This window comes from Lithobates pipiens, unplaced genomic scaffold, assembly GCF_037356315.1.
Source record: "Lithobates pipiens isolate NorthernLeopardFrog02 unplaced genomic scaffold, aLitPip1_a1.2 Scaffold_19, whole genome shotgun sequence".
NCBI classification, from domain to species: domain Eukaryota; kingdom Metazoa; phylum Chordata; class Amphibia; order Anura; family Ranidae; genus Lithobates; species Lithobates pipiens.
This window is the reverse complement of record NW_027507764.1, coordinates 340,937,638-341,055,564: the sequence shown is the minus strand read 5'-3', so window position 1 is coordinate 341,055,564 and position 117,927 is coordinate 340,937,638. Positions and strand designations below refer to the sequence as shown.

Genomic DNA, 117,927 nt, shown 5'->3' with positions numbered 1-117,927 from the left:
ATTACGCTAAATATTAGGCGTGGTTCAAAGGGGTGTGGTTAAATATAGTCTGTTTACATCCACCTGTCCATAAGAATGCATGGACCTTCCCATCAGGTCCACCTGATAAACTAACAGGCAGACCTGATTAGACCCCTTTCACACTGAGCCCCCTGGGCGCCAGCGGTAAGGTGGCGTTATTTGGCCTCTAGCGGGGTGGTGTTAACCCCCGCTAGTGGCCGAAAAAGAGTTAAACCTGCCTGCAAAATACTGCTGCAGCGGGTGCTTTGCCGGTGGTATAGAAGCGCTGCACCATTCTTTTCAGTGGGCAGGGGTACTTTAGGAGCGGTGAGTTCACTGCTCCAAAGAAGCCGATGGCAGGACTTTTTCTGAGGCCCAGCCAGCGCACCACTCCAGTGTGAAAGCCCTCGGTTAGGACAGTGCTACATAAAAACAGGAGATGCCATCTTTGTCAGCTAACAGCATTTTTTTATGTCTATCTAAGATAGAAGTAAAAGAGTGATGTTAGCTAACATGTAGTACTGTCCTGGCTGTCAGAAATTTGCCAGTGCAATTTTAACCACTTGCTTACTGGGCACTTAAACCCCCCTCCTGCCCAGACCAATTTTCAGCTTTCAGCGCTGATGCACTTTGAATAACAATTGTGCGGTCATACAACACTGTACCCAAATTAAATTTTTATCATTTTTTTCCCATAAATAGAGCTTTCTTTTGGTGGTATTTAATTACAGCTGGGAGCTTTATTTTTTGCTAAACAAAAAAAGATGCAAAATAAAAAATAAATAAAAAATCATGTTTAATAGCTTGTTATAAAATTTTGCAAACAGGTAATTTTTCTCCTTCATTGAAGTGCGCTGATGAGGCGGCACTGGTGGGCACTGATAGGCTGCACTGGTGGGCACTGATAGGCACAGTTAAGACGGCACTAATAGGCACAGATAAGGTGGCACCGATAGGAACAGATAAGGCAGTACTGATGGGCACAGATAAGATGGCACTGATGGGTGGCACGGATGGGTGGCACGGATGGGCACTGATAGGTACCACTGATAGATGGGACTGATGGGCGTCACTGATGGGCACTGGTAGATGACACTGATGGGCACGGATATGTGGCACTGAGGTGCAGCACTGTTGTTGAGGCAGATTGTGGGCACTGATAGGTGGCACTGTGGGCACTGATGGGTGGCACTATGGGCATTGATGGGTGGCACTTTTTCCCATAGTTTAGGTGGCACTGGCTGGGGGCAGGTGGGCACTGATAAACTGGCCTCAGCTTGCCGTGATCGGGACTGAAGTCCCTCTCACGGCCGCCAGTGATTGCCTTTTTTTTTCTCCTCACCCTGTCAGCGTGAGGAGAAAAAATAGCCGATTACCGGCTCTGTTGTGATCACATGGTCAGCTGTCATTGGCTGACAGCTGATCATGTGGTAAGGGGTCGGGATCGACCCCTTGCTCCGATCTGTGATCAGGCGAGTCTCATAGACTCGCTGATCACAGAGCGCGCCACGCACGCCCCTCAGGGGGCTCGCAGGCCGCTCGTGCATGGGACGACATTAATAGACGTAGTCCCGGCAAAGCAGGTCCGCGCTGTAGCCATCATTCGGCTATAGCGTGGATCTCAAGCAGTTAAACCCAATTGTTCACAGTCCAGTGACTGCTGAATAAAAAAAAAAAAACCTTTAACTTTAAAGTCCCCCTTTACCATCAGTGCAGCCTAATCAGTGATGTCTCATCAGAGCCATCTCATCAGTGCAGTCTAAGGATGAGCTCCGGCATGTTCTCATACTCCACGTGCAAAGCCCGCCAGGAAGTCGGCGCAGCGCTGCACTAATCACAGGCAGTAAGACATTGCCCCAATGCGCGGCTAGAGAGATCGGGCAATGTCTCACTGCCTGTGATTAGCACAGCGATGCGCCGACTTCCTGGCGGGCTTTGCACGTGGAGTATGCGAACACGCCTGAGCTCATCCCTAGTGCAGTCTATTAGAGCAGTCAGTTCAGTGCAGGTAATCAGAGCAATCTATCCAGTGCAGTCTAATCAGTGCAGTCTATTAGAGCAATCAGTCCAGTGCAGTCTATTAGAGCAATCAGTCCAGTGCAGTCTATTAGAGCAATCAGTCCAGTGCAGTCTATTAGAACAATCAGTCCAGTGCAGTTTATCAGAGCAATCAGTCCAGTGCAGTTTATTAGAGCAATCAGTCCAGTGCAGCCCCATCGAAGCAGTCAGTGCAGTCACCGACCTAGTGAGAAGGACCTTCCTGGTCCTAGCCATGTCAGCCGAGCACCGCTCACCATCTGCGGGCTCAGCAAGCAGTGCTGCCAGCTTCCACTCTATCAGAAGAGGCTGCCTCTCCAGGTGCTCCTGCATCTGCCATGCCCCCGCCACTATGCCCACATCCCAGTGTCTGTGACAGAAGTGAAATTTTGGGATTTTGCCAAGGATATTCTCAGACTAGGACATTGGTCTCATTTCCAGGAATGTCCTGGGCAAATCTGGACTGTTGGCAACTATGCACCAGTAGTGTGTGACCATACTACATGTGGTCACTGGCGTGTTCAGACATGCAGGCGTTACTGATCTAAATGCAATCCAATGTTTTCAATGTACCTGTTGACACAGGAATGGTGACAGGTTGGGGTTTCTTAGCTCAGCGGTCGTGCCAAAACACAGAGTTCACTCCACACAAGATATAGTTTTCAGGGCTTTTCTGCCCACTTTTATTTAAAAGAAAGTCAAAATTCATACAGGTATGTGTTCCCACACAGAGGGTTATCACAATCAATATGAACAAAACAATACTCAGCCTCCTGGCTTTCTTGTGACAGCTTTACTGCTCTGATTAGTACTGCAGTAGTCCTCCTGACATCCCAGTATTTGTGCACAGATGCTGTACCTCAGCCCTGCGCCTTTCCTCGCAGGCTGTGCATCTGCTATCGTTCACATCACTTCCGTTGAGTCTCGGGCCTCATTTCTGGTTCTAGACAAGCAGCTTGAGTTTATGGCAAGTCTATGGCTCCGGCGCTATGAGTGGCCGGAGCCGCGATATCGTCACTCCCGCGCATGTGCGCAGGAGATTTCTTTCCGGCAGGGTCCGGACTTTCAGCCGAGAATCCCCTGTGCGCATGCGCCACTGCAGTCAGTGGCGCATTGCGAGGGAAATATTTTTTTTACCTACAGGTAAGCCTTATAGGATTTCCTGTAGGTAAAAGTCATAAAAATGACTATACAACCACTTTAAAAGGAGTATATTTCTTATGGGGCTTTTTTTGCACATATATATGAATTGAGATACTATTTATGGATTGAAGGTTGATTATGGTGTATTTATTTTCACTTATATGAAGTATTGGAGTGGTTTTGTAGCGCATTACATTTTTATTGTTTTAACATGGTACAGAGAGGCCAATCACAGCCCATTTGTACCACATGATTAGCTTTGACTAATCACAACAAAAGATACTGAATGAGCTAGTTTCATTCTGTAAAAATGGTTGCTTATACCAATGAAATCAAAATGTGTAAAAAATAAAATAAAAAATCCTGATCATTTCCCCAGAGTAGTACAGTATTACTATGGTAAAACTGTATTGCTCTAGTCAAAGTGTGTTAGAAAAAAAAAGTAATAAAAAAAATTGAAAAAAATTATTATTATTAATTTTTTTTTTTTTTTACATGCTGTTACCAGTCAGTGTTCCTTATCACAACCACACCAGTTATATGATCACACTCTACTGTACTGGTGACAGTATGTAAAAATTTATGTTTGTGACAAAAATTACAACTTCAAAAAAATTGGCATGCCTCTTACTAAATACTTTGGACTGTCTTATTTCCAAAAAAATGGTTGTTCGGGGGTATTTATACTGTCCTGGCATTTTCAAGCCTCAATAAATGAGATAGGGTGTCAGTATATCAGGATTGCTAAATTTTCATATATATATATATATATAGCAGCATATCCACCTCCAAAGGCCTAATGGTGACTTCCAGAGTCAGGGAGAGCTGACATCCATCCTTGTAGTGTGGGTTATTAGGCAAGGTGGGTGCAAGTTGGAAACATGGGCACCAGTCGCTTTTTGGAATGCAAGAAAAGAGTTTTATTGTCTCTTAAACAGAACGGGGGGAGAGAGGGTTAGGGCCAGGACACCCTTAGGCAGAGGCAATAGTAATTGGCAGACTCCGAGACAAAATAATAGGCACACAGCTATAGAGGGCCTTTGAGCTGGATGCAGCAACTGTATTTGTATTCCCCAGGCTTCTGGCCTAGCAGCCTTGAGCCCTGCGACGCACATCAATCCAGACAGCCACCTAAGTGGTACAGAACCCCAATCACCTGACTCCTCCTGAATAAATAGGCACTCCCAGCAAGCCAAGGGACCAAAAACACCCCTGCCAATTGGCTGAGTCAACCCATTCACTCCTAATCTGGATTCCCTATCATTCTACTGCCACAGACAACAATGCCACCTAGTGACAGAAGAGAGAGATGAATCAAGTCCAGAGTTAGGGAAAAAGTCGGTGAATCCCCTATCAATCAGCCAGACTAGTTACCACCTACCAGGCTAAATTTTCTAGCAACCCTGCCTACCATCAGGGTGCTAAATATATATAAAGTATGATGAATATATATATCATAGTTTGTGGAAACATTAACTTTCCTACAGATTAAATAATATACACCGATTTGGGTTATTTTCACCAAAAAATGTAGCAGAATACATTTTGACTTAAATTTATGAAGAAATGTGTTGTTTTCCGTTTATTTAGCAAAAAATAAAAAAACCCAGTGGTGGTTAAATACTACCAAAAGAAAGCTGTATTTGTGTGAAGAAAATTATAAAAATGTCATATGGGTACAGTGTAACATGACCGCGGTTAAAGTGGTTATAAAGCAGAAGTATTTTTTTATCTTAATGCATTCTATGCATTAGGATAAGTAAAAAACCTTTGTGTGCAGCAGCCCCCCTCAGCACCCTTAAAACACACCTGAGCTCCACCTCAATCCAACGATGTTGCATGAGAGCCTCGGTGCCATTTACTCCCGCTGCTGTCAATCAAAGTCAGTGAAACAATGAGGAGAGAGGGGGCGGGGCCGAGCCGTGACTCCGTTTCTGAATGGACACACAGAGGGAGGGGCCAGGAGCACCAGCAGGGGACCCCAGAAGAGGAGGATCTGGGCTGCTTTGTGCAAAACTAATGCACAGAGCAGGTAAGTATAACATGTTTGTTATTTTTAAACAAAAGCAAAAAACAAGACTTTATTATCACTTTAATGTCATTGGTGATGTCAGTGACAGTTAGTCAGCCCCCCCGTGTCAGTTAGTGTCAGATTGCTCGCCAAAAAAAGATCCAATATATACCATAGTTTATAGATGCTATAAGTTTCACACAAACCAATTAATATACACCTATTGGATTTTTTTTTTTTTATTTTTTTTTTTTTTTACCAAAGAATACATTTTGGCCTAAATTCATGAAGACATTTGATTTTTGCTTATTGGATTTTTTATGTTGTATAGAAGAAAGTAAAAAAAAATGTCACTCTTTTGTTATTTAAATCACAAAAATGAAAAAACCCAGAGGTGATCAAATACCAACAAAAGAAAGCCCTATTTGTGTGGAAAAAATTGTATAATTTTCATTTGGGTACAGAATTGAATGACGCCGCTATTGCCAGTTATAGTATCGCAGTGCTAAATAGCAAGAAATGGCCGGGTCATGAGAGGGGTAAAACCTTCCGGAGCTGAAGTAGTTGATGACCAATGACCACTCATATGTGTCAAGTTTAGCCTTAAGGAATGGTCTCTGCAATTGGCCAAAAAAGTGTTGTTTATACACCTCAACAAATAATAAAACCATCCGAGATCAGAAGTAATCTGACTGCCATTTGTCATTGAGGTTCACCCCTCTCGTTGAAAGTTGAGCACTCTTAGTGACTTTTTTTTTTTTTTTTTTTTTTTAAGAAATAAAGAAAAGTGACGGCAGAAAAATGACCAAGTGGTCCATCGAGTCTGGCTTTTTTTTTCACCCACAGTGATCACAACAGACGGCAGTCTGACCGGCTGGGGTTGAGTATTGGGAGTACAGTTGACCCTGGGCCTCTGCACATTTACATGTGTAATGTGTGCTGATTTTTATTAAAGATCTCTTTGTTTCTTATCCCTACTTTGTAGAGATAAGAAACAAAGAGATTGGGGTTGATTTACTAAAACTAGAGCGTGCAAAGTCTGATGCAGCTCTGCATAGAAACCAATCAGCTTCTGTCTTTTTTGTCAAAATTTAATTGAACAGGACAAAGTTAGAAGTTGATTGGCTACCATGCACAACTGCACCAGAGTTTGCACTCTCCAGTTTTTGTAAATAAACCCCACTATTCCCTCTGTTGATTGACAACACAGGGTTCTAGGCTGTGATTGGACATAAACCCGGGCACAGGCTGTGACATACCAGTACATTGCTTTGTTTGTACGGGCTGCTCGCCTGCAGTACATTGTAAGCAGATGGTCTACAAGTGATTCAATTATTTCCTTCACTATCAGAGGCAGCAACTACCAGCACTGTATTAACTATATGTAACCTCAGCTATATATATATATATAATATACAGCACCATGTTGGAGCAGTGGGACAAGGACTTCCCGCTTTGGACCAGCTTGGTCCAAACTAACTATATAAAGTTCACTAAAACATGGAGTTAGGCTTTAGAGACAGGTAGCACCCTCTAGAAGTGTGCTAGAGGTAATTTAGGTTTGCTAGTGTAAATCTGTTAGGACAGGCAAAGCAAAGTTAGCTCAGGGCTAAGCCTGAGCTGTGTAATCTGGGTCAGGGTTACTTTAGTTCAGGGCTGGGTGACTCATCCTAGCAGCTATTCTGGTGCCACCCCCTGTTTTCTGGGAGATTGGAGAATTCCAGACATAGTGGGTGAAGGTTAGGAGGAGCTGCTTGGAATAATTATCAGGGCCTTAGCCAATCCTCAGTAAAGCCCCATACGCAGTATTAGATTTTATGCAGATTTTTGTCTTCAGATTTACCAAAACCATGTAGTACAAGGGCCTGCCTGATTGCATACAAATTTAAACTCTTAAGGTTTGGCCTCATATTATATGGTGTTGGTAAATCTGAAGACAAAAATCTGCAGAAAAACTAATAGTGTATATGGGGCTTTAAGGGCTGGCAGGGAGTAGGCCACCTCATAAAGAGGCATGAGTCATGCCAGGGGGGGTGGAAGTCAAGTGGAAGATGGAGTGCTCTTGAGGGTGCCCCCTAGTCTTGGGGGAAGGGGGGTGACCTCAGGTGCTGGAAGGATCCTACCAAAACACATGGAGGAAGCCCTTCCTGGAGTCACGGGAGCAAGGATAGAGGACAGCAAGAGCAGGTCAGCACATCTGGGACATCTGAGAGTAATGCCGCCGTACACACGACTGGACTTTTCGACGGACTAGGTCCGACGGTTCTCCCGACGGACTTTCGACGGAGTTCCGACGGACTTTCCAAATGAATGGACTTGGCCACACACAACCACACCAAAGTCCGACGGATTCGAATGCGATGATGTACGACAGGACTAGAATAAGGAAGTTCATAGCCAGTAGCCAATAGCTGCCCTAGTGTTGGTTTTTGTCCATCGGACTAGCCTACACACGAACAGATTTCTCGATAGGAACTGGGTCCGGCGGAGTTCCGGACGAAAAATTTGAAACGTTCTATTTCTAAAGTCCATCAGATTTTTGGACAGCAAAGGTCCGATGGAGCCCACACACAATCAAATTGTCCGGCTGATCTTTGCTGTCGAAAAGTCCGGTCGTGTATATACGGCATAAGCCAGATAGGATGGTGAGTGTCTGTCTGGAGGACTGTGGGGAGAAGTTAGCCTGGAGGGCTAGTGAAGATGTAGCTGCAGCCAGGTGGGTTGGCAGTGCCTGAAGAGATGGTGCTGGGATCAGTAGCCACAAGAATGATGAAAGCTGGACACTGAAATTCTGCTACACAACCAAGGGGCCTCTCGTTCCTGCCTCTAATGGGCCATTGCCTAATCTGACCGAGTGACTGTCAGGTATTCACAATGTTCCAGTTCAGCAAGTGCAGGAGGAAGAAGATGAGCTGTATATAGAGACTGTATATAGGAGGAGTGTCCCTGAAGTTGTTGTTTGAAGTCAAGCAGGCATCCCTTAACCTCCCACCCCTATCCAAGTTATTATCCCTCAATAAATAACAAATACATAGACTGTTCACTTACTCTAGAGTGCCTGTGAAAATTCAATGTGCCTGTTTGTGCAGGGTGGGGGATCCCAGTCTACTTGCGGCTCCTTAGGGGGTTCCCTACAGACACATAGTAGATATTAAATCGGATAATCATTGTACTGAAAAACCAACATTTTCATACTCACCTCCACTTTTCATTTATAACAGTTGCCTAGTATATCTAAATCTATCTACAGTTCCTTAGGCACCAAAGTTGGACCACACTGCCCAGTGCAGTCCATAATCCAGGGGTGCCAAGGTCAGGCACCCCTGTCATAATCTAATACACTTGGTCAGACACTCCCCCTCTCTTCTACATTGGAAGTCTGCATATAAATGCTTGTGATGGGAGTGTGGTTGGTTGCTACTTACCATAGAGCACTTGAGTGGAAGTACAGGAAGTACATCTACATTATATGAAGAGAGTATTTACAGGCATTTCCAGATGACAAGTTAAACATACAGGACCACACAGAGAAAAAAATGATAAACTTTAGAACCTTCAGGTCTGAGTTCTTCTCTCTTCTTTTCTGTGGTCACAAGCAAAAATTCTTACAGACTCCAGCTTGGTCTATTACTAAATTGTTGACAATTCTTTCACAATATTAAAAGCATTGTGTTTTAACAAGATGGGTTTATTTGAAAAAATAAAATTGGATCCACGGGTTAAAACACAATGGGGTTGATTTACTAAGGCTTGAGAGTGCAAAATCAGGCTCACTTCTGCATAAAAGGTTCTATTGCCAAACCATAATTGAACAAGCTGAGGTTATAAGCTGATTGGTTTGCACTCTTTGGCTTTAGTAAATAAGCCCCTATCGCCTTGTTTTTTTTTTATATGAAGAAAACATATGCCATTTGGACAGTTTTTAGAAGGTTTATTCTATCTATTGGCTACAATGAAAATTCCCCTGTTCTTCTCAGCTTCTGGCGTCCCTGCTATATATTTCAATTGTTTACCAAAATCTTCTGCAGGGCACCAGAAAGCCAATTCTTCCTTTTTTTCCCTTGATTTCGCACACTGTGGTGGTCTAAAGTACACTGTAAAAAAATCTTGAACTTTGAACTGCAAAGCATGTAGGCAACAAAGAATACACCACTTGGTTGAACAGGCAAATGTTATTTTTTGCCACCATCTTTCCATTATACTGGCTTTTCAAAATAACAAATGTAAGAATTTAGAGGTTGGATAAAAGCTTTAATGTAGTATATAACATTCAGTAGTACATTTTTTACATTTATTTTTTTCTATACATCAAACCAAATAGAGAAGTTGTCTCCAAACTGTGTCCTGGGGGCTGGATGTGGCCCTTTGCTTGCTATTATCTGGCCCTGGGAGCATTATTCCCCCCACCATCAGCAACAGTGGAGCATAGTTACTTGACAATGAGGCACTATTCTTTCCACTAACACGAACAATGGCGCATTATTCCTCCCACTGACACCAACGATGGGGCACTATTCCTTCCACCAACACCAACGACAGGACATTATTCCTCCCACTGACACCAACGATGGGGCACTATTCCTTCCACCAACACCAACGACGGGACATTATTCCTCCCACTGACACCAACGATGGGGCACTATTCCTTCCACCAACACCAACGACGGGACATTATTCCTCCCACTGACACCAACGATGGGGCACTATTCCTCCTACTAACACCAATGACGGGGCACTATTCCTTTCACTGACACCAATGATGGGACATTATTCCTCCCACTGACACTAAAGATGGAGCACTATATCTCCCGCTTATACCAACAATGGAGCACTATTACTCCCCCTAATACTAAATGATGGGGCATTATTTACTCCCACTGACACCAGGACATGTTCTTCTCCCACTGGGCACAGTCTGGCCCCCATAAAATTTGAAGGACAGTAAACTAGACTTTTGTTCAATGGCAGCCCATGCACTGTGGGTTCAGGGGCGCCACCCCCCCATCCATGCCCCCAGCCCCTTTCAGAGTGCCAGACGCATGGATTCCTTTGGTGGGGGGCGGGAGGGGGTGGTACATTTTGAAGCACCTGATTAGAGCCAGAGGCTCTAATAGGCTTCAAAATATGGGTGGGCTCGGGACGCAGAGAGTGCACCCTGATTCCACCCAATTGTATGACGATAGCGAATTAATTTTTGCTATTTTCACACTAACCTTCCTCCCAGTCAATTGGGAGGTAGGGCGTCAGACCCCTATTGGATGCCTGGAGCTTAGCAAGAGGAGCCACGCTGGAGCAGAGGTAGCTGCTACTCTGGTGCATTCACTGCACCTAGAGGAGCTGCTGCCTGGCGGTAAGTGCCAGGGGGGGTCTGTTAGAGCTGCGCACGTGGGGGGAGGGGGTCGGGGGTGCTGCCAGAGCCAGGAGCCCCATGAGTGGGGAGGTCGGTGGGCACAGTGGCTGCATATACTGGGCACATGTGACTGCATGTGATGGGCACAAGTGGCTGCATATACTGGGCACAAGTGGCTGCATTTGATGGGCACAAGTGGCTGCATATGATGAGCACAAGTGGCTGCATTTGATGGACACAAGTGGCTGCATATGATGGGTGCAAGTGGCTGCATTTGATGGGCATAGCAGCTGCATATGATGGGCACAAGTGGCTGCATTTGATGGGGGGGTTCAGTATTTTTCAGTTTGTTTGTGCCCCCCAAAAAATTTTGAGAACCAGCCGCCGCTGCCTTTGTTTATAAAGTTTGGAGACCCCTGAAATAGAAGAACTCTTGAGGAGGAAAGATGGACAGAGGAATTTGATTCCAAAGGAGGATTAGTTGAGACTGAGCTATGACCTTGGAGATGAGAAGACTTGGGAAGAAGGATGAAGTAGGTATTTTAGTACATACCTGTATTAAATTACCATGCAATTTTTTTCAAAGCAAGGCAATAGTAACATGCAAATATTAACTTGTAACATGACTTTACTATGTGCATACATCATGTTCACAAGAAGAGAACCTAGTTTTACATGAGCAGCCTTTCCAGAGTAAGTCGGCTTGTTGAATCAGTTTGGTTTTTAACCCTTCCTAATGAATTTTAGTGTTGAAATGCCAGAGCATCTTTTCTTTTCAAAATTTTTTATTGGTAACAATCAGGTAACAAATACTGAAACTAACATTTTGGCATAGAAGAGATACATTGGACAGAGTACATTCAGTTGAAAGTGAGAGGCTATAATTAATAGACATAGATGATACATAGTTTAGATTAGCAATAACATTATATACAGTCTGGTAAGTAACACAGGTTTTCCCAGCGAATCTTGATGATGTCTACGTGGCGGTGCCCATGTACATAATTGCATATTATTTGGCCTCATGCACATTGGGTGTTTGCCCAGCTCTTTTGAATGCCTTTTCTCCTGGCATGTTTTGCAAATGCATTTAGTCGCGCCAAGCCTTTGGGCGTGTTATTTACTCCATTGGACAGGATATTCATTTCTTCTGGCTATTGAAATGAATGAATGCATAAGCGTTAATGTTGTGCCTAGCTTTTAGGGGCATCAGTGTTTTTTTTTCTGCTGAAACGGTCATGTCCTGAACGTGCAAGTGATGTTGTTTTTTTGTTTTTTTTCTTGCCTCTAAATGCTTCTGCCCTTAAATACCTGTAAACACCTACGGTAAGTGCGCATGCACATAGGCTAAAAAACCCCCCATCAAACTCCCTTAAAAGCAGCGTTTTTGATGCCCGGTGTGCATAAGACCTTCAGAGCAACTGAACCAATCCAAATCATTTTTGTGTAGAGCCACAGGTCCAGGCCTTGTCATATGTATGTGTCTATGATGACAGGTTATCAAGGCATGCCAGAATGTGCTGGAACTTATTTGCTTTTTTCACAGGTAATAAATCAATCTTTCTGTTTTATTAAAACTGGGGTAAGTGAAGCAGGTTTCATTTCAACATCCTTTTTTATTATACCAGAGAATAAAATCCACATATAAGCCACCTATCCACTGCGCTGAGGACACCGGAGCCGCTTTTCCCAACTTGCCACCAGCCACCCACCCACTGCACTGAGGACACCGGAGCCGCTGTTCCCAACCCGCCGCCAGCCACCCACCCACTGCGCTGAGGACACCGAAGCTAATGTTCCCAGCCCGCCTCCAGCCACCCACTGCGCTGAGAACATCGGAGCTAGTGATGGACGAACGTTTCGCCCGGCGGTCGTTTCGCGGCGAATTTCCGACATTCGCGGTCCGCACGTTCGAACGCCTTTTTCCGTCGTTCGCCGCGGCGGACTTACGTGTTTAATGTATACAAGAACTTTAACCTTTGGTGACACGTTTATCATGTGATACAGGACAGCCAATTGAGACATGACAGCACATGGACACTTGGACATTCCCCCTAACCTATAAATACACCCGATCCGGTGGCCATTTTACATTCTTTCTTCTGTTACGATAGGGACAGGTTCCTGTGTGGAGTAGGGAGAGATAAACCACTAGCTATTTGGTACACAAAAGTTCTTTTCAGGACTGGTATAGGTGTTAGGTGTTGATAGGTTTGCTGTGCTGCTGATTCTTGCAGCAGCCTGAGTGTCTTTTGTTAGTTTAGAGAAAGGGAAAGGACGGTGTATGCTACAGGGACAGCCAGATTAGTCTTTCATCATCATCATCATCATCATCATCATTAGCTGTTACTATCAAGGTCCACAAAAGAGCTGTTCCAGTAACCACTAATCGTTCTCTTTTTTTGCCAATTTGTATAGGGACAGGAAGGAAGCAGTGTTGTCAGGCAGTGAGGGTAATTTTAAAGACTTGCTGTTATTATTAGTTCCACAAAGGTTCTTTTCAGGACTGGTATCAGTGGTACAGTAATAGGCTTGTACATGTATAATATTCTTTCTTCCAAATATAGAAAGGATATTATACTTGACTGCTGCCCTTCTGCTGCAGTCTGCTAAACATTCACAACTCACTTGTTCCACAAAAGTTCTTATAAGGACTGGTAACTTGGTATAGGGTGCTACGGTACATAGGCTTGAGTGCGGTACAGTCTGCTGTTCTGTAAGGACCGCTATCGGTCCACAATAGATAGGGTTGACGTGCACCACTGCTGACCGCTGCCCTATACTGCAGCAGTCCTTCAGCGGTATAGGGACTGACGTACAGTCTGCTAATCACTAACACACAACCTGCTTGTTCCACAAAAGTTCTTATAAGGACTGGTAACTTGGTATAGGGTGCTACGGTACATAGGCTTGAGTGCGGTACAGTCTGCTGTTCTGTAAGGACCGCTATCGGTCCACAATAGATAGGGTTGACGTGCACCACTGCTGACCGCTGCCCTATACTGCAGCAGTCCTTCAGCGGTATAGGGACTGACGTACAGTCTGCTAAACACTAATACACAACCTGCTTGGTCCACAAAAGTTCTTATAAGGACTGGTAACTTGGTATAGGGTGCTACGGTACATAGGCTTGAGTGCGGTACAGTCTGCTGTTCTGTAAGGACCGCTATCGGTCCACAATAGATAGGGTTGACGTGCACCACTGCTGACCGCTGCCCTATACTGCAGCAGTCCTTCAGCGGTATAGGGACTGACGTACAGTCTGCTAAACACTAATACACAACCTGCTTGGTCCACAAAAGTTCTTATAAGGACTGGTAACTTGGTATAGGGTGCTACGGTACATAGGCTTGAGTGCGGTACAGTCTGCTGTTCTGTAAGGACCGCTATCGGTCCACAATAGATAGGGTTGACGTGCACCACTGCTGACCGCTGCCCTATACTGCAGCAGTCCTTCAGCGGTATAGGGACTGACGTACAGTCTGCTAAACACTAATACACAACCTGCTTGGTCCACAAAAGTTCTTATAAGGACTGGTAACTTGGTATAGGGTGCTACGGTACATAGGCTTGAGTGCGGTACAGTCTGCTGTTCTGTAAGGACCGCTATCGGTCCACAATAGATAGGGTTGACGTGCACCACTGCTGACCGCTGCCCTATACTGCAGCAGTCCTTCAGCGGTATAGGGACTGACGTACAGTCTGCTAAACACTAATACACAACCTGCTTGGTCCACAAAAGTTCTTATAAGGACTGGTAACTTGGTATAGGGTGCTACGGTACATAGGCTTGAGTGCGGTACAGTCTGCTGTTCTGTAAGGACCGCTATCGGTCCACAATAGATAGGGTTGACGTGCACCACTGCTGACCGCTGCCCTATACTGCAGCAGTCCTTCAGCGGTATAGGGACTGACGTACAGTCTGCTAAACACTAATACACAACCTGCTTGGTCCACAAAAGTTCTTATAAGGACTGGTAACTTGGTATAGGGTGCTACGGTACATAGGCTTGAGTGCGGTACAGTCTGCTGTTCTGTAAGGACCGCTATCGGTCCACAATAGATAGGGTTGACGTGCACCACTGCTGACCGCTGCCCTATACTGCAGCAGTCCTTCAGCGGTATAGGGACTGACGTACAGTCTGCTCACTTCCTTGACCCAAAAAAGCACACCGTACTATATGCCCCTACCCTCCTCTTTGAAGAGGTTGAGCGGTGTCATATTTCTACTGGGGCTGCTTATGATATCCCTGTGCTGTGCTGACTTCCTCCTGGGGGTTCTTATTATGAAGGGATCACACTATCCCTGTGCTGTGCTGACTTCCTCCTGGGGGTTCTTATTATGAGGGGATCACACCATCCCTGTGCTGTGCTGACTTCCTCCTGGGGCTGCTTACGGTGCTGCTGTCAGTGCTGTATGTCACGGTGCTGCTGTCAGCGCTGTATGTCACGGTGCTGCTGTCAGCGCTGTATGTCACGGTGCTGCTGTCAGCGCTGTATGTCACGGTGCTGCTGTCAGCGCTGTATGTCACGGTGCTGCTGTCAGCGCTGTATGTCACGGTGCTGCTGTCAGCGCTGTATGTCACGGTGCTGCTGTCAGCGCTGTATGTCACGGTGCTGCTGTCAGTGCTCTGTATTACGGTGCTGCTGTCAGATGCCTCTATCACGGTGCATGTGTCATTCCGGTATGTCACGCTGCTGGTGATCATCTCCTGCACCCTCTTCTTTGCCTACCCTGGTCCCTGACCTTCCCTCTCCTCCATTGCCTTCATTAGCTCCATAGTCCTGAATTGTTAGAACAATTTCCCAAATAAAATAAAAATGCTTGTAGTTATCGATCCCAAATTCACCTCATACATGTATTATGTCATTGTCCAGATGGTGGGACTACGTTTTACCCCCTAATAATTACCACGTGGCCGCAAATTCGACATGAAGGTTTGCAAAGTTCGCCTCCCATTGAAGTCAATGGGGCCCGCGGCGAACGTTCGGTTTCGCGAACGTTTGGGTCCGTTCGCATTTCGCTTTCGCGAAACGTCCCGTCGGAAGTTCGTCCATCACTAATCGGAGCCGCTGTTCTAAGCCCACCGCCAGAAAAACTGGGCTGAGGACAACGGAGCCGATGTTTCCAACCCGCCGCCAGCCACACACCGCTCTGAGGACATTGGAGCTGCTGTTCCAAGCCCGCCGCCAAACTGCGCTGAGGACAACAGAGCCGCTGTTCCCAACCTGCCACCAGCCACCCACCCACTGCACTGAGGACACCGGAACTGATGTTCCCAGCCTGCCGCCAGCCACACACCATGTTGAGGACACCGGAGCCGCTTTTCCCAACCTGCCACCAGCCACCCACCCACTGCGCTGAGGACACCAGAGCTAATGTTCCCATCCCGCCGCCAGCCACCCACCCACTGCGCTGAGGATACCGGAGCTAATGTTCCCAGGCCGCCGGCAGCCATCCACCACGCTGAGGACAACGGAGCCACTGTCCCCAGCCAGCCGCCAGAAAAACTGGGCTGAGGACACCAGAGCCGATGTTTCCAACCCGCCGCCAGCCACACACCGCTCTGAGGACATTGGAACCGCTGTTCCAAGCCCGCCGCCAAACTGCGCTGAGGACAACGGAGCCGCTGATCCCAACCCTCCACCAGCCACCCACCCACCACGCTGAGGACATAGGAGCCGCTGTTCCAAGCCTACTGGCAGAAATACACCCAACCACCCACCGCTCTGAGGACACCATAGCCGCTGTTCCCAACCTGCCACCAACCACCCACCCACTGCACTGAGGACACCGGAGCCGCTGTTCCCAACCAGCCACCAGCCATCCACCCACTGCACTGAGGACACCAGAGCCGCTGTTCCCAGCCTGCTGCCAGCCACCCACCGCGCTGAGGACATTGGAGCCACAGTACCAAGCCCGCCTCAGGCCACCCACAGCACTGAGGACATCGGAGCCGCTGTTCCAAGCCCACCGCCAAACTGGGCTGAGGGCACCAGAGCCGCTGTTTCCAACCCACCGCCAGCCACCCACCCACTGCACTGAGGACACCAGAGCTGATGTTCCCAGCCCCCCGCTAGCTACCGACCACGCTGAGAACACCGGAGACACTGTTCCCAGCCCACCGTCAGCCACCCACCCACTGCGCTGAGGACACCGGAGCTGCTGTTCCCAACCCGCCGCCAGCCACCCACCCACTGCGCTGAGGACACCAGAGCTGATGTTCCCAGCCCGCCGCTAGCCACCCACCACACTGAGGACATTATAGCCACTGTTCCAAGCCCGCCGCCAGCCACCCACCCACTGCGCTGAGGACACCGGAGCTGCTGTTCCCAGCCCGCCGCCAGCCACCCACCACGCTGAGGACACCGGAGCCACTGTTCCCAGCCCGCCGCCAGCCATCCACACACTGCGCTGAAGGCACAGGAGACGCTGCCCCGCGATCCACCGCCCGCCACCTAGATGGGCTGAGTGCAGGACCGACCGGCAGAAGGGGAGGGCGGGTGGTTGTTTTCTGCCCTCCCCCAAAGAAAAACCCACCAGCCGCCACTGATCCTAACTATTGACTGAAATCCACTTCCCTGCGTGTGACACATCGGTCAAAATGGTTGTTGCCTAGAAACAATTATTCCTTTCAGAAAATAAATTGCTCATTTATTGGCATTATAGCCATATTTAGACTCAATCAGAATGATTAAAGATGCAAATGATCTAATGATGGCTGAACATGCTTCAATTTTTTTATCCAATTGATCTGCGATTCCATCAAAATGATTGAATCTGCAAAAAGTCAAATAGCCATAACTTACCTTCTGATCGATTAATGCCATGTACACACGACCGGTTTTCCCGTCTGAATAAACTCTGAAGGTTTTTCCAACAGAGTTCCACTGAAACTGTCTTATGTATACACAATCACACCAAAGTCCGATCAAGAATGCGGTGATGTACAACACGGACTAGAAAAAGGAAGTTCAATATCCAGTAGCCAATAGCCTCCGTCTCGTACTTGCTTCAGAGCATATGTCGTTTTTGGTCCGTCGGAACAGCATATAGACGAGCAGTTTTCCCGACAGGAATTGGTTCCATCGGAAATATTTAAAACATGTTCTATTTCTAGGTCCATCACTCTCATCTACTCAACCTTTTTGGGACTATGAACTTTAATCTTTGTTTTATATTAAAATTGGAATAGCATATTCAAGTCGAAAATATTTCATCACGTTGGAGATACATAATTAACTTTGCACTTTAATTTTTGTAATCATGGACATTTTTTATATTTATTCACTATTTTCTATGGATTAATTTTGTGTATTTTTTGTATAGTATCACATCTTATACTATAATCTTGTGCATTTTTTTACATATTTATTATTGTATATATGAGTTTCTATTTTTCACAAGCTACATTAATTAATTGTACTAGGCATATCACTATATAACTAATTATTTAATGAGGGATTCCACTGGAAAAAAAATCTTAAAAGCCAGCAGCTATAAATACTGCAGCTGCTGACTTTTAATAAATGGACACTCACCTGTCCCAGGGTCCAGTGATGTCGGCAGCCGAGGCCGATCGATCACTCGGCTGCTGCCGCCACCATTCTAGGTGAGGTAATCAGGAAGTGAAGCGTTGCAGCATCACTTCCTGGTTCCCTACTGCGCATGTGCGAGTCATGCAGCGCAATGGGAATGGTCCGCGCTGTCTCTGGGACCCCTGTGTGTCCCAGCAGACAGCGTGGTGGGACAGGAAGAGGAGTAGACTCCCGTGGCAGTCTATGCCTGGAAGTGGGTGCAAATACCTGTCTTAGACAGGTATCTGCACCCCCCTCCCCCCTGAAAGGTGCCAACTGTGACACCGGAGGGGGGGAGGGTTCCGATTAGCGGAAGTTCCACTTTAGGGTGGAAACCCGCATTAAGATATTTAAACGAACAGCGCCACACCTACCTCTATTTTTTTCTCCTATTTCTAGGTCCGTCAGAATTTTCTGAAAAAAAAAAGTCCTATGAGGCATACACACGATCGGAATATACAATGAAAAGATTCCGTCTGACTTTTTCTGTCGGACATTCCGCTTGTGTGTATGCGCCATTAGACTCTGTCACGGAACCGATCAAATTTGAGGCAGAAAGTTATCGATCTGTTTGTATCGATTGACAACACCAGGATACTTTGTTGACAAATATGATCATCTTTCGATCGGATTTTAGGATTACATGGCGGAAACAGGGATGCAAATGATGCTTTACGATCGTATCTTTGAAATAGAAGGCTATTTGAATAGGAAATAAGTACAGCAGAATAGAAACTCCAATAGTTTGGATCTGTGTGTGCATATTTCAGGAAGAAATAAGAGGAGGATGCAGACTAGGAAGAAAACCGACAGCTATAAAGGCTGATACTCCAAAAATGCAGACTGAATTCACAGCGATGGTCTCTGCTGTGCAGATACTGCACCTAGTGCTGATAAAGTTTGTTTAAAAAAAAAATAGAAAAAAAAAAAAAGGTATTGTGGGCGTGCACAGACTGGAGAGAGCAACAGGCAGCGAGGAAGGAGGTGCGCTGCCGGAAGCTCGCTCCTGATGTAGAGAAATGTGGGATGACAGCTGGCCCGGTACAAGGGGATAACTTGGAGCTGGGATCGGGGTGAGTACAGTCCAGGAGGGATCCGCTCGGTCCTAGCTTTCAGCGCGCCTTGGGGGCTGCAGGTCCTCATGTGACAAGTGCGGGACTGAGCTGGGAATCTGCATACTTCTGCAGTCAGGGAAGCGGATTAACACTGAGATACATTGCATGCACTCCGCACTTTCTGCAATGCACACACACACAAAACTATTTTATTGTACTAATCTCATTACTCGCTGATGTGTTTTCAGCAACAGTCCTAGAAAGAAATAAAAGTCCATAAATCTATCCCCTATTTGGTTTGTGCAAAAGTTATAGCGCCTACAAATCGATATACGGGATATTGGGATTTTTTTTATTTTTTTTACCAGAAATATGTAAAAGAATACATGTTGGCCTAAATTTATGAAGACATTTATTTTATTTTTTGGATATGTATTAAAGCATAAAATAAATAATGCTTTTTTTTTTTGTTTTTGTTTATAGCGCAAAAAATAAAAACTGCAGAGTCGAACAAATACCACCAAAAGAAAGCTATGTGTGTGGGAAAAAAGGCATCAATTTTGTTTGGGTACAACATCGCAGGGCCGTCCAATTGTTAGTTAAAGCGACGCAGTGCTATATTGCAAAAAACGGCCTGGTCATTAACCACTAGGGATGAGCTCAGGCGTGTTCGCATACTCCACGTGCAGAGGCCGCCAGGAAGTCGGTGCAGCGCTGCGCTAATCACAGGCAGTGAGACATTGCCCAATCTCTGCAGCTGCATATCGGCAATGTCTGACTGCCTGTGATTAGCGCAGCGATGTGCCGACTTCCTGGCGGGCTCTGCGCGTGTTCCATGCGAACACTCCTGAGCTCGTCCTTCTTAACCACCTCAATATACTTGCACCCCCTTCCTGCCTAGGCCAGTTTTCAGCGTTGTCGCTGTTTAAATGAGAATTGCGCAGTCATGCTACACTGTACACAAACAGAATTTTTATCATTTTGTTGCCACAAATAGAGCTTTCTTTTGGTGGTTTATCACCTCTGCCTTTTTATTTTTTGCTAAACAAAAAAAAAAAAAAAGCCTAAAATTTAGAAAAACAAAACAAACTTTTTCTTTTGTTTCTGTTATAAAATTTTGTAAATAAGTAAGTTTTCTCCTTCACTGATGGCCACTGAAAGGCGGCACTGATAGGCGACACTGATGGGTACTTATGGGTGGCACTGATAGATGGCATTGTTAGGCATCACTGATGGCACTGATTGGCAGCTGCCTGGACACTGGCATTTCCCTAGTGGGGAACAATGTGCATTTATTTATTTTGGGTAAAAAGTGAACTTATTCTTTAAAGCACCTCACAGTGCATGCACCAAAGCTCTGTTAGGCACACATTTAACCCTTTAATCGCCCTAGATGTTAACCTTTCCCAGCCAGTGCCATTAGTAGAGTGACAGTGTATAGTATTACCACTGATCACTGTATTAATGTCGTTGGTTCCCAAAAAATTTCAGTTCGTGTCAGACTGCCTGCCGTGCTATCAACGTCCCGCTATAAGTCGCTGATTGCCGACTTAGATGTCCCATTAATTCTATTGGGATACAGGAGCTGCACGGACACAGCCAGTGCTCCCAATTTGAAAACCCAGTAGGTGCGGGTCTGTGTTCAGGGTCCGCTTTATCTGCATTCTGGGGCCCACACTTGCAGCTGCACGGGTGTTATATTGGGAGTAGCAGCTGTATCTGTGCAGCTGCTGCATCACAGTAGACATCAAGGGGACCGCCTGCCTGCTTGGAAAACCTGCGCATTCCCTGCAAGTAAAAACTGACCTTTAGCCTAAATTCACACTGACTGATTGTGGAAAACTCAAATCTATACCAAGGAAAGATATAGCATAGAAAAAGATGCCACATACAGAGCCACAGAGGTATATTACCTGAATAAATGCAAATAATATAGAAAAAAATTGGAAAAAGTATTAAACGTTTTAAAAATATCCATGTAAAAACAGAAGGATAAAATCATTACAACCTCCACCATTCACCGTCTAATGACAACGTTGTCGATAAACAAACAAATAAGGGAACGTCTTCACTGCACGTGTACCATAGTATAATGCCCTATACACATGACCGGTTATTCCTGTCGGAATAAACTCCAAAGGTTTTTCCGACGGAGTTCCACTGAAACTGTTGTGCATACTCACACCAAAGTCCGATCGTCAAGAACGCGATGACATACAACGCGTACGATGGGACTAGAAAAAGGAAGTTCAATAGCCAATAGCTTCTGTCTCCTACTTGCTTCAGAGCATGCAACGTTTTTGGTCCGTCGGAACAGCATACAGGCGAGCAGTTTTCCCGATAGGAATTGGTTCCATCGGTAATATTTAAAGTATGTTCTATTTCTAGGTCCGTCAGAATTTTTGTTTTGTAAAAAAAAAAAAAAAAAAAAAAGTCAGATGAGGCATACACACCATCGGAATATACGATGAAAAGCTTCCGTCTTGTTGGACATTCCGCTCGTGTGTATGTGGCATAAGCCATAAAAAGCACTATACAATAAATGTGCAATGTGGCAGCAAACACCTTGGGGCCAGGCAGTCCTTATATGAAAGTATTGTGGAGGGACAGGAGCCTGCACATATCAAGACCAAAAAATTAAATCAAAAGGATCCGAAAATCAAAGGGTCAGAATCTGCAGTCTATGGTTATTGGGGAAGCGTATTTGTGAAACAAAGTACAGCACTAAAGAAAATTAACTGAAGTGAATGTGTATACAAATAACTGAAAATAAACAAACGTATATAGTGACATATATAATAAAAAATATAAAGTCCACTGTAAACCCTTAGAAGGGAAACAAAATTCCAATAATAAAAAGTCCAAATATGTGACATCCAATAAAATGTGAATAATGCACAAAACCAATCTTTAAGTGAATATCCAAAGAAAGATGCGAGACAAAAGGAATCCGCCACCATAAGCACTAGCCGCTTACCAGAAAACGTGGACCCACAGGCTAAGGCCTCTTTCACACGGCCGATTCGTTCAGGTCCGCCTGTCAGTTTTCCCGGCGGACCTGAACAGATGCTCCATAGAGGTCTATGGAGCGTTGGATGTCAGCGGTGACATATGTCTGCTGACATCCAACCCGCTCCAATCCGAAAAAGTGTGATGGAGGAAAATCCTACTTTTCTATCCATCATCGGGTGATGACGGACTGTGCGGTCCGTCATCATCCGATCTCTCATAGCGGAGAGCGGTGCTCTGACAGGTCTGTCCCTGCGCAGGGTGCAGAGATGGACCTGTCATCTTCCTGCTCAGCGGGGATCAACGGAGCGATCCCCGCTGAGCAAGCGGATATCCACGGGGCAGATTAGCACGGATCTGCCCCATGTGAAAGAGCCCTAAATATGATGACCCTGAAGATCCAGGTTTTCAGTATGGATGTAACCTCCAGGCAATCACTCTCATAGGCGTTGGATATAGTAAATTAGAGATGCATGGAAGAATGAACCCAACCAGAAAGATGTGGAAGAAGGAAAAAGGGGCACATAGTGTAATTCCGTAACGAATGTTTTATTAAAGAGTAATATAAGAATTGCACTTACATACTCCACATAGATAAAAGCGCTTCAAAACACAAATCAGCGGTAATAAGAGGATCAGCATATGGTCCCTATGGTTATTGGTGACATGCACAGGAAAGGTAAGGACTGTATAAGTAAAGCGAATATACCACGCTGTCTGTTAGAGATGGTGAGTTAGCAGCCAGCACAGCAAGAGATCCGTTGCAAAATATATAACGTGTACATATAACATGTGGAAAGTAAGTGCAGCGCTAATAAGTATTCTCTGAATAAACAGATTAAGGAGTGTATATAAATAAATTTTTTAATAATCACAATAACTTGAATTATAAACAAACAATGATGGACAAAGTATGATGATAACAATGTGCAAATGATACAAAAATTTAAGTAAAATAGTGTCCAAACAGCAAATAACTGATACAAGAGGCAGACAGTGAGGGCCGATTCACACAGCGATGCGATGCGAGGCGACACGGCTCGCCTCGCCTCGCTCTCGCAAGTCGCCCCCGTTCAGTACTATGGAACCGTTCTGAGAGGAGCGACTCGAGTCGCTCCGACTCAGAAAAAAGGTTCCTGTACTACTTCTGGGCGACTTCGGGGGCGACTTGCGTTGCACTATACAGAAGTCCTCTGCAAGTCGCCGCTGAGATCCCCGCAGGTCGCGGCGAGGCAAGTCGGAGACGCCTCGCCGCGCCTCGCTGTGTGAACCGGCCCTGAAGGTTATCCAAACAATATAGTGATAAGAGTATCTAAAACTTGATACAAAACAACTAAAAGGTAGACTGAGAGTCAGTGTGAATTTAAAGGCAGCAGAACGTGCTCAAACTTGCTGATATGTGGTCCTCCTCCAGAGAATCGAAAGGCTTACCAGAGAGATCATGCTGCTCAGCCCTGATCACCGTGGTCTGAGTCCATGCATCATACCTATCTGGCCCCTCTGATCTCTTCTCTCACCCCCCTCTTTCCTGTGCGTCTGTCTCCGGCCTGCCCCCTCCACAAATGATTTGGACCTGTACAAAAATGCAAAGTCAATAAAGATTTGGATGAGCGAGTTTGGGGTGAAGGAACTTGACTGGTCTGCACAGAGTCCTGACCTCAACCCAATAGAACACCTTTGGGATGAATTAGAGTGGAGACTGTAAGCCAGGCTTTCTCGTCCACATCAGTGCCTGACCTCACAAATGTGCTTCTGGAAGAAACATTCCCATAGACACACTCCTAAACCTTGTACATCCCTCACATTTTTGTAAAAATGTATTATTTTTTATGTGACAACACTGAAGAAATTACACTTTGCTACAATGTAAAGTAGTGAGTGTACAGCTTGTATAACAGTGTAAATTTGCTGTCTCCTCAAAATAACTCAACACACAGCCATTTAATGTCTAAACTGCTGGCAACAAAAGTGAGTACACCCCTAAATGAAAATGTCAAAATTGGGCCCAATTAGCCATTTTCCCTCCCTGGTGTCATGTGACTCGTTAGTGTTACAAGGTCCCAGGCGTGAATAGGGAGCAGGTGTGTTAAATGTGGTGTTATCACTCTCACTCTCTTACTAGTCATTTGAAGTTTGGCGTAGCACCTCATGGCAAAGAAATTTCTGAGGATCTGAAAAAAAAGAAGTTGAGTGCGCGTGCTCAGCATCATATCCAGAGGTTGTCTTTGGGAAATAAACATACGAGTGCTGCGAGCAATGCTGCAGAGGTTGAAGGGGGGGGGGGGGGGTCAGCCTGTCAGTGCTCTGACCATATGTCACACACTGCATCAAATTGGTCTGCATGGCTGTCGGGCCAGAAAGAAGCCTCTTCTAAAGATGATGCACAAAAAAGCCTGCAAACGGTTTGCTGAAGACAAGCAGGCTAAGGACATGGATTACTGCAATCATGTCCTGTGGTCTGATGAGACCAAGTTAAACTTATTTGGTTCAGATGGTGTCAAGCGTGTGTGGCGGCAACCAGGTATGTCTTGCCTACAGTCAACAATGGTGGTGGGAGTGTCATGGTTTTGGACTGCATGAGTGCTGCTGGCACTGGGGAGCTACAGTTCATTGAGGGTACTGTGACATGCTGAAGCAGAGCATGATCCCTTCCGAGACTGGGCAGAAGGGCAGTCTTCCAACATAACATAACCTCAAACATGCCTACAAGATGACCACTGCCTTGCTAAAGAAGCTGAGAGTAAAGGTGATGGACTGGCGAAGCATGACTCCAGACCTAAACGCTAACGGAAGGTGGAGAAGCGCAAGGTCTCTAACATCCAGCTCCATGATGATGTGGAGGAAGACTCCAGTGGCAACCTGTGACGCTCTAGTGAATGCCCAAGAGAGGGTTAAGTCAGTGCTGGAAAATTAATGGTAGCTACACAAAATATTGACACTTTATGCCCAATTTGGACATTTTCACTTAGGGGTGTACTCACCTTTGTTGGCAGCGGTTTAGACATTAGTGGCTGTGTGTTGGGTTATTTTGAGGGGACAGCAAATTTACACTTACCGTATTTATCGGAGTATAACGCACTTTTTTCCCCCTTACAATCAGGGGAAAATCGCGGGTGCGTGTTATACGCCGATCCTCCGCGATTTCCGCACGATTTTTGGGCTCTGGGCGGCGAGAAGGGCCGAGAGTGCCGAAAGCCGCCAAGAACTTCCGGGCGCCGCCGAGATACACAGGACATCTCGGCAGCACCATTTTTAAAAACATAAGCTGACATCACTGATGCACAAGGCTACAATGACTGACAAACTGCATGACAAGGCTGCAATGACGGACAGGCTGCATGACAAGGCTGCAAATGACACTGACAAGGCTTCAGATGGACACTGATAAGGCTGCATTGATGGGCATTTAAATGTAAGTTTTTTTTTTTTTCTTTAAATTTCCCTCCTAAACTTGGGGTGCGTGTTATACGCCGGCGCGTGTTATACGCCGATAAATTCGGTATACAGAAAAAATAAATAAAGTCGCGCTACGGACTACCCACTCTATCTGTGGCTAAAATAAATTAAATAAACTAAAAAACTGTGAATGGTGATGTTAGTAAGGGTTAGAGCTGCCTATGCCTAGATCCTCCACCCCTTGTAGGTAGGGGGAGGGGGGGGGGTGAAATGTAAAGAATTAAATAGTGGGCTATGGCGCCAAAACCCAATGTATGTGCAAACTGTGTATAAAGGTATATGTGAATTTAATTTGTATAACAGTGCTACCAAAATTCTTTTAATATAGCTAGTATGTGCATATATGTACTAGTACTGCTGTGGCCCATACATATAATTTGCTTATACTAATAATAAATTCATAAAAATTCCTAGGAAATTCATGAAGAACATCCAAAAAAATGTGCAAATTAATTAATCTCAACAAACATGCAAAAATTGTGCAAAATATTTAGTCCCAAAGAGCGTCTTTCTACATGAAAAAAACTTTTCAAAATCGCATTCTAAAATTGCTGGAAAGTCACATGCAGTAATATTCCAGGTGGTGGTAGTAGAATAAAGTGACCAGTGCAAAAAAAAGTGCCAATCATCAATGTAGAGAAAACACTCTTCCCCGGTGCGCCACTCAGTATTGTGGTAATGTGAATGCTCTCACCAGATCAAATACCCCTTTGGGGTTGGACAGGCTTTCACATTATAAGCCACTGTGCTGCTAACTGGATGCTGCTGCTGGTGCACTGGGGGAATGTTCGCTCTTCACTTTATATGTACTCCGTTATTATGTGCATGGAGGAAAGAGAAACATATTCATGGTGAAAATACGTTTAAAACCACTTTTTATTTGGTTATAAGAAAGAGAGTTACTCACATTTGCTCATAAAACTATTTGCGTATATAAACGAACTGAAAACAAACTCCGCCGGCCGCTGCTGGCTATGGGAAGGGTGCACGTACGTAGCCACGCCCTACGCGTTTCGTCAGAGCGCTCCAGAAGACGCTCCACGTAGGTGCAACGTATTTGCACCATGGATATGTTTCTCTTTCCTCCATGCACATAATAACGGAGTACATATAAAGTGAAGAGCGAACATTCCCCCAGCGCACCAGCAGCAGCATCCAGTTAGCAGCACAGTGGCTTATACTGTGAAAGCCCGTCCAACCCCACAGGGGTATTTGATCTGGTGAGAGCATTCACATTACCACAATACTGAGTGGCGCACCGGGGAAGAGTGTTTTCTCTACATTGATGATTGGCACTTTTTTTGCACTGGTCACTTTATTCTACTACCACCACCTGGAATATTACTGCATGTGACTTTCCAGCAATTTTAGAATGCGATTTTGAAAAGTTTTTTTCATGTATAAAGACGCTCTTTGGGACTAAATATTTTGCACAATTTTTGCATGTTTGTTGAGATTAATTTGAAAATTTTTTTGGATGTTCTTCATGAATTTCCTAGGAATTTTTATGAATTTGTTATTAGTATAAGCAAATTATATGTATGGGCCACAGCAATACTAGTACATATATGCACATACTAGATATATTAAAAGAATTTTGGTAGCACTGTTATACAAATTAAATTCACATATACCTTTATGCACAGTTTTCACATACATTGGGTTTTAGCGCCATAGCCCACTATTTAATTCTTTGAATACGGTATACAATCTATACACTCACTACTTTACATTGTAGCAAAGTGTAATTTCTTCAGTGTTGTCACATGAAAAGATAGATCAGTTATGCGTTATGATTGACCTGTAACACATATTAAATAGGCGTTCTCGCAGTGTGGCTGCAAAAATGGAAATGCACTTTAAAACTTTTATTTGTGAGGTTGAGAAGTGTATAAATGTGTATAGCTCTTCACTTTGTTAGACTACATGTAAAGGTTGTATTTGTTCTTTTCATAGGTTCACTGCTGCTTCTGTTTTTAGAAATGGATGATTTCAAGTTGAAATTCAAGCATATAACTCCTGTAACTTTGCATATTAGTGCAGAGATTGCAACTTCTTGCTTTTACACATCCACTGCGGAGAGCTTTGATGCCAGGATTGCCAATCTGGTGGAAGTATTTCTATTGGAGATTTACAGGTGTAAATTGTGCCAGTTTACTAGCAGCCTAAAAAACAAAATCTGCCATCATGTGTTGGATGTTCACCAGTTAGATCAAACGCCTCTTATCCCGGAGAGCACAGACCAAGAAGAAAATGATTCCTTTAGCATTGGGGAGGAAATGGCACAGGAAAACAAAGAAAATGAAGAAAACCTTGAAAAAATGCCTTTCTTGTATAGGATGCTAAACACAATGAGCCCCGCATCATGTGATATGAGCCTTGGGGACCAAAGTGCTAACACAAATCTAGCCAGTGCAAGTGAAGTCAATTCATTATTTGAAGGAGAACAGTCAGACTTCCAGCTGGACGAGTCTGTTCCCAGTGACTCGGTTCCTCCATCAAGTAGTGCGAATTCACCCAAAAGCAAAGATGAAGATGATGCACAGTGTGAGCACCTCTTATCTCTTGGTCTTTATCGGATATCTAGCATACGGCCCCTTCCTTCATCAGCGGAGGTAAAGGTCTCCAAAAGCAGCACGGCTGATGAATGCGTCAGGACAGAAAGTAGACATAGGAAAGAAGCAGATCTACCATCACAGATTGGTGGGCAGGTCAGTGATGATGAGGCTAAGAAACCAAACTATGTATGTTCTTCTTGTCGTCTTCAACTGGAAACAAAAGACACTTACAAAATACACATGCAGTGCCACAAACCTGGTGGTGGCTTCAAGTGTGTGCATTGTGGCTGTCTCCTGACTGAATGGAGTCTGATGGACAAACACATCCAAAGCCACCATCTAGTTAGAAAAAGCTATCAGTGTCAGGTGTGTGAGAGAAGGTTCATGACGCAGAGTGCATGGAAAAGCCACATGAAAGGACATGACAAGAAGAGTGAAGTGTTCCTGTGCACCAAATGTCCTTTATCATTTGACAGTGACAATGTCAGAAACTTGCACATCGCTTGCCATTATGATGACATCTTCAAGTGTTGCCATTGTGGACTAGTGGGTATGTGTCATTGTTCGTGTGGCTCAGGTACTGATTATTTTTCGGTTTCAGCAAGAAAATGGGTAGACATTACAATTCAGCAATAAACCTCACAATTATGGTAACCAAAATGACAAAAGTCTGAAATTTTGCCATGATACCGAAAACTGCAAAAATGCCATGTCCCCAAAATCTATGTGCAGTCACTGGGGGGAGGCTCTTCTCCTGCAACCCATTCATAAGCAGTGATGGCATGAACGGGAACGGAGAGGAATTAGAAAATAAGCAAGGAAAAAAGAAAAGAGGGTTATAGACTAGAGAGGGGAAGGGGGTAACTGAGACTTAGGAGCCCCAAATTGAGCAATCAGATAAGGCCCAAACAGGTTGGTTGGAGTGAGGAAATTTCATAAGGGTTCCATGATTCCCACATTTGGCATGCGATTCATTCACAATACTGGACATTCGCTCATGAAGCATCATAGCGGTAATAATAAGTAGTGATGGCCGAACGGTTCGCCCGGCGGTCGTTTCGCGGCGAATTTCCGACTTTCGCCGTCCGCGGGTTCGAACGCCTTTTTCCGTCGTTCGCCCCGGCGGACTTACGTGTTTAATGTATACAAGAACTTTAACCTTTCGTGACACGTTTATCATGTGTTACAGGACAACCAATTGAGACATGACAGCTCATGGACACTTGGACATTCCCCCTAACCTATAAATACACCCGATCCGGTGGCCATTTTACATTCTTTCTTCTGTCACTGTAGGGAAAGGATCCTGTGTGGAGTAGGGACAGAGAAAACGCTAGCTATTTGGTACACAAAAGTTCTTTTCAGGACTGGTATAGGTGTTAGGTCAGCAGCCTGAGTTTCTTTTGTCAGTTTAGATAAAGGGACAGAGCGCTGTATGCTGCTATTTTAGGGACAGCTCAGCCAGATTAGTCTTTCTTCATCATCATCATCATCATCATCATTAGCTGTTACTATCAGGTCCACAAAAGAGCTGTTCCAGCTAATCGTTCCAGCCTACTCTTTTTTGCCAATTTGTATAGGGACAGGCAGGAAGCAGTGTGTCAGGCAGTGAGGATAATTTTAAAGACTTGCTGTTACTATTAGTTCCACAAAGGTTCTTTTCAGGACTGGTATCAGTGGTACGGTAATAGGCTTGTACACGTATAATATTCTTTCTTCCAAATATAGAAAGAATATTATACTTGACTGCTGCCCTTCTGCTGCAGTCTGCTAATCATTCACAACTCACTTGTTCCACAAAGCTCTTTATCAGGACTGGTAACTTGGTCTGTCTAGGGTGCTACGGTACATAGGCTTGGGTGCGGTACAGTCTGCTGTTCTGTAAGGACCGCTATCGGTCCACAATAGATAGGGTTGCCGTGCACTACTGCTGACCGCTGCCCTATACTGCAGCAGTCCTTCAGCGGTATAGGGACTGACGCACAGTCTGCTAAACACTAATACACAACCTGCTTGGTCCACAAAAGTTCTTATAAGGACTGGTAACTTGGTATAGGGTGCTACGGTACATAGGCCTGAGTGCGTTACAGTCTGCTGTTCTGTAAGGACCGCTATCGGTCCACAATACATAGGGTTGCCGTGCACTACTGCTGACCGCTGCCCTATACTGCAGCAGTCCTTCATTGGTATAGGGACTGACGTACAGTCTGCTAATCACTAACACACAACCTGCTTGGTCCACAAAAGTTCTTATAAGGACTGGTAACTTGGTATAGGGTGCTACGGTACATAGGCCTGAGTGCAGTACAGTCTGCTGTTCTGTAAGGACCGCTATCGGTCCACAATACATAGGGTTGCCGTGCACTACTGCTGACCGCTGCCCTATACTGCAGCAGTCCTTCAGCGGTATAGGGACTGACGCACAGTCTGCTAAACACTAATACACAACCTGCTTGGTCCACAAAAGTTCTTATAAGGACTGGTAACTTGGTATAGGGTGCTACGGTACATAGGCCTGAGTGCAGTACAGTCTGCTGTTCTGTAAGGACCGCTATCGGTCCACAATACATAGGGTTGCCGTGCACTACTGCTGACCGCTGCCCTATACTGCAGCAGTCCTTCATTGGTATAGGGACTGACGTACAGTCTGCTAATCACTAACACACAACCTGCTTGGTCCACAAAAGTTCTTATAAGGACTGGTAACTTGGTATAGGGTGCTACGGTACATAGGCCTGAGTGCGTTACAGTCTGCTGTTCTGTAAGGACCGCTATCGGTCCACAATACATAGGGTTGCCGTGCACTACTGCTGACCGCTGCCCTATACTGCAGCAGTCCTTCATTGGTATAGGGACTGACGTACAGTCTGCTAATCACTAACACACAACCTGCTTGGTCCACAAAAGTTCTTATAAGGACTGGTAACTTGGTATAGGGTGCTACGGTACATAGGCCTGAGTGCGTTACAGTCTGCTGTTCTGTAAGGACCGCTATCGGTCCACAATACATAGGGTTGCCGTGCACTACTGCTGACCGCTGCCCTATACTGCAGCAGTCCTTCATTGGTATAGGGACTGACGTACAGTCTGCTAATCACTAACACACAACCTGCTTGGTCCACAAAAGTTCTTATAAGGACTGGTAACTTGGTATAGGGTGCTACGGTACATAGGCCTGAGTGCGTTACAGTCTGCTGTTCTGTAAGGACCGCTATCGGTCCACAATACATAGGGTTGCCGTGCACTACTGCTGACCGCTGCCCTATACTGCAGCAGTCCTTCATTGGTATAGGGACTGACGTACAGTCTGCTAATCACTAACACACAACCTGCTTGGTCCACAAAAGTTCTTATAAGGACTGGTAACTTGGTATAGGGTGCTACGGTACATAGGCCTGAGTGCGTTACAGTCTGCTGTTCTGTAAGGACCGCTATCGGTCCACAATACATAGGGTTGCCGTGCACTACTGCTGACCGCTGCCCTATACTGCAGCAGTCCTTCAGCGGTATAGGGACTGACGCACAGTCTGCTAAACACTAACACACAACCTGCTTGGTCCACAAAAGTTCTTATAAGGACTGGTAACTTGGTATAGGGTGCTACGGTACATAGGCCTGAGTGCAGTACAGTCTGCTGTTCTGTAAGGACCGCTATCGGTCCACAATACATAGGGTTGCCGTGCACTACTGCTGACCGCTGCCCTATACTGCAGCAGTCCTTCATTGGTATAGGGACTGACGTACAGTCTGCTAATCACTAACACACAACCTGCTTGGTCCACAAAAGTTTTTATAAGGACTGGTAACTTGGTATAGGGTGCTACGGTACATAGGCCTGAGTGCAGTACAGTCTGCTGTTCTGTAAGGACCGCTATCGGTCCACAATACATAGGGTTGCCGTGCACTACTGCTGACCGCTGCCCTATACTGCAGCAGTCCTTCATTGGTATAGGGACTGACGTACAGTCTGCTAATCACTAACACACAACCTGCTTGGTCCACAAAAGTTCTTATAAGGACTGGTAACTTGGTATAGGGTGCTACGGTACATAGGCCTGAGTGCGTTACAGTCTGCTGTTCTGTAAGGACCGCTATCGGTCCACAATACATAGGGTTGACGTGCACTACTGCTGACCGCTGCCCTATACTGCAGCAGTCCTTCAGCGGTATAGGGACTAAGAGTTTTGTCACAGGGTGATTTAAAAAATGACAGGCAGAGGAAGAGGCAGGCCCTTCCGCAGGGGTGGTAGGGGTAGGGCAGGAGCAACAGCCTTGAGCCAAAGTGGGAAGTTGCAGAAGGTGCGTTCAATTACTTTAAAGGACGCACCAGACTTGGTTGAGTGGCTCACTCAGCCTTATTCTTCTGCACCCTCCTCATCCTCTCGATCTGCACCCTCTTCTTCACTCTCTGCTATGTGCACCCCCAAAGACACTACCACCAACAACACCACCACCACCACATACCTTCCGCTTGAGTGCAAATGGGGGCCTTCATGCTCCAGTGTTTTAATAGGGACCCCCGTATAAAAAGCATGAGGGTCAAGGACCAGTACTGGGTGGCAACGTACTTAGATCCCCGGTACAAACACAAAATGGCGGAAATGTTACCGCCGTCGCAGAGGGCTGTCAGAATGCAGCACTTCCAGGCCTTGCTTCGAGAAATGCTGCATTCTGCTTTTGCGTGCGCTGGCAGAGGAGCAATTCCCACTCCCAGAGAAGGATTTGCGGGTACCAATCCAACAGCGCCTGCAAGAAGAGGCCGGTTTGAAGATGTGTTGGTGACTTCGGATATGAGGTCATTCTTTCAGCCGACCCATCGACAGGTGTCATCCGGATCCAGCATCAGGGAACGCCTAGACCGTCAGGTGTCCGACTACATTGGGTTAACGGCCGATGTGGACGCTCTGAGGAGTGATGAACCCCTAGACTACTGGGTGGGCAGGCTTGACCTCTGGCCAGAGCTTGCCCAATTTGCAATCGAACTGTTGGCTTGCCCCTCATCCAGTGTCCTGTCCGAAAGGACGTTCAGCGCAGCAGGGGGGATTGTGACCGATAAGCGTACTCGCCTAGCTCACGACAGTGTTAACTACCTCACATTTCTAAAAATGAATGAGGCATGGATCTCGGAGGAATTCAACACATGTGATCAGTAGACCATGTATATGTCTATAAACAATTTTTGGAATCAAGCACACAGACCTTCTTAATTCATTTGGCTCACTTCCCTGACCCAAAAAAGCACACCGTACTATATGCCCCTACCCTCCTCTTTGAAGAGGTTGAGCGGTGTCATATTTCTACTGGGGCTGCTTATTATGAGGGGTTCCCACCATCCCTGTGCTGTGCTGACTTCCTCCTGGGTGTTCTTATTATGAGGGGCTCCCACCATCCCTGTGCTGTGCTGACTTCCTCCTGGGGGTTCTTATTATGAGGGGCTCCCACCATCCCTGTGCTGTGCTGACTTCCTCCTGGGGGTTCTTATTATGAGGGGATCACACCATCCCTGTGCTGTGCTGACTTCCTCCTGGGGCTGCTTACGGTGCTGCTGTCAGCGCTGTATGTCACGGAGCTGCTGTCAGCGCTGTATGTCACGGAGCTGCTGTCAGCGCTGTATGTCACGGAGCTGCTGTCAGCGCTGTATGTCACGGAGCTGCTGTCAGCGCTGTATGTCACGGAGCTGCTGTCAGCGCTGTATGTCACGGAGCTGCTGTCAGCGCTGTATGTCACGGAGCTGCTGTCAGCGCTGTATGTCACGGAGCTGCTGTCAGCGCTGTATGTCACGGTGCTGCTGTCAGCGCTGTATGTCACGGAGCTGCTGTCAGCGCTGTATGTCACGGAGCTGCTGTCAGTGCTGTATGTCACGGAGCTGCTGTCAGCGCTGTATGTCACGGAGCTGCTGTCAGCGCTGTATGTCACGGAGCTGCTGTCAGCGCTGTATGTCACGGTGCTGCTGTCAGCGCTGTATGTCACGGAGCTGCTGTCAGCGCTGTATGTCACGGAGCTGCTGTCAGTGCTGTATGTCACGGAGCTGCTGTCAGCGCTGTATGTCACGGAGCTGCTGTCAGCGCTGTATGTCACGGAGCTGCTGTCAGCGCTGTATGTCACGGAGCTGCTGTCAGCGCTGTATGTCACGGTGCTGCTGTCAGCGCTGTATGTCACGGAGCTGCTGTCAGCGCTGTATGTCACGGAGCTGCTGTCAGCGCTGTATGTCACGGAGCTGCTGTCAGCGCTGTATGTCACGGAGCTGCTGTCAGCGCTGTATGTCACGGAGCTGCTGTCAGCGCTGTATGTCACGGTGCTGATGTCAGTGCTCTGTATTACGGTGCTGCTGTCAGTGCTCTGTATCTCCTGCACCCTCTTGTTTGCCTACCCTGGTCCCTGACCTTCCCTCTCCTCCATTGCCTTCATTAGCTCCATAGTCCTGAATTGTCAGAACAATTTCCCAAATAAAAAAAAAATGCTTGTAGTTATCGATCCCAAATTCACCTCATACATGTATTATGCTATTGTCCAGGTGGTGGGACTACGTGCTACCCCCTAATAATTACCCCGTGGCCGCAAATTCGACCTAAAGGTTTGCGAAATTCGCCTCCCATTGAAGTCAATGGAGCCCGCGGCGAACGGTCGTTTTCGCGAACGTTTGTGTCCGTTCGCGTTTCGCGTTCGCGAAACGTCCCGTCGGAAGTTCGTCCATCACTAATAATAAGTCTTTACTCCCTGGAAGGCTACATGTTGGGTCTTCCAGGCTTGAGCTATGGTCCGTTTAGCCACATTAAAAAAAGATATGTGGCCAGTTTCTGCTGTGATGCGTGTTAGTCGGGTATTGGACAGTAGTAGGTCTAACTTAGCGTCCCTACAGACTGGTACTCATTATTTTTAAATTGCCATTGTTTTGCTGAGCACAGTGGTAATTTTGTCAACTAAATTAACAATATTTTAGTAAACTAAAATTCGACAAAAACTGAAACGATTAAAATGACCAAAATACAACTAAAATGGCATTTTAGCCAAAAGACTATTACTAAAACACAAAATCGAAATTTGATGTAAAAATTAACACTGCACTACCACATAAGTAGGGGACATCTACTAAGCTGCTAAAAAAAACATTAAGAAAAAGGCTTTTCTTATTAAGAAATAAAATATATTTAATGTTGGTAATATATTCAGGCAATATGTCAAAAAGCAATATTTTGGTTTTGCTTCTGAAACTTGGTTTCATTTATAAAGCCGTTGTATATCATAACGACTAAATCTGTGTGTGTAGTCCATGTTCAAACCTTAATACCATAAATAACATGTTATTACATTTTTAGACCAGGAGTATATAATGAGTTTGGCAATTCCGAGGCAATGCTTAAATAATGCATTACAATTTAAATAAATCAATTTTATTTTAGTCGACTAAAATGTACTGGAGAGTTTAGTCAACAAAAATACAACTAAAATAATTCAGATGACTAAACTAAAACTAAAATGGCATTTTAGTCAAGACTATGACTAAATCGAAATTTTACATTAAAATTAACACTGGAAGAGTATATTACATAATACATTCATACCTTCTAGGCAGTCAGAGTACTAAAGATGAATTTTAAAAAATAGCTCTTCTGGTGTTTAGTACCTGCCATTACTACTAACGCATATCTTCTTCTTCTTTTTTTTTTTTTTTTTTTATTATACAGAGCCTGAATGGAATAAGGTCTATGAACATTTGGGTAATCATGATGACACATTAAAGCCCTTCATATGTAGCACGTGCAACCAAAGATTCTTTAAAGAGTTAGTATTTTTTATTTTTTTTCAAATGTTTGGTTTACAGGTTATTGTGTACTATAAAGATTTTTTCAACTTGCTCTGGATGTGAAAAAATAAATTATATATTTATATATATATATATATATATATATATATATATATATATATATATATATATATATATATATATATATATACTCTCGCCTTCAATTATAGAGGTACTGAATCTGCAGCTTGTCCCAAAAGCAGTGTCCAGAATGTGCAATCTTTGTCTAATTTTTTACAACTTTTTCCACCTTTTATTGTGACCTATAAATTGTACAACTCAATTGAACAACAAACTTAAATCTTTCTTATTGTATATCACGGGACAGAGCCTTAGTAGTTACTATGTGGGTTATAGGCCACCTTCAGGTGATGGACACTGGCACACCCTAAGACAAGAAGTCCACTCCCTATATAACCCCGCCCACTACTTGGAGTACCTCAGTTTTTTCGCCAGTGTCTAAGGTGTTGGTCACGAGTGAAGATGTGCTGAGCTCCACTGGAGTGATCCTTGCTGGGGCTAGCTATGCAGCCAGATCCATTTTAGGCCGAATTGAATGGTACCCGGGCCTCGTGTCCAAAGAAACAACGTTTTGCCTGTAAACACTTCTCTTTTTAGAGAGCTGGATTCCCGGATTCCAGTACTCTTGGTATCAAGACAATAGCATTTTACTGGCAGGATGCTATTACAGGTCCAAGATTGTGGTTCCCCGAGGGTCCCTGGCTCCTGAAGGTTTAACAGAACCCACTGTGAAGGGTCAAGATGGGGACTGTTGGTTTTTACCACAGAAAATCCCGTAGTGGGAAAGGTAAGTGGAGTTTTCTAAGAAATGTTTGAATTTTCTTATGAAATGTCTCCTTTACTTAGTAAATGTTGTCATGCCTAAGTGTCACCACTGGGGGCTGTATGGAGCACATACCTTCTCATGCTTCCTCAAGAGATCACACTGTGTCCAGAACAGCAGTCTTCTTTTCTCTCCAGCTAGCAGCAGACATCCGGTGAGTCTGGGGGGGGGGGGGGAGGGGTTTCCTCTTCTCCAGACACCCCCCACCTGGGCTGTACTCTCCCCCTCTTCACGAGGAAGAGCGTTAGGAGAGAACACAAAAAAAACCCCAGATCAGCACACCCCCCACTCGGTGGCTTCCAGGTTCCCTCCTCGCCATTTTCCCCCTCACAGAACAATCCTGTAGGATCAGAGGCCTGCTTTCGCGTGGGAAAACTCTGTACTATTGCTCAAGCAGTGGATGTGTTCCTTCTGGTAGTACCTCTGCTACAATCTCTCACTGAATTACATAGTAGGTGAGGTTGAAAACGACACAAGTCCATCAAGTCCAACCTATGTGTGCGATTATATGTCAGCATTACATTGTATATCCCTGTATGTTGTGGTCGTTCAGGTGCTTATCTAATAGTTTCTTGAAACTATCAATGCCCCTCGCTGAGACCACCGCCTATGGAAGGGAATTCCACATCCTTGCCGCTCTTACAGTAAAGAACCCTCTACGTAGTTTAAGGTTAAACCTCTTTTCTTCTAATTTTAATAAGTGGCCACAAGTCTTGTTAAACTCCCTTTTGTGAAAAAGTTTTATCCCTATTGTGGAGTCACCAGTATGGTATTTGTATATTGAAATCATATCCCCTCTCAAGCATCTCTTCTCCACAGAGAATAAGTTCAGTGCTCGCAACCTTTCCTCATAACTAATATCCTCCAGACCCTTTATCAGCTTTGTTGCCCTTCTTTGTACTCGCTCCATTTCCAGTACATCCTTCCTGAGGACTGGTGCCCAGAACTGGACAGCATATTCCAGGTGTGGCCAGACCAGAGTCTGGTAGAGCAGGAGAATTATCGTTTTATCTCTGGAGTTGATCCCCTTTTTAATGCATGCCAATATTCCGTTTGCTTTTCTAGCAGCAGCTTGGCATTGCATGCCATTGCTGAGCCTATCATATACTAGGACCCCCAGGTTCTTTTCCATCCTTGATTCCCCCAGAGATTCTCCCCCCAGTGTATAGATTGCATTCCTATTTTTGCCACACAAATGGATTATTTTACATTTTTCTACATTGAACCTCATTTGCCATGTAATGGAATTGGTTCACTCCACTCTTGTTTGGGTTCGCTAAAGCCTCCCCAAGCTATTCATTCTTTTCCTATCCATTCATTACTAAAAAAGCTTATGTATTCTGAGTGGGAACCCAGATAAACAGTTTTTTTCCTCCAAAAAAGTTTTCAACGCTTCTTCCTATGGAAGAAGAGTTTAATAAGAAATGGAGGATTCCAGCAATTGACGCTGCTAAATCCTCGGTGAAAAAAAAATTGACTTGTCCGGTAGACAATACTCAAATGCTGAAGGATCTAAAGGATAAAAAGTTGGAATTCCTATTTAATAACAATATTTCTCTATCGGGTTCAGTGGTTCAGACTGTGCTGGCAGCGATCCGTGTATTTCTGAATGGATTCGTCAAGTGATTGTTAAAGCTTATGGTTTAAAGAGGAAAATTCCACCTTTTCATATTAAAGGGCACTCCACCAGGGCTATTAGTACTTCTTGGGCAGTGCATCACCAAGCCTCTATGGCTCATATCTGCAAGGCCGTAACTTTGTCTTCAGTCCACATATTTACTAGATTCTATCAAGTAGATGTAAAAGGTCATGATGGTATTGCCTTTGGGCGCAGTGTACTGCAGGCAGCAGTATACGTCCTCTAGTCTCTTGGTGTCCTACTTTTGTTGTCTCCCTCCGTTTTCATTGCTATGCGACAATCCCACATAGTAACTACTATGGCTCTGTGTCCCATGATGCACGATAAGAAAATAGAATTTTTAAAACAGCCTACCTGTAAAATCCTTTTCTTTGAAGTACATCACAGGACACAGAGGTCCCTCCCCTTCTTTTTGGTATACACATGTATTGCTTTGCTACAAAACTGAGGTACTCCCAGTAGTGGGAGGGGTTATATAGGCAGTGAAATTCTTGTCTTGCGGTGTGCCAGTGCCCATCACCTGAAAGTGGCCTATAAGCCACATAGTAACTACTATGGCTCTGTGTTCCGTGATGTACTTCAAAGAAAATGATTTTACAAGTAAGCTGTTTTAAAAATCCTATTTTTAAGTGCAGGGAATTAAAAATAAACTAAAATAATATGGTTGCATTAGTGTCCTTAAACTACTACTTAGTTGAAGCATCTTTTGTTTTTATTACAGCACTGTCTTTTTGGGCATGAGTCTATCAGCATGGCACATCTTCACCTGGCAATATTTGCCCATTCTTCTTTGCAAAAACACTCAAAATCTGTCAGATTGCAAGGTCATCTTCTGTGCACAGCCCTCTTCAGATCACCCCACAGATTTTCAATTGGATTCAGGCCTGGGCTCTGGCCCAGACCTGAATCGGGCTCCAAAACTTGAATCCTTTTTTGTTTGAAGCCATTCCTTTGTTGATTTGGATGTATGCTTTGGGTCGTTGTCATGCTGAAAGATGAAGTTCCTCTTCATGTTCAGCTTTCTAGCAAAAGCCTGAAGGTTTTGTGTCAATATTGACTGGTATTTTTAACTGTACATAATGCCCTCTTCCTTGACTAAGGCCCCTGTTCCAGCTGAAGATAAACAGCCCCAAAGCATGATTCTGCCACCACCATGCTTCCCTGTAGGTATGGTGTTCTTTTGGTTATGTGCAGTGTTGTTTTTTTCACCAAACATATCTTTTGAAATTATTGCCAAATGGTTCAGCCTTGGTTTCATCAGACCATTACACATTTTCCCACTTCCTTTTGGGAGACCTCAGGTGTGTTTTTTGCAAAATTTAGCTGGGCTTGGATGTTTTTCTTCATAAGAAAAGGCTTCAGTCTTGTCACTCTACCCCATAGCCCAGACGGGAGATTGTTACCACACAGCCAGTACTTGCCTGATATTCCTGCAGCTCCTTTAATGTTGCTGTAGGCCTCTTGTAGGCCTTCATCAATTTTGGAGGGATGTCCATTTCTTGGTAATGTCACTGTTGTGCCATATTTTCTCGACTTGATGATGACTGTCTTCAATGTGTTCCATGGTATATATAATGCCTTGGAAATTCTTTTGTACCATTTCCTGACTGATGCCTTTTAACAATGAGATCCCTCTGATACTTTGAAGGTGTCTGCGGAACTTGACTTTTGCTGAAGGATGCGACTAATAAATCAGTTTGTATTTCAATTGAGCTGTACATTTTATAGGTCACATTAAAGGTGGAAAAAATCTGAAATGATTTCTTTGCCTCCTCCTTCCTCTTTTTTTTTTTTTTTTTTTTTTTTTTACATCACAGAAACCTGCCATTTTAGCAGGGGTGTGTAGACTTTTTATATCCACTGTATGTACATCATACATATGTATATCCAAGCCTTCTCTCCTCCAGCGATGCATAGTATGCACTCCTCACCTTTACTCTGTTGCCAAAGCTGTGGATTCAGTAATGAAAAAATAAATTGTATTCATTTTATTTTTAATGCTACAATTTTGCTTTTATTTGTGTACATGCAAAGTACCCTGACATTTTCTGCAGGGTTAGGTAGCATGCTTAAATCTGTCCTTCAGACTTTAGGGAGGTAGACTCTTGTGAGTAGAAATTGTTCTGGAGTCATTGGGAGTAAACAATGCATCTTTAGCATTAGGGAGAGGAATAGTGCATGATCGTTGGTGTCAGTCGGAGGAATAGTGCACCATCGTTGGTGTCAATGTCATTGGGACCATTATTTGTATCATTGGGAGAAATAGTGCCCTGTTGTTGTCAGTAACAATATTTTTGTGTACTGTTACCTGATTATCTAGCAGGTAGAAGATCAGAACAGTTTATTTTCCTAGAAATAAACAAGCGAACTCTACTAGACAATCCAAACAATAATTATATCTAATCCTGGCCCTGTGGGAAATGGGCACAGTTTTTGCCAAGGGAGAAGCTTGTATGGTAATTTCACATGACAGTATTTTTAGAATTTGTTGCAAAATAATCCTCAGTACAGCAAGACTTTGTGTTTTGTAAATATACTTCACCCATATTACTTGCTACGTGATATCACAGACCGACATCTTAAGTTAAAACTAGGTGTTGAAAGAGAAAAGCGACAATAGCGGAATTTATGCAGTCTATGACTAATTTTATTCAATAAAAAAATGTGTTTTAGGGCTATCAAGGCTACAAATAACAACACATCACATTTATTATAAGTATTTAGTATTGACTGGTGTAAAAGTGGTGTAGGATATTGAGCATAATACATGGTCATGTACAGATAGGAAAGACTAAAAAATATAGCTACAATGAAAAAGAATTATTATGGTATATAAAAACACGTACAGCATATCAAATTTAAAAAAACTAACAGTAGATTAGAATTTAAAAATCACACTCATGTGTAAGAGCTATAGATAAAACACAGTTTTTAAAAGGGCATAAACACTGTACATCCTATAGTTACATAGTTAAAAAAAGAAGAAAGGAGTTTGGGCTACTCCCAGGTCACTCTATAGGTACTTACAGATGTGAAGGAGGGTTGATGATTAGGAACTGGAGCAAAAGAGGCGATCAGAGCAGGATGGCTGGAAGCTGTGCAGAGGCTGAGACGAAGGATGCAAGACAATACGAATACAGAGATGGGGAGACAGACTGTGGATCCTGCTGATTCTGTGAAATTTGGACCCTCTTTTATGCGATGACTTTTTGTGTGAGTGGAGTAACTGGTGTTTCGCCACAGGAGTTTGGGCTTAGCTGCTGGCTACCCTCGGATCACTGTACAGGTACTAGGTGTTGTGAAGGCTGTGGTACAACTAAGGACTAACAGAGGCTGCAGGTGCAGCAGTGGCTGGTGTGCCAATGCAGGAGAGACCGGGGGGGGTGGGTTGCAGCAGAGACTTTGGCTATTTGGACTACAGGTGTAGTGTAGACCAGGCAAGATGCAGTAGAAACTTTGGCTGCGGGTGCTGAAGTGGTTGGACTACAGGCATAGGCTGTATTGAAACAACTTTGTAAGTCGAGGCATGTTTGATATTATGCTTGAGCAGGGACTGCATGTCTCATTCAAGTTTAAATAGAAGAAGCAGTCACTTGATGAAAGAACCCAGAAATGCCCATGGCCACTGTGGGTGGATGAAGGTGACACTTGTATAAAATGATTGAAGTAAAATGATAAAGGACCATAGAGGAAATTTATGTGTATAAAACCATGAAAGAGCCTGAAAGAGGGCATGATTGTTCCATGATTCTAATTATCTCTTCTTTTTTTTCGGCCTATGCTTAATTGTGCATATTCTACTTCTATCATTTATTAGCCATATACAAGTGTATGATGCATGATTTTCAGGCATTTTCAATTCTATCTGATGTTATTTTTTGATGTTTGATCAATATGTTACTCTTATAATCTATATCAGTACTTGTTTATATACATTTTATAGCTAGCTTTTTTTTATTTATTTTTTTTTATTTCGACCTCCCATATTTCTGTAATTGACTGCTTAGACTGATTGAAATTTGTAGTGGTACACCGAAATTAAAATTCTAGAATGAAAACAAAAATTCAACATGCACTTGGCCGAAAAACCGAAATGCACAGTTTTTAAAAAAAAATATATATATATATATATATATATATATATATATATATATATATATATATATATATATATATATATATATATATATTTTTTATATATAATTGTATAATATTCAACCTTTTTAATAGTTTTGAAAGCACTTTTGTGGTTAAAAAAATAAATAAATAAAAAAGCTCAAGAAGTGCATCCCTCTAAATTCTATGCATGCCTTCACACTGGTCCGTTGCACTTCTTGCTTGGCGAATTTTTGGTGCATATTTTGTTACAAAAATGCACCTCCCCATTGAAATGAATTGAAAAACGCATCAAAAACAGTGTTGCGTTTTTGAGTCACATGACCTATGAAAAATGCACTGTAAATGCGGTAAAATCGCGGACATTTTTCAGCAGCCATTATCGGCATCCTTCTTCTTCTTTTTTTTTTTTTTTTTCTTGTATTGGCAGAGCGCTGATGACCAGTTCAGCAAGGACTTGCCATATTTGATCAGTGTGTATAAGAATACAGTGTACCATTGGGTGGAGGGTATTTGTGTGGATAGAGGAATCTGTTCGATTTTTCTTCTTGGGATTTTTTTTTTTTTTTTTTATGTCACTGGCTGAATGAAGAAAAAAAATACCAACCATGTGTGGCAAGCTTTACAATTTTTTTTTTTTTCCACATACAGACTCGCATACAGGAAAATATTTGATTGTTATTGAACATCTTATGAATCATCATTTTAGCGCTATAATGTGTGCTAAAACCTTGACAAAACAAATTAAGCCAGCTCTCCAGCTTAATTCAATAGATGCTTTTTAGAAGGAAGGATTGCAGTGATCTCCAAACTGTGGCCCATTGCTTGCCTTTATCTGGCCCATGAGGCACGATTCCTTCCACTGACACCAACGATGGGGCATAACTACTTCCACTGGCAACAAAAATGGGACACTATTCCTCCAACAGACGCCAACTATTTCTCCCACTAATACCAAAGATCAGGCATTGATTACTCCCACTGGGCACAGTCCAGCCCCTTAAAGTCTGAATGAGCGTAAATTGTCCCCTTTCTTAAAGTGGAGTTTTGCCTCCACAGCAAAAAAATTAAGTACACATACTGTAGCTGCTGACTTTTAATATTGGGACATCCATATGTCCTGGAATCCAGTGATGTCGGCACCCCAGCCAATGTTTTAATCAGCTCTCAGGTGCTGCCACTGCCATTCGTGGTAAGGGAAACCGGTAGGAAAGCCTTTCGGCATCACAGCCGGTTTCCTGCTGTGCATACACAAAGAGCGCCGTGTTTTCTGAATGGCCCAAGGAGGAGCAGGGCCACACTTCTGAGCGATCTGGCCCATGGCAAGATCTCTTGAAAGTGGGGATGGGCACCTGTCAGAAAGGTGCCAAATGTGGCACTAGAGGGGGGGAGGAAGCAGAGCTTCCACTTTTGGGTTGAACTCCACTTTAAGAAAGTTTGGAGACCCCTGCTTTAGATGCTCAGTGTTTACTGCTATGTTCTGTTTGTTACATTAATTGTCTCTTGTATGACATGCCAGCTGACAAGTTCTTTGAAAAATTTGTTGTTATAGAGTGCAGCTAAAGGCCCACTCGTCAAAGCACAGAAAACATCGACTTTTCCCGTGTCTGTTATGTGATCAAAGATTCAAAAGCACTCGTCAAATGAACAGACACAAGAAACGGTTTCATCATAAAGAAAATAATGGAGATTGTAACAATGGGAAGGTGACATCTGGAAGCCACAACAGCACATTTGTTCCAGAAAAATCCGTCAATCCACAAACCATTCCCAAACGAGAATTTGCCTGTGACATCTGCGAAAGGTAGGCATTCTTCTGCAATAAAATGTACCTATGTGCCCACTTGCAGCCCTTTCCACCGTGTAAATTGAGCTGCTCATGCACAGCTCAATTTCCCCTTCTGGTACAGTGCCATTGTGCTGGGATGACTAAGTCCTGCGGAATTAGGCCACCTGTGGCTGGCCAGTCAAGACAAAGGAACACCAGCAGAAGAAGCTGAGAAGATGCCTGTGCCAATGTAACCATCGGACCTTTAAGAGAGCAGATGAGTATCTGTGGCTTTAGTTCCACTTTAAAGCTGAACCATAGGTATGTTTGTTTTTATTGCATGTAGTTGCATTGTGCAGCATTGACCAATTTAAGTATATACATTATCTCACAAAAGTGAGTACACCCCTCCCATATTATATCTTTTCATGTGGCAGCACTGAAGAAATTACACTTTAATTTGTAGCAAAGTAGTGAGTGTACAGCTGTTATAACAGTGTAAATTTGCTGTCCCCTCAAAATAACTCAACACACAGCCATTATTGTCTAAACCACTGGCAACAAAAATGAGTACACCCCTAAGTGAAAATGTCGAAATTGGGCCCAATTAGCCATTTTCCCTCCCCGGTGTCATGCGACTCGTTAGTGTTACAAGGTCTCAGGTGTAAATGGGGAAGCAGGTGTGTTAAATTTGGTGTTATCCCTCTCACTCTCTCATACTGGTCAATGGAAGTTAAACATGGCACTTCATGGCAAGAATCTGAAAAAAAAGAATTGTCGCTCTACATAAAGATGGCCTAGGCCAGTGATGTCAAACCTTGGCACCCCAGATATTTTGGAACTACATTTCCCATGATGCTCAACTACACTGCAGAGTGCATGAGCATCATGGTAGTAGTAGTTCCAAAACATCTGGAGTGCCAAGGTTCACCATCACTGGCCTAGGCTATAAGAAGATTGCCAAGACCCTGAAACTGAGCATCAGCACAGTAACCAAGACCATACAGTGGTTTAACAGAACAGGTTCCACTCAGAACAGGCTTCGCCATGGTCAACCAAAGAAGTTGAGTGCACGTGCTCAGCGTCATATCCAGAGGTTATCTTTGAGAAATAAACGTATGAGTGCTACCACCATTGCTGCAGACATTGAAGGGGTCAGCCTGTCAGTGCTCAAACCATACATGGCACACCACATCAAATTGGTCTGCATGCCTGTTTTCTAGAAGGAAGCCTCTTCTAAAGATGATGCACAAGAAAGCCCGCAAACAGTTTGCTGAAGACAAGCAGACTAAGTACATGGATTACTGGAACCATTTCCTGTATTCTGATGAGACCAAGATAAACTTATTTGGTTCAGATGGTTTCACGCGTCTGTGGCGGTAACCAGGTAAGGAGTACAAAGACAAGTGTGTCTTGCCTACAGTCAAGCATGGTGGTGAGTGTTGTGGTCTGGGGCTGCATGAGTGCTGCCGGCACTGGGGAGCTACAGTTAATTGAGTACATTGAGGGAACCATGAATGGCAACATGTACTGTGACATACTGAAGCAGAACATGATCCTCTCCCTTTGGAGACTGGGCCGCAGGGCAGTATGCCAACATAACGACCCCAGACATATCTCCAAGACTAACATTGCCTTGCTAAAGAAGCTAAGGGTAAAGGTGATGGACTGGCCAAACATGTCTCCAGACTTAAACTCTATTGAGCTTCTGTGGGGCACACTCAAATGGAAGGTGGAGGAGTGCAAAGTCTCTAACATCCACCAGCTCCATAATGTCGTCATGGAGGAGTGGAAGAGGACTCCAATGTCAACCTGTAAAGCTCTGGTGAACTCCATTGCCAAGAGGGTTAAGGCAGTGCTGGAAAATAATGGTGGCCACACAAAATATGGACACTTTGGGCCCAATTTTCACTTAGGGATGTACTCTCTTTTGTTGCCAGTGGTGTAGACATTAATGGCTGTGTGTGGAGTTATTTTGAGAGGACAGCAAATTTACACTGTTATACAAGCTGTACACTCACTACTTTACATTGTAGCAAAGTGTTATTTCTTCAGTGTTGTCACATGAAAAGATATAATAAAATATTTCCAAAAATGTGAGGGGTGTAATCACTTTTGTCAGATGCTGTATATTCCATACCTCTGGGATCGCTTTGGAAGCGGAGAATCACTTTAGTAGTTAGCAATACTACAGTGATCACTGTACTCTTCTGAGTTGTTGTGTGCCAAAAAGGTTGTCCTTCTGCATAGTGAATACCGGGGGTCACTGGCTGGGCACAGCTTCTATTCACAGAATGTAGCCAGGTTGTCATCATTCTACCTCTCTATCTCATCCAGTCACAGAACACCTTGTATTTATTAAAAAAATTAAAAAAAGCAGTTCTGCGAATGGTGGCTGTACCAAGCAAGCCCGACCCCCCCTGTGTTGACGATGCAGAAAGGCAGCTGCTCTGGTCAGGACCCTGAAAACTGCAATGATCACTCTAGTACTGCTGACTTACTACAGTGATTATTTGCTTCCACAGCAGTCCCACAGGTATAGACTATGTATACTTATATTGGTCCAAGCTAATTCAATGCAATAAAAAAAAAATTCTGGAATTCGGCTTTAAAGCTCCAGATTGAAGAGGTTAAATACAGATCCTGGGAGTTCTGAAGGTCACTGTAATGAAGTTGCTAGCAGCCTTCAGTAGGCCTTACTAAGCTTCAGCACAAAGTTTGTTGAAAGCCTGTTAAAGCCTTCTAGCAGCTTGTTTAACCACTTCAATACTGGGCACTTTTACCCCCTTCCTGTCCAGGCTGATTTTCAGCTTTCAGTACTATTGCACTTTGAATGACAACTGCGGAGGTTATGCAACACTATACCCATATGACTTTTTTTTTTTTTTTTTTCTCTGCACCAATAGTTTTCTTTTGATGGTATTTAATCACCACTGGGTTTATATATTTTTTGCTAAACAAACTAAAAAGGGCCGAAAACGTTTTGAAAAAACAATTTTTCTTAGTTTATTATAACATTTTTGCAAATAACTAATTTTTATTTTTCTTTGATGGGGCTCCACCGATAATCAGGGCACTAATTATCTGTATAAATGTTCCCTGTCACACTTTCTGGTTACTGGCTCTCCTCTCCTCACACTGTGAGGAAAGGAATGCTGATAACAGGCAAGTTTGTGTTTGTTTACATGTGATTAACTGTAATTGGACACAGCTGATCAAATGGTAAAGCGCCACTGATTAGCCCGGCACCACAACCCATGATCAGCTGTATCCATAGGACACAGCGGTCTCCGAGCGCACTGGATGCACGCCCCAGGTGGCACGGTTGTGGGAGGACATCTATGAACACCCTCCCTCTTTCAGCTATAGCACAGGTCTGAGATGGTTAAAGTGATGGCAACTTTCATTATGTTCACCTGAAAAGAACTTCAACCCCACAAACTGCAAGGGGTAAGTGCTTATTTTTTCTAGTGAGTAAGGAATAAGGTGAACTTCTTACCAGATTGCCCCAAGTGTGTATAGGTTTGTCATGATAACAGATTGATGATAAAGGGGGGTTTACGCTCCAGTCTACATGTGGACTCTTGATTAAAACCTGCTGTTCTAGAAATGTGAACCAGGCCATCTTTCAGACCTTGTAACCTTTTATTGTTGGCAAAAACAGTGCCCTTGTCTCATTAAAGAGCATCTTTGGTCTTTAAAAAAAAAAAAAAAAAATGGTAAGTGTAAATACAAAGGATGGGAACTGACCTTATGCTGAGAAGTTGTTTTACACCACAAGGGTAGGGAGCAATATTTGTTCACAAACTACTGCATTGAGCTATGCTGAATCTTAGAAAAAAGTGGACACAACATCAGATATATCCTGTGCCATTAAAGCGGTATTAAACCCAAAATGAAAAATGTAATATATTGCAGCTTACCTATGATCAGATGTGGTGGCTGCTTTTAGTTTTATTTTTAAGGCTTTATTCCCCTCTGTTTTCACCCAATGATCTGGCCAGTAGCACACCTCTCATCGCCACCCTGTGGGAACCACCAGGCATCCTGTCTGCACCTGCTTCATGGACTGAGATGTTGGCTCAGAACTGGCACAGTCATTTCACACCTTGTGCCTGTGTAGTTTTGGCCATGTTCACAAACGTTTACCACTGATTATCCCACTGCTGCAGGCTCTCATCTTGTGACCTTAAAATGTTGCAGTCCTATCGCTGAAAGAGAGAAGACTGGGGAAATACTTCCTATTGCCTGCAGAACACTGATGACATCATCACTATTAGGCAAATTATTAGGACTGCATATTAATTATGAAAGGAAGCACTTTTTTTGAAATATTATACTGCTGCTGCATTGGTAACATGTCGGAAATGTTTCATGCAAACCTGTAAAGAGAAACTTCACCCTGCTCTCTCCCACACTCATCCCGCTTACCTGTGGTGCTGGACTCCCATCAGAAAGGATATTCACCTGCCCAGTAGATCCAGCGATGTCCTGCTGTGATCCTTTGATCAGGTATCACAGCCTGTGTTTATTGCTTCAAGAAGAATTACAGGAAATATTTGTTCTAATGAAGTGGGGTTGCATGGGAAAAAAAATGTTTTAACCCTCCCTTACTCTATCCAAAATAGAGAAAAAATGTTTTGCGTATAGTTCTACTTTATTATTCTACACAATTTATATAGCGCCAACAATTTACAGTACAATTACAGCACCGCTCAATACAGAAGGGACAGGGGGGCCCTGCTCGTAGAGCTTACATTCTAAAGGGAGGGGGTGGTGGTACAAAAGGTAATAGATGCAGGGAATGATTGGATGGGGGTGGCTCGGGGGGGGGGGGAAAGTTGTTAAGTGGGTGTAGGATAGGCTTCCCTGAATAAGTTAGTTTTCAGGGATCTCCTAAAGGTGGACAGGTTAGGGGCTACTGGGGCAGGGAGTTACAGAGGTTGGGAGAGGCTCTGGAGAAGTCCTGAATGCGAGCATGGGAGGCGGTAACAAGGGCGCTAGAGAGCAGGAGGTCCTGGGAGGTACTTTATGTACTCATAGGTTTTATTATGTTTCCTCTTGTCACTTTTATTTTACCTCCATCAGTTTCTTGCTTGTTTTGCATTTATTGCTCAAAACAAGTGTTTTTTAATCACATTTAAAGAATAAAGATAACAAATTGTTTAGCTTGGAATGGTCTAGTGCAGCGGTCTACAAACTTTATAAACAAAGGGTCAGTTTACTGTCTTTCAAGATTTAAGGGGGCTGGACTGTGGCCATTGGGAGTACAAAATGTCCCATTGTCAGTGGGAGTATACAGCCCCCCATCATTGGTGGGAATTGCGCCTCATCATTGGTGTCATTGGACCCTGTTGTTAGCATCATTGGGAGGAACTGGGCCCCATCATTGGTGACATTAGGAAGGATGCCCTTCATTGGTGTCTGTGGGGCTGGATAAAAGTAAGAAAAGGGCCACAGTTTGGAGACCACTGGTCTAGTGTATGATGACTGATAGAAGGTGCTTTGGCTGCCAAGAGATACTGTTCTTTGCAGTTATTTTTCACTTAACTATACAAATGCACAAGCCCCTTTCCTGTCAGTGCATAAGCTTGTTTTTCAGATACTGGAATTCATTTGTTGTATATAATAATCGTTAATGAATATGTGTGGGTTTCAGCTCAACAGCTTTTGTTGTGAGTAACGTAATTTGCTTTCACAAGCTGTCATCTGACAGCATTCAGTGCAAAAACACTGGTAGCCCTTGAAAGACTCCGACAGCATATTTTACAGGATTCCCATTAAGTTATTATTTTTTTAAAGAAAACCACCACTATAATTTACCCAATGAGATACTGTTTAAAAGTGAGATGCTGCACCACATTTTTTCACAGAATGTCAGGATTTTTTTCTAACCCTGTGCCTCCAATCCCGGGGCAAGTATTCTATGTTCCAGGCATTCGTCCCTAAACGCGTACAGGTGATGCTCAAGAAATTAGAATATCGTGCAAAAGTTCATTTATTTCACTAATGCAACTTAAAAGGTGAAACTAATATACGAGATAGACTCATTACCTGCAAAACAAGATGGTTCAAGCCATGATTTGTCATAATTGTGATGATTATGGCTTACAGCTCATGAAAACCCCAAATCCACAATCTCAGAAAATTAGAATATTACATGCAGTCAATAAAACAAGGATTGTACAATATCGGACCTGTGAAAAGTGTAAGCATGCATATATACTCAGTCCTTGGTTTAGGCCCCTTTTGTAGCAATTACTGCCTCAATGCGGGGTGTCATGGAAGATATCAGCCTATGACACTGCTGGGGTGTTATGGAAGACCAAGATGCTTCAATAGCGGCCTTCATTGCTCTTCTGCATTGTTCGGTCTCATGTCTTTCATCTTTCTCTTGGCAATGCCCCATAGATTCTCTGAGGTTCAGGTCAGGCAAGCTTGCTGGCCAATCAAACACAGTAATCCCACGGTCCTTGAACCAGGTTTTGGTGCTTTTGGCAGTGTGGGCAGGTGCCAAGTCCTGCTGGAAAATGAAGTCCGCATCCCCATAGAGCTTGTCTGCGGCAGGAAGCATGAAGTTCTCCAAAATCTCCTGGTACACGGCTGCATTGACCCTGGACTTAATGAAGCATAGTGGACCAACACCAGCAGATGACATGGCTCCCCAAATCAACACAGACTGTGGAAACTTCACACTGGACTTCAAGCATCTTGCAGTGGGTGCCTCTCCATTCTTCCTCCATAGTCTAGGTCCTTGGTTTTCCAAATGAGATGCAAAATTTGCTCTCATCAGAAAAGAGGACTTTGGACCACTGAGCAACAGACCAAGTCTGTTTTTCTTTGCCCAGGTAAGACGCTTCTGACGACGTTTGTTGTTCAGGAGTGGCTTAACAAGAGGAATATGACATTTGAAGCCCAGGTCCAGGATCCGTCTGTGTGTGGTGGCTCTTGATGCACTGACTCCAGCCTCAGTCCACTCCTTGTGAAAGTCCCCAACATGTTTGAATGGCCTTTTCCTGACCATCCTCTCCAGGCTGCGGTCATCCCTGCTGCTTGTGCACCTCTTTTCTTCCACACTTTTCCCTTTCACATAACTTTCTATTAATGTGCTTTGATACAGCACTTTGGGAACATCCAACTTCTTTTTGCAATTACCTTTTGAGGCTTTCCCTCCTTATGGAGGGTGTCAATGATGGGTTTTCTGCACGACTGTCAGGTCAGCAGTCTTTCCCATGATTGTGATTCCTACTGAACCAGACTGAGAGACCATTTAAAGGCTCAGAAACCCTTTGCAGATGTTATGGCTTAATTAGCTGATTATAGTGGGACACTTTGCGCCTAGAATATTGCACATTTTCACAATATTAAAATTTTCTGAGAATGTGGATTTGGGGTTTTCATGAGCTGTAAGCCATAATCATCACAATTATGACAAATCACGGCTTGACCTATCTCATATATTAGTTTCACCTTTTAAGTTGCATTAGTGAAATAAATGAACTTTTGCACGGTGTTCTAATTTTTCATGTATCGCCTGTAGGGCCCTAAATGTGACTAAAGCTCAATAGAGCATTCAGCTCCATCCTGCCGCATCCCATTTCAGCCAGCCATAGATTTTAACAGGCTGCAGGCAGTGGGGCTGGACCTTGTACCTGTACGTCCTGGGCACACCAAAACACCAGGATTGGAGGCACAGGGGCTAGAAGTTCTCAAGCTTAGAAGCTCCTTCTGTCTTAAAGTGGTTGAATCACTAACATTTGCCTTGAAATAGCCCTGTCAGGATCACCAGTCATGTAGAGGGGTAAACATAATTATTATTATTATTATTATTATTATTAGGGCTGAAACAACTAATCGACTATGAAATGATTAGATTACTATTTTCATAATCGAGTAATCGGCCAGTAACATAATGGGGTTAAAAAAATGAAAATTAGCTCTTTATAGTACAAAAAAAGCAAATAATTGCTACTGTATATATTACTTTCACAGTTCTACAGTAAAAAATTTAACCCCTTTACAGTAGTAATTATCTGCTTTTTTGTACTATAAAGGGGCTAATTTTTTTTTTTTTTTTTTTTTTTTTTTTTTTTTTTTTAACCCCATTATGTTTCTAAACATCTTAAACCTGGTTCACATATGTATGTGTTTTGGTTCTTTTTGCAGAAACCCACTACAGTTAATTTACATGGCTTCCTATGGGACACGTTCGCATCTATACTTTTTCTTAACCCCCCTGGCGGTGTTCCCGAGTCTGGCTCGGGGTGGAAGTTTTGTACCAAAAGTGGTAACCCCGAGCCAGACTCGGACCGCATTGCTGAATCCAGGAGGAGGTTTGCTTACCTTCTCCCTTGGATCCAGCGATGTCCCGGCGCTGTACGAGCGGCTCGTCCTCCGCACGATTCATCACGGAGCCAATCTCCGTTTCCTGTGAGCCTTGCGACACGGGGACGGAGATCGGCGCCAAATTCAAAAAGTGAAGCACACACATTACATACAGTATAATGTAATCTTACAGATTACATTGCTGTATGTAATTATTTCACATCCCCTTTGTCCCTAGTGGCCTGCCCAGTGTATATTATAAAAACTGTTCTTCATACCTGGAAACTGGAGATTGTCCATAGCAACCAAAACTGTCCCTTTACATCAAAAATGATTTTAGACCAACTAGAAAACGGCGATAATAAATTAGAATCACTCGCAGAATTGAGGGATAGCGATTGTGGGGAGATCCGTCATCAAATATTGAAAAGTAATGACAGTGACAATTCTGCAACTGAGCAAATTTCAGTGTAGTGGATAATATAGAGCATGAGCAGGCCCTAGCTACGCGCTGGGTCGGCCACGACATGCCCCGCCTTATCCAGGGGTGGCGGGTGACCTATATGCTCTGGTGCGCACACATGACTGGGCTACTGCTGTCTGTGTCACAGTGAGCCATGGCTGGCAGCCACCCCGTACTGCTCGGGTGATAGGTCTGTCCGTAATGCATCCGGCAGCCCCTACAGGAGGGGTAAGTATAGTTCCACCTGTCTCGGCAGGATGGAGCAGCTGGACATTCCCTGGGAGGTCGACTAGGGGGTCTCTCCCTGTCCCTTCCCCCCTCCCCCCTGTCCCATGCTATGGCCCGCTGTGTGACTGGGCACATGGGGGTGTGGTGCACGTACCTGGCTGGGGGTCCTCCAGGGGGGGCTCTGGGTGTTGGGGTTCCCCTAGTCCTCTTCCCTGTTTCTGGGCCACGGTGGGTTGTTTTTGGTGTATGCTTTTTGCTGAGGCTTTTTGAAGAAAGACATTACACTTTGTTTTTTTAAATAAAAAAAAAAAAAAAAAAAAAAATCTGAGTCGTCTGATGATATTTACCAGATTCACCCTTTAATAGTATATACAGTATATCCCTCCTCTAATAGTATATACAGTATATCTCTTCTGTCTGTTATTCTCAGAGTGGATTAGATATTTTTCTCCCTAACCATATCGTTGGTTATTTATATTTACCACTGTATAGAGATATTTAAGAATACATTTTTATTTTTCATTTTTTTATTTTTATTTTAACTAAAATTTTACACCACATTTTCTTTTAAGGTTATTAATCAAAGCAATAATTGGCCAACTAATCGATTATGAAAATAATTGTTAGTTGCAGCCCTAATTATTATACAGCACTGGTTTCTTTCAATTAGAATATTTTCACAGTAGGAGTTGATTAGCCAAAGCTTGCATTCGATCCTAGACAATACTAATGACTCATAACCCTATATCTTGTGATGTACAGTTAAATTGGTTGTAAACCTTTACATATACCCAGTGACGTGACTGGCCTCAGATTAAACAAATCCTCCTATATATGTTGTACCTGTTTATCTGCAGTCTTCTCTTCTCTACATCCGTTCAAAGTGCAGAATTTACAAAGCTTGTCTGAGCTGTCAGAAAAAAAGGGGGCTGGGAGCTGAAGTTACACACTGCCGCCCTCTTCCACAGGGCATACAGGAACAGAGCTGAGTCTGTCAATTTTTCCATTTTTCTCTTGGTGTTAGAAAAACTTGTCAGACAGAATAAAGCAGCAGACAGAAATTACACAGAAAGTACTCCTAACTGAGAGCAGCCATTCTCCACCAGGGTTCCTCCAGAGGTTGCAAGGGGTTCCTTGAGCTGTGGCTGATGAGCCACCTTTTTGTTGGTGCCTACAGAGTTCAAGGTTCAGCAGCATGGCACCAAATATCTACCTTTTTAGCTGCCTTTTAGGCTGCGTTCACACCTTAGCATTTTGTTTTCAGGCAGAAAAGTGCGTGCTGTTGCCGCAATTTTTACCGCAATTTTGCAGAGGTCAAAAGGTCACCAATGTAAAAAGCAGACAAATGCTTGTAATCTGCCCAAAAATAAGCTTGTGTACTTCTTTGAGCTTCAGGCATTTTGCTTCAGGCTACAAAATGCTCAGATGTGAACAGGGGCATTTTTTCTGTCTTTTTACCAGCTGAAAATGCTCAGGTATGAATGCAGCCTAAGGTTGGCATTCTGAGCACCACTTTAAGGGGGCCATTCTTCCTATTGACCACCAGTATAGGGGCATTGTTCCTTTTGACTCCTGATAAATTGGTTTTAGTAAGGGTTCCTCGAGATCTCCAAATTTATTTTTGTGGTTTTTCTAGGGCAGTGGTCATCAACCCTGTCCTCAGGGCCCATTAACAGGACAGGTTTGCAAGATAACTGAAATCCATCACATGTGATATAATTTGCTGCTCAGTGATTGCAGTATTCTAGTCTGCATCTCTCCAAGGTAATACATAAAACTCGGCCTGTTGATGGGCCCTGAGGACAGGGTTGATGACCACTGTTCTAGGGTTAAAAGATTGAGAAAGCTTGCTATCGAGGGATATGCTTTGTTCATATTGCATGTCTGAGGTTTACAACCACTTTTTAAAAGAAAATCACTGATTCACTGTTTGCACGTGAGCACTACAACACAACTGATTGGTCGCTTGTGATGCTTCTCCCTCTCCCTTTAGGTTGATCAGGATGAGTATTTGTTATTCATATATCGGTTGTTTACAACCAAACTGGATAGTGTATGCACACCTTACATTTTATTCAGTGCTGGCATTATTTCATTTTTTATTAAAATATAGTTGTAGAAAAAGTAAAATAACACACCCCTTTTGTTAGTCAATTAGGCTGCAGCTTTAATTCCTGTCTGAGAAAATTGCTATCATGCACTGAGTCAGATTATATGGTTGGCCACCCCTAATGAGATCATATTTGGCTCCTTCTCCTGCCATCCCTCTTGTGTAGCCACGAGTACAGCTAAGCTGTATTAGAAAGGAAGGTGCCAGCTGGGGGAAGTACTGAGAGGATTCTCATATTGCGTCTCTAAACTTCACACAACCATGTATTAGTCAAAGAATACACAATGTATCTGAAAGAGGAACTGGTACACAAAGCAACCATGGCAATCCATGTCTGTTTTTTGCTCTGTTATTTAGTTGTTTTGGTCACATGTTTTTATTTATTTCACTGTATTGTATGCTTTAGTTTTTATGGATGTATGGGTTTCATTTAATATTTTCTCATCATCTTTCTTGAAATGTAACACTATATTAAACAAAACCTTGGCATTTCACCATGAAGCTGTGAGCCTCACTGATAATGAGCCATTAAATTGTGAATGTAGCTATTCTGTTGACATTTTGTGAGGGGTTTTTTTTTTTTCTCTAAATGAAGGCAGATGTAATTATATTCTGCCTATTTACTTGCTGAATGTGCAGACATCTGTCATGCGTTTTGAGTAAAAAGTAAACCCCATCGCTTCTGAGGAATTTGAAGCATGTTTCCAGAAGCTCTTCAATGCTTGACACCAGATTTCCATGTCATCCAATTGTAAACATTTATATGCTGTCGCTAAGACCCTTCACACTGGGGCCGCCCGTGCGTTTGCGCTAAAGCGCGGCTCGTTATATCGGCATTTTACTGCCGTGTAAGCATTTAACCACAAGAATGAGTTTAAAAACTTCCGTGTTGTGGCACTTCCGAAGCGATTTTTAGGCGCTTTGGAAATGCTGCCCATTCATTACAATGGGCAGGGGTGTTTTCACTCCCAAACCATCCCAAAGATGCTGCTTGCAGGACTTTTTCTAATGTCCCGCAAGCGCACTGCCAGGGTATGAAAGCACTTGTTGCATGTCGTTTTTCAGGCACTATTTCTGACACTAAAACACCTGAAAACTGCCTCCGTGTGAAAGGGGTCTTAAAGTATTACTAAACTCAGAACCTGCATTCATTATATCTGGTCTCCCACAGTACACAGAACATGGAAATGCAATTATTTTAGTAAATATAAATGACTAAACACCTTTTCTCGTTAGCAGTATATAGCAGTTTTGTGACTTGTATCAGTTCCTAGTAAACCTTGTAGGAGGAATTTCATTCTCCCCTGACCCTCTGGCTGGACAGTGCGGATTGGCCCTGTTCTGATTACATGCACCCTCCCAAGATAAAAAAAAAATACACACCAAACTGAGCATGTTCAGCGTTTCCTCTATCATCAGGAGATGTATCGATTTTTTTTTTTTTTTTTTTTTTATTTGATTCAAAAGTATTTCTCTGGTGGGTCTTGAATTGAATTTTAATTTAGAAAGCATTGTGTAGTGCTTTCTAAATTAACCAGCTAAACACAACATGGGCAGGGTACTACATGTAGATTAATTGTGGCTTCACCTCCCTCTTATTTGCAGACACAGGCTGGAGGGGCGTGACACAGCCTGTGACTGGCAGAAATCCACTGACACCATGTTATTGCCAAAAAAAAATAATAGATTTGATTTCAAATCTATAATTTGTTTGCCAGTTTAATACAGTTTATTGACATTTATCTATTTTTTACTCTGAATTTCAAATGCTATTTTTTTTTATTTTGAACATGTGAACAGCAGTAGAGGACTAGGAGCTCCTCCTGCTTATGTCTTCCTGCAGACAGGCTGGGAAATAGCTGGGTCATGTGACAGCTGTACTGTATATCACAAAGGATTTTTTTTAACCACTAAGGCTGCATTCACACCTGAGCGTAGCTTTTTCAAGCGTTTTTTGCGGCGTTTTTTACCGCGATTTGCAGCGTTTTTTACCGCGATTGCGGCGTTTTTTACCGCGATTCGCGCCGTTTTTTGCCGCGTTTTGTCGCGAATTTGTGCAGGCAAAAGGTCACCAATGTTAAGCATTGCAGATACAGCGTCAAAACGCCCATAGAAACGCTCGTTGTCGCGCTAAACGCTCGTTGTCGCGCTAAACGCTCGAATCGAGCGTTTCCATTAGTTTCTATGGGAATGAAAACGCCCAAATCAGCCCGATTCGGAACTTGTTTGAGCTTCAGGCGTAGGGCTTCAGGCGACTTGGAGTGGAGATGTGAACCATCTCCATTGAGAATAATGTATTTTTTCCCCTCCAGCGTTTTGTAGCTTCAGGCGTAGGGCTACAAAACGCTCAGGTGTGAATGGGGTCTTAAGGACCGCTGCATGCCAATGTATGTTATCACAATGGCACGTACAGGCACAAGCACGTACATGTACGTGCTTGCCTTCCAGCATGTGGGGGGTCCGATCGGACCCCCTCCTGCTGGATGCGGCGGTCTGTTTTCGCTTCAGGAGCGATCCGAGATGAGGGGATGGCCGTTGGTTTCTGGCCATCCCCTCTCGATCGCTCCTGGCGAATGAGAAGCTTCCTCCCACTGTGTATAGTAAACACAGGCAGGGAGGAAGTGATGTCATTCTCCTCGGGGCGGTCTTATTGACTGGACTACGAGGGGAGGACACAGTAAGTGTGCACCAACACTACACTGACATGTAGGCACACACAGGCACACAAGCCCCCCCGCCCCCCCCCCCCAGTCACAGTGTCACTGATTGCAGTGATCATTTATTTACTGATGACTGCATTCAGTGTCAGTTGTAAAAGTAAAAACTGTCAGGGCAGTTAGTGTTAGGTCCAGGGTAGCCCCCTACCACCGCCCAATAAAGGTTTACCCCCTGATTGCCCCTAGTTAACCCTTTCACCCCCTTTTGCCAGTGTCACTAAGCGATCATTTTTCTGATCGCTGCATTAGTGTCACTAGTGTCGCTAGGTAGCTAGTTATTTTTTTTTTAGGTTCACCGCCAGGTTTTTATAGCGCTAGGTACCCCGATATACTACCCAATAATGGTTTTAACCCCCTGATTGCCCCTAGTTAACCCTTTCACCCCCTTTTGCCAGTGTCACTAAGCGGCCATTTTTCTGATCGCTGCATTAGTGTCGCTAGGTAGCTAGTTATTTTTTTAGGTTCACCGCCAGGTTTTTATAGAGCTAGGTAACCCGATATACTACCCAATAATGGTTTTAACCCCCTGATTGCCCCTAGTTAACCCTTTCACCAGCGATCACAGTATAAGTGTCACTGGTGACGCTGATTAGCCAGTTAGTTATTTAGGTTCCCCGTCAGGTTTTTATATAGCGCCAGGGACCCCCATATACTACCTAATAAAAATTTGAACCCCCTGATTGCCCCTAGTTAACCCTTTCACCAGTGATCACCGTATAAGTTACGGGTGACTCTGGTTAGTTTGCTTTTTATAGCATCAGGGCACCCACCATTTATTACCCAATAAAGGTTTAACCCCCTGATCACCCGGCGGGTGATATCAATTAGGTTTTATGGTCAGGGTCTGCGTCGCCCCAGGCAGCGCTATGTTAGTGCCAGTACCGCTAACACCCACGTGCAAAGCATAAACCTCCCGTAGTGGTATAGAATCTGATCAGATCTATACTAGCGTCCCCAGCAGTTTAGGGTTCCAAAAAAAACGCATTGTTAGCGGGATCAGCCCAGATACCTGCTAGCACCTGCGTTTTGCCCCTCCGCCCAGCCCACCCAAGTGCAGTATCGATCGATCGCTGTCACTTACAAAACACTAAACACATAACTGCAGCGTTGGCAGAGTCAGGCCTGATCCCTGCGATCGCTAACAGTTTTTTGTTGGTAGCGTTTTATATTTAAATCCGGAAGGCAGTGCTTGGTTTTCGGGGTCCCGTACGTGGCTAGGCTCCCAAAAAGTCCCCCACATGTGGTATCCCCGTACTCGGGAGAAGCAGCAGAATTTATTTTAGGGTGTAATTTGACTTATGCCCATAGCATGTGTGAGCAATATATCATTTAGTGACAACTTTGTGCAAAAAATAAAAAAATAAAAAAAATTGTAATATCCCTGCAACTTGTGGAAAAATATAAAATATTCCATGGACTCAACATGCCTCTCAGTAAATAGCTTGGGGTGTCTACTTTCCAAAATGGGGTCATTTGGGGGGGTTTTGTGCTATTTTGGCATTTTATGGCCTTCGAAACTGTGATAGGTAGTGAGGAGTGAAATCAAAAATTTGCACCCTTCGAAATCCTGAAGGCAGTGATTGGTTTTCGGGGTGCCGTACGCGGCTAGACTCCCAAAAAGTCCCACATATGTGGTATCCCCGTACTCAGGAGAAGCAGCAGAATATATTTTGGGGTGCAATTCCACATATAACTATGGCATGTGTAAGCAATATATCATTTAGTGACAACTTTTTGTAAACTTTTTTTTTTTTTGTCATTATTCAATCACTTGGAACAAAAAAAATATTCAATGAGCTCAACATGCCCCTCAGCAATTTCCTTGGGGTGTCTACTTTCCAAAATGGGGTCATTGGGGGGGGGGGGGGGGGGGTTTGTACTGCCCTGCCATTTTAGCACCTCAAGAAATGAGATAGGCAGTCGTAAATTAAAAGCTGTGTAAATTCCAGAAAATGTACTCTAGTTTGTAGACGCTATAACTTTTGCGCAAACCAATAAATATACGCTTATTGACTTTTTTTTTTTTTTTTTTTTTTTTTTACTAAAGACGTGTGTCTGAATAAATTTTGCCCTAAATGTATGACTAAAATTGAGTTTATTAAATTTTTCTTAACAAAAAGTAGAAAATATATTTTTTTCTCAAAATTTTTGGTCTTTTTCCATTTATATCGCAAAAAATAAAAATCGCAGAGGCAATTAAATACCATCAAAAGAAAGCTTTATTTGTGGGAAGAAAAGGATGCAAATTTCGTTTGGGTACAACATTGCATGACCGCGCAATTACCAGTTAAAGCAGTGCAGTGCCAAATTGTAAAAAGATCTCTGTTCCTTAGGCTGAAAATTGGTCCGGGGCTGAAGTGGTTAATTTAAAATAAATAAGGCCAACATCCATGTTCAGAAATCAAAGGGACAATGTACATTAACAGTGTGTGTTTAGTATGACTTTAATAGCGAAGTACAGCCTGGCCTATAGCAGAACTAGAGTGATAGGCTGGAGGGGGGCAACTGATATGAGATGCTGTTCCATTTTGTTTAGTCTTAGGGCACAATGAAGACCAGATCTTTGCCAGTGTGGTAAAACCCTGATGTCATGCCACTTGTGATTCCAGTTAATATTTCTGAGTGCAATTGAATTTGACTCCATAGTACAGCGATCACTAAACAAGCATTAAACACAAGTTAGTGATATATTATCTCCCTAATGCATTTGGCATAGAGAGGAAGTATGGGTTAACATCTGTAAAATGACAGAGGTTTATTGGTTTCTCTTTCAAGGGAAACTAAAGCCCCAGGGTGCTCTGCGTTTCAAGAGTAGTTTAGAAGTGAAGCAATAACAAAGCCATAGTCAGTGGCTTAAAAGAGCCAAGATGATGTAAGAATTGGAAATTATGCTTTGTCTAGTTTGAAATGGATTTGTTTTGTGCTTTGGGACCGAGCTAGAAGAACTGTTTTTCTGTGAAAGCAGAGTTAAACATATTTTGTGTAATGCATTAAAAAAAAAAAAAAAATCTGTATATACTTTATATCATCAGACATTTGTCATTTGAGTTTCTTATGACCTGTATCTGCATTCTGGGGTAATGCACATGGATAAATAAAGGTCTTCAGACCTCAGCTTCTCTCCTGGGACTGATGTGAGCTTGGTAATGTGTGATCAATCACAAAGCAATTAAACGTTATTGACAAAATACATAACCTACAGAAATATGTTAACAGCAGAAAATTGCAATAAAGATAAAATTGAACTATAAATTTTAATGAAAATATATTAAACCAGTTACATTTGACAGAACAGAAGGACAAAATCTGCTAATTAAACTGAACCTGTTAAGATACAGTGCCCTGAAAAAGTATTCATACCGCTTGAATACCCCTTCTCCACGTTTTGTCATGCTACAACCAAAAATGTAAATGTATTTTATAGGGATTTTATGTGCAACACAAAGTGGCACATAATTGTGAAGTGGAAGGACAATTATAAATGATCTTAATTTTTTTTTTTACAAATATCTAGAAACTGTGGCGTGCATTTGTATTCAGCCCCCTTTTACTGTGATAAGCTCTAGGCTTTGTGAGGCCTTAGGCAAAACTTGGACATGAGGCACTCTCTCGCCCATAATGGGAAGAATAATTAAAGCAATAAAAATATAATACTACATTGTAATGTACAGTATAAAATGAACTGGTAGCAATCCACCCATGGCCAGTTGTCAAGGATTCCAGCATGGTATTGGATTGTATGACACCAGCGAGCTCACCCAGACCTTCCCTCCCTTTCCCAGGCTGTGCTCTACTCTCCGCTGGGTGTGTCTTGTCAGCAGATCACCAAGCACAAACAGATAACATTGACAGCTTAAGGTGGCAGCAGCATCCTTCTCGATGCTGGGCTCTCCCCTCCAGTGGCATAGCACGGGTTGTCAGAACCTGGGTCAAGGCAACTCATTCGCGCCCCCTAAACCGTGTGGACTTTTAGGTCTGGTCACGTGATCCCCTGTGTCAGTCATCAGTGGCTGCATGGGAGAGGAGAGAGGGCTTGACAATGGATGGTAAAGCCTGGAGTGGTGACATCATCCACAGCTTCCCCTGTCCCATCTGTTGTTGGCGGTTTTAAGGTCACATACCTCTGAACCCCTAAACCTTGAGCACTCCATTATGCAAATCTTGACCAGCCACTGTTGTAAAATGCTTTGGCCTGCCCTCTCCACCCTATTGGTAAAGGATGCCATCCATCAAAGTTATAAGCCAATAACAACCATTGGAGCCTTACCACTTCCTGTGGCTGGTCTAGATCTGTATATGAGAGAGTTTTTGGGGACTCGGGTCTCCTGAATGTTCCACCAGGTAGGTAAGAAGAATGCAGCACCTTTTTATAGGGCCTCTTTTTTTCCCTGAGATAGTTTGGAAGGTTTAAAGGGTAAGTTCACAAAAAATGAAAAGCTAACTCAAAGTATCCTGGCCACACCTCTGGACCTCCATTTTAATAGTGCCCTTGAGACCCCATGCTTCTGTTGTGGAGGTGTGTGGTCTTTACACAATTCATGACCCGGGGGAGAGGACAGAGAGGAAGAGGAGTAGAGGATATGGGTAGGGAAAAGAAGACAGAAGAAGGGGGAGAGAACATAGGGAGGGGGGAGAGACCGTGGGGGGGGGGGGGGCAGAGAAGGGAGGGAGGGGGCAGAAAGAGAAAGAGGGAGGGGTGACAGGATGGACAGAGGGAGGGGCAGAGGATAGAGAGGGAAGTGGGGAGAAATGACAAAGGGGAGGGAGAGAGGTGAGAGAGCAAAGGGAGAGAGGATGGGGGGGGGGAGAGAAGAGAGAGGATAGAAATAGTGAGGGGGGGGAAGGGAGGCATAAAGGACGGGGGGGGGGGGAACAGAGGGGAAGAAAACCAGGTTGAGGGAGGAGAGAGGACATGGGGGGGGGGGATAGAGAGAGGGAGTGGGAGAGAGAGGAGGGGGAGGGAGGGGTGATAGGAGGGTTAGAGGGCAGAGGGAAGGGGGATGGGGGGAGGGTACATAGGAGCAGAGGAGTAGGGGTTGACATGATAATATAGATAGATGGGCAATGTTGTACCACTGTAGGATCGTAGACAGTGGCGACCTGTCCATTAGGAGCTCATGGGCGACGCCACCCCCCCAATCTATGTGCCTGGCCCCTGATCTACACACAGGGCATTGAATGCATGGATTCCAATAAGGGTGTTTTTTATTTTAAGCACATGATTATAGCTGGAGGCTCTAACAGGCTTAAAAAAAAAAGATAGTCTTGGGGCGCAGAGCATTGCGCTCCAACCCCACCTAGTTGTGTGAGACTAGTGAATGAATATTCGCTATTCTCACACTGATCCTCCTCCCGGACAATCGGGAAGCGGGTCATTCGATTCTCAGAAAGGAGATGAGATCCAATTGCACGCCAGGAGGAGAGATGAGATGCACGCTACATGCGCTAAGTGCGGGCCCTAACTGACTATCCTGACCGATTGGGGGGGTGCTGCCTGTGACCTGGGGGGGCCTCTGTGCCGTCTGCGACCTGATGGGGGGGCAGGCAGGGGTGGATTGTTTGCCGCGCCCCCCCCCCCCATAGAAAAAAACAGCCACCACTCATTGCAGGCCTGGCCACTGGATATTCAGACATCAAGCACTACATTGTGGGAGGTATTCAGCCAGGCATGTGTCCCATACCCAGAAGTACCAAGCATTTTATGGGTTTCCAGGGCTGCAAGTAGCAATGTGAAAGATAGGATTTTAATACTTTTTTTATTATTATTATGGTATGTTGCACTGTGCCACAGTGGTTTAGCCCTTGTTCACATTGAATGCAGCTTCATCTGAAATCACACGATTTCAAAGCTGGATGTCAGTGCAACTTGGAAGACATCTCTGCAGCTTCATGCACAGATGTCTATGCATGTCATACCTGAAATCGCCAAAAGTAGTGCAGGAGCGACTTTTTCAAATCGACGCGGGCCTGCAAAGTCGGTGTTGCACCAATTTGAACAGTGCCTTTGCCGACAATAGAGTGCGACTTGTCATGCGATTTTACCTGTCAAAACGCATGACCGGTCGCTCCGGTGTCAAAGGGGGCTTACAGAGTACATATTTTAGGCAGTACTCACTCATGCACCACATCTCTGATGCCAATAACAAAGATGGCTGAGGCAGACCTGTAACACAGCTCTCGGTGTGATTGTGAGCTGTAGAGGTTTTTAGTACAAATGTAGAAGCAGCCTCAGTGTGCTGCCACCCATTAATGAGTTTTTGTGCTGGATGAACTTGTATAGTAAATAGGTTTGGAATGGGATTGGCCACTGGAAAATAACAGCTTGAGTTCTAATGACTTTTTGTTTCACTCTGTGCTTCTCTATCATGTATATTGGTTGCCACCCTCGGATGATGCAATGCTGCATGATTTCATTTAGTTCAGTTAAATGAGCTTATTGTGTTTAAGTTGTGACAAAGTTTTTCTCCTCTCTGCAGGAAGTGTTCATCTAAATTGGCTCTGCAGCGACACATGGGAGTGCATGCTGGAGAAAAACCATTTGAATGCCAGCACTGTGAATATAAAACCAGGCTGAAAGCTTCTCTGACGCAGCACATGAGAATTCACACGGGTGAGACTAGTAAACACAGCTGTATAACTATACAATTAACAATACACTTTTTACTATTCACAGCATGCTGCAGATATGTCAAAATGTATACAATAAACTGTTATCCAGTGCTGTTACATGCTAAACAACATTATAACTGGATGCTTTCAGCTCGTGTTGTAAGTTACCCTATACTAATCTTTTACGTGACTGTTTTTAAATGTTATCACTACTGCAGTCATACTACAAGTATAATGAAAAAAGGACCACTTTTTTTGTAAACTCTAATACTGGCCATTCATGTATCAATCTTATTGCTCAATGAGATAGTTTTGGTATTCTACCTGGACACGGCCATGCCACTTGGCAGCCTGGGTGCCCCCTCTGCCTGTTGCTGTCATCCTCACAGCCAGACAGAGGGCCAGAAGCATGACAGGTTTGGGCAGAGGGCAGGAGCTACTCAACATTTCAAGCAAGAAAACTGGGGATTAGTGGCTTTTGACAAGGGGGGGTCGTAGCAATCAATCACCCATTTGTTAACATGAAAGGTTGGGCAGCTCCCACTGTCTATTCAGACCTACTGTGCATCCTGCCCTCTGCCCTGCTGTGGAAGGTAGGACATTGAAGAAGAAAGGCTGTAATGGAAACAGGGACTGTGATGTAATTGGGGGGACGTGTTATGTGAAGTGGACTGTGATGTAATTGAGGGGGGGACGTGTCATATGAAGTGGACTGTAATGTAATCGAGGGGGGGACGTGTCATGTGAAGTGGACTGTAATGTAATTGAGGGGGGGGATGTGTCATGTGAAGTGGACTGTGATGTAATTGGGGAGGTGGGGTGCATGTTATGTAAAGTGGACTGTAAAGTAATTGGGGGGGATGTCTTATGTGAAGTGGACTGTGATGTAATTGGGGGGGGGGGATGTTTTATGTGAAGTGGACTGTGATGTAAAGGGATAGTTGTGATGTGAAGGGGTCTGTGATTAAAGGAAGGGGGGGGGGATATGAAGGAAGGGCTGTGATTCAAATTGGGAGGGCTATGATGTGAGGGAGAGATTGAGGATATAAAGGGGAAAGTGGGATGGAGGAATGGGATGTAAAAAGATACTGTGATGGGGGAGGGAGCTGTGATGTATGGGGGGGCTGTGATGTAAGAGGGCAGGGCTATGATGTGAAGAGGACTGTGATTTAAGGTGGAAGGGGGGTGTGATGTGAAGGGAGGACTGTGATGCAAAGGAGGGGGTACTGTGTTCTGAAAGGGGGGTCTGCAGTGTAAGAGGGGAATATAATGTGAAGGGCACTGTGATTCAGGGGAGGCTGTGATGTGAAGGGGAAATGAGGACACCATTGTAAGGGGGGCTGTGATGTAAAGGGGAGGGTGGAATGTAAATGGGAATTGTGATGTAAAGGTTGGACAGTGATGTAAAGCAGGAATTTGTGAAGTGAAGGGGGAATTGAGGACACTGATGTAAAAAGGACACTGTGATGTAAAGGGCTGGGAACCAAGGACACTGATGTCAAAGAGAGAGGGCTGTAATGCGAAAGGATCTGAGTAATACCAAAAACATGAGATTTGGACCTCTGCTGGAGAAAATTATTTACCAGACTTCTGTGATTTTTTTTTTTTAAATTCAATACCTTGCTCTAGAACAGGGGTGCCCAACCTTTTGAGGAGCGAGGGGCCACTTTAGCAACTTGGTAACTAGTCACGGGCCACAATGAGGAGAGTGGGCAGATGACATGTCCGTGTCCGCTCTGCATATGCAGAGCAGACACAGACACAGCCCGCTCTACTCTATGGGCCCTCCTTTTCCCCCTCCCCCCTACCAGACAGAAGGGGATGGATACCCTTCTGTTTATTTAAGCAGATCGGATTGGAGATAGGTGGAGGTAAAAGGACACAAGTCCGTTTTACATCTGCCCCTCTGTAGAGGTGAATGGAATCCAGTTAGGTCCATCTGAAAAACAGACAGGCGGACCCATTGGTGTGGAAGGGGCCTAAGGTTGCTTTCACACTGATGCACGGTGGTTTACCCACACCTCAACTGACCTCAATCTTCACTTCTTCCTCAGGATTCCTGCAGGTATTGCTGGCTGCTGCTGTCCCCCAGGTGGGTATGGCTGGTGGCTGCTGCTGGCAGTCCTCCAGGGCCGGTACTGCTGGTGGTCCTGCTGGCAGATACTGCTGGCTGGTAGTTATAGTCACATTAGAGTGACAGAAGGTGGCACTGGAGGAAGCATGTGGCTGCAGTAGAGAGCAGCGGCGATGCTTCCTGGAATAAATTTGATATCACCACGCTTGTGACAGGCGCCAGCGCTATACAGGAAGCATCAACTCCTTTACGCTGATGCTCGAGGATGGCAGGTCACATCAGAGGGCGCTGTGGGTCAGTGGTTGGGCACCCCTGGTTTAGAAGGTTATAGCTAATGTTTTACTTCTCAGTAGTATAATTTTTTTTTTTTTTTATTCTTTATTTAAATTTTCAATTTTACACTCATAAAAACAAAAGGGTGTCTGATACAATACACCCAAATTACATCGCAAATGCATCAACAGTCCCTTCAGACACCTTCCCCTATTCCCATGCCCCCCTCCCCCTCCATGCACGCCCCCTCTAAACCACTAGTCCATCTAGTTGATCCTTCCTCTTACCCTATATGCTCTTTCTAGCTCTCTTTCTAGCTCTAATTCTAGGTCTCTTGGGTTATCTCCCACACATATCTCCATGAGTTTTTAAAACCCTCCCACCCCTTCCATTTATCTTCTTTGTCCCTTTCCTCCTCCCTCTCTTTATCTTGCTCCCTCTCCATTTTTTGAATATAATTTATTCCATTTATCCACTTACTTATCTTTGGACTTTCTGGTTTCTGCCAATTTTTTGGGATCAATCCCTTGGCTACATTTAATAATATTGGTACCAATGAGGCCTTATATAACCCCATCGGTCTGTCCGTCTCGTGGAACAGACAGACCCATGGGTCAAGAGGGATAGATTCACCCGTTATCGCTTTTATCAATGTCAAAATCCTTATCCAATAGTCTCTTATGGTGGGGCATTCCCACCATATATGAGACGTTGTACCTACCATTTTACATCCTCTCCAGCATTCGAAAGAAGTTTCCAATTGATAACGACTCAATCTGTCCAGAGTAAGATACCATCTCGCTAGGCATTTGTAATTTATTTCTATCATCCTCGTATCCGGTGCCGTTTTGTGTGTCATTCTCCAGATATTACTTAGTCTAGTACTCATATCCCTCGTGCCTATTTCCCTTTCCCATTGCTTGATACATGGAGGGACCTCCCCATTCTCTTCCTCCAACACCACTTTATAAATTTGAGCAATACTGTTTTTGGTATTTCCCTTTACAATCAACTTTTCAATTTCTGTATATTCCTTTTCTGAACGAATTGGGGCAGGTAATTTTTCCACAAATTTGTTCACCTGGTTATACCTCCATGTATCAAGTTTCCACCATTCTGTGTCACCTAACAAGTTCTGAAAAGTGCAAATTTTTCCTTTTTTCTACTATATCCTTCACTTGTACCTCCCTTTTTTTTTTTTTTTTTTTTTTTTTTTTTTATCCAATTTCTCCCTACCTCCCTCATCCCAGGTACAAAAAATACATTATCCTTCAAATTAGTGGGGTGTTATATTTCCATTATTTTTGTGCATGTATCCTATCTCATATGTTCAATGCAATGTAAGTGATTTCATGTGTATCCGGTCCTAATTCCCTAAAATGTGGTGGATTCCATACTATGTGACCCAAATGTGTCCTACTCATGCTAAATTCTATAACCCTCCATCTTTTTTCACTATTCTCTCTTGTCCATTCTACTAAACGTGACACTACTACCGCATAATAATATTTTTTTAAATCGGGGACGGCCAGACCGCCTTTTTTCTTATTTAGACACAAAACGTCACCTTAAATACGTGGTCTTTTATTCTGACATGTATATCTGGAGATGATACCTTTTTAATATTGTAAAAAAAGATTGTGGAGTCTTTAATGGGAGCATTTGAAATTTATAAAGGATTTTGGGAGTTATCATCATTTTAACCGCATTTATACGACCAAACCACGAAAGTGTGGATAATGAATTTTTTTTTATTTCTCTCCTAATCTCGTCTAAGAGCGGGATATAATTTATTAACCACTTCCCACCCGGCCAATGCACATATACGGCCGGGTGGGAGCCGTCTACTCCTGATAGGACGTTCAGGAACGTCCATCAGAAGGAGCGGGATCGCGCGCGCGCAGCGGCGCGATCCCGATGCGCCCGTGTCACCCGGACACGGCGCATCTCAGATCGTCAGGAGGGTTCTGTGATTGGCCCTCCTGATCACATGACGGCCGTGTCCAATCACGGCCGTCATGTGATGTAAACAAACAGCCGGTTGCTAGGCAATCTGCTCCTCCTCTCCTCACACAGAAGTCATCGCTGAGGAGAGGAGAGCAGATCACTGCAGCCGGCTGATGATCAGTGAGTATGAGCTGTTTTTTACAGATTTTTACTCACTGATCACCAGTCTAGTGTACACACAAATCACCACACAGTAAACACACCACACAGTATAAACACAATGTCCCCACACATGTCCCCAAAACATACATGTCCCCAAAACATACATGTCCCCAAATAATAAAAACACATGTCCCTAATAATAAAAACATGTCCCCCACATATGTCCCACTAAAATCACATGTCCCAATGATTATCTGCACACATATGTACATGATCACCTGCACACATATGTACATGATCATTTGCGTACATATGTCCGTGATCACACAAACCAATTATTATACACTTAACGGAATTTTTTTTACCAAAGACATGTAGCTGAATACATTTTGGCTTAAATTTATGACAAAATGTGATTTTATTGGATTTCTTTTAAAATAGAAAAAAGAAAATATTGTTTTTTTTTCCAAATTTCCGCATTTTTGCGCTTATATCGCAAAAAATAAAAAACGGAGTCGTGAATAAATAACACCAAAATAAAGCTCTATTTGTGCGAACAAAATGATAAAAATGTCATTTGGGTACAGTGTAGCATGACCGCGCAATTGTCACTGAAAGCGCTAGAGCGCTGAAAGCTGAAAATTGGGCTGGGAAGGAAGGGGGCGAAAGTGCCCTGTATTGAAGTGGTTAAATACGTTTTCCTTAGAGTATCTGTTGGTCTAGTCCCCAAGTACTTTATGTCCTGTTTCCAGATAAAATAGAATTCTTTTCCTAACCTCTCTTCTTCTATCTTATTTATATTGATATTCAGTATTTCCGACTTCGTGGGATTTATTTTAAGATTAGAAAGCTCTCCATATTTTTCCAAAGCTCGTAGTAAATTAGGGAGCGTTGTCCTAGGATGTGAAATTAAAAAAAGCACATCATCTGCAAAAGCTGCCAATTTATGTTCTTCCCGATCCACTCTTATCCCCCTTATGTCCGCACTATTCCTTATATAGGCCAATAAAGGTTTGAGTGTCCGTATGAACAATAAGGGGGACAAAGGGCAACCCTGCCTTGTTCCATTTCTTATCCTAAGACCCCTTTCACACCACACCGCCCTTTTGCGTCGGCGGTAAAACGCCGCTATTTTTAGCGGTGTTTTACCTCCGGATTTGCAGCGAATTTGCGGTGCATTTCGGCCGCTAGCGGGGCGCTTTTACCCCCGCTAGCGGCCGCGAAAGGGTTAAAACCGCCGGCAATACGCCGCAATAGCGGCGTTTTGCCGGCGGCATTACAGCGCTGCCCCATTGATTGATTTCAATGGGGAGCAGCGGTGGAGGAGTGGTAAACACACCGCTCCTTCACCGCTCCAAAGAAGCTGCTGGCAGGACTCTTTTCTGACGTCCTGCCAGCGCACCACTGTAGTGTGAAAGCCCTGGGGGCTTTCACACTACACACAATGGTGCAGCTTCTTTAGGGCGGATTGCAGGCGCTATTTCTAACGCTATAGCGCCAGCAAAACGCCCTGGTGTGAAAGGGGTGTAAATGGAGAGGATAAGTGCCCATTTACCTTCACTCTTGTTTGAGGACACCTGTACAAAGCTTTAATCATCCTGGGTCCTATCCCCATTTCCTCCAGCACTTTCCACATAAAGCCCCAGTCTACTTTGCCGAAAGCTTTTTAAGCATCAATCGACAGGAATAGACTCAGTAGTATAATGTCCCTGCCACTTATTTTATATAGAACATCTTCTGCTCAGCAACACGGTGCCCCCATCAGTACAGTCATTAACTGTTATATTTATGTTCCAATTACTGCTCAGTACCTCACAAATCTACAACATCTGTCTCTTACCACTTTTTATTTACATGTTCCATCTACTTTTGAATAGCATGGAGATTATTTACTAAAGGAAAATCCACTTTGCACTGAAAGTGCACGTGAAATTAAAGTCGCTGTAGATCTGAGGGGGACATGCAAGGAAAATAAACAGCATTTTAGCTTGCACATGATTGATAAAATCAGCAGAGCTTCCCCTCATTTCTGATCTACCCCTTACATTTAGAGCGACTGCACTTCCAAGTGCACTTTCAGTGCAAAGTGGATTTGTCTTTCGTAAATAACCCCCAATGTCTCTTTCGGTGATTATTTAATTTACATAAATGCCTTGCATTGCTCAGACACACATTGTCCTTTCCACTGTTGGCAACGTCTATTCCCTAAACAGAATATCAAGGACATCCCTCCCAAAATGATGTATAGTAGTCATAAAATAGTTAGAAAAAGAAAAGCTTAAAGCGTATCTAAAACCAAAATCAAAGCTGTAATATATTGCAGTTTAGCGATTCTTAGATGGGTGGCTAAATTCGTTTTATTTATTTTTATTATTATTATTTTTATTTATTTATTTTATTTTTATGTATTTTTTGTCTTATTTTCTATATATCTACTTGTTAGCCCTGCCAGCCAACTTCATTATTTTCAACTTCCTTTAATGGACCAAGTTGTTCAGCAAAAGTAGCAGTTAGAGGAGTGAGACAAATCTTTTAACATTTACATGGGCGCTTACAATAAAACCATTATCCCAAATGGGAAAAAAAATTTCTGTAATAGCTTAAAAAGTTTTAGTTGCTGTTAGACTGTTAGTCACTTATGAAAACATTGATCAAAATCTACTAGTCCATCTGACGCTACCCTTTCCATGGTTTGGCAATGTTGATCCTCCATAGAGTGTAGCCACATCCTAAATACCCTGTGTGAGATGGCAATGCACAGCTTTCAATGGTAGCTTTTGCAAATCCTTCTATAATTACCAGTGGAACTAGATACCTTGGATTAGATTCTGTTGTGTACTCTGCAAAAGGAAATAAAATCCAACCAGTGGGACACAGACAGCAAAAAGAAAGGAGTTTAATCACTTGCCGCCAAATCACATATATGTACGTTATTTGACTTCAATTGGTTATACCAGGATGATGCCTGCAACTACAGGCATCATCCTGGTATTGTTGTTTCAGGCAGTGGTTGGCTTTCTACTAAAAGCAATCCTAGCAGCTAATTAGCTGGCAGATTGCTTTTACAAGCAGCGGGAGGTAACACTACCCCCCCCCCCCCCCCCAGTCGACTTCCGCAGCTCTCCCGTCCTACCAGGAGGCCCGAGTGTTCAGCTGGCGCTTGTGTTGTCTTGCCACAGAGCTTGTAGAGGACTGAAAAGTTTCGCATTAACTCTATGGTATAGGAAAACGGAAGTGATGAGCATTTTCGGCACTTCCAGTTTTCCAGATGTTGACAGTGCCATTTTTAAATTTGGATCTTGTTGTGATCAGATGTGCTTGTAAGGGCAGAGGAGACATGCAGGGGGACATGCGGGGGTCTCTTCATAAAGATTACCTGTCGCTGCTTATTGCCGTCACTCCCGCACAGAGCTCTCCGATCAGTACAATGGCACATAAAAAATAGGAAGGCTCCAAATAGTGTAAAACCTTTTACTTTAATCGTATAACTAATATATATAAAATGCACTTACAAACACTGGATTACATCAGGCTTTAAGTAGTGTGCGCCCCCGGACAACAAAAAAAACCCGTGCTTCCTGGAGTAACAATTGCAAACACGAGGTGATATCAGCACGTCGCTCCGCCCTACGCGTTTCATAATACCTTACGTCGACCAGCAAGGTATTGTCCACATAGAGGGATATTTTCTCCTGGACAGAATCGGTATACTGCTGACTAAAGGGCAGGAGCACATGATAATCGACATCAGCTCTATGGCCAATGTGAAAAGCGCGGGGACAGCGGGCACCCCTATGAAGACAGAAGGGTGGTGAAAGAGTCAAACCCATGCATACTCTAGCCCTCGGTGACTTATAGAGAGTCTGCACCCAGGATATAAATTTATGGCCAAAGAGAAGCAGGATCTCCCATAGGTAATTCAATTATACTGAATCAAATTCTTTCTCTGCGTCTAGGGAGGCCGCTGCATCAAATTGGTTGAGAGACTCCTTGGCACTTAACTGTGTACAGTCTGCGAAGATTTATATCTGTCCCCTTGCCCGACATGAATCCAGTTTGGTCTTCATGTATCGGTGAGAATAACCTCATTAAGTCTCCTAGCTAGAACTTTAGTAAGATCTTGGCATTGAGCAAAGAAATGGGCCGGTAGGAGGTGCAGAGTTTTGGGGTCTTTACTCAGGGATAACGACAATGATTGCTTCTGCCATGGAAGCTGGGAGAGTGTTCTCTTTCAGGGTTTTTAGTATCTTGTGCAATCTAGGTGATTCCCCATATTGCCTATAGAATTCCAGAGGGTGTCTGCACCCGGAGTTTTCCTCGCCTGTAGTTTGCAGAGGGCCTTGCTGTACCTCTTCAAGGGTATGTGTACTATCCAGACGGGTACAGGCCTCGTCAGTAAGAGTAGGGAAGTTTATCTGCCCAAGGAAGGAACCTAGTTCCTTTCCCAAGCAATATGCCTTGGGGTAAAGGGCGCTATAATACGAGGCAAAATGGGCGTTGATGGCCACCGTGTTTACTACCGGAACCCCGTCAGCATTCAGTATATGAGCAATGTTGGCTATGGGTTGTTGCTCCCTAACTAACCAAGCCAGGAGACATCCAGTTTTTTCCCCCTTCTCAAAGAGGCACTGCGTTTGTGCCAGTTGCTGCTTTTTAGCCCTGGCCACCCATAGAAGTATTACTTCATGGTAGGCCGCCTGCATATCCAGAGGGTTCTGGGTTAGGACATACTGAGATTCCAGACCCTGGGCCTTGGCCTCGGCCTCCTCAATAGAAATGTTTTCATTATGATGAGTTTGTGAAATAGAGGACTGGTATCACCCCCTGATATATGCCTTGAAGGCGTCCCACATGTTATGTAGGGGAATAGACTCAGCATTTGACAACCAGAAGTCCGAGATACGCTTGGAGATCTCAATTTCTATTGTTTCATCAGAGATCCAGTAGTGAGATAGTCGCCACAGTCTCTCAGAGGGGGCTGTCTGAGTCTGTAGTCAGAAGAGTATAAGTGCGTGGGCCGATAAGCCCCTCAATAGTATAGCGACTTCACACACTCAGGGATACACCAGGTCAATTCTTAACATTTTACAATAAGAGGTGGATTGGAAGGTATAGGCCCTATCTGTTGGGTGTCTCCACCGCCAAACATCTGAGAGAGATGCCCACCTATGCAGGGGAGAGTCAGTGCCAGTTTCTGGAGACAGCCTATCTAGGGGAGCGATCGGAGCCATATTGAAATCCCCAGCTATAATAAGGTTCAGTAGGGTACCTAGACAGGATAGGAGTCAAAAATTTTAAGAGGGACACCGTAACTGGTGGTGGTATGTATAAACCAAGGATCAACATCTCAATAATGTCCTCCACAGCGTGTAGCAACACGTACCTACCCTCCAGGTTAATCCTAGCATCGATTAAATTGTAAGATAAGGTCTTGTGGATAAGTATGCTTACCCCCCAGGCGTACCCGGAGTACGTAGCATGGTGGTAGTGTTCCACCCATGTTTTTTTCAAGCTAAGAACCTTACTTCCCACTAGATGAATCTCTTGTAATATGCATATATGTGGGGCATATTTCTTGAGATGGGCCATGACTAGAGATCTCTTGATCTTATCGAGTCCTCAGACATTCCAGGAGAGGAATCTTATGGGATTCATGTCGGTAGTAGCAGAGTATGATCCCCAAGAGAGTAGCTACAAGGTTGACCCAAAGTGTGGTAAGTATCATACAATACAGAAACATTTTGTTTCTCAAGAATTGGACTCCCAGCCTTCGGTTATGGCAAGGGCTTGTGAAAGTATCGAAGGCAGACCACTGCATACAGTAAAAAAAAAAAAAAAAAAAAAAAACCATACCATATAAACGCATCCCCCACCCACCCCGCACGCCATTGGGGAACTCGGAGTGCTTAACCAGTTTCGACCGGCTCACGCCGATATACGTCGGCAGGGTGGCATGGATGCGCAAAATGACGTACCCGTACGTCACTCCATCATCGGCAGCTAGTGGGCGCGACCGCGGATCACGCATACTCTATGTCCGCCAGTGGCCCGCAATCATGACACGGAGATGCAGAACGAGGAGATGCATATGTAAACAAGGTATTTCCCTGTTCTACCTAGCAACATGACAGGGTTCTACTGCTCACAATGATCTGTCATGTTCTAGTGAGCCCAGCCCCCCTACAGTTAGAACACACTGACCACTGGTTGCAATCGAGGGAAAGTTGAATGCGGCCAAGTACAGGGATATCCTGGACGAAAATCTTCTCCAGAGGGCTCAGGGCCTCTGACTGGGCCTAAGGTTTTCTTTCCAACAAGACAAGGACCCTAAGCACACAGCTAAAATAACAAAGGAGTGGCTTCACAACTCTGTGACTGTTCTTCAATGGCCCAGACAGAGCCCTGACTTAAACCCAATTGAGCATCTCTGGAGAGACCTAAAAATGGCTGTCCACCAACGCTTACCATCCAACCTGACAGAACTGGAGAGGATCTGCAAGGAGGAATGGCAGAGGATCTCCAAATCCAGATGTGAAAAACTTGTTGCATCTTTCCCAAAAAGACTCATGGTTATATTAGATCAAAAGGGTGCTTCTACTAAATACTGAGCAAAGGGTCTGACTACGTATGACCATGTGATTTCAGTTTTTCTTTTTTTAATAAATCTGCAAAAATGTCAACAATTCTGTGTTTTTCTGTCATTATGGGATGCTGTGTGTACATTAACCACTTAAGGACCACCGTATTGCCATTGTACGTCATTACAATGGCACAGGCAGGCACAAGCACGTACATGTACGTGCCTGCCTTCCAGCGGGTGGGGGGTCCGATCGGACCCCCTCCCGCTGGATACGACGGTCCGGTTCGCTGCAGGAGCGATCCGTGATGAGGGGATGGCCGTTGGTTTCTGGCCATCCCCTCTCGATCGCTCCTGGCCAATGACAAGCTTCCTCCCACTGTGTATTGTATACACAGGAAGGAGGAAGTGATGTCATTCTCCTCGGGGCGGTCTTTTTGACCGGACTACGAGGAGAAGACAAAAAGTAAGTGTGCCCCAACACTACACTGACATGTAGGTACACACGGGCACACAAACCCCCCCCAGTCACAGTGTCACTGATTGCATTGATCATTTATTTACTGATCACTGCATTCAGTGTCAGTTGTAAAAGTAAAAACTGTCAGGGCAGTTAGTGTTAGGTCCAGGGTAGCCCCCTATCACCCCCCAATAAAGATTTAACCCCCTGATTGCCCCTAGAGTTAACCCTTTCACCCCCTTTTGCCAGTGTCACTAAGCGATCTTTTTTCTGATCGCTGCATTAGTGTCGCTATTGTCGCTAGGTAGCTAGTTATTTTTTTAGGTTCACCGCCAGGTTTTTATAGCGCTAGGTACCCCGATATACTACCCAATAATGGTTTTAACCCCCTGATTGCCCCTAGTTAACCCTTTCACCCCCTTTTGCCAGTGTCACTAAGCGATCATTTTTCTGATCGCTGCATTAGTGTCGCTAGGTAGCTAGTTATTTTTTTAGGATCACCGCCAGGTTTTTATAGCACTAGGTACCCCGATATACTACCCAATAATGGTTTTAACCCCCTGATTGCCCTTAGTTAACCCTTTCACCAGCGATCACAGTATAAGTGTCACTGGTGACGCTGGTTAGCCAGTTAGTTATTTAGGTTCCCCGTCAGGTTTTTATATAGCGCCAGGGACCCCCATATACTACCTAATAAAAATTTGAACCCCCTGATTGCCCCTAGTTAACCCTTTCACCAGTGATCACCGTATAAGTGTTACGGGTGACTCTGGTTAGTTTGCTTTTTATAGCATCAGGGCACCCACGATTTATTACCCAATAAAGGTTTAACCCCCTGATCGCCCGGCGGGTGATATCAATTAGGTTTTAGGGTCAGGGTCTGCGTCGCCCCAGGCAGCGCTAGGTTAGTGCCAGTACCGCTAACACCCACACGCAAAGCATAAACCTCCTGTAGTGGTATAGAATCTGAACAGATCAATATCTGATCTGATCAGATCTATACTAGCGTCCCCAGCAGTTTAGGGTTCCAAAAAAACGCATTGTTAGCGGGATCAGCCCAGATACCTGCTGGCACCTGCGTTTTGCCCCTCCGCCCAGCCCACCCAAGTGCAGTATCGATTGATCACTGTCACTTACAAAACACTAAACACATAACTGCAGCGATTGCAGAGTCAGGCCTGATCCCTGCGATCGCTAAGTTTTTTTTGGTAGCATTTTATATTTAAATCCGGAAGGCAGTGCTTGGGTTTTCGGGGTCCCGTACGTGGCTAGGCTCCCAAAAAGTCCCCCACATGTGGTATCCCCGTACTCGGGAGAAGCAGCAGAATTTATTTTGGGGTGTAATTTGACTTATGCCCATAGCATGTGTGAGCAATATATCATTTAGTGACAACTTTGTGCAAAAAAAAAAAAAAAATTTAAAATTCCTGCAACTTGTGACAAAATATAAAATATTTCATGGACTCAATATGCCTCTCAGTAAATAGCTTGGGGTGTCTACTTTCCAAAGTGGGGTCATTTTGGGGGGTTTTGTGCTATTTTGGCATTTTATGGCCTTCGAAACTGTGATAGGTAGTGAGGAGTAGAGGTCGACCGATATGGGTTTTTCTCTGGCCGATGCCGATATTTAGAAATCATGGCGGCCGATAGCCGATATATGATGCCGATTTTTTTTTTGGGCCGATATGTTAGGCCGATTTTATTTTATTTATTTATTTTTTTCCTTTTTTTATTTATTATTTTTATTTTTTTAATCCCCCTTGATCTAACACACCTTTCCCACTGGGGCGTTTTTCAGGCGCTTTTGGGCTAAAAATAGCGCCTGTAAAGTGCCTGCAAAATGGCTCCCCTGCAGTCTGTGTGAAAGACAGAGTGCTTTCACACGGAGGCGATGCGCTGGCAGGATCTTAAAAAAGAAAAGTCCTGCAAGCAGGACGTTTGGAGTGGTGTATACCGCTCCTCCACCACTCCTGCCCATTGATATGAATGGGCACCACTGCCTCAGCGCATGCAATGCGATTTGGCAGCAGTGCTTCATGGGCGCATTTAACCTCTTCCTTGGCCGCTAGCTGGGTTATATGTGCCCCACTAGCAGCCAAACAGCACCGCTAAAATTATGGTAAAGAGCCACTAAAACTTGCGTTTTACCATCAACGCCTGCCTGCTCCAGTGTGAAAGCAGTCTTCATAAGTGATACAGAAAATTTCTTACATTTAAACATTTATTAAACAAAACAAACCTCCAATCAGTTTACTTGTATGTATGATTTAGATAAAAAAAAAAAAACCTATATATTAAATAAAAACAGGTAGTCAAAACTTTTGGACGAAAAAAAAAAATGGGCTAACTTTATTGTTTTTATTTTATTTTTATTTTTTAAATAGTGTATTTTTTTCCCCAAAAAATGCATTTGAAAGACCTCTGTGCAAATGCCGTGTGACATAAAATATTGCAACAACCGCTATTTTATTCCCTAGGATCTCTGCTAAAAAAATATATATAATTTTTGGGGGGTCTAAGTGATTTTCTGCAAGAAAATACAGGATTTTTACTTGTAAGCAACAAGTGTCAGAAAAGATTTAGTCTTTAAATGGTTAAACTGAGAACTTCTACACACTGAGATGATTTCATTCATTGAAGTGTAAACATTGTATCTTTCTGTTCTTTTCTTGGCAGCCTGCCCAGAGAGGAGGAAAGTGTTGCTATGACGACTCAGGCAACTTACACTGACTTCTATACAGAAGTCATTTCAAAGTCCCGCTGCAGTTCTAAATCGGCTTTTTATCAGCACAATCGGCCGATGCCGATTATTTAAAAAACGGCAAATATTGGCCGGCCGATATATCGGTCGACCTCTAGTGAGGAGTGAAATCAAAAATTTGCACCCTTAGAAACCCTGAAGGCAGTGATTGGTTTTCAGGGTGCCGTACGCAGCTAGACTCCCAAAAAGTCCCACATATGTGGTATCCTCGTACTCAGGAGAAGCAGCAGAATATATTTTGGGGTGCAATTCCACATATATCTATGGCATGTGTGAGCAATATATCATTTAGTGACAACTTTTTGTAAACTTTATTTTTTATTTTTTTTGTGTCATTATTCAATCACTTGGGACAAAAAAAGAAAATATTCAATGGGCTCAACATGCCTCTCCACAACTTCCTTGGGGTGTCTTCTTTTCAAAATGGGGTCATTTGGGGGGGGGTTTGTACTGCCCTGCCATTTTAGCACCTCAAGAAATGAGATGGGCAGTCGTAAATTAAAAGCTGTGTAAATTCCAGAAAATGTACTCTAGTTTGTAGACGCTATAACTTTTGCGCAAACCAAGAAATATACGCTTATTGACATTTTTTTTTTACTAAAGACATGTGGCTGAATAAATTTTGCCCTAAATGTATGACTAAAATTGAGTTTATTCGATTTTTCTTATAACAAAAAGTAGAAAATATCATTTTTTTTCTCAAAATTTTCGGTCTTTTTCCATTTATATCGCAAAAAATTAAAATCGCAGAGGCAATCAAATACCATCAAAAGAAAGCTCTATTTGTGGGAAAAAAAGGACGCAAATTTCGTTTGGGTGCAATATTGCATGACCGCGCAATTACCAGTTAAAGCAGCGCAGTGCGAAATTGTAAAAAAACCTCTGGTCCTTAGGCTGTTTATTGGTCCGGGGCTGAAGTGGTTAATGAGGGGAAAAATATGAACTTAAATGACTGTACTATAACAAAGAGTGAAAAATTTAAGGGGGTCTGAATACTTTCCATCCCCACTGCGTGTGTGTTTATATGTGTGTGTGTGTGTGTGTGTGTGTGTGTATATGTATGTGTGTATATATATATATATATATATATATATATATATATATATATATATATATATATATATACATACATACATACATACATACATACATACATACATACATACATACATACATACATACATACATACATACATACATATACATATACACAGTGCCTTGCAAAAGTATTTGGCCCCCTTGAACTTTTCAACCTTTTGCCACATTTTAGGCTTCAACCATAAAGATATAACATTTTAATTTTTTGTGAAGAATCGCCAACAAGTGGGACACAATTGTGAAGTGGAACGAAATGTATTGGATAATTTTAACTTTTTTAGCAAATAAAAAACTGAAAAGTGGTGCGTGCAAAATTATTCGGCCCCTTTACTTTCAGTGCAGCAAACTCACTCCAGAAGTTCAGCGAGGATCTCTGAATGATCCAATGTTTTCCTAAATGACTGATGGTGATAAATAGAATCCACCGGTGTGTAATCAAATCTCTGTATAAATGTACCTGCTCTGTGATAGTCTCAGGGTTCTGTTGAAAGCGCAGGGAGCATCATGAAGACCAAGGAACACACCAGGCAGGTCCGTAATACTGTTGTGGAGAAGTTTAAAGCCGGATTTGGATACAAAAAGATTTCCCAAGCTTTAAACATCCCAAGGAGCACTGTGCAAGCGATCATTTTGAAATGGAAGGAGTATCAGACCACTGCAAATCTACCAAGACCTGGCCGTCCCTCTAAACTTTCAGCTCAGACAAGGAGAAGACTGATCAGAGATGCAGCCAAGAGGCCCATGATCACTCTGGATGAACTGCAGAGAACTACAGCTGAGGTGGGAGAGTCTGTCCATAGGACAACAATCAGTCGTACACTGCACAAATCTGGCCTTTATGGAAGAGTGGCAAGAAGAAAGCCATTTCTAAAAGATATCCATATAAAGTCTTGTCTAATGTTTGCCACAAGCCACCTGGGAGACACACCAAACATGTGGAAGAAGGTGCTCTGGTCAGATGAAACCAAAATCGAACTTTTTGCCCACAATGCAACACAGCTCATCACCCTCAACACACCATCCCCACTGTCAAACATGGTGGTGGCAGCATCATGGTTTGGGCCTGCTTTTCTTCAGCAGGGACAGGGAAGATGGTTAAAATTGAGGGGAAGATGGATGCAGCCAAATACAGGACCTTTCTGGATGAAAACCTGTTGGAGTCTGCAAAAGACCTGAAACTGGGACGGAGATTTATCTTCCAACAAGACAATGATCCCAAACATACAGCAAAATCTACAAAGGAATGGTTCACAACCGTATCCAGGTGTTAGAATGGCCAAGTCAAAGTCCAGACCTGCATCCAATCGAGAATCTGTGGAAAGAGCTGAAAACTGCTGTTCACAAACGCTCTCCATCTAACCTCACTGAGCTCCAGCTGTTTTACAAGGAAGAATGGGCAAGAATTTCAGTCTCTCGATGTGCAAAACTGATAGAGACATACCCCAAGCGACTTGCAGCTGTAATCGCAGCAAAAGGTGGCTCTACAAAGTATTAACGCAAGGGGGCCGAATAATTTTGCACGCCCCCACTTTTCTTTTTTTTATTAGTTAAAAACTTTTCAAAAATCCAATAGATTTCGTTCCACTTCACAATTGTGTCCCACTTGTTGGTGATTCTTCACAAAAAATAAAAAATTGATATCTTTATGTTTGAAGCCTGAAATGTAGCAAAAGGTTGAAAAGTTCAAGGGGGCCGAATACTTTCGCAAGGCACTGTATATATATGTGTGTGTGTGTGTGTGTGTGTGTGTATGTAGCACTTACCCCCGAAGGAGTGGCTGAATTTAATTCGGGCCTGCACTCTGCCAATGAACCTCCCCTGAATTGACTAAGTCCCCTTGACACAGCTGTGGTGCAATGTTGGTGTGGAGCTAATGGTGAAGCACTACCCCACAATATACAATATAATAACAGTATACCTCTGTTTTCACCTGGGTATCCAATGGCTCCACCTGCTGGAGAAAAGGGAACAACACTCCACACCAAAGTACTTAACCAGAAACGTATATTTACTGGAACTTGTATTGAGTAAAGTAAAATGGTAATTACAATATTTGCACTGTCACATAAACATAATGTAACAGTACAGTAGGTATACACAACAGATTATACCTGTAAAGTTGTCTTAAATGACCCCTTAGAATGTGGCTCCAATTGGCACTAGTGCTCAGAAGGACTACACCTTACTCTGGGCACCTTCCCACTTCCAGCACACCCTAGTAGCTATAGAAATGCAGGATCAATAATGAATTACAACACAATCCCTAGGAAGCTCTCCCTAGTTTAATAAGATGCAAGGCCTTGCAATAAAGGATGCAGTCTTTGATCGTCTTTTCTTCTGCTAGCTATAGTTGTAACAATTGTAATCCAACAGTAACAGGAACAACAAAGGTTAACGTGAGATGAATATTAGTTTGATACACTTGTAATTGCCTCTGGTGTAACACAGTGCTAATAGTATTGTGATGAATAGGCTTAAGGCCTGCTTAAACTGAGTCTGTCTATTAGATTCTCCTCTGTGGAACTACAAGCCCCAGCGACACCGCGCCAAAGTCTAGGTGTATGCAAGTGCATAAGAAACTGTGGACAACAGCCCTCCCACCAAACTGGGTCCAAAGAATAAGTCCGCTTCACTCCGCTGGTCTCAGTCCATTTGCTGCGGCCACGTCGTCACGCTGTTCAGCTTCACAAGGTCACCAGAAGCTCTGTTACCTCCATCAGGGTGCCTCTGGATCCTTCCCGATCTGACCACACTGCTGTCCCAGCACGCTGTGGTGTGAAGTCCTCCTCTGGCTTTAGATTGCTGCCCCGCAGGCTGCAGTTCTCTGGAGACTTCCTCACAGGCAGGCCATGTGTCCAGAAGAGAAAGAAAATGGCCGCACGGGCCCTTTTATAGCCTCAGTAGAGGGTGATCATGGGTAGGTCAGCTGGCATTCTGGGTAGATAAGGTCAAATAACAAAAGTAAACACAGTCACTTCCTGTTATCTTTCCAACACCATGAAAAGGAAAATAACTAATGTCCATCTCCAGTTTTGGTCACTAGATGGCGCCAAATACTAACGAATAACATTGTCCATAGGTTTACATTGTATTCACATTAACATTGCATTAATAGGCAAAAATGTCAGTGATATATAGATATATATCTATATATCACTGTTTGGGGGTTCAAAGTAATTTTCTAGCAAAAAAAATAGAATTTTTTATAAAAAAGTGTCAGGAGAATGCCTGGTCTTCAAGTGGTGAGCAGGGGAAGCTAACCATCTAAAACTAAGGGAATAAAAAAGGTTGTCTGAATATGTGCTCTGGGCTTGTGACTCACGAAGTATCATAGCCAGAAAGCCATCATAACAGCCAGAAAACTTCTCTCATCGCAGGTTTCTTTAAGTGTGGTATGTGTATTGACAGATGGGATTCCTGCTGTTTCATTTATGGCTTAGCCTTATTGTAGCCATTAATCTTCTGTTTGCTGAGTAATATACATATGTATAATTCCACGTTCCATTCTGCTGCTTGGCACAGTTTCTTGTAATAACCATGAGCAGGCACTACATAGTTTTACAGTTGTATATGGGGTTTTGCCTTTTTGTGGAACTATCATTTTTATTGCGGCCTACAGTCGTCCAGCATTCTATTCTAAGATACCAAAGTAAAACCTAGTGGACTTGTATTCTTTCCTTGGGGTTTGTAAGCACATCGCTTACACAAATGTATTTTATCCTTTATAATAATTAGTACAAGGAAGTAAAATACACGTGTTTTAAAAGTGACAATAACATAATTATATAATGTATTAGAATAAACAAGAAAATGAAGACTATTACATTACCAACCATAATAAGACACACAACTTTATCTTTAAAACCTCAAATCACGTTCGGTGAGAGATGTACCAGATTTGAGTAAAATTATACTTCAATTCATGGCTTCCAAATCCCCTAAAATCTCTATATAGTACCCTGCAGAACGCAAGCAACCTACAGTGAGGAAAATAAGGATTTGATTCCCTGCAGATTTTGTACGTTTTCCCACTTACAAAGAAATGAAGGGTCATTTTTATCATGGGTGTATTTTAAATAATAGAGACAAGATATCAACCAAAAATCCAGAAAAACACACGATACAAATGTTATAAATTCAGTTTCAGTTCAGTAAGTAAAAATTAAGTATTTGATCCCCAAGCAAAACATGACTTAGTACTTGGTGGAGAAACCCTTGTTGGCAAGCACAGAGGTAATACGTTTCTTGAAGTTGGTTACCAGGTTTGCACAGATCTCAGGAGGGATTTTGGTCCACTCTTCTTTACAGATCTTCTCTAAATCCTTAAGGTTTCTTGGCTGTCGCTTGGCAACTCGAAGTTTCAGCTAACTCCATAATTTGTTTTATTTATTTTTTAATAGGATTAAGGTCTGGAGACTGACTAGGCCACTCCATGACATTAATGTACTTCTTCTTTAGCCACTCCTTTGTTGACTAGGCAGTATGTTTTGCATCATTGTCATGCTGGAAGAGCGATCCATGTCCCATCCATCCATCCATCCTTGGATGAAAAAAGTTTTCATCCAAGATTTTACCATACACAAGGTTTAGGCGTGTGTCAATGGCAATGTTTGACCATTCTTCCAGAAGCTCATTTGCGTGGTCAGGCACTGATGCATGCCAAGACATTTTGGACAATTTCATGCTCCCAAATTTGTGGGAATAGTTTGGGGATGGCCCCTTTCTGTTTCAACATGATTGCCCACCAGTGCACAATGCAAGCTCCATAAAGACATCGATGAGAGAGTTTGGAGTGGAGAAACTTGACTGACCTGCGCAGAGTCCTGACCTCAACCCAATAGAACACCTTTGGGATGAATAAGTGCGGAGACTGCAAGCCGAGTCTTCTCGCCCACGTCAGTGCCTGACCTCACTGATGTGCTTCCCACACACACACTCCTAAACCTTGTGGACAGCCTTTCCAGAAGAGTTGAAGCTGTTATAGCTGCAAAGGGTGAGCCAACTCCATATTTAACCCTACGGACTAAGACTGGGATGCCATTAAAGTTCGTTTCTGTGCGTGTAATATAGTGTGTGTCTCTCTCTCTCTCTCTCTCTCTCTCTCTCTCTCTCTCTCTCTCTCTCTCTCTCTCGAGAGAGAGAGAGAGAGAGAGAGAGAGAGAGAGAGAGAGAGAGAGAGAGAGAGAGAGAGAGAGAGAGAGAGAGAGAGAGAGAGAGATATTTCATACAATGCTGTGGAAAAGTATTTGCCCCCTTCCTGATTTTTTTATTTATTTGCATATTTGTGACACGTAAATGACTCAGATCATCAAACTAATTTTTTTATTACACAAAGATAACCTTGAGTAAATACAAAATGCAGTTTTTAAATTATGGTTTCATTTATTAAGGCAAAAAAGCTGTTCAAACCTACCTGGCTTTATGTCAAAAAGTAATTGCCCCCTAAACCTAATAACTGGGTGTGCCACCCTTGGCGGCAACAACTGCAATCAAGTGTTTGCGATAACTTCCAATGAGTCTTTCACATTGCAATTTGGGCCCACTCTTCTTTGCAGAATTGTTTTAATTCAGCCACATTGGAGGGTTTTCCAGCATGAACGACCTGTGTAATTGGATTTAAGTCCGGGCTTTGACTAGGCCACTCCAAGACCTAAATGTTGCTTTGTTTGAACCATTTGGAGTTGTGTTTCAGATTATTTTCCTGCTGCATAACCCAAGTGCTCTTGAGCTTGAGGTCATGAACTGATGGCTGGACATTCTCCTTTTTAGGCTTTTTTTTTTTTTTTTTGGTAGAGCCCAGAATTCAGGGTTCCATCAATTATGGTAAGTCATCTACGTCCTGAAGTTGCAAAGCAGCCTCAGACTATCACGCTACCACCACCATGTCTGACTGTTGGTATGATGTTCTTGTTATGAAATGCTGTATTAGTTCTATACCAGATATAATGGGACGTACACCTTCCAAAAAGTTACATTTTTGTCTCAGATCACAGAATATTTGCCTAAAAGTCTTGGGGATAATCAAGATCTTTTTTGGTAAATGTTAGATGAGCCTTTGTGTTCGTTTTGGTGAGCAGTGGCTTTGGCCTTGGTTCACTTGAGTTCCAAAGCCTTAGAAATGGCTTTGAAACCCTTCATAGACTGATGCATGTACATTATTTTTGTTTCTAATCTGTTCTTGAATTTTCTTAGATTGTGGCATGATGTGTGGCTTTTTATGATCTGTTAGCATCCTTCACTTTGACAGACAGCTTCTATTTATGTAATTTCTTGATTCAACAGGCCTGGCAGTAATCGTGCCTGAGTTTTGCAAGTGAAATTTAACTCAGCTTTCCAAAAAATTGGGGTTAATTGAAGTTCATTCATATTTCAGCATGGGAGGGGGCAATTACTTTTTCACATAGGGCCAGGCAGGTTTGAACAGCCCTTTTCTCTTAATAAATGAAATGATAATTTAAAAACTGCCTCTTGGATTTACACGGGTTATCTTTGTGTAATGTTAATTTGTTTGATCTAAATCATTCAAGTGCGAGAAATATGCAAAAAAATAAATAAAATCAGGAAGGGGCAAATACTTTTTCACAGCACTGTATATATATATATATATATATATATATATATATATATATATATATATATATATATATATATATATATATATATATATATATATAGTGTATGTATGTATGTATATGTGTGTGTGTGTATATATATATATATATATATATATATATATATATATATATATATATAATTTATTGTTTGTATGTATAGTGCTTTGAAAAAGTATTCAAACCCCTTGCAAGTTTCCACATTTTGTCATGTTAAAGCCAAAAATGTAAATGTATTTTATTGGGATTTTATGCGATAGACCAACACACAAAATAGCACATAATTGTGAAGTGTAAAGAAAATGATAAATGGTTTTATGGTTTTCAAAATGTTTTACAAATATGTGAAAAGTGCAGAGTGCATTTGTATTCACCCCCCCCCCCCCCCAAGTCAAAAAGTTTGTAGAATCACCTTTTACTGCGATTCTTTTTGGATATGTGTCTATGTAGCAGCTTTGCACATCTTAAGAGTTGAAATGTTTGCCCATTCTTTGAAAAATAGCTCAAGCTCTGGCACATTGGATGGAGAGCATCTGAAAACAGAAATTTTCAAGTCTTGCCACAAATTCTCAATCAAATTTTTAGGTCTGGACTTTGATTGGGCCATTCTAACACATGACTATGCTTTTTAATAAACCATTCAATTTTAGCTCAGGTTTTATCTTTTGGGTCGTGGTCCTGCTGGAAGGTGAACCTCCACCCCAGTCTCAAGCCTTTTGCATACTCTAATGCCGCGTACACATGATCGGAATTCTCGTCGGAAAAAGCTCTGATGATTTTCCAGACAGAATTCCGACGGAATTCGGCTCAAGCTGTCTTGCCTACACACGGTCACATCAAATTCCAATCATTTATAACGTGGTGACGTACGACGTGACTAGAAAAAGGAAGTTCAATAGCCAGTAGCCAATAGCTTCTGTCTCATAGTTGAATCTGAGCATGCATGGTTTTTGGCGTGTTGGAATTGCATACACACGATCGGAATTACCGATAGAAAGTTTTTCCATCGGGAAAATTGAGAACGTGCTATCAATTTTTGGCTGGCGGAAATTCGGACAGCTAAATTCCGATGAAGCATACACATGGTCGCATTTTCCGATGAAAAGCTCTCATCGGTCTTTTTCTGACCGGAATTCTGATCGTGTGTACGTGGCATAACAGGTTTTCTTCTAACGTTGCCCTGTATTTAGCTCCATCCATCTTCCCATCTGACCAGCTTCCCATTCCTTGCTGAAGAAAAGCACCCCCACAACATGATGCTGCCACCATTATGTTTCACGGTGGGGATGGTGTGTTCAGGGTGATGTGCTGTGTTATATTTCTGCAACACATAGCACTTTACTTTTAGCCCAAAAAGATGCATTTTATTTTTATTATAACCTAACCCTGCTTTAAATTTGTCCACAACTTTTGTCCCTGATCCATTTGATGTGTTCCTTGGCCGTCATGATGCTGTTTGTTCACGAAGGTTCTCTAACAAACCTCTGAGGGCTTCACAGAGCAGCTGTATTTATACTGAGATTAAATTACACACAGGTGTACTCTATTTACTAATTAGGTGACTTCTGAAGGCAACTGGTTCCACTAGATTTTAGTTAGGGGTATCAGAGTAAAGGGGGGTGAATACAAATGCACGCCACACTTCACTGTTGTGAATGTCTTTTGACAAACAATCAGGAAAAGACTTCTTGAGGGTGGCCTGAGGGCCCGACGTTCTTTAGTGGGCCCTGTGCTCACTGCCCGCCATCATGGAGTTCGATTGGCATTTGCCATTGAAGACCAGAATTGGCAGATCCGCCACTGGCGCCCTGTGCTTTTCACAGATGAGTGCAGGTTCACCCTGAGCACATTTGACAGACATGAAAGGGTGTGGAGAACGTTATGCTGCCAGTAAAATCGTTCAGCATGACTGGTTTGGTGGTGGGTCAGTGATGGTCTGGGGAGGCATATCAATGGAGGGGAGCATGGACCTCTACAGGCTAGACAATGACACCCTAACTGCTAGTAAGTATTGGGTTTGAAATCCTAGGACCCATTGAAAGACCCTACACTTGAGCAGGGGGTCCGGCTTTTCACTTGGTGCACAATAATGCCCGGCCTCATGTGACGAGAGTATGCAGCCAGTTCTTGGAGGATGAAGGAATTGATACCATTGAATGGCTCCAAGGTGCACCTGATCTAAACCCAATAGAACACCTCTGGGACATTGTTTCAGTCCATCCGATGTCGCCAGGTTGCACTTCAGTCTGTTCAGGAGCTCAGTGATGCTCTGGTCCAGATCTAGGGGGAAATACCCCAGGACACCATCCGTCGTCTCATTAGGAGCATGTCCTGATGTTGTCAGGCATGCATTCAAGCACGTGGGGGCTGTATAAACTACTGAGTACCATTTTGAGTTGCAGCAATGAAATTTCCACAAAATGGACTAGCCTGCTGCATCAATTTTTCACTTTGATTTTCGAGGTTTCTTTGAATTCAGCCCTCTGCGGGTTGATAATTTTCATTTCCATCAAACGATATGGTATCCTTCCTAACACATTACCCACTCCATATCAGTATAGATCAAGCACATTACACTTTGCTACAATGTAAGTAGTGAGTGTATAGCTTTGTATAACAGTGTCAATTTGCTGTCCCCTCAAAATACCTCAGCACACAACTAGAGGTCGACCGATATAGGTTTTTCTCATGCCGATGCCAATATTTACAAATCGGGCTGGCGGATATATATGAAGCCGATTTTTGTGGCCAATATTTTAAGCCGATTTTTTTTTTTCCTTTTTTTGGCAGGTGGCACAGGTTGCCAGTGATTTTCACTGGAATTGGTTAGCACTGGAAGGTGCCACTGGTTGGCACTGACAGGTGGCACTGATTGGGACTGGCAGGAACAGGCAGATTTCACACTGAGCCGATTTTATTATTATATATTTTTTATTACACAATATGTAACTGAATGCAGAGACCAGCTGTCAGAATTCAGCGTGATGTCGGGGTGGGCAGGGCTCTGCAGCCATCAAACACCAGCCAATGATTGGGCTGCTTAAGAAAGTGGGTGGGGCCACATACACGTAACGGCCCGCCCAGATCCCATCGCATTGGCTGGTGTTTGATATCTGGGTCCCACCCACCCGGGTCCCACCCACCCCCGACATCACCCTGAATTCTGACAGCTCCTCTCTCTGCATTCAGTTGCAAATCCGTTTCACACACTGATCACCGAGACTCTCAGTGTGCGAAACTGTCATTGGAGTGTGGGGAAGGGAGGTAATCGGACGATTTTGAACAAAAATCGGCCGATGCCAATTTCTTAAAGGCCAAATATTGGTCGATATATTGGTCGACCTCTACACACAACCATTAATGTCTAAACTGCTGGCAAGAAAAGTGAGTTCACCCCTAAGTGAAAATTTCCAAATTGGGCCCAATTAGCCATTTTCCCTCACCAATGTCATGTGACTCAGTTTTATAAGGTCTCAGGTGTGAATGGGGAGGAGGTGTGTTGAAATTTGGTGTTATTGCTCTCACTCTTATACCGGTCACTGGAAGTTCAACATGGCACCTAATGGCAAAGAACTCTGAAGATCTGAAAAAAAGAATTGTTGCTTTACATAAAGAAGGCCTAGGGTATAAGAAGATTAGCAAGACCCTGAAACTGAGCTGCAGCACGGTGGGAAAGACCATACAGCGGTTTAACAGGACAGGTTCCACTCAGAACAGGCCTCACCATGGTCGACCAAAGAAGTTTGAGTGCATGTGCTCGGCTTCTTATCCAGAAGTTGTCTTTGGGAAATAGACATATGATTGCTGCCAGCATTGCTGCAGAGGTTGAGGGGGTGAGGGCTCAACCTGTCAGTGCTCAGACCATGCGCTGCATGCTGAATCAAATTGGTCTGCATGGTTGTCATCCCAGAAGGAAGCCTCTTCTAAAGATGATGCACAAGAAATCCCGCAAACAGTTTGCTGCAGACTAAGGACATGGAGTACTGGAATCATGTCCTGTGGTTTGATGAGACCAAGATAAACTTCTTTTGTTCAGATGGTGTCGGGCGTATGTGGCAGCAAACAGGTGAGGAGTACAAAGACAAGTGTGTCTTGCCTACAGTCAAGCATGGTGGCTGGAGTGTCATGGTCTGAGGCTGCATGAGCGCTGCCAGCACTGGGGAGCTACAGTTCATTGAGGGAACCATGAATGCCAACATGTACTGTGACATACTGAAGCAGAGCATGATCCCCTCCCTTCGGAGATTGGACCGAAGGGCAGTATTCCAACATAACAACCCCAAACACACCTCCAAGACAACCGCTACCTTGCTAAAGAAGCTGAGGGTAAAGGTGATGGACTGACCAAGCATGGAGGAGCACAAGGTCTCTAACATCCACCATCTCTGTGATGTCATCATGGAGGAGTGGAAGAGGACTCCGGTGGCAACCTGTGAAGTTCTGGTGAACTCAATGTCCAAGAGGGTTAAGGCGGTGCTGAAAAATAAGTGTGGCCACACAAAATATTGACACTTTGGGCCCAGTTTGGACATTTTCACTTAGGGGTGTACTCATTTTTGTTGCCAGTGGTTTAGACATTAATGGCTGTGTGTTGAGGTATTTTGCGAGAACAGCAAATTTACACTGTTATGCAAGCTGTACACTTACTACTTTACATTATAGCAAAGTGTAATGTGCATGTTTGTGTGTGTGTGTGTGTGTTTATATATTTCTTTATATAGAAAATAGATTATTTTTTTCTTTTGCTGGTTAAATTAGATGGACTTTTGTCTTATTTCAATCAGATTAACTATGTAACTATAAATGACTGATTAAACCAGTAGTTGTCAACTTATGAGGTCTAGGGGGCCTCAACTGCAGCCCCTGACATCAATGTTCATAATTTTCTCTGTTGCTAGAGAGAAATGTCAGAGACTACAGCAATACTAGAGGAAATGATGGTCAGAGACCAGGGACATGCTATGGGTGTGCTTGAAGGCTGGATACATGCTTCAAAAAATTGAGGAGCTGTCACATGAGGCTAGAAGAGATAGATCACTGCTATGACCCCTTTACAAAGCAATGCTCCCACTTCCACCCTAGAAAGCTGGGTACAAGGGTCCCCGACGCATACCAAAGAGGCCCATATGGCCCTTGGGCTACAGATTCGGACTTAGAAGGTTAAACACACTATTTGCTGTACTATTGTTTTGACATGATTGTCAAATCACAATAAATGTGTACAATATGTTTTACTAAAATGTTGACATTAAAGGATAAGTTCACCTTTTAATAATGACTGTACATTTTTTTTGCAGGCAAAATATAATATTTTTTATTTCTGGTGCCGCTGAAGCATTGCACCAGCAATCAGCAGATCTGTCAGTGTATCTGGGCAAGCAGATACAATCTGACAGGAAGAGAGAATGAACTACCACAGCATTGTGGTAGTTCATTGAAAACTACAAGCCAACAGCAGCATCTTGTAGTTCAGTCTTCCATTCACAGCTAGTGGGGGGTCAGGTCCTGCATCCTCATAGGACAGTGATGGCAAACCCTGGCACCCCAGATGTTTTGGAACTACATTTCCCATGATGCTCATGCACTCTGCAGTGTAGTTGAGCATCACGGGAAATGCAGTTCCAAAACGTCTGGGGTGTCAAGGTTCGCCATCACTGTCATAGGACAATCGGGGGGAAAATTAAAACTCCTCCTACAAGCTTTAACTAGACACTGATTGAAGTCACAAGACTGCTATATAATGATGAGAAAAGGTATTTGTCAGTTTATATATACTAAATCTCTTGCATTTCCATATTCTGTGTACCGTGGAAATCCAGATATAGTGAATACATGATCCTGGAATTAGTAACACTTTAACTTAAGTTTTTAGAAACCCAACACATTGCTTGCTGCTTAGTTTTTGTGTTATAGAATTTTATTTTCTGCAAAGCAAGTATGTCTGTGGGTTTCTCTCCAAACGTTGGCAGCTGTAAGCTATGCACCATGACGTAATAATTTCCTACCGCTGTTTAATATGAGCATATTTTCAGATGGTTTGAACTTTTACTTAACAAATCTTTAGTTAAATAGTATTTTACAAGAAATCAATGCTTCTGCAACTCTGCTAAACTAGATTTATGGATGACTAGCTACTTTTGAGAAGCACATGTGAACTTATATGTTGCTTAATTTGTTTTGTTTTTCTTGTAGGTGAAAAGCCTTTTAAATGTGAGTTATGTACTTATGCCTCTATAGATTGCAGTTCTCTGCGTAGACACATCAGGACTCACACACACGAGAAGCCTTACAAGTGCCCACACTGTTCTTATAGCTGGTGCGTGATTTTCTTTTTTTTTTTTTATTTGTCTTCATCTATCCTTTCCCTGTGGTCAATGTAAAATCTATTACCATCACAGCCCTTTTAATGAGAAACGCTGGACAAAAGAAAAAAGCAATCAGTGAACTACTAGTGCCATCCATATATGTGACAAAATTTAAAAGGTTCACTTATTTTACTGTTTAGTTTTATGTAATTCGTTGCACTTCTTGCAAAGTATTCAGTGTGTTTCTTAATGAGAGTCTCTTGATGATTCTGATCTGTCCCATCTCCAACTCTGATGACTGCCAAGATAAGAAATAGCACATACAGTGAAAATAAGTCTACACTCCCCTGTTAAAATGTCAGGTTTCTGGGATGTAAAAATTGAGACAAATATAAATAATTTCAGAACTTTTTCCACCTTTTAATGTGACCAATAAACTGTACGAATGTTCAGAATTCAGCAATCACATTCAAACTCATGTTAAATAGGAGTCAGTACACACCTTCCATCATTTAAAAGACCTCTGATTAACCCCAAATAAAGTTCAGCTGTTCTAGTAGGTTTTTCCTGACATTTTCTTGGTCGCATCCTACAGCAAAAGTCATGGTCCGCAAAGAGCTTCCTAAGCATCAGAGGGATCTCATTGTTAAAAGGTATCAGTCAGGAGAAGGGTACAATTTTTTTTTTCCAAGACATTAGATATGCAACCCAGTGAAGACCGTCATAATCATTTGGAGAAATGATGGCACAACATTGACATTAACAATTGAACATCCCTCCAAAATTGTGGAAAAGACGAGAAGAAAACTGGTCGGAGAGGCTGCAAAAAGGCCTACAGCAACGTTAAAGTTGCAGGAATATCTGGCAAGTACTGGCTGTGTGGTACATGTGATAATCTCCCGTATTCTTCATATGTCTGGGCTATGGGGTAGAGTGGCAAGACAGAAGCCTTTTCTTACAAAGAAAAATATCCAAGCCTGGCTAAATTTTGCAAAACACACCTGAAGTCTCCCAAAAGCATGTGGGAAAATGTCTTATGGTCTGATGAAACCAAGGTTGAACTTTTTTGGCCATAATTTCAAAAGATATGTTTAGCGCAAAAACAACACTGCACTTCACCGAAAGAAAACTATACCCACAGTGAAGCATGGTGGTGGCAGCATCATGCTTGGCGCTGTTTTTCTTCAGCTGGAACAGGGGCCTAGGTAGAGGAAATTATGAACAGTTCCAATTACCAGTCAATTTTGGCACAAAACCTTCAGGCTTCTGCTAGAAAGCTGAACACTGTTATCTTTTTCAGCATGATGAAGACCCAAAGCATACATCCAAATCAACAAAGGAATGGCTTCACCAGAAGAAAATTTAAGGTTTTGGAATAGCCCAGCCAGAGCCTAGACCTGAATCTGATTGAAAATCTGTTGGGTGATCTGAAGAGGGCTGTGCATATGAAATGCCCTTGCTACTGTGTTCAGACCTATGTTTCTACAGTTCTACAGTCCATGTTTGTAAAACTTTTCCTGCAACTCATTTAGTGGCCTTATTTCCACTGATCATAATTAACAGTTTATAGAGAAAGGGAGCCTAAAAACATTAAAAGTTTTTGTTAAAAGAAGTGAGCCATACAGATGCAAACCAGTTGCACTGGGTTTACACCTATTTGTTTGCTGCAGCTCATGTTTGCATGAGCATAGAAACCACCTTCGTTTGAATTGGCTGCTGTAGACTTCAGAAAATGGAAAAAGGTCCCTGCAAAAAAAATTCTCCTACTACCCGCACTTCACCCTGTGTTGCACCCCCGCAGTGCTGCTGGCTTCCCTCCTCTCCCCCCGGCTGGTGCGGGGGATGTTTCAGGATGGTGAGCATACCAACCCCTTCCTTCTCTAAATGAACATAGTGAACACACTTATTGTTTTCATTCATAGCTGAAGCATAGTTAAGTGTTTTACCTACTAAGTGTTTACTATGCTTCAGTTTGTGAATGAGCAAGAAGTCGCTCGGCACGGAGCACTTCCCATTCATACACTGTCCAGTGCAGCTGAGGCTGCAGAGAAAGTCATGCGTATTTGAGCTTTGGGGTGCACACAATGCAATAGGCTGCTCACACCTATGAGTAAGTCCCACTGTTGGTGTCACTGGGAGTAAAATAAGTCCCATCACTGTTGTCAGTGCTAGTAAAATAAGCCCTCTCATTGGTGTCAGTGCTAGTAAAATAAGCCCTTTTGTTGGTGAATTTCAGACAGATCTAAAAGACAACTGAATGCAGCTTTAAACTTATAAATGTATTACTAAATGTTGTTGTTTTAATAATTGTAATGGGTGTAAGTCCCTACATTTTACTTGGTATCAGTCCCTTCTACAGTTTGTACAGCAGTGCTCAGAGAATGGGAGGTGGAAGCAGAAGATGAATCCAGTCAAGTGTGCTGCAAGCATGCTTATAGGTTGAGAGCAGAGTAACAGTGAGATGATTTCATCATTGTGCTGCTTCTCCTTTCACTGCTCAGCCACAGTGTGATGAGTGCGGTGGAGACCTGTAATTAAATGATAAACTGCAGCAGATTGCGGTGTTCAAGTTTTGTTTACTTGTTGCCTGATTCTGTACATTGAATTGCAGTTTTTCATTTTTGCACATAAACCTGCAGGTATAAAGGACCCAAGTATTCAGAGTTTTGAAGAAGCCAAAAGAAATCTTTTGTGTGCCTAGTTTTGCACCCTATAGCTTATTAATACTGTTGGGTGCATGCAGTACCAGCCCTGAGATATGGGTTTAACTATTTTGAAACCTTGGTAAAAGTTCAAGTAGAACTGTAGGCAAAACTTTTTTGGATAGAATAAGAGAGGATTATAAACCCTGTAAGATTTGTTTTTGCCACCTGTGTCCCATTAGGCCCCTTTCACACATGCGGATCTGTTTTCACGGACTCCGCTTGCTCAGCAGGGATCTATCCGCTTATCCCCACTGAGCCGGCGGATGACAGGTCCATCCATGCTCACTGTGCAGGGACGGACCTGTCAGGTCTCCGCTCTCTATGGGGAGATCGGATGAAAATGGACCGCTAAGTAGATGGAAAATAGGGTTTTCATCTGTCTGGATTTAGTGGATCGGATGTCAGCGGACATGTTACCGCTGCCATCTGTCGCTCCATAGAGGTACATGGAGCATCCGTTCAGGTCCGCCTCGAAAAACTGACAGGCGGACCTGAGCGGTCCGCAGGTGTGAAAGGGGCCTAGGGGAGATATTCCTTTACTTCCTGTCTTATAACCAAAACGGGAAGTGTGAGGAAATCCCTGCAAATGAAGGGAATCTCTTGGAGGGAGGAGGGAGGTCACCTTCCTTATTGGGAAGATTTCCCATCTTACTTTTTTGGGGACAACCCAAAATTTGGGATTTTGTTTTTACTTTCACTTTTAATGATGACAAACATAGAGGGTGAATCTCCTTAACGGGGACACAGTCAGCAATAAAAACTGACAGGTGTTCTAATCTCTCTATACAAAAAGGTTTTACCTTTTAGTTGTACTTTAAATATGTAAAACAATAGTGTAGCGCCAATATGCGTAATAAGTAGATACAAGGTGCAATGTTCACCATATAATTAAGCATAAAATCTAATAATGCAAAAGATAAAAACTGAATTATATAAAAGTCTGAACGTGACAAGAAAATCATAAAGTCCCACAGTGTATATGGTAAAGTGCAAAATAGACACGATCCAGCAACACCATTAATCGTGAAGATACTTCCCAAACGGTGCTCATGTGACCAGTCACTAACATCAAGTGAATTGAAAACTCACCAGAGCAAATGGCTACCATTACAACAGTATGTGCGCCTTATTATAAATGGAAATCCCGCAGGAAGCAGTGCAGCAACTCACTTCCAATGACACCTCCAGATGTGCTCTAGCTTGGGATAAATAAAGCTCACCAATAGCCCAAAGAAGTTTCCCATAGTGTAGTAGGTTTATTAACAAAAGGTATAAAATCCAACATGGTTTTTCCACACGGAAAGCCACTGCCGACCAGGGATCGCACTGCGGTGTGACGTCAGCACCAGAATCTCCGCCCTACGCATTTCATCCAATGGAACGTTTTCAAGGGGTCATCTGGTCTTGACGTCTGTTCTAATTTTATAAATATATGTGCACCCATTCGCAGGTGTGCGATAGTCTCATTAGGTTGCCATCACCGTAAATAATGGTCAACATTGCAAGTTGTGTTTACTTGTTAAGCATATTGTCACTACACTATTGTTTTACATTTTTACATTACTACTTTTTGTGTTAGCAGCCTCATCTTCACATTTAGGTTTCATATCAAAACGCAGAGTGGTTGTAAACCCTTACATGCCACTTTTACCTACAGGTAAGCCTATAATAAGGCTTACCTGTAGGCACTGGAAATATGATACTGAAAGATGTTTACCATATATGCTTGCCCCGACATAGAGTGGAGAGGGATTTAGAACATCTGTCAGGTTTTATTGCTGTCTGTGCCCCCGTTAGGGAGATTTACCCTCTCTGTTTGTCCGGTTTACCATTATCATTGAAAGTAAAAGAAAATCCCAAATTTTGGGTTGTCCCCAGTAAAGTAATAGAGGGGAAATCTTCCAAGTTTTTGGCGACCTAGGGGTCCCCAAGGAATTCCCTTTTTTGCAGGGATTTCCTCTCCCTTCCTGTTGGAGTATGTGACAGGAAGTGAAGGGAAATCTCCATAATGGGACCCAGATGGTGAAGCAAAATTTGATTGGGGCTATCATAACCCTTCCTTACTCTATCCAACATTAAAAAAAAAAAAAAAAAAAAAAAGATTTGTCTATAGTTCTACTTTAAGCCTAAAAAAAAAAAAAAAATCAGGATTCATAGTTTCGTTGTTTTGTCGTTTAGATCTGACTTGTTTCTTTTAAACTTGGCAAGCTTGTTTTGATTTTAAATGTTTAATTATGCATAGTTACACCCATTTATCTTTTGCAGCATTCAGAAGAAAAGTCTTGACTTACACATACGTCGCCACCATACCAGGGAGAAGTTCAAGTGTAGCTTTTGCCAGTATTCTTCTCCGGACAAGCAGTTACTTCATAAGCACACAAAGAAACATCATCTTAATGAAAATTCACAGCCTTCTGACTCCGCTCCCTAGAAGATGACATATGGCCAGCAAATGATCATTACATGAACTTACTTGAAATTTATCATGTTATAGTCAACAGGGTTATAAATATGTCCTCTGGATTGAGGAGCACTGTATAATGAGTCTACTTGTTTTTCCTGTAGGATAAAATCGTGCATATCGGCTGCTTTTGCTCAGTTCGAGCTTGATATACAAAACTTATTGAAGCCTTGACTGTTAAAAATTTTAGAAACTAAGCAAAGAAATCTTTATATTTAAATTAATTTGTGTACACGTTTAGAGTTCCAGCATTTCTTAGCAATGCAAGAATTTGACAATAAATTGTTGAAAATGGTTTAATATACTTATGGGATGGATCAAGATACATACAGCACATGCAAATGTTTCCTATTTTGTTATATTGAATTAAAGGCTGAAATAAAATTTGTGCTTTTGGTAATCTTGCGAATGAACATGGGGATTAGCAACCATCTGCTATCTCAGGTAGCTAGAGAGAGATTTGTTTGCAGATTTTTCTCTGTCATTTGATTGCATCCAAGGGTCAACTTGCTTGGTCTTCCTATTTGTACTTTTCAAAAATTGCTAAATGTAGTATGTTCAGCAATCACAGTAAATGTAGTATGACCAACAATCACAGTAAATGTTCTTGGTTGTATTGTATTTTTTTTTTTTTAACGCAAAATGTCCTGGTCACTGCATCCTTAACCACTTTGCCTCTGGAAGATTTATCCCCCTTCATGACCAGGCCATTTTTTTTTTTTTTTTGGCACTGCATACATTTAACTGACAATTGTGCGGTCATGTAACACTGTACCCAAATTCAATTTATATACATATTTTTACATAAATAGAGCTTTATTTTGGTGGTATTTGATCAGCACTGGGTTTTCAATTTTGTTACGCTATAAATGAAAGAAGAAAACAAAAAGAAAACAAACAATATTTTATTACTTTCTGCTATAAAATGTGTCCAATAAAAAAAAAAAGTAAAATCAAATTTCTTCATGAATTTAGGCTAATATGTATTCTGCCACATGTTTTTGGTAAAAAAAAAAAATCCCAATAAGCATATATTGGTTTGCATAAATGTTACAGCATCTACAAACTATGGTGTATATACTGTAATTTTTATTTACTTTTCATTTCTTATACTAGTAATGACGGTGATCAGTGCATTAGTGGGACTGCATTGGTATGGCAGACAATCTGATGCTAACTGACACTTGATATTTTGTGGGAACCATTGATTCTAAGACGGTGATCAGTGCTAAAAATATACACTGTGGCTATACTAATGATGCTGGGAAGGGTTTAAAATCTAGGGCGATCCAGGGTTTACCCATGTGACTAACAGTGCTTGATGCATTCACTGTGTCCTGTTTTTACTAAGGGATGTGCCGGTTTTTATCCCCTGCTTTGCTGGGGAAACAAAATCTGGGACATTACACTGACAGGACAGAGTTCTGTGTTGCTTACATTCACAGAGCTCTGTTCTGTTATCCTCTTCGCCAACGATCGGGTCCCGGCCGACAATCATTGGCCGGGACTTGGTGATCAGCTTATGCTGTGACTAATCACAGCAAACACAAGCTCTCTCCCTGGAAGAGTATTAGATACGTTATCCAGCACAGGAGAGCAACTCTGCCGCCCCACTCCTATGTGAGGTAGTCGGCAAGTGGTTAAAACATTGCTTGTTTACCTTCTTAAACTATGGTCTAGCACAGGCTTTCTCAACCTTTTAACCCTAGAGGTACCCCAAAAAGAATTTTTATGTCTCGAGGAACTCTTACTAAAACCAAATAATTGGGGCTTAATAGGAACAATGCTACTTATATTAGTGGTCAATAGGAAGAATGTCCCCCTTAAAGTGGTGCTCAGAATGACATCCTTAAAGACAGCTAAAAATATATTTGGTATCATGCTGCTGGCTTTGCTAAGTAGTTCTGAACCTTGAACTCTGTAGGCATCATCAAAAAGGTGGTTCATCAGCCACAGCTCAAGGAACCCCAGGGTTCCACAGAACCCTGGTTGAGAATGACTGGTCTAGCAATATATATAATGAACATTTGCTTTTCTGCAGTATTATTCCCTTTGTATGACATGGGATTATTGTCCGTTGCTGACGGACAAAATGTTACCAACTTTTTGTCCATAATTTTATTCCAATGACAAAATGTATCCCAACAGCAATAACTGAACAAGCATACATTTTGTTAGACTGCCAAATATGGTCTTGTTGGTCCTTTTTAAAGTTTTATTACATCAACAGCAGCCTTTTATATTTCTTTTCTTTAAATGTTTAAGCCAGGTTTATTGAATTAAAATGCAAGGAAATCTGGTCAGTAACATTTTCATCCAGCTGATGTCCACATCTCATGTTTGTGCTATGACTTACTAATGTAGTCATTGTCCACCTATCAAAAAATGGACCCCCATCACAATGTAATGGGGCCTACTACATCAGATATTTCTATTGCAGTGCCCCCTTACATCAGCTACACCCATCACAATGCCCAAATATATTTTAGCCTCAGGTGTGAGCTGTGAGGTGAAACAGACTGCTGGTCTTGACAGAGGAAGTTCCACAATCAGTCCGGTGATGCTGGGAGCAGGGCATGCTCAGGACATTACTGGTTGTTAGGATGCTGGCAGTCCTAGCAAACTATGACTGCAGAGAAGGCACTGGCTAGCTAGTGCTCCAGATAGGACTATCACTCAGTCTTGGTCTGGACCACAGCTCTCCATTTCAGGATAAACTGGCTACTAGCTCATTCTTTAGCAGAAAAGGAAATACTTTGTGTGTTTAATACATTTGCCAATTGCCCAATGAGAATTATGTTAGAAAGTACGCATGCTTTAAGACATTGTAAAACGTATTGAGCACTGATTTTGTAATTCTTTCCAGATGACTCAGGTCCTCGAGGTGCAGTTTACTTAGAAAAGCACAATTTTTCCTCTGCATAATAATCCATTCTCAATTTGGAATGATGCATACAAACTTGGCAAAGTACATGTGTTTAAAATAGTGTTTTTTTTTTTTCATCTCACTTAAAGTGATTGTAAAGTCTTGTTTGTTATTTTTACATGAAAAAATAAATGTTATACTTACCTGCCTTGTGCAGTGGTTTTGCACAGAGTAGCCCTGATCTTCCTCTTCTCGGGTCTCTCTTCAGTGCTCCTGGTCCCTCCCTCCTGTCAAGTGCACCCACAGCAATCAGCTTGCTATGGGGGCACCAGAGTCGAGCCACATCTTCCTGTATCCATGCAAACGTGGAGCTGCGCCCCAACCCCATCCCTTTTTTCTCCTCATTGGCAGACAGATCGGAAGCCAATGGGGCCGTCCTGCTGTTTCAGCCAGTGAGGGGGGAGTCCCAGCCAGCTGAATGTCTCGTGCAACATCGCTGTATCGAGGGGGCCTGCTGCACACTGAAGCTTTTTTATATTAATGCATAGAATGCATTAAAGCGGCGTTCCACCCAAAAGTGGAACTTCCGCTTATTTGTCTCCTCTCCCCCTCTGGTGCCACGATTGGCACCTTTTGGAGGGGGGGGGGGACAGTATACCTGTCTTTGAAAGGTATTCTATTCCCACTTCCGGGAGCCTGGGCTGCGGCCCGTGACATCCCTCGGGGCTCCCTCCTCCTCTCCCTGTCGCCGTGCCAGTAGGAAAGAGGAGCGGGGCCTCGCACATGCACAGTACGGTTCCCTTACCCGCATTGGCGGCGGCAGCACCCGACAGCTGATGGAAACCGCTGCGGTGCCAACATTGCTGGACTGCAGGACAGGTAAGTGTCCTATTGTTAAAAACCAACAGCTGCAGTATGTGTAGCTGCTGGCTTTTAATTCTTCTTTTTTTTTTTGGGGGGGGGGGCGGAACACCACTTAAAAAACCTTCGGACTTTACAATCCCTTTAAAGCCTAAACCTATCTTAACCACTACAGCCCCGGACCAATAAACACCTTAAGGACCAGAGGTCTTTTTCCAATTTCGCACTGCGCTGCTTTAACTGGTAATTGCGCGGTCATGCAATATTGCACCCAAACGAAATTTGCGTCCTTTTCTTCCCACAAATAGAGCTTTCTTTTGATGGTATTTGATTGCCTCTGCGATTTTAATTTTTTGCGATATAAATGGAAAAAGAGCGAAAATTTTGAAAAAAAAAGATATTTTCTTCTTTTTGTTATAAGAAAAATCGAATAAACTAAATTTTAGTCATACATTAAGGGCAAAATGTATTCAGCCACATGTCTTTAGTAAAAAAAATTTCAATAAGCGTATATTTTTTGGTTTGTGCAAATGTTATAGCGTCTACAAACTAGAGTACATTTTCTGGAATTTACACAGCTTTTAATTTATGACTGCCTATCATTTCTTGAGGTGCTAAAATGGCAGGGCAGTACAAACCCCCCCCCCCCCCAAATGACCCCATTTTGGAAAGTGACCCCAAGGAAATTGCTGATGGGTATGTTGAGCCCATTGAATATTTTTTTTTTTGTCTTAAGGGATTGAATAATGACAAAAAATTTTTTTACAAAAAGTTGTCACTAAATGATATATTGCTCACACATGCCATAGTTATATGTGGAATTGCACCCCAAAATATATTCCGCTACTTTTCCCGAGTATGGGGATACCACATGTGTGGGACTTTTTGGGAGTCTTGTCGCGCACGGCACCCCGAAAACCAATCACCACCTTTAGGATTTCTAAGGGTGCAAATTTTTGATTTCACTCCTCACTACTTATCACAGTTTCGAAGGCCATAAAATGCCAAAATAGCACAAAACCCCCCAAAATGACCCCATTTTGGAAAGTAGATACCCCAAGCTATTTACTGAGAGGCATGTTGAGTCCATGGAATATTTTATATTTTGCCACAAGTTTCGGGAATATTACAAACTTTTTTTTTTGCACAAAGTTGTCACTAAATGATATATTGCTCACACATGCTATGGGCATATGTGAAATGACACCCCAAAATACATTCTGCTGCTTCTCCTGAGTACAGGGATACCACATGTGTGGGACTTTTTGGGAGCCTAGCCGCGTACGGGGCCCCGAAATCCAAGCACCGCCTTCAGGATTTCTAAGGGCATACATTTTTTATTTTACTCCTCACTACCTATCACTACCTATCACAGTTTTGAAGGCCATAAAATGCCAAGATGGCACAAAACCCCCCCAAATGACCCCATTTTGGAAAGAAGACACCCCAAGCTATTTGCTGAGGGCCATGTTGAGACCATTGAATATTTTTTTTTGTCCCCAAGGGATTGAATAATGACAAAAAAAAAATATATATATTGCGCTCACGTGCTATGGGCATAAGTCAAATTACACCCCAAAATAAATTCTGCTGCTTCTCCCGAGTACGGGGATACCACATGTGGGGGACTTTTTGGGAGCCTAGCCACGTACGGGACCCCAAAAACCAAGCACTGCCTTCCGGATTTAAATATAAAATGCTACCAAAAAAACTGTTAGCGATCGCAGGGATCAGGCCTGACTCTGCGACCGCTGCAGTTATGTGTTTAGTGTTTTGTAAGTGACAGTGATCGATCGATACTGCACTTGGGTGGGCTGGCCAGAGGGGCAAAACGCAGGTGCTAGCAGGTTTCTGGGCTGATCCCGCTAACAATGCGTTTTTTTGGAACCCTAAACTGCTGGGGACGCTAGTATAGATCAGATCAGATATTGATCTGTTCAGATTCTATACCACTACGGGAGGTTTATGCTTTGCGTGTGGGTGTTAGCGGTACTGGCACTAACCTATCGCTGCCTGGGGCGACGCAGACCCTGACCCTAAAACCTGATTGATATCACCCGCCGGGTGATCAGGGGGTTAAACCTTTATTGGGTAATAAATGGTGGGTGCCCTGATGCTATAAAAAGCAAACTAACCAGAGTCACCCGTAACACTTATACGGTGATCAGTGGTGAAAGGGTTAACTAGGGGCAATCAGGGGGTTCAAATTTTTATTAGGTAGTATATGGGGGTCCCTGGCGCTATATAAAAACCTGACGAGGAACCTAAATAACTAACTGGCTAACCAGCGTCACCAGTGACACTTATACTCTGATCGCTGGTGAAAGGGTTAACTAGGGGCAATCAGGGGGTTAAAACCATTATTGGGTAGTATATGGGGGTACCTAACGCTATAAAAACCTGGCGGTGAACCTAAAAAAATAACTAGCTACCTAACGACACTAGTGACACTAATGCAGCGATCAGAAAAACGATCGCTTAGTGACACTGGCAAAAGGGGGTGAAAGGGTTAACTAGGGGCAATCAGGGGGTTAAAACCATTATTGGGTAGTATATCGGGGTACCTAGCGCTATAAAAACCTGGCGGTGAACCTAAAAAAAATAACTAGCTACCTAGCGGCACTAGTGACACTAATGCAGCGATCAGAAAAACGATCGCTTCGTGACACTGGCAAAAGGGGGTGAAAGGGTTAACTAGGGGCAATCAGGTGGTTAAAACCATTATTGGGTAGTATATCGGGGTACCTAGCGCTATAAAAACCTGGCGGTGAACCTAAAAAAAAAACTAGCTACCTAGCGACACTAATGCAGCGATCAGAAAAATGATCGCTAAGTGACACTGGCAAAAGGGGGTGAAAGGGTTAACTAGGGGCAATCAGGGGGTTAAAACCATTATTGGGTAGTATATTGGGGTACCTAGTGCTATAAAAACCTGGCGGTGAACCTAAAAAAATAACTAGCTACCTAGCGACACTAATGCAGCGATCAGAAAAATGATCGCTTAGTGACACTAGCAAAAATGGGTTAAAGGGTTAACTAGGGGCAATCAGGGGGTTAAAACCATTATTGGGTAGTATATCGGGGTACCTAGCGCTATAAAAACCTGGCGGTGAACCTAAAAAAAAACTAGCTACCTAGCGACACTAGCGACACTAATGCAGCGATCAGAAAAATGATCGCTTAGTGACACTGGCAAAAGGGGGTGAAAGGGTTAACTAGGGGCAATCAGGGGGTTAAAACCATTATTGGGTAGTATATCGGGGTACCTAGCGCTATAAAAACCAGGCGGTGAACCTAAAAAAATAACTAGCTACCTAGCGACAGTAGCGACACTAATGCAGCGATCAGAAAAATGATCGCTTAGTGGCACTGGCAAAAGGGGGGGAAAGGGTTAACTCTAGGGGCAATCAGGGGGTTAAATCTTTATTGGGGGGTGATAGGGGGCTACCCTGGACCTAACACTAACTGCCCTGACAGTTTTTACTGTTACAACTGACACTGAATGCAGTGATCAGTAAAGAAATGATCAATGCAATCAGTGACACTGTGACTGGGGGGGGGGGTTGTGTGCCTGTGTGTACCTAAATGTCAGTGTAGTGTTGGTGCACACTTAGTTTTAGTCTTCTCCTCGTAGTCCGGTCAAAAAGACCGCCCCGAGGAGAATGACATCACTTCCTCCTTCCTGTGTAAACAATACACAGTGGGAGGAAGCTTCTCATTGGCCAGGAGCGATACAGAGGGGGTGGCCAGAAACCAACGGCCATCCCCTCATCACGGATCGCTCCTGGAGCAAACCGGACCGCCGTATCCAGTGGGAGGGGGTCCGATCGGACCCCCCACCTGCTGGAAGGCAGGCACGTACATGTACGTGCTTGTGCCTGCCTGTGCCATTGCGATGACGTACAATGGCAATACGGCGGTCCTTAAGTGGTTAAAGGCTTCATGTTCAGCTGCACTTATCCCTTTGAAACCAGAGAAAGTTTCATAGGTATATATGGCATATCAAATTGGTTTTGGGTTCTGGGTTGTTTTATTACACAGGACATGGTACACACATAGTAATAGTATCCAATGTCTGTTAGAGAAAGCCTGAAACAAGTCAGTGTTTGCATAAAGTGGACCTGTCATTATAATGAGTATTAAGCTGCGGAAACGTCATTGTAGTGTCTGCATATATTATTTTTCTATCTAAAATCTTTTGGATGCCCTATATCCAGTGTTGGTCATCTTACTTTAAAAAAGTAATTAGTTAAGTTACAAATGAATTCTCCCAAAAAGTAATTGCATTAGTAACTCAGTTACTACATTGGATCCCCCTGCACGTCTGCTCCCCCCCCCCACATATATCTGTTCCCCCTCTGTACCACACTACACGTCTGTCATCCCCCCCACAAACATATCCGTTTCCCCTCTGTACATTTGCCCCCCCCCAACTCACGTTCCTGGGATCAGAGTCACAGATCAGATAATTTTTCGGATCAGCAGATAATTGAATTTGCAAAAACCTGTGAAAATTCCACCACCACATGCCCCCCCCCCCACTGTAATATCCACGTCATCTCCCCCACTGTAATTTTGGCTGAGCATGGCTGGGTACAGCTGAGCATGGCTGGGTATTACCGAGTATGGCTGGATATTACCGAGTATAGCAGAGTATGGCTGTGTATGGCAGAGTATTGGCTGGATATTACCGAGTATAGCAGGGTATTGCAGAGTATTGGCAGGGTACTGCAGAGTATTGGCAGGGTATGGAGGCCATCCGATTTCTCCCCTCCACTGTACAGATCTGTACACAGAGGGGAGAGAGGAGCTGGCCTCATCATGACACCGGTTTGTTTACAAGTGATCGCTCTGTCATTTGACGGAGCGATCACATTGTAAACGGCTGGCGGGTACACCAAGATGGCCGTCGCTCTGAAGCTAGGCCGAAGCCACGGCCTTTCCTAAGGCCGAGGCTGCGGAGTGCTCCGGATCTCAGCGCGTGATGATCCGTTGCACCCCTAGTGGCGGTAGATGTAATTGCGGCATTATGGCAATTACATCTACCACCACCACCCCCCCCCCCCCCGTGGGCGGTAGATGTAATTGCAGTAATGCCGCCCAAGTAATGGGAACTGCATTACCATGAGGGGAAGAGTAATCAGATTACTCGTTACCCTCTAAAGTAACGCCGTTAAGTAACGCCGTTTAGTTTAACTCAGTTACTTACATCACTGCCTATATCCCTATGATATGGGTATGGTTAGTGTGCAAACTTAAACTTTGACTTTAATTGGTGTTCCAGGACCCTCAGAACATTCCACAGTCCGGTGATTCTTTATAAATGATCAGGATCAAAAGTGTGTTTTGTCACTAGGAGGCCTTACCATGCAAGTTCAAGGGGCTAGAGAGGACATCCTATTTTTGCAGTAAGATGTTCAAAAAATCAGAGAGAGCACTGCCGTTCTAGAAGAAAGAGTTGGCAACCTAGACGATACAGTGGTCTCTTTGAAATCGGATGTTAAAACTGCCACAAGGCATTCTGAAGCATGTTCGTTAAAGGTTGAGGACTTGAAAAATAGAATGAGGCAAAATAATTTAAGGATTTGAAACCCCCAATGTCTGCTTCTGAATGGTTGGATAGTCATTTGAAGAAGCTGCCTATTTTCTATGGCTCACGGTTACTATCCTTCTGGGACAAAGACATTTAAAATTGTAGTCTCCTCCACTCAAGTGTTCTTTATTATTTTTTTTATTTATAACAGGAAAGAGACCCACATGGGCCAACACAATACAGAGTAATGCAGAAAACAGAATATCATCGCATACAGAATTTTGTGATACAGTGTCATGTCGTAGTTTATCAATACTGCTGAATTTTAATTTTTATTTTGGTAGGCACACTTGGTACATTGAGCCCAAGACTCTTCTCTCACTTGTCTTGTGGCGACTCTGCGGTTACTTCTGTGGGGAGTGTTCGGTGTTGTCATTGAGTCTGTCACTTTGGAGGTAGTTAAATGTGCACTTAAGGTGCGATGTGGTTAGGTGGTGTCCCACTGGCTCAGTCCCTTTTTTTTTCCTTTTTCTAAAGTAGATTGTGAGGTGGGGTGGGGATTTTGGAAAGAGGTGAAAAGATGGAAAGGGGGCTGTTTGAGGGGTTCCCCATGAGCATGGAGTAAGCTTGGAGTTTTGAGATCTCCATCTCCAGTGTATATCTAGGAGGCACTCGGCCTCTTCTGTCCAAAATTAGATTAAGCTTACCTGGGTGGTTAGGGTTATGTGGTCGGGGGTTTGTTTTCATAGGGCTTGGCCCTCATCTGAATATATGAACATATTCCACAATTGCCAGGTTTTGATGAATTTCTCTTGTCTGCTCTGGCTTGTGAGGATTAGATCTTCCATTTTTTTTATTTCTTCTACTTTATCAAGCCATAGAGCAATGGTTGGCGGTTGTGGTGATTTCCAGTGTAGTGGGATACAGTTCTTGGCAGCATCTAATAGGTGACGGATTACAGATTTCTTGTATATCTTTTCTGGCATGTTGGATGCATGTTGGGGAAAAAATGTGGGGTCCTCTGGGATGTTACGTTCTGTAAATGTTTCCCTAATCACATGCCAAAAGTGTGTTAGTCTGGGACAGGACCAGAAAATGTGTAACATGGTCCCTTTGGCTGACTTACAGCACCAGCAGAGGTCACATGTGTTCGGAAAGTACTTGTGGAGTAAGGCTGGTGTTCTGTACCAGTGTGATAGAATTTTGTAGTTGATCTCTTGGATTTTTGCGCAAATGGAGGATTTGTTTGTAAGCCTAAGGATGTTTTGTCTCTTGTTAGTGTTGAATCGGCAATCCAGTTCCTTTTGCCATTTGAGTAGTCCTGGGGGGAGGAATTCTGCTGGGGGTGTATTTAACTGGTTGCAAGCAAAGGAGAGTGTGTGTGTGGCATCACCCCAGAGTCCGTGCAGAGTTCCTCTAAAGTTGTAAGGGGTTGGTTGCTGTTGGTGGGGGGGGGCTTTATGGTACTAAGAAAGTGTCGCTACTGAGACAATCTCAGAAAATCTAAGTGGTATGGTCCCATGGGGTCCAAGAGTTCCGTGATCATTTTCCAACATCCCCCATTGCTAAAATGGGTTGCTTGGCATAGACCTACATTACTCAGTCCCCTAAAGATCACGTCTTGTAGTCCCAGTATAAACTGATGGTTCCGCTGTATAGGGGAGAGTTTTGAGAGGCTAGTGACTTTTGCAATATAAGCTTGGCGCATATCCATATTGTGTTGCCTATCAATGGGTAACCTTTGATTTCTGCTGGGAGGGCCAAGTGGCACCATGGGGTTCTATCTAGGGGGGCTACACTTTTTGCTTGCTTTAGTTGAGTCCATAATTTGGTGTCAGCCTTCCCAAGTGTACCGCTCAGTAGTAGGCACGTATATTTGGTAATGCCAGGCCACCGTGTTGCTTAGGGAGGACAAGTAATTTTTTTTGAAAGTCTGGGTCTTTTGCAGGCCCATATGAATTCCGTGAATGCTTTTTGCACTTGATTGAAGTAGGTAGCGGGTATGTGAATGGGTAGTGCTTGCATAAGGTAAAGGAATTTGGGGAGGATGGTCATTTTTAGTATGTTGCAGAGGCCGAGCCAGGAATGTAGGCCATTGATTAAGTAGGATTTTAACAGACATCAGGAGGGGCGGGAAGTTAAGGTCATAAAGTCGTGTGAACGTATGCAGGGATGTGTGTGCCCAGGTATTTCAAGGCCGTGTTTGTCCATTTGTCCATCAGTTTAAAGTTGGTCTGGAGGTGTGTAAGTTGTGTTTGTGGTACCCCTACTCCCATCGCCCCTGACTTGGATAAATAGATTTTTAGATTAGATAGCATACCATAAGTTGCAAATTCAGCAAGTTTGGGAGGGATGTATTCGGTTTCGTGAGTGAGAACATAAGATCGTCGCCGTAGGCTGACACCTTACATTGGGTTTTATTTATCTCAATTCCAGTGATGTTAGGGTCCAGTCACACATGGCACAGGAATGGTTCTAGGGATAGTGCAAAGAGAAGGGGCGAAAGCGGGCACCCTTGTCTTGTTCCGTTCATGATTGGGAATGGGTCTGAAGTCACACCATTAGCCCTAACCCTAGCCTTCGGTGTCGTATATGCCACGGAAATCCAGCTCAGCATATTACTCCTAGCTGCCTAGTCCCACATGTCGTAGTGTTGCAAACATGAAAACCCAACCTGCTCGGTCAATCGCTTTTTCCGCATCTGTGCCTATAAAGACACTTGGTATTTTTGTAAGGGTGGCCGAGTATAGTAGGTTCAGGACTTTAGTAGTGTTGTCCCTTGCTTCCCTGGTCGGTACGAAACCCTCCTGATCCAGGTGAATCAGTTGTGGTAGGTGTTGTTGCAGTCTGGTGGCTATAATCTTGGTAAATAGTTTGAGGTCAGTGTCGAGTAGGGATATTGGTGGGTAGCTCCTGCACTGGGTCGGGGCTTTACCTTCCTTGGTAATAACTGATATATGAGCCTGTAATGTAGATTTGTGGAATGTTTTACCTTTACTGAGGTCATTAAGTTTTACTGGGTGGTTACCCAAGGGTGGGAGTAGTACCTTATATTATTGAATGGTTAGGCCATCCGGTCCTGGTGCCTTCCCCGTTTTGGTGTTCCCTTTCGTCATTTGGAGCTCCAATAATGTAATGTGGTCTTCTAGTAGTTTTCGCGTTTTTGTTGGCAAGGTGGGCATTAGTGAGGTGGCAATGTAATCTGTTATACGGTCTGGGGGGGGGGGGTGTTGCATTGTGGTTAGGTTTTAGAGAGACTCGTATGATTTGAATTCTCGTGTAATTTGTCGAGTAGTGATGCTTTTTGCCCCGTAGGGGAATTTATGTGGGGTATATAGGACGCTAGTTTCTGGGTACGTATCGACTGTGCTAACAGCCGTCCGCACTTATTGCCCAATTCATCATTTTTTTTGGTGGAAAATTTTGAGCGCCACCTTCGCCTTAAAGTGAAGAAGATCAGTGATTTGTGTACGTACAGTGTTGAGTTGGGGTCTATTTATGATTTATTTATGATTAGCTTCTGTAGTTTATTAAGGAGGGAGGCTAGTTGTGCAGTCCTTTGTTTTTTTTAATTCTCGCTTCTCGCTTCATGCTTTATAAGCACCCCGCGGATCACTGCTTTGTGTGCCTCCTACACTAGTCCCATGTCACTGTCAGTGGAATTATTAATATGAAAGTAGTGTGCGATTTCTTTGGTTACATCTGTCAGTACTTCTGGGTCTTGTAGCAAGCTCTTGATGAGTCTCCATGGTTTCCTCTGTCCCCTATAGAAGTCCTTCAGCGTGTATCTGAGTGTGACCAGAGTGGTCCAACCAGGTAATGGAGCCTATGGTGGTGTCTTTGATTGCCTGTAATTGGTTGTGTCGGATCAGGAAGTAATCTATGTGCGAGTATGTGTGGTGTGGTCTGGAGTAAAATGTGTAGTCCTGTTCGCGTGGGTGAAAAAGTCGCCACGCTCCTATTAACTGTAGTATGTAGGGTTTACACGTGCCTTGGGGGGTGAAAGCCCTTTTGTGGTATCCGTTTCCGGGAATAGGAGGATATTAAGGTCTTCTCCCACTATGACAGTTGAGTCTGAAAGGCTTGAGGTCACAATCTGGGACCAAGGAGTATGTGGAGGGAGGTCCGTTGAACTGGTGGAGGAACTCCAAACGGCTGTATGCCCGATGATGTGTTTCACAGATGGAACATCAAGGTAGTTTGTAGTCCAGCTCAGACGCGGCCCGTTACACCGATACTCCAATCTCCCCCGAGTGGGGAGGAAGATATTTGGGGGTTTAGACCAAAAAGAAGGGAAAAAAGAAAAAAGGGCTCCACATGGTGCGGGTCAAACGGTATAAAATGGTAATTTATTAAAGTCAAAAGGTTATTAATGACTTGGTGATCACAAAAAATGGAGTAAAATGAAATTAAAAGCAATGTAGGGTGCCAACAGCTAGCCCAACGCGTTTCGACACATATGTCTTCGACAGGGGCATGTTGGGGCCCGCCACATTGCTAACAAATATATAAGGAGTCAGAAACAGTTCCGCCTACAAAGGGGCGGAGACTCCTGTCTCGGACAACCTCTTACAAATACAATGAACAATTTAATCGGATCAAGATAAGCATGTTCAAACATAATAAACAAATACAAATATCGTCTAATATAACCTTCCTACTCATACGAGCTGTTAGATTAAATTTAGTGACAATAAAGGATGGGTATAAGCAACCATAATCATGAATAAATTAGTTACATATATTAATCTGGGCCTCCTCGAACGTATAAGTCCAGGGAAGTTTAATACACATATAGAACATATACAAAAACACATCTAGCACTGATGTAAGAAAATCAGACATGTAATATTAATTCTATATAGACTGTATTATACCATCACCTGAAAGGACTGGTTCACGTTTGTATTGTGTCATAAATGAAACTATGGAGGTCAAGGTGGTGATATCTAATGGCAATCGGTCGTTGTACAAGTTAGATGTTTCTTACTTGTTTACTGGCGGTATGCAGCCAAGAGGTGTATATGCGTAACCATAGTAACTGTTATTGCGTGCTATTCTATTGCTTGGGATTCCGATCAGGTGACCAGAAACCTCATGACGTGCAGTGTAACGAAAAAGGCTCCACCAATCCCTCGGTGTGCGTGTCACATGACTAGATGTGGGAGTGAGTATGAAGGACACACGTCCACGGGGTGGGGGCGTGTACGTGTGAACGTCACACAGTGCATCACTTTACAAGAATGTAGGGGAGGGGAGGAGCGTCGAAACTTGGCGCCATTTCCCCCGTGGTGTGCGTCACACGCCGCAGGGCGTAACGAGCGACATCGGAACCAATCAGGGCGATCAAATGCGTGACGACATTGCGCATGCGTCGTAGCTTGTGACGCAATCACGTCACGTCATGCGCCGTGATATATGGAGAACTCATTATACCCAGGGCAAGCGGAAGAATACAAGAGGACGTAGTCACGTCATGCCGCACCAAATAGCAGGTCGCGACGTAACCATGGCGACCGTAAAGCGTCCCTACATTTAAAAGGCAAAATGTCATAAAGTAAAAGAACGAAAATGAAGAAAAAGAGGGACCCGGACATCCCACCGAAACTAGCATAAAAAACTGGTAGTAATTAAATGATGTCAAATAAAGAATATAATATATAAAAATAGTGGAATGGATCAAATACTGTGCGTTCAAATTACGCACCCATTAACAAGAAGGACCCTAGGGCACCTAAGGCACAAGGGTGGACTCAGAATGTGGTAAATATAGCATATTCACAAATTATACCAGATATACAACTAGAGGAACTATGTGTAAATATATGTTTCCCGAAGAACATCTGTCCCGAATCGCACAAAATTAGAAAAAATGCAATGTAATCGCATATGTCTATAATAGAACATGGGACAGGGATTGGGGGACATGTGAAAGGAAGAGTGAGTTGAACTGCATAGGTACGTTTTTTTATGAGAATGAATACCGTGCAGAAAGGACACAGACCAGAAATTGTGGAATGTGTACCGTGGAGGTAAGGTGTTACATAGGTTAATATGTGGACAAACAAAGAATCGGTGAAGAATCCTCTAGTTGTATATCTGGTATAATTTGTGAATATGCTATATTTACCACATTCTGAGTCCACCCTTGTGCCTTAGGTGCCCTAGGGTCCTTCTTGTTAATGGGTGCGTAATTTGAACGCACAGTATTTGATCCATTCCACTATTTTTATATATTATATTCTTTATTTGACATCATTTAATTACTACCAGTTTTTTATGCTAGTTTCGGTGGGATGTCCGGGTCCCTCTTTTTCTTCATTTTCGTTCTTTTACTTTATGACATTTTGCCTTTTAAATGTAGGGACGCTTTACGGTCGCCATGGTTACGTCGCGACCTGCTATTTGGTGCGGCATGACGTGACTACGTCCTCTTGTATTCTTCCGCTTGCCCTGGGTATAATGAGTTCTCCATATATCACGGCGCATGACGTGACGTGATTGCGTCACAAGCTACGACGCATGCGCAATGTCGTCACGCATTTGATCGCCCTGATTGGTTCCGATGTCGCTCGGTACGCCCTGCGGCGTGTGACGCACACCACGGGGGAAATGGCGCCAAGTTTCGACGCTCCTCCCCTCCCCTACATTCTTGTAAAGTGATGCACTGTGTGACGTTCACACGTACACGCCCCCACCCCGTGGACGTGTGTCCTTCATACTCACTCCCACATCTAGTCATGTGACACGCACACCGAGGGATTGGTGGAGCCTTTTTCGTTACACTGCACGTCATGACGTTTCTGGTCACCTGATCGGAATCCCAAGCAATAGAATAGCACGCAATAACAGTTACTATGGTTACGCATATACACCTCTCGGCTGCATACCGCCAGTAAACAAGTAAGAAACATCTAACTTGTACAACGACCGATTGCCATTAGATATCACCACCTTGACCTCCATAGTTTCATTTATGACACAATACAAACGTGAACCAGTCCTTTCAGGTGATGGTATAATACAGTCTATATAGAATTAATATTACATGTCTGATTTTCTTACATCAGTGCTAGATGTGTTTTTGTATATGTTCTATATGTGTATTAAACTTCCCTGGACTTATACGCTCGAGGAGGCCCAGATTAATATATGTAACTAATTTATTCATGATTATGGTTGCTTATACCCATCCTTTATTGTCACTAAATTTAATCTAACAGCTCGTATGAGTAGGAAGGTTATATTAGACGATATTTGTATTTGTTTATTATGTTTGAACATGCTTATCTTGATCCGATTAAATTGTTCATTGTATTTGTAAGAGGTTGTCCGAGACAGGAGTCTCCGCCCCTTTGTAGGCGGAACTGTTTCTGACTCCTTATATATTTGTTAGCAATGTGGCGGGCCCCAACATGGCCCTGTCGAAGACATATGTGTCGAAACGCGTTGGGCTAGCTGTTGGCACCCTACATTGCTTTTAATTTCATTTTACTCCATTTTTTGTGATCACCAAGTCATTAATAACCTTTTGACTTTAATAAATTACCATTTTATACCGTTTGACCCGCACCATGTGGAGCCCTTTTTTCTTTTTTCCCTTCTTTTTGGTCTAAACCCCCAAATATCTTCCTCCCCACTCGGGGGAGATTGGAGTATCGGTGTAACGGGCCGCGTCTGAGCTGGACTACAAACTACCTTGATGTTCCATCTGTGAAACACATCATCGGGCATACAGCCGTTTGGAGTTCCTCCACCAGTTCAACGGACCTCCCTCCACATACTCCTTGGTCCCAGATTGTGACCTCAAGCCTTTCAGACTCAACTGTCATACGACTGTGTGAGTCCAACAGAGTTGGTAAGAAGTATTTATCTACCTTCCTTGATGTTTACAGACAAGCAGATTCACATGAATACATCCGCTTAGTGTGATCTCTTCCTGCTTTGTGACGGTTCGGTCACCCCCGTGCCAGCTACATTGTGAAATTTGTGCCCATTTTTGGACTTTTTCTCTAGCCATCTATATCATCTATATGATCTCTGTTACATGATTATCCTTTTAATTTATGTTGATTACACCTATTACCATTGAAGCGCTACACTATTTTTATTTCTTGTTTGTTAAACTTTGTTTGTTTTTGGTGTTGGCTGCTGTTTTGGCTGTTGAGGCCTTTCTTTTATATATATTTAACTATAGCGCAGTGTTTTCCCCCTAATTGTATCTTCTCCCACTATGTCTGGAGTTGTTCTAAGTGTTTGATTATTTGGGGCATATAGGTTTGCAATGGTCACTTTCACATCACCAATCAGGCCCTTGAGGAATAAAAATCTTCCCGCCGGGTCTGTTCTCATATCTATTAGGGACCAAGAGAGTTTTGCCGAAATCAGGATAGAGACTCCTCTAGATTCAGCCACTAAACATCCCTTCTAACCATTAAAGTGGTTGTAAACCCTTACAACACACTTTGACCTATAGGTAAGCCTATATTAAGGCTTACAGTGGTGTGAAAAAGTGTTTGCCCCCTTCCTCATTTCCTGTTCCTTTGCATGTTTGTCACACTTAAGTGTTTCGGAACATCAAACCAATTTAAACAATAGTCAAGGACAACACAAGTAAACACAAAATGCAATTTGTAAATGAAGGTGTTTATTATTAAAGGTGAAAAAAAATCCAAACCATCATGGCCCTGTGTGAAAAAGTGATTGCCCCCTAAACCTAATAACTGGTTGGGCCACCCTTAGCAGCAACAACTGCAACCAAGCGTTTGCGATAACATGCAATGAGGCTTTTACAGCGTCCTGGAGGAATTTTGGCCCACTCATCTTTGCAGAATTGTCCTAATTCAGTTACATTAAAGGGTTTTCGAGCATGAACGGCCTTTTTAAGGTCATACCACAACATCTCAATAGGATTCAGGTCAGGACTTTGGCTAGGCCACTCCAAAGTCTTCATTTTGTTTTTCTTCAGCCATTCGGTGGTGGACTTGCTGGTGTGTTTAGGATCATTGTCCTGCTGCAGAACCCAAGTACGTTTCAGCTTGAGTACACGAACAGATGGTCGGACATTCTCCTTCAGGATCTCTTGGTAGACAGCAGAATTCATAGTTCCTTTTATCACGGCAAGTCTTCCAGGTCCTGAAGCAGCAAAACAGCCCCAGACCATCACACTACCACCTTCATATTTTACTGTTGGTATAATGTTCTTTTTATGAAATGCAGTGTTCCTTCTACGCCAGATATACTTGGACACACACCTTCCAAAGAGTTCCACTTTTGTCTCATCGGTCCACAGAATGTTGTCCCAAAAGTCTTGGGGATCATCAAGATGTGTTGTGGAGAAATTGAGACGAGCTTTGATGTTCTTTTTGCTCAGCAGTGGTTGTCTCCTTGGAACTCTGCCATGCAGGCCATTTTTGCCCAGTCTTTTCCTGATGGAGGAGGCATGAACGCTGACCTTAACTGAGGCAAGTGAGGCCTGCAGTTCCTTGGACGTTGTTGTGGGGTCTTTTGTGACCTCTTGGATGAGTCGTCGCTGCGCTCTTGGGGTAATTTTGGGCGGCCGGCCACTCCTGGGAAGGTTCACCACTGTTCCATGTCTTCGCCATTTGTGGATAATGGCTCTCACTGTGGTTCGCTGGATTCCCAAAGCTTTGGAAATGGCTTTATAACCCTTTCCAGACTGATAGATCTCAATTACTTTCTTTCTCAATTGTTCCTGAATTTCTTTGGGTCTCGGCATGATGTGTAGCTTTTAAGGATCTTCTGGTGGACCTTACTGTGTCAAGCAGCTCCTATTTAAGTGATGCCTTGATTGTGAACAGGTGTGGCAATAATCAGGCCTGGGTGTGGCTAGAGAAATTGAACTCAGGTGTGGACAACCACAGTTATAGTATGTTTTAACAAGGGGGGCAATCACTTTTTCACACAGGGCCATGATGGTTTGGATTTTTTTTCACCTTTAATAATAAACACCTTCATTTACAAATTGCATTTTGTGTTTACTTGTGTTGTCCTTGACTATTGTTTAAATTGGTTTGATGTTCCGAAACACTTAAGTGTGACAAACATGCAAAGGAACAGGAAATGACACTTTTTCACACCACTGTACCTGTAGGTCCAAGAAATATCTCCTAAACCTACAGGGTTTAGGAGATATTTGCCGAAAAACAGGCACTGCTGTCTACGGTGCGCAGGCGCACTGAGCGCGGCATCGTCAACGAAGAAGATGCCGCGCGCGTCGGCTCTCGTGCGCATGCGCGGGAGTGACGCCATCGCGGCTTCGCCGAATGACAGAGGCGGAGCAACGAGACCCCACCGAGAAGATGGATGCGCCGGACTACAGGGGACAGCGGTGACATCGCTGGCTCCTGTGTCAGGTAAGTGACACATAATGGACTACTATGCGATGCATAG

General features: G+C 43.4%; 1 protein-coding gene across 3 annotated transcripts; it reads left to right on the top strand.

Annotated features, from left to right (window-relative positions):
• The first annotated feature begins 19,064 nt into the window (after positions 1-19,064).
• Positions 19,065-98,875, top strand: LOC143996840 (uncharacterized). 3 transcript variants are annotated; one of them, XM_077492123.1, is made up of 7 exons: positions 19,065-19,192; positions 27,596-28,747; positions 35,883-35,979; positions 44,153-44,404; positions 64,688-64,821; positions 93,021-93,099; positions 98,059-98,875. In XM_077492123.1, exons 2-7 carry the CDS (start codon positions 27,622-27,624, stop codon positions 98,222-98,224), a joined length of 1,854 nt encoding a protein of 617 aa, XP_077348249.1. In that variant the 5' UTR covers positions 19,065-19,192; positions 27,596-27,621; the 3' UTR covers positions 98,225-98,875. The 3 variants fall into 3 exon arrangements, with proteins under 3 accessions (XP_077348249.1, XP_077348248.1, XP_077348250.1); XM_077492122.1 differs by having other exon boundaries at positions 92,976-93,099; XM_077492124.1 differs by lacking the exon at positions 93,021-93,099.
• Positions 98,876-117,927: the final 19,052 nt, after the last annotated feature.

Bases quoted from the DNA above. Each gene is read 5' to 3' on its own strand.
- LOC143996840 (XM_077492122.1), top strand. From the start codon at position 27,622: ATGGATGATTTCAAGTTGAAATTCAAGCATATAACTCCTGTAACTTTG. The intron at 28,748-35,882 runs GTATGTGTCATT...TTTATTATACAG, and splicing joins TTGCCATTGTGGACTAGTGG to AGCCTGAATGGAATAAGGTC. The intron at 35,980-44,152 runs GTTAGTATTTTT...TTGTTGTTATAG, and splicing joins AACCAAAGATTCTTTAAAGA to AGTGCAGCTAAAGGCCCACT.